Source organism: Copadichromis virginalis, linkage group LG18 (assembly GCF_057382275.1).
Source record: "Copadichromis virginalis isolate Kocher_CV1m ecotype Utaka linkage group LG18, C_Virginalis_male_GT1.1, whole genome shotgun sequence".
NCBI lineage: Eukaryota > Metazoa > Chordata > Actinopteri > Cichliformes > Cichlidae > Copadichromis > Copadichromis virginalis.
In genome coordinates, this window is record NC_140635.1 from 38,032,771 (window position 1) to 38,165,349 (window position 132,579).

A 132,579-nucleotide genomic window follows, 5' to 3' on the forward strand; every position below is an offset into this window, starting at 1 on the left:
GTAATGGAATACATTTTAAAAGTAACCTTCCCAACACTGCTTGTTAGGCTGTGTGAAGCACAGTAAACAATTCAGTGGAGGCCTTGAGCCATAAACAGACATCACGCACACACATTATTTTCATTACCAAACTGCAATAGACCTTGTCCCCTAAATCTACAAATGCCCTCTGGGTGACATGAAATGCATTTAACCAATAAATAATTGATGGGTTCTTGTTGTTATAACAGACTCCGTATTTGAATGTTAGTGTGCAGCATTTGTTAGTAAAGCATTCTTCATTGCATCAGCGTGTGTGTGTGTATCACTTCTCAGTGAATTGAATCAGCATTTCGATTTGTGCATGTGTGTGTGTCATTTCCCCCTCAATCAACGAATGCGTATGTGTGTTTGTGTGGGTGTTTGTGTTCATCACTTTCCTGTTGTGGTGTTCTGGGTAAACCACGGCCTAAAGCGTGCCCTTGGGTCCTGCCCTCCTCCATTTCAGTCTGTTTACATCCATCGGTTCTGCTGCTCAAAGTTCTGTCCCTACTGGTTCTGGCCCCAATTGGGGCAGTCCTTTTCTCCAGTGTCCTGCATCTTCTCCTTGTTCCGCTCCTCCTTAACTTGACCCTTTTTCTTCTGTAGCTCCGTCAGGGTTTTGATACGCAGCTCAACCGTCTGGATGTCCGTGCCAAGCTTCAGTCTACGCTGTTGCTCCAGCTCTTCCTCTGTCTCTCCCAGCTAGGTCAAGATTTTGTTCATGTCAGAGTTCAGCTGCTGCCACTGCTGCTCGTTCTGCTTTTTTTCTCATCTCCTTGCTGAGGTCCTGAGCCTGCCGGAGCTTCCACTTCCTGAGCTGCTGGGATCTGCTAGTCGCCCATCAGTCACAGATATCCCATGTATGAGGAGTCCGTTTCTGTGCTTGCAGAAGTGCGGCTGCTGTCCGTTTGTTGCAGGTGGAAACAGCTGACATCCAGAGGGTGTATATGAGAGTCTGCAGCAGCAACCTCCCCAGTGGAAGACCTCAGTGTTTGTTCTGTTAGTTTAACAAAGGCCTCAGGGCTCTCTGGGATCACTACATCTGACAAGCCTGAGGCAGGGCGCCGAAGGAAGTCTCCCTCCTCACTCTGGTGCTCTCTGGGATCCCCACTTGCACTTTCAAGCCCACAGCTCAGGTCGTAGTCGTGGTCCCATTCCAGGGGAATGGAGTCCATGTTTGCTGGGGTGTCTCGGCTCGAGCGTTCAGTCCGGCTCTGGGCAGCCAAGGAAGCTGAGCGACCGGAGGACGGCAGAGGCGACAGGAAGCCATCCCCCTAACGTTCACTCCACAGCAGACTGGACAAATCACAATGCTCATCTGGCTCCAGCAAGCTCCGGCCTGATTTCAAGTCCTGTGTCTGGGACTCCAAGCCTGATGGGTTCGATTATCAGCCAGCTCCTCTTGAGCCATGCTCAGTCTCTGCTCTGATGCCTTGAGCTCTTACTGAGGGCAGAAACCTCAGAGTCTTTTCCATACACATCAGATTGAAGTCCATTGATGTTTCCCTTGCTTTGCTCCACGGCCTTCTGCAGCTCTGCTGTTCGAGTCTTCTTAGAGGTCAGCTCCTGGCCGAGCCCCGACACCTGTGCCTTCAGCTTATTTTCTCCTGGTGCTTTTGTCCATTCTGAGGTGCCTCCTGACCTCAGTTACTCCTCCTGTCTCTGGCACGCCCTTTTTACTGCCCGATGATCAGTGTTGGTCCGTCACTGTCCTGCACAGCTTTGATGCAGAGTGGTTAAGGTCAGCATTGTCTTTCTCGGCCTCACTTTTCCTCTGGGCTTAATGGGCGTCTCCTCACAGCTCTGTCAGCTGAAGCTGTCTGGAAATCTCCCCCGTGTAGTGAAACGGGCCTTGGATTTAACGCTCTCCGTCTCCGCTGCATAAGATCGTTTTCCTGCAGCGCTGTTGACATCTTCAAGTTGTTGTTGTGGGTCCAGCTGCTATAGCATTTGGTCAGGGTCACATCAAAGATGGTGGAGGAGAGAGCAAAGATGGTAGGGAGGGGGAGCAGGAGTCCAGGGTCAGCCTCGGCTTTCTGGGCCAACAAAGCAGCCTGTAATCAAACATAAAGAGAAAAAACAAAACAAAAACAAAACAAAACAGAACGAAAATAATGATGTTGTGTTGGCTGTGTCATTCAGAGAGGGGAGAAACACCGGGGCCAGGCCCTGTGTCAGCCTTCTCTCCCCCTTTTTTTGTTTTTTCTCACCATATAATCCTCTCATAACCCACCAAGCTGACAGGACAACACAGGTACATGTTAAAATTCTTAAGATTTTGTTTAAAAGTTCAAAAATGGAATTTTTTTTCATTCAGTAATCACTTGTATTAATCAATCAGAAGAAAACATGTCACAATTTGACTTTCCTAACCACTAAATTTGTCGTGCCTTCACTGGTTGGTCATACCAGTGTCTTCTTTTTTTTTTTTTTTTTTTTGAAGTTAAATTGTTGTCCTGCAACCCAGAGAGTTTATTTGTTAGTAGTGGATAACTTTATTGTTTAACGGCGGGTGTATGTTAAGTTTCACTGCTTTAAACTTGCTGGAAAATCTTCACGTGTTCATGGGTGTAAGCTGTTTCTTCATTGCGTGTATGTTAGAGCTGGGCGATAGAACGATAACGATATGTATCGCGATATAACTTTTACTCGATAGAGAAATTAAGCTATCGCGATAGACCTCGCCGCTCTTGTCCTCAAAAAAAAAAAAAAAAAGGTCAGCCAATCCAAATTAAGTAGCGCAGAGCCGAACCAATCACAGCCGCAGCGTCACGTCGGGTGACTTGTTACGTACAGCACAAGTGCCAAGCCGCACGTGTGTTTGTTTGGGAAGCAGCCAGCGGGTAATGGAGCCAGCGCGTAATGGAGGAAATGAGTGTGCCGACTAGAAAAATCAACCGAGCGTGACCGAAGAGAAAACAGATGATGGTTCCAACGCCGGAGAGATTGTCGAACGGAAGAGCCATAGAAGCTCCGTAGTGTGAAGGTATTTCGGCTATTTCAAGTCTGACAAAAAACAGAGTAGCGTGCACTGTAAATTGTGCCGAAAGCAAGTCTGGAAATACAATAAACTGGTGCATGCGTCACACTGTGCGCCACGTTATTGTTTCGGTGAAATGAATTTCTACAATACTGTTACTGTTAATTCTACTCTCTACAGTGTTTAAATGCTTACATATACACACACAGTTACTGTCCCTCCACACATACGACTCGGTTCTGCTTCTATGCCCCAGCTTTGTTTACTTTTTCCCACCGAGGCTTCTAGACTTCTGATTGGCCAACATTTCTGCACGGTTAGGAATCTAGCGCCACCTGCTGCTTTGGCATGTTCATAGCAGCGTTTTCCTTCATTTCTGCCTTTATGTGTGGACGGGATTATTTTTTAAAACGAAAATGGAAAAATCTCCGTTTTCAAAAATACCCGTGTACGTGTGGACGTAGCCTCAGTCTCTGACTGGAAGCGCTGATTCGTCATTCGGCTTTTGTCAGACTAAAGTAACTGTTAAAACTGTTTGAAAAGCTCAGCTATACAACAAGGAGAGATTGAGAATTTCCTTTTAGTTCTCAGTTTATTTGATATTGACAAAAGTTAGTCAGTTTTGTCTGTTATTCTGTAAAACAAACTAAGATTTATTTTTAGAATTAATATTTTGTTTCTAAGTGGAATTGACAATTTAGTCTGTTTTGTTTGTTCTATTTTGAAACTTAAACGCTTTAGCGGCTGCCTTTTGTGTAGTTTGCAATATTTGCCTTTATTTATCTGAAAAAGTCTCATGTTCCTTAAGTACATCTACCCTGTTGAACTTATTATGGGAAATAAATATTTAAAAACAAGCTGCTGATTATTTCACATTTTACTTGTGAGCAACAGCACATTTAAATCTTACAAATATAGTTATTTGGCTTATATCGTGATAGATATCGTTATCGCCTGAAATGAAAAAAACATATCGTGATATGAAAAAATCTCATATCGCCCAGCTCTAGTGTATGTGTGTTTGTAGGTGGGTTAATTTAACCTTTTGTGTGCTCGTGGGGGGCAGTTGGTTCAGGCCCGTAGCCACCTGTATCAACACACTAAGAGATTTATTTAATATCATTTTTATCACAATCTTACTCTGCCGGCTGAAGTGCCGGCAGAGTAAGATTGTGATTAAGATTGTGATTAAGTTTAAGATTGTGATTAAGACCGGTTGAAGATTAAGATTAAGATTAAGATTAAGAAGTTAAGATTAAGATTAAGACCGGCTGAAGTGCCGGTCTTAATCAAGCACAATTTGTCTCTTCTATATCTAAACCCAGCCAAACATCAAACATTCAGCATAGTCATTCAAAACCTTATTTGTAATATTATAATCAGCAAAATCAGCGTTTTAATTACAGGCATGTATCATTGTTTGCAAATCATAATTATAAAACTCAAAAACACACTAAACAGGAAGCAAAAATCCTCTGTGCGCCTCACAGCTCATTTGCATGTTCACACACAGTCTAAAAATAGCTCGCAGCGCTGCAGTGCGCTGTCGTCACACACAGGGTCAGACAAAACTCAGGCAAGACTCTATTATTTTATATTACAAAGACGTCTTATATTTACAACCACTGACAGGCCTGACAGATTCAGCACCTAACAAATTTCAAAAAATTTTACCATAACGGGTCTCACCGAAGAAAGATAACTTTTTTGTAATCAATTAACCAGTATCTGTTTCCTCCAGAACAGCCTATGGCCTGATTTCTAAAATCCCTAACTCAATTTAACTGTGTCCAAAAAAGCACATCACACCGTTTCCAACGGTGAGGAGACTCTAACTCCTAGCTTATTTCAGGATGCCCTGTACCCCACAGATAAGCCAAACTGAACTATCCCTGTTCGCCGACAGGTCAAAGCCGCGCGTCCACGGCCAGGAGGGAGCGTAACCTCCGGGCTATGCGCTTCTTAGAAACTTCCGGTGCCGTCCTATAATAATTTGTAACAATTTGAAACAACAGTCAACACCTTAAAACAAGAGTGTGACTAAGGCAAGTGCCTAGAGATGATCACACAGGACCACACTTATAACCAATTTGGACTTTAACCAACAACATGACCAATTCCCTACCAAACTACTTGAGCCTTTAACTCAATTCCTTGGGACTCTAACCCAGCATTTCTTTCATACTTTTTCAACTTCATTAAATACTCTTAACCGACTTTAACTGCATAACACACGCGGATCCTCATCAAAATCAAAACAGACCCTCTACCAGTAATTTCAGTGAGTAGACTTTAATTTAGTCATATCCAATTTGGCACACTTTGAAAAAATTCAACAGGTAGTGCCTTACCTTTAGATAAGCCGGCTTATGCCCACTCACGTCAGACCACTGGCTTGTGCCTGTCCGTTCGACAACCTCGGACCGTCCAAACCTTTAAATTCCACCCCAATACCACAGGACGAGCCCCCAAGATGTTATGGTTCAAAATATTGGGGATGGAGACAAGAGAAAAACCACAATAATAACACTGGTCCGGCCGGGTTGAGTCAAACGGTGATTTTAATGGTCACACACGTGGGAGATGGAAACTGAATGCAGACAGCATCAGATCTCAAAATGGTGGAGGATTACTCAAACTCTTATAGCCTCTGGTTCTCCCACCTTATCATAAAAGTTTAAACATTCACATGCTTTTCTCTCACACGGCGCCTAAGCTACGACCTTGGCTCCCCGTTTATCTGCTCCTGCTGAGATGGGGCAGAAAACTCCAGCATGCTCTGTTCTCTTCTAATCAGACAAATAAGGCGATGACTTTCTGCAAACAGTATTTCTTATAACATCATAAAACAATATCATTCATCCACAATAAATCAGCAGTCTAATGTAATGCAAATCAGTTTAACGAATGCAATAGTTATCAGCTTCTTCTAATTCAGGAGAATAATGCAAACTAAAACTACATAATAATTCACAATCTTTAGTTAGGGGTATAACAGGGCATAAAATAATATTATAATCTAACAAGCGCTACAACCACTCAAAGTCCCTTAGTCAAGGTTGACCTATAGGACGTCACTGCCATCAGGGTAGAAATGTTTTACTACAGGATAAAGGATCACTAGACCCAAACCATGGCAGTAAAATCCAGTCCACAAGATTCCTTATGGATTTCACATAATGTGTCATGTTTGTAGATTAGTAAAGAGAACCCTGAGCCTGGTTCTGCTGAAGGTTTCTTCCTGTTAAAAGGGAGTTTTTCCTTCCCACTGTCATGAAAGTGCTGCTCACAGGGGGTCATATGATTGTTGGGTTTTCCTCGCTATTAGGGTCTTTAACTTACATAAACCGCCTTGGGGCGACTGTTGTGGTTTTGCACTGTATAAATAAAACTTAATTGAATATTTGTATCTGATGTCTCATCTATGAAAATCCAATGTTATGACTGTTTGTCTTTTATTTTGTGAGGATATCTGTTAACTATCTACCTTTCCAACCACAATCATGGATAATGTTAATGCACAAAAAGGGCTCTGTGGGGGGCTCGGCTGCAGCAGTGGAGCAGAGGAGGCTGGGCCCTGAGATTTCACCTATAGAACGTTGATGTTAATTGTGAAGGTCATGAAGGGTGAAACTGATCTAACGATTAACTGTGACACACATCCACACAGAGGGTCAGATCACGTCTTCACGTCTGTTTCTTTTATTCACACACACATACAACCTAGCTTGAATTACCACCTTTAAGCTGCACACCACTAAAGTTTAAGCTCGTTCCTTCTATTTCACAACTACACCTTGGTATCCAACAGCATCGCTAAATGCAAGGGTCAGTCCGACTACAAAGAAGCAGTGGGTCAACACACAAACACTCACCTTTAATTCTTTCAGTGGGATACAGTACAAACAGTCAGAGCAGCAGCAGCTCTGAGGCAGTGTAACATCAGGTAAACAAACAGTGTACTACGCAGACGAGAGTTTGGCCCGGGCAGTTTTCACTGGCAGCAGCGTGTTCCTGCTGCTCTGTTTGCACGGCTGGCGTGTTGTCCTTCAGCTGCTGCAGGTTGAAAAGCCCACAGAAGTCACAATTGTTTCTTGACTCCTTACCAGTAAACTTGTACCAGCTTTCCCAGAGCCATCTTATTTACAGAGGACGACCCCGGCTGCAAGCTAAAGGATCATTTTGTGCAACGGCAACTCATTACTACCAGCTAGGAAACAATCTTTAGAGATGCTGCAGTGAAAACGCAGTTTTCAGTTAGATGTCGCTTGACAATAGTTCCAAAGGCACATTAATCCCATTAAAAGGCACGTTACAATGTTATATACAACGTGAAGCACTGTGAGGCGACTTTATGATTTGATGCTGTATAGATAAACTCAGTTAATACTTTGGATTCTTTCATTTAAATGGAAACACAATGAGCTGTTTTTTTTCTGTGCTGTGTCCAGGTTCACTTTGAATATCAGCTGTGTTTCCATTTGAAGGGCTGAAAATATTGTTCAAATGCAGTTCGATTTGAAGACGTAAGCGGCGGTATGGACACGACAGGTGACATTACGGTAGCCGTGCTGTGCGGGGAGGACGAGGAGCTGCGTTCCATGCTGGCAGCAGGAGGACAACCTGCCCAAACTCCCCGTTTGTGTACATTAAGGACAGGGCCGAGTTTCCCCGCCTGTCTCAGTCTGCTGCCACAGTGACGACCGTCGCTTTAGGCTCTGACGTGTTTACATACAGCTTCTTTAGCACCGTAGAAATGACACATTTGTTATCTGGAGCGATGAACACAGAAAGAACTGTTTCCTCCTCATCACCCAGCTCCGCCCCCTAAAGCTAGTCTATCTTCACATTGTCTGAGTTGGAGGTTGTGACTAAACTAGTACCACAGTCAGTGATATAGTTCAGAAAGGATGCTGGGAGAAGACCTCGTACTGGTATACTTCCCACAATGATAAGGAGAGAATCATACAGTGACCATAAGTTGACCTTTGACATCAATGATTGGATAAAAGTAATCAGGTTATGTTGATGTACTGCGGCGAGCAGCGAGCTTTGTGTAGCACCAATAAAAGCGTGACCTTTGGTAACAGTGGCTGATGCTGAGGTGAGAGGTTACAGCGAAGGCTTCAGGGTCTGGGTGCCTTACAGGACTGGCAGCAGGCTTTCCTGTAGTACCAGTGGGAACACAGCTTCACCTTGAGAACCAGGGCGCAGTTGGCTGTTGCTTTGTCCTGGCAGAAGTCTGCTCCTTGTGATGCTGCAGGATAAACGCACACATAACAAAGCTCCTGTTAGAAAGTCATCGTCTCACGGCGGCATCGTCTGCTCTTGGAGTTTTTATACCTGGTGCTTCTGTCGGACAGCTCTGGATTTCACAGCTCTGCTTGGTTTCTGGCTTGAGGGCAGAGTCGCAGCTGTGACCCCTCGTTACCAGCTCCTCCCCTTGGTAACACTTGACCTCTCGAACCTGGACGCCACGCCCACAGGTCTTGCTGCACTGAGTGAACAAGAGGTCAAACTTGCCAATTGTAGTTTGTTGAGGAAAGTTTGAAAAATGTGAGACGGCTGTGATTGTGTGCTGGGTGGCTGATGACAGGCGTCGCTACCTGAGACCAGGATGTGGTGAACCACTTGGAGCAGGGTCTCTGGAAGCAGGATGAGCTCATCTGCGGTTTGTTGGTTTGGTTACAGCTGCTGTCTGGAAACTCTTTGAACACTCCTCCTTCCAGGCCAGCACACACCACCTGACGTTGTTGCACGCCGCGGCCACAGGTAGCGTTACACTGAAACACAGACGCAAAACTAAAGAGTGCACGATCCTTATATAGCGTTAAAATATGATGTCTTCACTGTGCCACAGTCACCTGTTGCCACTCCTGCTCAACCCAGTGTGGAGCACAGTCTCTGTCACCGCAGGGATAGATGGCCAACGGGCGTAACGGCTGGTCACACTGCCCGTCTGACATCACAAGTCCGCCTGACGAATGGCAGGTCACAGAACGCACCATCCTGCCCTCCCCGCACTCACCTGAGCACTGACACAATGCAGAGACATTTTCATGCAAAATACATTTACACGCTGCACAAAAGCTGCTCATAACCTCCACCTCTGAAAACTACAACACTGCAAAATCGAGTCAGATTAATCTGCTGTTTATCCCACTGTAATCCACTGGTTTTCAGCCCAGTAACTGACAGCCGCCGTTCCACTGGGACCATTTCAGGAGAGGCTGAAGCAAAGAGATGGATCGACTGAAGGCCCAAAGGCTTCAAATGCTCTGTGTAGTTCTTTGTTGCTCTATATAAAACCTATTTTAACCTGTTAAACTCTTTTATCTTCGGCATTTTTCGTAGAATAATAAAAAAAACATTGCAAACTCTGTGTTTTTGTGCTAATAACGAATAATCTTAATATGCAGTTTCAAAGTGGTTCTTTGCTAAGCTGTCTGCACACTGCACACACAGCCCAGAGTTGGGCATGAAGCAGTGTTTAGTGGCTTAACAACAAAAACATTCAGGTTCAAGTAAACGAGTGAAAAAGCAGCGAGTGTCCACAGACGCTCATAAAGCCTGGAAAACTTTAAAAACGACAAGAAAATCAAAAGATAAAGACCCGAGTGACTCGAGACTGGTTTGTTACCATGGTGACGTATCTGGTGATACCTCTCACAGACACACTGTCAGGTCATCAAAATGACCAAACTTTACAGTTTCAGGCTTGGAAACAGTGATTGACAGTGTCAGTGTGTGGTGGGTACAGTAAAGGGCTGAACTCACAGGTCCCCAATCAGAAACGCTCCATCGTCTGTCACAAGGTGGGCCTTCACATTCCTGGCTCTCTATTGGCCGAGAGGTCTCGTTACATAGTTTCCTCTCCATAGAGCAACGAACCTCTCGAGTGCGGATGCCCCGAGAGCCACAGCGTGCTGAGCACTGACACACGGAGGGAGAAACGATGAATGACAGCTGGTGTGATGAAGCATGACAATATTCACGTGTCCTCCTGACGGGAGACAAAATCTCAAAAAGGTGAATCATGGAAAGTTTCTTCTTGCTTGTGTTAAGGTTCAAAATTGAGGAAGGAGAGTACAAACCACCCTTGGTCCAGAGGATCTTGGTCAAACAATGATTTTAATGACTACACACGTGTGGGAAGAACACTCTGTACACCGACAGCAAGTGATCTCCGACTTCCTCAAAGCATACACAGATTTTATACCGTCAGGGCTTGTTTACTGACGCCCCTTCATGCGTCACAGATACATTTTATACATAGATCAGATCAACACCACAATGACTTTTAACCCAGAAGATCATCTTCTATTTTCATGGCTGGTACTTTCCGTTCTTGTCTTAAAGTGAATTGTTCCTCTTTCTTGCCGAGACATGACTAATCTCTCCTCTAAATAAATCTAACTCATGTGTGTGTGTGTGTTGACCCCACATGCTCTTTGTGTCACCTCTTCACCTACTAACTGTCTGTGTCTCGTCCTCAAATGCTCTTTCTCAATTCACCTGTTGCACTTCTGACCTTTCACTAGACCAGAGGCTCACTGAGACTATGTGTATGTCTTCTACTAAATAAATGTTTTAACCAAGAACCTCTACTTAAACCTTAATATGAAATGACCTGATATATAAGTGTTTTGTAAGCATGTATTGCAATTCCTTCTATGTTCTAGTTTTCCCTCAGCATGTATCACCTGAACAGTCACGTCAGTGAAGCTTAAGACCTTTAAAGAACCTGAACATCAACTCAAATAAGCACAGATATGCATTGTGTACACAATAGTTATAACTGCATCTGAAATACAAAATTAACATCATCATAAACATCTTAAGGCCATCTTAAAGCTATCTGTTACATTGTTAAAGCCTCGTCTTAGCCTGCTGCTCAAAATAACTTCCTGCTTCTGCAAACTCTCTGCAAGCCTGTTTCCTGTCAGCCTGTGACTTTTAGCCTTTCTGAAAGACACACTGTTCAACCCCTGAATGCAATATAAACTCCAGATTATATTATTAATGCAATGGTAATAATGATGATTATTTAACAATAGCAGTAAAATAATTTCCCTGCTCCACACTTGGTAACACGTAAGAACATGTAAGAAGTTTGCAGTGAACCAACATTAAACGAGAACTGGTTGTTATGAAAGTTAGACGCTGCTGTAGCACAAACCTCCGACCACTCCGACACCTCCCACTGGGGTCCGCAGCTTTGGCCGTGGCACACCTTCCTATTGGCTGGTTTGTGGAGATCATGTGACAGACAGAGCGAATCGTAGACAGAGGAGTCGAACCCAGGAGACAGCATCTTCCAGCAACGCACGATACGATACTGCACGCCCTCGCCACACGTCCGAGAGCACGCGCTCCAACCACTCGTCTCCCATCTGAGAACAAAGTGGAGTAGTTATCACAGGTCCGTAAAACATCTCCACACATGTAATGAATCACTCTCCTGGATTTGTGCTGGACTTCTGTTTAATTCCCTGGTGGGGCATCCATCCACGGTGGTGACCCCGTGTGATGCATTATGCAGACGGCTTCAGGTGTAACCCAAACTATGGCAGTAAATCAAAGCTATCCCCAAATATTCACTCTTACAGTCCTGGAATCATTTCCAACGTTTGTCAAAAACATTCAACTACAGTGGAACCCCGACTTACGAAGACCCCATTTAACGAGAAATTCAAGTTACGAAGGCACTTAACGGCAATATTTCTGCCCGTGTTGAGGCAAAATGCCCGTGTAACGAAATCCGCTGGCTCTGATTGGCTGAGCCCAGAATGCCTACAATGCCCACGATGCCTTCCGAATCATGTGACAACCCCCTTGGTTTTCGTACTTGCGCTTCGCTGTTCCACTTGAACGACGTATTGTTGTTGCCGTTAGCAACTAGCCTATAGCCTACCGTTCACTCAAAAGGCGCGATGGCTGCTTCGACTTACGAAAGACCCTCGGGAACGAATTAATTTCGTAAGTCGGGGTTCCACTGTATATGCATACGATAACATTTTTAACTAAAATATTTATAATAATATTATAAATAGGCAGTAAAACATGAGGTCTGATAAATCAGCTCCAGATTATTGAGAATAAAAAGAAATCCACAGATATTTAGCAGCTAATGCAGTAACACAATTAGGCCAGATGTTTGTAGGAAATCTGGGTGATGCTGTAAATTTATAGATACAGTTATACAGTGGGGCAAAAAAGTATTTAGTCAGCCACCGATTGTGCAAGTTCCCCCACCTAAAATGATGACAGAGGTCAGTAATTTGCACCAGAGGTACACTTCAACTGTGAGAGACAGAATGTGAAAGAAAAATCCATGAATCCACATGGTAGGATTTGTAAAGAATTTATTCGTAAATCAGGGTGGAAAATAAGTATTTGGTCAATAACAAAAATACAACTCAATACTTTGTAACATAACCTTTGTTGGCAATAACAGAGCTCAAACGTTTACTATAGGTCTTTACCAGGTTTGCACACACAGTAGCTGGTATTTTGGCCCATTCCTCCATGCAGATCTTCTCGAGAGCAGTGATGTTTTGGGGCTGTCGCCGAGCAACACGGACTTTCACCTCCTGCCACAGATTTTCTATGGGGTTGAGGTCTGGAGACTGGCTAGGCCACTCCAGGATTTTCAAATGCTTCTTACGGAGCCACTCCTTTGTTGCCCGGGCGGTGTGTTTTGGATCATTGTCATGTTGGAAGACCCAGCCTTGTTTCATCTTCAAAGTTCTCACTGATGGAAGGAGGTTTTGGCTCAAAATCTCACGATACATGGCCCCATTCATTCTGTCCTTAACACGGATCAGTCGTCCTGTCCCCTTGGCAGAAAAACAGCCCCATAGCATGATGTTTCCACCCCCATGCTTCACAGTAGGTATGGTGTTCTTGGGATGCAACTCAGTATTCTTCTTCCTCCAAACACGACGAGTTGAGTTTATACCAAAAAGTTCTACTTTGGTTTCATCTGACCACATGACATTCTCCCAATCCTCTGCTGTATCATCCATGTGCTCTCTGGCAAACTTCAGACGGGCCTGGACATGCACTGGCTTCAGCAGCTGAACACGTCTGGCACTGCGGGATTTGATTCCCTGCCGTTGTAGTGTGTTACTGATGGTGACCTTTGTTACTTTGGTCCCAGCTCTCTGCAGGTCATTCACCAGGTCCCCCCGTGTGGTTCTGGGATCTTTGCTCACCGTTCTCATGATCATTTTGACCCCACGGGATGAGATCTTGCGTGGAGCCCCAGATCGAGGGAGATTATCAGTGGTCTTGTATGTCTTCCATTTTCAAATCAAATCAAATCAAATCACTTTTATTGTCACATCACATGTGCAGGCACACTGGCACAGCACATGCGAGTGAAATTCTTGTGTGCGAGCCCCACAAGCAACAGAGATGTGCAAACACAACAACACAAACGAGCAAAATACAAGAATGGCCAACCTGAAACTAATAAATATATGTACAATATATAATAGTGTATGCATTTCTGGATGTGTATACTAAATATTTTCCTACGTGTGTGTGTGTGTGTGTGTGTGTGTGTGTGTGTGTGTGTGTGTGTGTGTGTACACATATTTTACAAATTAAATAGAGTAAACAATAAATAAAATATACAGAGTGAGACATGTGCAAAACAGTGGCATTACTGTACAGTATGGAGTGCATAATGTTGAAGTTCCAGTAGTGAAGCTGAGGTGTCTATGACGTGTTCAGCAGTCTGATGGCCTGATGGAAAAAGCTGTCTCTCAGTCTGCTGGTACAGGACCGGATGCTGCAGAACCTCCTTCCTGATGGAAGTAGTCTGAACAGTTTATGGCTGGGGTGACTGGAGTCCTTGATGATCCTCCCCGCTTTCCTCAGGCAGCGCTTCCTGTAGATGTCTTGGAGGGAGGGAAGCTCACCTCCAATTATCCGTTCAGAGCACCGCACTACTCGCTGGAGAGCTTTGCAGTTGTAGGCGGTGCTGTTGCCATACCAGGTGGTGATGCATCCAGTGAGGATGCTCTCAATGGCACAGTGATAGAAGGTCCTGAGGATGCGGGGGCTCATGCCGAATCTTTTCAGTCTCCTGAGAAAGAAGAGGCGCTGCTGCGCCTTCTTCACTGTTTTGTTTGTGTGTACTGACCACGTAAGATCCTCAGCCAGATGTACACCAAGGAACCGGAAGCTGCTCACTCTCTCCACAGCAGCGCCGTTGATGGTGATGGGGGTGTGTACTTCTCTGCACCTCCGGAAGTCCACTATCAACTCCTTTGTCTTTGCGACGTTGAGGGTGAGATGGTTGTCTTGACACCAGTGGGTCAGGGCGCTGACCTCCTCCCTGTAAGCTGTCTCATCACCGTTGGTGATAAGACCCACCACTGTAGTGTCGTCTGCAAACTTCACAATGATGTTGGAGTTGTTAGTGGCTGTGCAGTCGTAGGTGTAGAGTGAGTATAGGAGAGGGCTCAGTACACACCCCTGTGGAGCACCAGTGTTCAGTGTGATGGGGGATGAGGTGATGCTGCCCAGTCTGACCACCTGGCGTCTGTCAGACAGGAAGCTAAGGATCCAGCTGCAGAGGGAGCTGCTCAGTCCTAGATCCTGCAGTTTCCTGTCCAGCTTCGAGGGAACGATGGTATTGAATGCTGAGCTGTAATCTACAAACAGCATTCTCACATACGTGTCTCTCTTCTCCAGGTGTGACAGGGCAGTGTGTAGTGTCAGGGCTATGGCATCATCAGTGGACCTGTTGTGGCGGTATGCGAACTGTAGAGGGACCAGTGAGTCGGGTAGTGCAGAGCAGATGAAGTCCCAGACCAGCTTCTCGAAGCATTTGCTTACGATGGGGGTCAGGGCTACAGGTCGCCAGTTGTTCAATGAGGAGATGGTGGAGGATTTGGGTACAGGGACGATGGTGGCCATTTTGAAGCAGGCTGGGACTACAGACAGAGAGAGGGAAAGGTTGAAGATGTGTGTGAACACTCCAGCCAGCTGAGCCGCGCATGACTTGAGGACGCGGCCGGGAATCCCGTCCGGACCAGTAGCTTTGCGTGCGTTCACCTTCCTGAAGCACTTCCGCACATCCTCCTCAGACACAGTGTGCGCACTGACGTCATCCGCGGTGCGCACACTGTCCGGTCTCATGGTGTTCGCTGCGTCGAATCTAGCGTAGAATACGTTTAGATCCTCACACAGAGAGGCCGTGGTCTGCGGTGTGCTGGTTTTCCCTCTAAAGTCTGTGATCGTGTTTAGTCCCTGCCACATACTCCGAGGGTTGTCAAACTGTTGCTCCACCCTGTCCCTGTACTCACGTTTGGCTGCTTTGATCGTCTTCCGGAGTTGGTAATGTGCGTGTTCGCGGAGGCAAAGGCGGTGTTCCGTGCCGCCAGTGCCGCGCGAACATCTCCGTTAATCCAGGGTTTTTGATTTGGGAAGGATTTAACTGTTCTGGATGGGACGACATCTTCCACGCATTTCCTGATAAATCCACAGACTGAGTCTGTGTATTCATCAATGTCTCTGGCGGCCACGTGAAACATTTCCCAGTCCGCGTGATCAAAACAGTCCCGCAGCGCAGACTCCGATTGGTCTGTCCAACAGTGCACCGCCCTCCGGGTTGGAGCTTCCTGTTTCAGCTTCTGCCTGTAGGCGGGCAGGAGCAGGATGGAGCAGTGATCTGATTGGCCGAATGGGGCGCGGGGGAGGGTTTTGTACGCATCCCGGAAAGAGGTGTAACAGTGGTCGAGTTGCCGGTTTCCACGTGTGTTGAAAAGGATGTGTTGATGGAGTTTTGGTGAGGCTTTCTTCAGGTTTCCCTTATTAAAGTCTCCGGCTGTGATAAACGCTGCCTCTGGGTGTGCGGTTTCCTCGCTGCTGATCGCGCTGTACAGTTCCCTGAGTGCACGGTCAGTGTCGGCTTGTGGGGGTATGTAAACAGCCGTAATAATCACTGCTGTAAATTCCCTCGGTAGCCAGAATGGCCGGCACTTAATCATCAGGTACTCCAGGTCCGGTGAGCAGAAGGATTTGACCGGGTGCACGTTCGCATAATCACACCAGCTGTTGTTGATCATGAAACACACACCACCGCCTCTGCTTTTCCCAGTAAGATCCTGTGACCTGTCCGCGCGGTGCACAGAGAACCCGGGCAGTTGTATTGCGGAGTCCGGTACTTTGTCCGATAGCCAGGTTTCTGTGAGGCAGATCACGCAGCAGTCCCGCATCTCTCGCTGGAATGAGATCCGTGCCCGAAGCTCGCACAGCTTGTTCTCCAGAGACTGCACATTAGCCAGTAATAAACTGGGTAACGGTGGTCTGTAAGTGCGCCGTCTCAGTCGAACCAGAACGCCAGGTCTTCTCCCTCTGCGTCGGCGTTTGCGGCCTCCAGGGCCAGAGAACAAAGGCGTCTCAGGTGAGATGAATGGGGGGTCTGCAAACGGAGCGTCCGTGTTGCAAAACTTGAACTCCGGAAAGTTATAAGAAAGACCGTCTTTTATGTCCAGTAAGGTTTGTCGGTCGTACACAAGGAGACAAGTGCTGCTCGTGAAAAAATAAAGGAAAAGTAAAATTAAACACAGAAAAAAGCCGTTGCTTGGGGGAGCTCGCGACGAGGCTGCCATACTCGGCGCCATCTTGTCTCATCATTTTCTGATGATTGCTCCCACAGTTGATTTTTTCACACCAAGCTGCTTGCCTATTGTAGATTCACTCTTCCCAGTCTGGTGCAGGTCTACAATACTTTTCCTGGTGTCCTTCGAAAGCTCTTTGGTCTTGGCCATGGCGGAGTTTGGAGTCTGACTGTTTGAGGCTGTGGACAGGTGTCTTTTATACAGATGATGAGTTCAAACAGGTGCCATTCATACAGGTAACGAGTGGGGGACAGAAAAGCTTCTTACAGAAGACGTTACAGGTCTGTGAGAGCCAGAGATTTTCCTTGTTTGAGGTGACCAAATACTTATTTTCCACCCTGATTTACGAATAAATTCTTTACAAATCCTACCATGTGGATTCATGGATTTTTTTTTTCACATTCTGTCTCTCACAGTTGAAGTGTACCTCTGGTGCAAATTACTGACCTCTGTCATCATTTTAAGTGGGGGAACTTGCACAATCGGTGGCTGACTAAATACTTTTTTGCCCCACTGTAGATGCAAAGGTCAGTTTTTAACAGTTTATTTATTGATTTATTTGATAAAAATGGCACGTTTGGTTCGTCCCAGTGTGAACTCCAAGTCTCCAGGTCCTAAAAGTAGCATCTGACTTCAGAGTATGTCAGCATCATCTGAAATCAGGCATAGTGTTAGTTCAGCCATGACATGGAGATCCATCCCTGCAGATCTCAGAGTCAGCCAGCATCAGTACTGTTCACCTGGGAAACGTGTGCTACGATCAAAGCTGCTTCTAACCCTGCTCCACCTCAGAGGTCCTGACTGAACATGATTGGTTTCTCCAGTTAACCAGCATTTCCATTCACACATAAAACTGTGTTAAACGTGGTGTGGATTTTGCAGTGAGTCTGAGGTGAAACAGTACCGTGGAGGACATTGCTTTCCAATGCAGAACTCTTGTGTGGGCTCCGGTCGGGTCAGAGAGTCACAATAACGGTCGTCAACTTCAGTGCCATCATACCGGACGCACAGGGCATATGTGCTGGTGATACCTGGGAACACAGTACATCTCAGAACTTCTCTCCTCTGAGCACTTTTACAACTTGCCTCGTGCACCCATTCATTTATGATTTTTCTATGGTTCTTCTGTGTAAGTGCTAATTATCTAATATTCACACACATTCATGCAAGACCCTGCTCCACCTGCTGAGCTACAGCCACCCCACCACACAGTGCTCACAGAGATGAACATCCTCCATGTCCTGGTCAAAAATGACTCCAAGGTTCCTCACAGCGTTACTGGAGGCCAAGGTAATGCCATCCAGAGTAAGAATCTGCTTAGATACCATATTTCTAAGCTTTTCAGGGCCGAGTACAATAACCTCAGTTTGATCTGAATTAAGAAGCAGAAAGTTAGCGGCCATCCAGGTCTTTATGTCTTTAAGACATTCCTGCAGTTTAACTCATTGGTGTGTGTTATCTGGCTTCATGGACAGATGGTGTTCAGAGCCATTTTTAGATTGCTCTGGTAGTTCTGTGCTGCTCTCCTGCTCTGTGCATCGTATGATTTCACCACAGACTGCAACACTACACAAAGCAGACATCAGCTCTTCTTTCAAGCTCACCTAAACAGGTCGATCACGTTTAGGCTGGGTCTCAGTTTGCAGCAGTCTCCCAGCACAAAGCCAGAGCATCACTGTGAGCCATTTTTACCATCACATTGTACTCTCCATCCTGAGTGCAGCTGTGACTGACACGATTATGTGGCAACACTGAAAATGCAGGTTTTTGGCCCCCCGGCCTGTTCATACCATTTCAGCCTGATTCAGTCAGGAAGAGCACGAAGCGTCAAACACAATGAAACGTTTCCACTGCAACTGTTGTTGACAAATTCACTTCTTCAGTATGGATTATTAAACAAGGAGTGTTAGTCAAAATCATATTTTTAGTTACAAAGTTACAACATAATACGGTTTGTCCAGTGTCAGAGCAGTACTGTAACATCGCATCACCAAGTCTAGACCTGCATCAGGAGTTCATCAGTCCCTCAGGGATAGCGAGTACAGTGTCACTATGATCACCTTCAGTTAAATGTAGAACAATCACTTTTACACTGTGCTTGAATCTGTGCTGATTTGCAGCAGCAGCCAATCACACAAATATCTGGTTTGGCTCTAACAGTATCAGGTGACAGCTTTGTGTTTACCTGTTGTACAGGTGGAACTGCATGGAGCATAAGCAGACACCTTCCAGCTATACAGGTCTCCCAGACTAATATGTGGCTCCACATCAAAGTTGTTGCTAGAAGGAAGCAGAAACACAGACAGGAGGCAGATTCATGAAACCCACCAATGTCACAATGACTTCACTGAACCTGAGGATCACGTGTTAAAGCCCAGACCAGTCTGCACACATCTGAACCCAGTGTGGTGATGAGATGAAGGACTGTATGTGAAGCAGTTCTTGTTATGATTACAGTACAAATGCAGAATAAGCTCTGAGGATCATGAGATGCTTCATCGTACCTCTCCGTGTCGGCTGCCTGGACCTCTGACACCTGCTGCAGCTCTACCAGGATGGCGGTGTGAGGACCACTGACTGTTTCTGAGGCCACAGAGTCCATGACTGTGACAACGTCCCTGTGCATTTGTGAGCTTGTGTCTGTGTCTGCAGCAGCAACTGACTGCTGCTCAGTGGGTGTGTGTGTGGCTGAGTGAGTGTTTGTCTCCTCCAGCAGCAGGTGGGGAGCATCTTCTGCTGCAGGATGAACCCTCTGATCACCTGTGAACAACAAATGATTTTTAAAATTACTTTCAAGGTTAAGGTTTCATTTTTTATTTTCTAATCTTCATATTATTAGGTGTCTTTTTCATAACTTGTATATAATCAAAGTCAAACTCTACAGTCCTGTTCTTGCGCTTTCCCTCACTTCCTTACAATTTGCTAGAAAAATGGGAAACGGCTACAGGGACAGCAAAAGACTGGGAAAGTTGGTGAACAGGTTAGTGGGAAACAGGTGTTTGTCATGAGCATCCCCAAACGGCTCAGTCGTTTTAAAGGCTGGGGCGAGGTTCACCACTTTGTGAACATCTGTGTTGTGTTACACAACATCCCAACTTCACTGGAACTGTGGTTGTAGTATATTGGCCCAACACTGGTGCGTGAGTCCAGTGAGCTTTGGTGTGACCACAGGTCTTATTCACACCATGAACTCTGAAGTTTAAGCAGCCTTCAGGAGGAGTTCTCCAGGTTCCTTTATTGGCAGTAGAAGCATCTCTGTTCAGGATCATTGTCTGAAAAATGAAGCTGCTCCCAGTCACACACATAGCTGATCAACATCAGACTGTATTATTCCGCGTTCACACCCTGTATTGTCCAAAGTATTCACTCACCCACCCATACTTGTATAAAGCACTTTGAGTGCTCAGATAGAGTAGAAGAGCGCTATATATGAACCAGTCCATTTACCAAATATTCTTCCAAACCAACTTCCTTCCAAGCCAAAGACTAGAACATATTGATGAAGGATATCATGTTTTTGGCTTCACCTGCACAACAGCTGTCGTTCCAAGGCAGGTCTCCCCACCAGGATCTGTTTCCCTGCGTCGGGAGCAGCGCTGGGCTCTCCAAATCACGGACAAACAGGATCCCACATTCTTGATTTTTAGTTCACAAACACTTCTTAAAACGACTAACTACTCCTGAAACTTTGGAGGTTTTAGCTCTTTATACAGTAAAGTTACAGGAGGATAAAAATAATTACCAAGCAAAATGTTTGTTAAAATAATCCTGTCTGTTACCACGTGAGAACAATAAATATAAATTTTCTGGTGTAACCCTCAAACTGAATGGTAATGTAACAACACTCGCTCCTTCCACGTCTAATATCTGTAACGGAGGCGGAATAACTGGATCCTCGCTCCGTGCCCAGTGAATGCTCGCCACGCAGGGGGAAGACGTTTGGTCAGTGACACCGACACAGTTTGTTCCCCCGGTTCAAATCACGGACAAACAGTATCCCACAGTCGTTCATGTTTTAAACACTCTGCACAGACATTTTTTTGAAAAATGTTGAATATTATTACACAGTAAAAACCTAAAAAACAACACAAACAACTATACGTAAAATAATTAAAGATGGTTTGTTTTTCTTTTTTTAAAAGGAGGTAGCGGTTTATTTAATTGCAACCTGTAACCTTTTATTTCTTTCATTGTTTACAATTTATAAACTGCAGTGGAGTTTGAAACAAAATATGGGCGTGTGTGCACGTGTGTGTGTGGGCGGGGTTCTTGTAAGACAACGGGGGCCTAGCAAAGCAAGTTTGGGAACCACCGCCTTACTGTACACAAGGAAGATGTCTGAAGTGAAAACATTTGGGAAACAACTGGATTTGTCTTTTCTACCTGGGAAGGTGAGCATTAGCGTGTTGTCATCTTCAGCCGAGTGCTCGTTGGAAGAGTTGGAAGAGCTTTCTTCATGACCAGAGAAAAGAAAGACAGTGGCAGAAATCATGTGGTTAGAAAGCACCAATATCACGGAAGATTAAAGGATCACTAAAGCTGTTGTTGTCTCCTGATTGAACCTCTGGCACGACTCAGAACATCTTTAATAATACAAGTAAGATGAAACTTACTGTAGCCAGATGGTGCTGGAGGTCCCTGTTCCTCCACATCATTGTGACTAAACACACGAGTGATGACGTCAGCTGGTCTGTAGACCATAATGTCCACTGGTGCTGGTCTGGCGGTCTGGATCTCCCACACCACTTCCTCCTCCTCTTCTTCCTGCAGCTGGACATCTGGGTGGTCGTGCAGGTCGTGATGGACAGATGCTGACCCTCTGCTGTGGTTCATCGAGATACTCTGATCCCCTCTGACATCCACGTTTACGTCATTATAGGTGAGGTTAAGATTGGAGTGGCGTGAGGCCGCGGCAGCTGCTTGAGACTTGAGTGGGATGGTATACTCGTAGGTGATGTGGGGGAGTTTCCCATTCAAGTTGTAGTACTGAAATGACACGCAGCCTTGTTACAGTCAAACTAACAAACACGTGTGTGTGTGTGTGTGTGTGTGTGTGTGTGTGTGTTCCTGTACTACCATAACATTAAGACCCTGCAGAGTGGGTCCCTGGGCAATGATGTATTCCAACCCATCAGACAACACGACGCTTGGACGTCGGTACTTGAACACTGTTCCTGCCACGTGGAAATTCTGAGGATTGTCAAACACAGTGTTCCCATTGAAGAAGAAATATCCCGCTTCATCTGACAGAGCTAGAAAGAAGGGAAAACGTCAGGTAGGAGGGCTAAAAAGTCCTTTTCAAATGTCAGAGCTTCAGTGTGTACATGTGTGTCTTTGTAAATCCAGGCCAATGGTACTGAGCATGTACCAAAACGGGACAGTGTTTTCCTACATGTTGTCCCCGAGCCAAGGGGCCAAACCTACAGCGGGTAGAAGCACTGAGCAAAGGTTGTGCTGGTGCAACCACAATAAGCAGCACCACACTGGCACACAATATCATTCAGATTGTCTACATTCCCATCTAGGCCGTGGTAGTCTAAGGGCTTGAGGAGATGGGACTTGTTTGTTAGTTGTTGAAGAGCTCTCATCTGAAACGCATGTTTCTAACAGCTGACGGGGCTCCCTGACCACATATATCTCACATCTACCTTCAAAGTGACAACTGTGCTCTACTGAGAGACGCACACGAGACAACCTAGCACTATTTTATTATCAGGCGCTTAAAGATTCAAGTCACATATCTGTGGACTTAAATCTCGCTGAACACAGAGCAGTGAAGTACAACTCATAATTCAAAGCATATATTAGACACATGGAAACAGGAAGTACTTGTGATTGGCTGTTGATGAGGAGATGCTGTGTCCTTTGTGAAAAAAAACTCCGCCTACTCTGCAGTTGTTCCCAGACACGTTTTATTTCCACGCTGATGTCAGCTTTAACTGACACAGTAAAATCCCAACTGGGATGTTGGTGACGAACACATGACAAACTGATGGGAGCCACTTGAGGCCAGGGACGTCCCATCAGTTGGTAGGACTGAAGACGCCTTTCAGATGAGACGTGAATGACTTTAGGAACCTAGATAGGTGGTTCAGATCTGCATGTTCTTACTCTCAAATACCTCGAGACAGGAGGAAAATTCACAGAACCCAAAAAAGACGGTCCTGGTGTCAAACTGGACTTCTTTAACTTAAAACTAGTGAAAATGACCAAGTCTTAGCTGGAGACTAAAACGCTCATCACCACTGAAATGTGATGATATTTGCTTCCTGTGCAGGTCTGGGATCTGTAGTGAAATTACAGAATGAACAGCTGAGTGTTGGAAGCCATGCAGAATGCACCTCAACACAGAGTCATCATTTTCTAACATAGCAGTACCCAGAGTTTAGCTACTAATCCTGTTCTCTTCCTTTAAAAAGTTACTTAGGAGTTGGATTAGTTTGCTTACTGTAATACACTAATCATATATATTTCAAACAGGTTTGAAATCCTCCCGACCAAGCGATTGATGATCGGGAGCTGGTCGTGAGGTGTTAATCGCGTCTCGTTGTGCACTGCGGTCAAGTGAGCCCTCACTTACGAAGTCACAGTCAAGCTAGCCGCACCGCCAGCCGCACCGAAAATGTGGTTGCACTACTCTTACGTATATTACGGTATGGGTGAAGCCCGGCTTAGAAACGCAGTCTATTGTGTCCTGACACTATTTTACTTCACAATCCACTCCCAGTTTTAGTGTATCTCCACTTTTCCCCTGTGATCCACAGCCCAAATTACTGTATGATTCAGAGAAAATTAACAATAAAATTTACCCAATTTACTCTACTGTACTTTTAATCTCCTCATCTTTAACCTCAGATTACAGAAAAACTATAAGAGGTGACGCAGATATTTCACTGGATTATGACTCTGGGTGACCCCCACTCTTCACCCTGTCATCCACAGCCAAAATTACTGTACGGTTTTTGAGAAAATTGATAGTAAAATCTTCCCATTTTGCTTTACTGTACTCTATATAGCCTCATCTTTGACCTCAGATTACAGGAAAACTGTAAGAGGTGACGCAGATATTTCACTGGATTATGACTCTAAGTTGTCGCCACTCTTCACCCTGTGATCCACAGCAAGAATTACTGTACGGTTTTTGAGAAAATTGATAGTAAACTTTGCACAATTTACTCTACTGTACTCTATATATTCTCATCTTTGAGCTCAGATTACAGAAAAACTATAAGAGGTGACGCAGATATTTCACTGGATTATGACTCTGGGTGACCCCCACTCTGCACCCTGTCATCCACAGCCAAATATACTGTACGGTTTCTGAGATTGCTGTGTTGACAGAGTATGATAAAGGCTAAGAAAATATACTGCCTAAAATAATATCAAATTTATACAACAAATTACAAAATTGCCACATCTGCTGTTATTGCCATGTGTTAGAGCATTTTTCAGTCATAGAAAATACATATCATTGAAATATCATCAGTAAAAGAAATACTCCCACTATGTAAAACATGTTTTTAAATTCAGTTAATAAATATTGTATCAAGTCTGTACAGATGTTTAAAGGCATAATGCAAAGCATGTTTGTTTCTTATTGCTTACAAATGTGTTTGCCTTTAACATAATTTACATTTCATTTATACAGTTTCACAGACGAAACAATAAAATCGGTTTCCTGAACTGTTCTTCATGGCCCAAATTTTGAATCCTTTTGAGAGTGATGCATTATCCATGATGGTGGGAAATTTGTTCATTGATCTCTGACCCTCACTGACTATGACGCCTCCTAATTCTGCTTCCAGCCTTGCTGATTAATTTGTTCTTCCTTTTGGCATCCCTGTCACTGATGCTGTCACCAGTTGTACACAACATCTGTTTGTCCACCAGTCTAATCCGTAATTCAGGTGAACCCAGAATTACATGTATCTTTGTAATGTTTCAAAAAATATACACTATATGTTGATGGGCATTGTCACACTTTTCTTTCCTTTATAAGTAAGAATCTCTATGGTTTTAATGACAATTCATATACAGATTGTGGAGGACATTTAATTCAACACTCTAAAAAGTTCCTCATCAGCAGACTATAGTACAATTTCAGCCCACCGTTAATAAACCCATCCAATGCAGGGTTATCAGAGAAATTATGCAAATGTTATGTTTTCATGTACTGGTAATCTATTTATCATTTATCATGATTCCTGCTCTGATGATTACTTTCTTCTACTTCTGTAATTTTAATAGTTAAAGGATGTTGAACATTAAGCTCCAAACAGGATGAATGAGGAAGACCACAGAGGAGAATCATGGCTGTAGCAAAAGAATACATGCAGCTGTTTTTTTTTCATGGTGGAGGAGCAACTTCTGATACTATCTTAAAGAAAAAACACATCAAATTGAAGAGTAGAAATAATGACAACAATATGTCTACATTTTTTTATTAATTTCTTAAAGTAAATGCAGTCTTGTCATGGTCAGAGTTGCCCACTCATATTTAACTAATTCAAATACAATTACTGCATATGGGAAGATTTTACTATCAATTTTCTCAAAAACCGTACAGTAATTTTTGCTGTGGATGACAGGGTGAAGAGTGGCGACAACCTAGAGTCATAATCCAGTGAAATATCTGCGTCACCTCTTACAGTTTTCCTGTAATCTGAGGTTAAAGATGAGAATATGTAGAGTACAGTAAAGCAAAATGGGAAGATTTTACTATAAATTTTCTCAAAAACCGTACAGTAATTTTTGCTGTGGATGACAGGGTGAAGAGTGGCGACAACCTAGAGTCATAATCCAGTGAAATATCTGTGTCACCTCTTACAGTTTTCCTGTAATCTGAGCTCAAAAATGAGAATATATAGAGTACAGTAGAGTAAATTGTGCAAAGTTTACTATCAATTTTCTCAAAAACCGTACAGTAATATTGGCTGTGGATGACAGGGTGCAGAGTGGGGGTCACCCAGAGTCATAATCCAGTGAAATATCTGCGTCACCTCTTATAGTTTTCCTGTAATCTGAGGTCACAGATGAGGAAATTAAAAGTACAGTGGAGTAAATTGTGCAAAGTTTACTATCAATTTTCTCAAAAACCGTACAGTAATTTGGGCTGTGGATCACAGGGGGAAAAGTGGAGATAAACCAAAACTGGGAGTGGATTGTGAAGTAATGTAGTGTCAGGACAGAAAACACTGCGTTTCTAAGCCAGTCGGCACCGATACCGTAATATGCGTAAGAGTAATGCAACCACATTTTCGGTGCGGCTGGCGGTGCGGCTAGCTTGACTGTGACTTCGTAAGTGAGGGCTCACTTGACCGCAGTGATTCGGGGGATAGCGCCTCGTCATCCCCCGGGGATGACGCGGAGATTTCTTCGGAGGAGGAAATGGAGGAGCAGGAGTCCGGTTCCGACTCATATGGATCAGAGTCTGAAAATGAGAGCGGAGAGATGGAGGAAGAATCGGCAGGGTGGGTTTCCAAAAATGGAACAAAGTGGTCTCCGACAAACGCTGAGACGCTCCGCTACGTTCCAGCGGCCACGGGACACACCGGACCTACTTTTTATGCCATCGCCCAGATCAGTGACCTACAATCCAGTTTTTCTCTTTTCGTCACCGATGAAATTATCCTGCATATCGTCTCAATGACCAATCTCCAGGGGAGACGTGCTATCGCTGACTGGAAAGACGTGGACAGCGATGAACTGCGTGCGTATGTGGGGCTACTAATTCTGGCCGGTGTTTACCGTTCCCGAAACGAATCAACACTCAGTCTCTGGAGTGAGAAATCCGGCCGGGTGGTTTTTCGGGCTACCATGTCCGAGAAAAGGTTTCACTACATTACCAGGGCTCTGCGATTCGACGACAGACTTGCGAGACCAAGACACCGTGATGACAAACTGGGTCCATTTCGCAAAATCTGGGATATTTGGACCTATCGCCTCCAGATGATGTTCTGGCCAAACAAGGAAATTTGTGTGGATGAACAACTTGTCCCTTTCAAAGGGAGGTGCGCCTTCAGGCAGTATATGCCCAAAAAGCCAGCAAAGTATGGTCTGAAGGTATGGGCGGTCTGCGATGTAGAGACGTCTTATGCCTGGAAACTACAGCTCTACACGGGAAAAGCAGCCGGTGGGCGCGCTGAGATCAACCAGAGGATGCGAGTGGTTCTGGAGCTGACAGAGGGGCTCCAGGGACACAGCGTCACCTGTGACAATTTTTTTACTTCCTTCCCTCTGTCAAAGGAGCTGCTCAGGCGAAAAAATACCCTGGTTGGCACCATTAGGAAGAACAAGCCCGAGCTTCCGCCACAACTGCTGCAGACAAGGGGGAGAGGAGTGTTTTCCTCCGTCTTTGCTTTCACTAGGACGCACAGGGCCGTGTCATACGTCCCCCGCCGCGGCAGAAATGTCCTCCTGATGAGCTCCAAACACCGCACTCCAGGAGTCTGCGACGAGCCGAAGAGAAGGCCACACATAATAAAGGATTATAACAAATCCAAGGGAGGTGTGGACAAACTCGATCAGGTAGGTGTCATTACGCATCAGTTGCGCACGAATTTATTCATTCTTGCTCATATATTCTTGTGTAAAATATACGTAGGTTTAATGGGTTTTTTTTGTGTGTGTGTTTTGTTTTTTTATTAGGCTGTTGCCACCTACACCTGTAGGAGGCGAACGAGGCGGTGGCCGTTAGCCCTTTTCCACCATCTGATTGACATTTCGCTCTATAATGGTTACGTCCTGTGGACCGCGGTTCAACCAGCCTGGCAGCAAAGCAAAGCTTACAGAAGGAGGCTCTACATCGAGGAGGTCGGAGAAACCTTAGTTCAACCGCACATTGCCAAGAGAGAGCGACTTCCCCGCTCTTCCCACACAGCAGAGCATGTGAAACAGGTGCAGGGTGCTGCTGCAGATCCCTCTCCAGGCCCCTCTGCAGCCATCAGATCTAAGGTGAGGAAGCAATGTGACCTTTGCACAGGAAGAAGGAGGGTCTTTACCGTCTGCTGCAAATGTGGGAAGGGCGCATGCAAGGAGCACAGCCTGACCATCTGCAGCAACTGCTCCACCTGTACAGGACTGCCCCCCCCCCACCCCCAGCCCCCATCTCTCATACCTTTCCCCATTCCAAACAGCACATGTTCATTGTTCTAAAGTTCTAAAAATAAATGTTTTGTGGTTCAAAGTGATCTTGTATTTTTATTTTCATATTTTTTTATTTTATTTTAGAACACAACAAGGTAATAGTATTTAGTGGTAATAAGCAATAAGTAAATAATAAGTGCCAATAAGCAGTTAACATAATCAAAAAGTGAAAACATGATCACCAATATATTACATTTACTGTGCTCCTAGAAAAAATAGTAATTGATCAGAATGAATGTTGGTGCCAGTCTTTGGTCCATCTAAGGGCCTAATTATAATAACAAACTAATATTACTTCAAATGTTTTTTTTTGAAAATATTTAGTTTTTTTGTTTTTTGGGGCTAAAAAAACAGTGCGCTCATGTAATAAAACTGGGATTTAAAGGGTTAAAACAACGAAAATATAATTAAAACTTTATATGAATATTTCAGGGAGAAGTAGTTTTAAAAGACTGACCAATTTAAAGTGGAAAAAAATATGAATATATAATCTTTTTATTGCATTTTTTGGGGCGGGACCATTTTTGGTCCTTAGGGCCTTTACAGGATGCATTTTTTTAAATCTGCTCCTGCAAAAAAAATAAAAGTGGATCAAAATGAATGTTGGTGCCAATCTTTGGTCCATCTAAAGGCCTAATTATAATAACAAACTAATATTACTTCAAATGGGTTTTTTTGAAAATATTTAGTTTTTTTGTTTTTTGGGGCTAAAAAAACAGTGCGCTCATGTAATAAAACTGGGATTTAAAGGGTTAAAACAACGAAAATATAATTAAAACTTTATATGAATATTTCAGGGAGAAGTAGTTTTAAAAGACTGACCAATTTAAAGTGGAAAAAAATATGAATATATAATCTTTTTATTGCATTTTTTGGGGCGGGACCATTTTTGGTCCTTAGGGCCTTTAGAGGGTGCATTTTTTTTAAATCTGCGCCTGCAAAAAAAATAAAAGTGGATCAAAATGAATGTTGGTGCCAATCTTTGGTCCATCTAAAGGCCTAATTATAATAACAAACTAATATTACTTCAAATGTTTTTTTTTGAAAATATTTAGTTTTTTTGTTTTTTGGGGCTAAAAAAACAGTGCACTCATGTAATAAAACTGGGATTTAAAGGGTTAAAACAACGAAAATATAATTAAAACTTTATATGAATATTTCAGGGAGAAGTAGTTTTAAAAGACTGACCAATTTAAAGTGGAAAAAAATATGAATATATAATCTTTTTATTGCATTTTTTGGGGCGGGACCATTTTTGGTCCTTAGGGCCTTTACAGGATGCATTTTTTTAAATCTGCTCCTGCAAAAAAAATAAAAGTGGATCAAAATGAATGTTGGTGCCAATCTTTGGTCCATCTAAAGGCCTAATTATAATAACAAACTAATATTACTTCAAATGGTTTTTTTTGAAAATATTTAGTTTTTTTGTTTTTTGGGGCTAAAAAAACAGTGCGCTCATGTAATAAAACTGGGATTTAAAGGGTTAAAACAACGAAAATATAATTAAAACTTTATATGAATATTTTAGGGAGAAGTAGTTTTAAAAGACTGACCAATTTAAAGTGGAAAAAAATATGAATATATAATCTTTTTATTGCATTTTTTGGGGCGGGACCATTTTTGGTCCTTAGGGCCTTTACAGGATGCATTTTTTTAAATCTGCTCCTGCAAAAAAAATAAAAGTGGATCAAAATGAATGTTGGTGCCAATCTTTGGTCCATCTAAAGGCCTAATTATAATAACAAACTAATATTACTTCAAATGTTTTTTTTTGAAAATATTTAGTTTTTTTGTTTTTTGGGGCTAAAAAAACAGTGCGCTCATGTAATAAAACTGGGATTTAAAGGGTTAAAACAACGAAAATATAATTAAAACTTTATATGAATATTTTAGGGAGAAGTAGTTTTAAAAGACTGACCAATTTAAAGTGGAAAAAAATATGAATATATAATCTTTTTATTGCAGTTTTTGGGGCGGGACCATTTTTGGTCCTTAGGGCCTTTAGAGGATGCATTTTTTTAAATCTGCTCCTGCAAAAAAAATAGTAATTGATCAGAATGAATGTTGGTGCCAATCTTTGGTCCAGCTAAAGGCCTAATTATAATAACAAACTAATATTACTTCAAATGGGTTTTTTTGAAAATATTTAGTTTTTTTGTTTTTTGGGGCTAAAAAAACAGTGCGCTCATGTAATAAAACTGGGATTTAAAGGGTTAAAACAACGAAAATATAATTAAAACTTTATATGAATATTTCAGGGAGAAGTAGTTTTAAAAGACTGACCAATTTAAAGTGGGAAAAAAATGAATATTTAATCTTTTTATTGCACCTTTAGGGGTGGGACCATTTTTGGTCCCTAGGGCCTTTAGAGGGTGCATTTTTTAAGGGCCTAACAGGGGTTAATTTCTGAGGAATTCTACAGTAAATCTGGGTGAAACCTGGCACACAGGTACAGTAGGTGTCCCAGAGGGGGGATGTGTTGAAAGTTGGACATCAACTACTCAGGATGATTTTAAATGAATTTCTGACATTTCCATAATTGTATTGACTGTATCGGGCTGCTACATTGTAATTTGTGCGCGCGCGGGTATAGTCTTTCAATCGGCACATAAAGCGAAAAGGCGCTACCGTAAAGACTGGTGTAAAAGCGCAAGGAAATTTATGCGGCGGATAGGAGGCGGCTGGCTTGACCGCGGCTCACAAATGACGGCTCACTTTACCGCGGTGTTATGCTGGGCAGACACTGTGCGATTTTTGGCCCATTTTGAGCCAATTTTTGAGTCGTGCGACCGTTTTGGCGATCGGCACGATTTTGGCCTTCATCGTGCGTCGTGCATCGTGTAGTATACGTGGGGTAACGAGAAGCGATTAACACCTCACGACCAGCTCCCAATCATCAATCGCTTGGTCGTGAGGGTGTCACCGCAGTTAGTCACACTGCGCACGCGCAAACACAAATGTCAGCGAAAAAGACGGCGCAGCACGGCAGTGCAGCGTGTGATCTGGACACAAGCGATGGAGGCACAACTTGTAGAACTTTGGCAAGCTCATCCGAGCCTTTTCCATGTGGCCTCACAAAATTATCACGACCACAACAACCGTGAAAATAGTTGGATCTACACTGCTGCTCAATCACAGCTGCCTGATCAATGTTTTTCATTAGCAATTTAGCAAAGTTGACAGAGAGGGAGAGCGAGCGACAGAATTTCTGTTATAACCTTCATTTTATGGACGCACAGTGTGAGCACTCAGGTCGCATCAGAGCATTGGGCCGTATAGTGTGAAACCCTGCATCATGACCTATGAACTTCTAACCCCTGCGAGTCAATCGTACAGTTTGAGCAGGAGCTGAATCACGCGACTGAAAAAATCGCAGTGTCTGCCCAGCATTACCCCACGTATACTACACGATGCACGACGCATGATGAAGGCCAAAATCGGGCCGATCGCCAAAACGGTCGCACGACTCAAAAATCGGCTCAAACTGGGCCAAAAATCGCACAGTGTAAGCCCAGCATAACATTTGCAGCATGCGTGCTTGTTGTTTTTGTCTGCTTCCACTTGTCTTTGCACTAGGATGATGTCGGAGTAAATGTGCAGTCATATTTGTTGTGTTCCCACTAGTGCTGTCAGCGTTAATCTGAAATGACGTTAACGCCACAACACGGCAAATCTCCGTTAACGAGCTACCGCGGATCGCCCTGTGCGTGGGGCTGGACGGTGTCAAGACGAGCTAACTGCGCTAACACACTAGCTCCCACCCATGTAATTGAGCATTGCGTGGCACATGCAACACACTATTTTACTTTTGTCCATGACGCGCTTACCTTCAGGGTCATACGTCACATGAAGAACAAAATAGTTCCAAACGCCAGATCTGAATGAGGGTGGGGGAGGTTCAATTTGCCATGTTGCAACGAGCTTAGCTTCTGTCTTGCTAGCTTGTGCTGCGCTCAGTGGATCTGCGCTCGACAGTGCAGCCTAGGCGGAGTAGTCGAACGCAGATCCACTGAGCGCTCAACACAGACAGCATCGTCAGAAGGAAAGTTGATAAAATAAATTAAAAATTTTGTATTGTTTGATACATATGCGTACCGAACCGAAAGCACTGTATCGAACGGTTCAATATCGATACGAATATCGTTGCACCCCTGATATATATGCATATATTTGATGATATTGAACCATGGTCCCTCATGGTCCCTGATGATATTGACCTTAAAGAAGCTGTACGTTCTCACCCAGGATGTTCTCCGTCTTGTGCCTCTCTATGATCTGAATGTCTGAAGCTCCAGCTGGGATGTTGGTGATAAACACATAACCTGATGACAAAAACAAACTTGTCACTAAACTGCAACACAATTGGAAAGAAAAAACACTCCAAGAGTTTATCAGCAGGAACACATTTCTGTGAATACGAGGACTGAGTCTGGTGAGGACAGATCTCTGGCGAAGGCTAACCTATCTAAGTATGTTTTTAATGCACTGGTACTGCATCACACGATGGGATTACACCATGCGTCGACGTCTGCCTCCAACATCTTTGAAACATGGCTGTAGACAGTTGGACTCCTGATTAGATCCAGTCCGTTTGGATCCATCACTCCATAAGAGTTACGTTGCCTGCGATTTCCAGTCCAGTTCTAATGTGGCATACTTCAGCCTGTTCTCCCTCTTTCTGTTCCTTAACAGTGGCTTCTTGACAGCCGTCCTTCCATTCAGAGCACGTCTAATGAGGCTTCTGTGGAAAGTAAATGAATCAGCCGAAGGGTCAGATGCATTTCTCAGATCCTGTCAGGTCTTTGCTGGATATTTTCCTTATTACTGAAGGACATAACTGTTCATCTGCTGTAGAATTTCAGGTGTGCCACTTCTTTTGTCCTTAACTTCTCCTGTTTCTTCTGATGTTTTAAGAACGTACTTTACACCATGTTGCAATATGCCAAGTTTCATGGCAATATCTCTTTGGGAAGCCGTGTTGGTACAAAACCATGCTGTCAAACAACATTTTTCATTGGTCCAACTAAGAACAAACTGGTGTATGTGTTGCTAGCAATAAATTGCCTACAGATGCAATTTAAAATGTCTTCTTTGCTAAGTTTTCTGTTATGTGTAGAAACAGAATGATGTCAGGATCAATGTAAAGTTATTTAACTGACTGAAAAACATTCCCGTGTCCAAATAAAAACTCATAAATTCAAGAACATTAATGTTCAAGACCAATTTTTTAAAAAAAGATTACAAAGTCTGGCTCCTTGCAGGCAAAATCAAGGCATTAAAAAATATGTTGAAAAAGCTTCCCTCGCTTCGAGAGTCCTGCTGGCGGGCAGCCTGCTGGCGGGCAGCGTAGTAACAAACCAGCAGAAGGGGGTGAAGACATCATGGAGTCATCCACCCCGGTTTCAGGCTTCTATGACGACACATGTTTACAGGACACCGTGCAGTGGATTTCGCTGAGGTGGTTGTAAAGATAATGGTTTCCTTGAGCTGTCTGATGAGTGAAACAATCACTAAATGCTCGTCCTGTGCCAGTTAGATATGTTGAATGTGGTTATCTGTGTGTGTGTTACCTAACTGTGTGAGTGCCTTCCTGTAGGATCCAGAGATCCGCTGGCACGATGTCCCGTTTCCTCCGCACACACCACATCTGTCTACAGTCTTACTGCTGTACAGCTCCCCATCACACCCCACAGGCTGGAACAGAGGAGCAGACATAATACACATACATGTGACACTGTTTGTTCTTCAGAGACAACACTCATGCAGTTTTTTCTCACAACAACCAGAAACACCTGACTTGAATTTTTACTACCAGGAAATATATTCTTCCAAGCCACGTGATTGGGTGAAGGTGTTCACATGTTTTGCTCTTTAAAGCACACTTTTAAACACAGCCGAGTTCAACCACATGTCAGAGTGGGGAGGAAAGGTGACGTGGAGCCCAACAGGGCAGTCAGCTGCCCCACATCTGGGTTCAAGAAGAAAGGTCATGAATGTCAGCTCCTTTAGCTCCCCCCCTACTACAGCGACGGCAGAACATACAAAGAACTTCTTTATAGTGAAGTGAAACCATGTGTTGAAAGGTGAAGGCTGTTCCCAGCATGCCTCAGTACTGACAGCAGCTGCGTCCTCCTCTGCAGAGTTTACCCTCCTCTAACAGATACTCGAACCAAACAGCTCATATCATCTCAGACTGCCTGAGAAATCATGGCGGTAAATTAAAAGCATCATGCATGACGAGCACAATGAGTCTGACAGAGCAGCTGTGGGATGTAGTGGAACATCATGAAAATGCTGACCACAAAGCTGCAGCACCTGTGCCATCATGCCAAAGTAGACGAAAAAGTCTGAGCGCCTTGTTGAATGAACACCACGGCGTACAAGCTAACGAAGCAGCTAATGAGTGTATTTTCTATGATGTTGAAAATATTTCATTAAGATTTTCTACAGTAAAAAAGCATCTGAACTTTTTCTGGTTGGTTACCTGACACATCCCCTCGATACACACTCCATGGTTTTTAGTATCCCGACAGGAGGTGCCATCGTGGGCAGGAACCAGCAGCTGTCGCTCACCACTGATGGTGGTACACTGCAGGTCACATGGTCTATTGGAGATGCTGATGTAATCGGCTACATGGGGAAGGACACATTTAAGAAAGCATTTCTTTAACAACATCAACAAATTGCACTGGCTACATCGTGTCAAATACACAATCTTCACATGTTGTATCTACTGTTGCATCGTCAAACGTAGATGATGAAAGTGAACTGACACATGAGGCTGACCTGGGTACAGGGGTATCCACTGATAGTATCTCCTTCCAAAGGCTTTAGAGTTGAACTGGGAACACTGGTGCTGCTTGAAGCTAACACTGGTGCTGGGACACGGCTACAAAACAAATACATACACAAAACGAACAAACACAGACAAAAGCTTCAATGCTTATTTCTACCGTTTCCTTATTGTAATCAATCAGTAAAGGATCAATATCATACCTGCTTTGAACAGAGCTGGTACTTCTTAGGGGAGCCAACACAACAGGAGCTGTTAACATTTTGAGTGGAGGACAGCCTGAGACAGACAGGAGTGTCAGGGTGCAGGATGATCAACACTTTTATTAATGACACCGTTCATCTAACTGCAGTGCTGCTGGCAGCTTGTGCTTTCACACCAAAGTATCAATTTGCCAACTGTGATGGCCAAACCCACGGCCACACTCGAAAGTCGGTAACTCTTGTATTTTCATTTCTTCATTTGAACACAAGAACACACTTTAGTTTCCAATAAGTTTATTGATTGGTTTGGATACATTTGCTCTTTTTGTAAGCGCGCACATTTAGGTTATGTATTCATACCAGTTCATTACTTTGTTTGACTAAGCTTTGTTTCTTTTACTTGCTGCTTACCTGCCATGATCCCTGAGAGTTACCAGACAAAAGGTGGAGGCCAGGGTTTAAAGCCCTTAAATACAAAGAGGGATAATTGGACCGCACCACCACTTCCTGCTGAAGGAGACAATGTTAAAAAAAAAAGCTTTTGTATTTGATTACATATTTGAGTTTAGGGTTCAGTGATTTTGACGTTCTTCTTTGGTGTTGACTTTATAAACAAACCAGGCTGTACTGCATAATTTTTGTGGTTTATGATTGCGTTTTATTTAGTTACCCCTCGTGTGTCATGGTGGTCTGATCAGTCCTTATATAAACCCTTGTGTGTCATTTCCTGTTTAGGTCAGTTATGTTTGTTTGGGCTGAGTTTAGAGTTGTTTCTTTGACCTCTTTTATGAGCTCAACGTTTGTTATTTTTGTAAATATAATTTTTGGGGGTTAAATGGAAACCCTGGTTTTTCTAATAATTCCTGTGACCATCATAATTCCTGTGTCCATCACACCAACATACTGACAATAAATAAACTGTGTATAACTGAGTATCATGGATGATGTCACCAAGCTACCCACCAACAGTGTCCAGGTCTTACCTTAGATGGTAAGCTCTTAGAGATGACTGATTTTCTTGAATGGACATGCCTAATCCTGCACTTTCCTTCCACTGCCCACTAGCTACACCATGGTTACTGTGGCACAGTGGGTATCTTTATTTGCCTGCTAAATTCATCCGTTTTTCTTAATCGCTTTGGTCAAAATGAAGTGGAGCTGGAGCCTATCCCTGCACAGACAGGACACACCTGGGTTAACTCACCAATATATCACAGGGTGAAGACAAAGAGAGACACATAAATACTCCCACCCAGCAAAGGCCATTTTAGGATCATCACTTCATTCTGTTGTTCTCAGACTGAGTCACTGTAGGTGGGATGTTGCAGCTCTAACCCGACTGTTGTTCAGGTAAAATTCAAATGTGTTTTTTAAAATCATAATCATTAAAAAGGGATAAAACTTTTTCTTCAGATTCCAAAGTGGGCCATGGCAGAAGAAGCTCGACACCACTGTAGAAACCCAGCAAGCTTGTCTGCAGCCTGTGGGAACAGACCGAAGGAGAACATTTACAGCTCGTACTGGCCTCATTAAAACTTCCTTTCCTACAGCAGTAAGACGTAAACACAGTAAACTATTTAGCAGCCAAAGCAGTGGATCTGTTTCTTAGGAGGAGGCTATCGTGTGTGTGTGTGTGTGTTATTTTGAACTAAAAGAAGAGACTAAATAGCCTTATTTATGTGTTTGTGTGTAACTTTGGGAGGACAGAGAGTTACAGCATCTGTCTTTCATTACAGCGTTAATATTTCCCAAACACACACCTCTCTCACTGTATCTGCTTCCATTAAAATAATCTGCAAAGCTCTCTCAAAGAGACTGGAGAAAATAACCTCCCTCTTAATTCATCCTGACCAAACTGGTTTCATAAAAGGTAGGCACTCATCAACAAATACACGTAGATTACTTAATTTGATAGACTACTCATAAAGTAAAAACCTAGAAACTACAATATTCTCTTTAGACGCAGAAAAAGCATTTGACAGAGTTAACTGGAAATTTCTATTTGCAACTTTACACAAAATTGGTTTTGGATCCTCTTTCATAAACTGGTTAAAAATATTATATAACTCCCCAACAGCTTGTGTCAGAACAAATGACCAAACATCCTCCAGCTTCTGTCTCTTGAGGGGCATCAGGCAGGGATGCCCACTCTTCCCTTCACTGTTTGCAATTTTTATTGAACCACTAGCAGCAGCAATTAGACAGAATTCAGTAATTAAGGGCATAAAATGCAAGAACGTGGAACATAAAATCAGTCTTTATGCGGATGATGTGTTACTCTTTCTCCAAAATTCACAAACCAATATCTCTGGGGTGATTGAATTGATAAACTCTCTTGCAAGAATATCAGATTACTCAATTAACTGGTCAAAATCTACAGTTCTACCGATTAATTGCTCCCTCCATAATTCCTCTTCTACACCACTGCAATCAGGAAATATAAAATATTTAGGTATTAATGTTTCTCCCAAGCTTGCAGATCTAACTAAATTAAACCATATCCCACTTTTAAAGAAGGTAGAAGATGATCTGGCTAGATGGAAATGTCTACCCATATCACTCATGGGAAGGGTTGCCGCTATAAAAATGATGGTCTTACCAAAAATAAATTATTTATTCTCAATGATCCCAACTAAACCGCCACAAGATTGGTTCAGATCTCTAGATTCATGTATGTCCAAATTCCTTTGGAAAAATAAACCCCCACGTATAAGCTTAAAAACACTACAAAAGACCAAGGATAAAGGAGGACTAGAACTGCCTAACTTTCAGCACTACTTCTTAGCCAACAGGCTTCAGTTTATCTCAGGATGGCTAAAACATACCCTCTTAGATGAACCTTGGCTAGATGTAGAACAAGCACTTTGCAATAATCTAGAGATCTCAGACCTACCATTTATCAGCTCAAACATCCAACGACATGAATGCTTCAAAAGCATCAACATCAGCTTGTCTCTGACAGCATGGTGGGAGTTTCTAAAATTGACGGCGTCTTCATTAATCCCATGCAAACGTACACCTATCTGGAACAACCCTGACATATTACAAAACAATAATATGATAAACTTTTCAGATTGGAGTGATAAAGGAATCAAATATTTAGAACATATACTAGAAGGAACAGAATTTATTTCATTTGACGGACTAGTTACACAATATGGGATCAACAAGAAAAGATTTTTAGAATATCAACAAATTAAATCCATAGTAAAAAAGAAATTTAAACCGGGTCAAGTTGAACTACAAACACCACCAAGTGTGGTTCAATTTCTTACTCTTAAAACCCCCAAATTACTATCCAAAATATACAGAATGCTTTCTAAAACAGATGAATCAATATCACTTCCTATTGCAAAATGGGAAGCGGATTTATCAGTTAACTTAGACCTAAACTTCTGGTCTCAGATTTGCTTAAAAACCTTTCATCTAATTAGAAATCCCAGTCTTCAATTAATTCAATACAAAATACTACATAGAGTGCACTATACAGGTCATCGGATGTTCAAGATGGGCTTTACGTCTACCAACAACTGCTCACACTGCCAAACCAATTCACCGGACAATTATATCCACGCTCTTTGGTTCTGTCCACCAGTTCAGAAGTTTTGGCGCGAGATATGTGAAGACTTATCGAAGTGTCTGAAATGTAACATTCCAACTTCCCCCTTAGTGTGTTTGTTGGGCAGCTTAGATAATGTCACTACAGAAAAGAATATAGCCCATATGGTTTTCACTGCCCTATGCATAGCCAAGAAAACTGTCCTCATGAATTGGAAAAATACTCGAAAAGACTCGAACTCTTCCACGACATGCATTTTTAATTTCTCTTTGATATTTGGTCACATTGGGACCTGATGAATGTAAAAACAAAGAATTACCAGATTTTTTTTAACCTTATTTTTGTTTCTAAGAAAAATGAGAGCCACATATGAGGATATTTGTTTAAAATTTTGATAGAACAGTGGCAGTATAATGTCCTCCTAAGTGGATATCAGGCCCTTGTAGAACAAAATTGAGTATTTTAGTCTAAATAACCCAAAATGTGATGTCCACATATGTGGACGCAGGTCCTAGGAGGTTAATTCTAACCAATATAGAAATTATCTAATAGATTATATTTAGTCTTGATACAGCCTCTGCCACCACATCAGATCAATTGCTCTGGGCTCCTATGATCAGCTCCATCACCTAGTGGGGGTGGGGGGTCATAGTTTGGTCCCACCTTCGCTGTTGTGATTGGTGTGGGGGTAGGGCCCCCACGCGGTAGGATTCAGAGTGCTTTCTGAGACACCAGCTGGGGCCTCCCTTGCTAGCAAGTAAAAGATGTTCGCCTTGTTTTTGTCGTTAACGAGAATAAGTTTGTGAACCAGCGGGGCTTGTGGAAACACAGCCCCAACAGTGGCATCGAGAAGACCGTCAGGGTGTACAACCTCACCCCTGGCGCTGTTGCCCACCTCTCAATTTTAAATACACGTAGACATTGAGGGCTGTCAGGAGGGGCTATGCGCTTACCTGCTGCTCTCTGGCAGGTAGCTCCATGCCCTCCTGGGTTTTAAATGCACCTTAGAACACACATGCATCAACACTACATATGAGCGGGTGGAGGGAGGTTTGGAGTCTTCACACACCCCTGTTCTGTGTTGCCTGTTGGGGTGGGGGGGGCTAGGAGGAGTTGGCCGTCCGACTGCGGTCTGGAGTGTGGGGCCTCCCTGCTGCTGCGGAGTCGGGGCGGTCTGCCTCCCCCCACCGCAGGGAAAAGGGTAACACCACCTGGGTCTGGGTGCAGTTCCCCCCTCCAGGGGCAAGGGTACCTAGACCCGGTTCGTAGAGTACGCTTGGGGAGTGTGATCGTGTGTACAGCGTCTCTTTATGTCTGTCTCCACGTTGGTTGAGTGTGGAGTAAGTGCATATGAGAGCATGAGGGTGGGAATGGATGTTTGTATCTGTGTGTGCCTGTATGTCTGTGTCTATATGTCAGGTTGGGTGTCAGACACCACCTTTCTGGGGACATCTCAGGCCCTCCAAGGTTTGGAGGCCTTTCTCCCCCCACCACCACTTCCCCTGACAGTGGCAGACGCCCTCAGACATCGGTGCGTTGGTGGGTCTTTGTGTCTGGGGATGGCATTCAGGTACCCACCGGCTCACTCCTTGGTGGCTGCTTATCGGGGCCTGGAGCCTGGGGCTTGCTGGGCCCCTTCAGGGGTGGGGTGCCCTCGGCCTCTCGGCCTGGGGCTCGGTCACTCAGGCACAGCTGGCTGCCGGCGGAGCTCACGGGCACGTCACTGCACCCCCCCTGGCTTCTGCTCCGCGGCTGCTGAGTGAGCCCTCATCTGGGACTCTCCTCAGCTCTTTCTGGGACAGTGGCGCGGCTGCCCCTCTGTTGGTCTTCCTTGGTCTCTTGTGTTCTGGGGGCCTCTGGATGTCTGGAGTCTGGATCTCCTCCATACCTGCTTCATGCCCTGGAGGACGGGGCTGTGGCCCCCCCACACCCTCTAACAGATCATTACATGAAGGAACCTTTTAAAAACAAGCGCGTCCATGCTCACAGGTGTACACACGGGTGATCACACACACAAACTACACTCTTTTTGGCTCCTACCTCAAAGCACACTGTGTTCTGTCGATCCGGCACAATAATATTCAATATTTAGTATTTACTGTTATATTCACATAGATTATTGCGATCATGTTGTTTATTATATTGCTCTCTTTTTTTGCTGGTTTTCTCTTTTTTCTTTCTCAACAGGTGATCCAGGTGATTGATAGATGGATTTTTTGTCTGTTTGTTTTGTTGGTTTTTGTTTTTTGCCTTTTATCACCGTCCCTCTTCCCCACTGTTTTTCTTTCCCTCTTTCTTTCCCCCAGTCAAGTCTGTCCCGTGTGTAGCAAGTGAAAATAAATTAAAATAAACAATAAAAGCAAAGGTGAATCAAATAGACCAATACGGCAAGGCTGGTCCATTTGGTAAAGTAAATCCGTTGGGATCTTTCTTTGCCTTTAGACAATCATTCTGATGGCAGCCTCGCTTCTGTCAGTCTGTCCCAGGACAGCTGTGGGTACAACTGTAGCTGCCTCCACCAGTGTGTGAATGTGAGAGTGAATGAATAGTGGTATTGTAAAGCGCTTTGAGGGTCTCGAAAAGCGCTATAAAAATGCAATCCATTATTATTATTATTAAAAGAACCAAACGGGACAGGTGAAAAAAAAATTGCTATCCGTGTGATGAATGTAGTGCAGACTCACAGACAAATGAAGGATAAATCAAAGACAGACTTTTATTTTGGAGGAAGAAGACAAGTGAGTAGAGACAGCTGGGACACGTCAGGAGGGACGAGTTAACATGAGACACACAAGACGAGGACTATCACAATAAAACAGGAAGTCTGGAGTCGGTGGGCGACTCTTGCTCGTGCTGCTGTTTGTGTGGGAACAGCTGTGGAATCACACTTCGTTTAATTATCTGACATAAATAAATGTAAACCGGTCTCATCCAGGAGATACTGGCAGCCTTTCAAAGGACAGAGATGCTTTTTATGCCTTAATTTAGGTTGTATGTGTACTTTACTGTATTTGAAATGACTGTACTAAAATGTAAATGTTTTCTTTTAATATGATTTTAATATGGTGCAGAAACACTGCAATTACTAAACAAATCGATAGCCACGGCACAGCTGATCTGTTTTATTCTTCAGAACAATGTTTGGTGTTTGTGCGTATGGGTTACAGTTACATCTGTAGGCTGAGACTCCACATGTATTGGAAACCAAAATATTCAGAAGGTGGAATATCATCTGAAAGTCACTCAGTTACCTCTGCATGAGACAGTGTCTCTCCTGGCTCCTCACTCCTCCTCCACAGCTCCTGGAACAGGAGGACCACGTAGACCACTCCCCCCACCACTGAAACACCTCCTCCTGGGAGAAAATATACAGGCCAGTGAGTAATGTGAAGTGGGTCATTAAGGTCAGCCTGTAGCCATCAAACATTAAAATAATGACCGTTATTGTTGACACCACTGTTACGAAGAACGCAGATGTCGTCCTTAGCATTCACAGAAGTGGGCACCAAACAGTGGTCTGTGGACCTACTGACCAACCAAACGTTGACAATTAAAGGTCACCTTTTTAAACTTCTCACTAATCGCTGAAACACGACTGTGTAAAGTGTAATATTACACTAGTCAGGCCAATGCAAGCTGTTCATTAGGTCTATCGCAATATGAACAATGAGTTATTGAAGACAAAAGAATTGATTTAAACCAAATTATTGTTTACAGAAATGTACAAATTCAGATTTAAATGTGTTTTGCCTCTTATAGTAAATTATTTATGCTGAAAATATTTTGCAGGAGCTGGAAATGTCTGCAAGCACTTACTTCAGACTTACTTGAGATGTTTTTGTATCCAAGTATTATAGAAAAGTAACAATTTCAATGTCATCAGTTGTCTACCACTTTTTTGGAGTTCAGGCTGAAGAGGACAGCAGCCCAAGCTGAGATGCCTACTCCGTCCACCGGTCTCCTCAGACACTGAGTCCTGAGGATCTCCAACAAGAAACACCTTGTTAAGGAGCTGTGTAGTAGGGCTGGGCCATATCATACCGTTCACGGTAATACCGGTATAATGTTGAGCAACAATAAGAAAATGAAATATGGCGATAGAATATGGGTAAAACGCGCATGCGCAGTACCTTTGTTTTCATACGCACATGGAGGCGACGCAGAATGAGAAGAGTGAAAGCGGATCGTTGAATGAAACAGATGAACCTGAACTGGTTTGTAAAAATGCTGCAGCTTCACTGGTGTGGAACTGGTTTAGCTTTTGTCCGTCAGATACACAACAAAGCACTATTTTTGGTAGCGCATGCTAGCGGGCCGTCGTTATTACCGTGTTGTTTGGAAAATATGGCGCACTTAAAATCAATCCTTTGATTTTTCTGAAAGTCGACAGAGCCCCTTATAATCCCGTGTGCCTTATGTATGAACTCTGGTTGTGTTTACTGACCTCGAAACGATTTTATGTGCACGGCGCTCGAAAATCTGTCAAATGTTTCAGTACGACTTTGCTAAGCTACGAAGCCGCACCGCTTGATGGAGTGTCGGAGCATTACGGCTATCGTAGGCGGAGCCTCGCGGAGTGATACGTACTGTGCTTCAACATAATATTACCGTACTGTGTGTGTTTAACCTCTTTTTAAGTGTTGTGGATATTATACATGGTTATGCTGAGGATGTGTCGGCCAGTTTCCACTGGAAATGCCTTTTGGTTAAACTGTCAGCGAGGAATTTGCATTTGCACTGTTACATTTTTATATAACTTTAATGCAGATAAAAAACAGCTGCTTGTTTAAGTGGAAATACATTGATGGTTTTTATTGCACTAATAAAGTTGTGGAGTTGTAAAGTATTTTGTCTAGTGCAGGGGTCAGCAACCTTTATCACCCAAAGAGCCGTTTGGACCCAGTTTCCTCGCAAAAGAAAACACTGGGAGCCGCAAATACTTTGTGACATCTAAAATGAAGATAACACTGTATATATTGTTTTTTTACCTTTATGCTTTGTGTGAACAACTAAGGTGTGTTGCTTATGAAATCCATGAAGTGCTACAGAGAAAATTACATTTTATTTATGTAATGAACACATTTTGAACTCTTAAAGAAATATAAGAAAAGGAAAGCTGAACTAAAATGATCCAGAAACAAAAACTGCTGTGAGCCGCCCTCATATCTCCTTTGAACTTTTGGAGCCTTGACCTGACTTTTAAAAAATAATTGGAAAAAAGCACTATGCTGCTGAAAAAAATGAAAAATAAATATTTGCAAAATTCTGCGTAAATATTTATTTATTTACTTATATTTATTTTACATGGTAAATGTGTGTTGCGGGGCGTGGTCTGCAGCGCCGACTATAGGCGTACAGCAACCGTGTGTGAAAAGTGGTCAATAAAGAGAAGCTGTAAAGCGTGTTCATGCAAACATCGTCAGGTCTGCCGTGATATGTTTACAACGGGACTTCTGCTCCTGAACCTCTGCGCACAGCGTCTGCAAGTCGGGGCGTACGAGTCACTTTCATCTTCACGCAGGACTGTAAGCTGTCATCTGTGAGGCATGAGCGTGTTTGTTTTTAACATAGTTCACGGTGGAGCTGCTGACATAATGTGGATCCGAAGATCCATAACTGGCCTACCTGGGGTTGAAAGTCTCGATAAATGCACGGCGTTTCGGCGGGTACACCGGCTTCCGCCAGTGTGACGCTTATTTTGAGCGACGAACAATAATAAAATATAATTTTATTTTTATACTTCAATATCAAAATAATCTTCCAATTTAGAACTACAAGTTTAAAAAGAACTAACATAAATAAAATACACTTCAGCTAAATACTTGTAATTTATTTTCCCAAACCACGCGGAGCCGCAGTATAAGGACTAAAGAGCCGCAGGTTGCCGACCCCTGCTCTAGTGTCAATTATGTCGTCAGTTATATCGTTATTGCAAATTTTCAAATGTATATCGTGATAAATATTTTTGGTCATATCGCCCTGCTCTACTGTGTAGTGACTGTACTGTTAGCGCCTCCAGAACAGCTCAAGTTATTTTTGTGCCTCTATTCTGAGCGCAAATACAAATTTTTTGCAAGTGCACATGTTGGATTTTGAGAAGAAAATTATTTTCAGCGAAGAAAATTGATTGCTGCCTGCAAGAAATGTATTTCAGTATTTGCTATTATCCATACTCACACAATAACAGCCCCTCTCGCTCAGATCTCTGCTCTGTGCACGCTCAACTCTCTACACCATTATAAGTGTGCCACAAAACACGCTCCAAAATGTAGTTAAATCCATTTTCAGTTAGTATGTTGAATTATTCTATTTAAAATTTTTTTTTTTTTTAAATACCATTGTTGGTTTTAACCTAATTTAAACTGATTGGAGACTGTAACAGCCAATCAAAATTTTTGCATCCAAGTCTGTGATTGGTTGGTTTTGTGGCACACTTATAATGGTGTGCAGAGAGTTGAGCGTGCATGGAGCAGAGATGTTGAGAGCGACACACTGAGAGCAGGTCTGCAGATGTCTGTGAGCACACAGAGCAGAGATCTGAGTGAGAGTGGCTGTTATTGTGTGTGTGTGTGTGTGTGTGTGCGTGTGTGTGTGTGTGTGTGTGTGTGTGTGTGTGTGTGTGTGTGTGTGTGCGTGGATAATAGCAAACAGTGAAATACATTTCTTGCATGCAGCAATGAATTCTCTTCACTCAAAATCATTTTCTCTTCAAAATGCAACATTTGTGTTTCCAAAATGTTATGATGTGCGCTCAGAATAGAGGCACAGAAATAAAGCCATACCTTAACAGGTATTTGCTTGTATCCAAATCTTATTCTTTGTGTAACTATCCAGAGGTTGTGGTCATAGATGAGAGGAGATCTTCCAGTTAAGTATACCGTAGAGGAACTGGTAAACTTCTTCAGGCCTGGCCCTTTGTTCAGCACAACAGACCAGTCCACATCTCAGAACAGTCATCCAGTCCAATTCTTTATCTCCTCACACAATTTGTGAAGTAGTAACCAGATAGTTGCATTCCTCCATGGCATGAAGAGAAACCAAAAACATTAACTGTGTCACTTTTTGCCTTTTTCTGCAGTTCCAGTAGAGACACTAAAACCCAGCAATCGGTGAACTGAATAGACTAAAGCAATCAACAGAGAGCTGACATTTAAGGTGTTCATGGGTTGATTTGGTGCTCCTGTTGTATTGAGTCAAGAATAAGGTGAAATATTTTACTAATAACTGGTAAAATATTCCACCTTACAAGCTGCTGGGATGTACTGGTTTGACATTAGCAACTAAAACTTGAGCATAAACAATAATAGGAACACTCCTGTTTCAATCATCTGGTCTCTTTATGTAATAATGATAATAATCCATCAGTATTTTTACAACGTCTGATCAAATCCTGTTCTGTTAAACTTTGTAATTGTATATTATACAAACTCCACACTTCTGTTTCAAAGTAAAAGCGCTTCAAAAACACTTCACTTCTTAACAGGACTTACACCGTGACATTTTCAGGAACTTGTGGCAAACATAGATTTACCTTAATGGTATCTTGATAATGGTAATGGTACTTACAAACGTGTGCAGTGGTTTGTGTGTAAGTTTTGAAGACTCACATCATATTTAAGGTTTTGTAAGTGAGTGAGACGGAGTTGTTATTCAAACTTTTAGATAGTTGTATCCACAGAAAAAGAAAATGATCCGACTCCATAAGCTGAACTTAATTGTGTGTAAACGGCCAGTTTTTTTATTCAGGTTTGGATGAGTCTGCCTACAGTAGGGAGGTTGAACGTCTGGTGTCCTAGTGCAGCCACAACAACCTGGTGCTGAATGCCCAGAAGACAGTGGAGATTATTGTGGACTTCAGGAAGCACACAGCCCCACTCCCCCCCATCATCCTGACTGACACCCCCATCACCTCTGTGGACTCATTCCGCTTCCTGGGTACCACCATCACCCAGGACCTGAAGTGGGAGCCCACCATCGAGTCCATCCTCACCTCCTCCATCACCGTGTGGTACGCTGGAGCCACTATCAGGGACAAACAGAGACTGCAGCGTGTTGTGCGCTCTGCTGAGAAGGTGATTGGCTGCAGACTCCCATCTCTGCAGGACCTGTACACCTCCAGGACACTGGGGCGTGCAGCTCGGATCTCAGCTGACCCTTCTCACCCTGGACACAGTCTGTTTGACCTGCTCCCCTCAGGCAGGAGGCTCCGGTCCATTCGCACCAGAACCTCTCGCCACAAGAACAGTTTCTTCCCCTCTGCTGTTGGACACATGAACAATAACCGTATGACTGTTCCCACCACTAACACATGACCCTACGCTGTGTTCACTGCATCATTCCATGTTTGCACTGATCACCACCTGCACTCATGTATATATCATGTATATATCTATCTACTTAGCACTTTTAACTCTTATTCTTATTTTTATTTTCATGTCTATTTAAGCGTAATTTATGACAGTATGTTTGCACTGAAGCACCGCAGCAATTTCCTAATGTTGTAAACCTGCTCAACATTTGGCAATAAAACCCTTTCTGATTCTGATTCTGAAGCAGTTTTACATGTGCTCAAATTGCTATGTATTTATGTGTGGGTGCAAGCACATGCTTGTGAGTACACACCAATCACTGTACACGTCTGTAACCCTTTTGAGGCACATTTCTCTCCATATTTCTCGCCAGCATGTTAAAAATGCCCCCACCTGCAAAAATTCAGAGTCAGACTGAAATCTACATGACAACAGTTCTGCATGCAAAGAAACTCAAAAGACAGTGATCACCTTTTTGCCTGTCTGTTTCCCATTTTGACTTCCGTGTGATCGTAGATGGCTGTCATGCTGCCCCACCCTTACTTCACTTCTGTCCTAACAGACACAGACAGACAAATCATGCACAGACACAAACATGGAGAACATTAGGACGGCTTAAAGAAAAATAAAAGGAAAAAAATTTATATAAATTTAAACCTGCAACCAGTGATGACAGAGCCCTCGCACACCGCTGCACGTCTAGGCGCACTGCGGTTGAGCGTGCTGCAGGTGAACAGCATCGTGTGCTTATGCGGTTTTCTTTAGCTTGAGATGATAATTGGCTGTTGGGTTGTTTATGTAAGGATTGCCATCTATGCCCACTAGAGGGCGATAGAGAGACTTACCCGTATGTAATGCTGATATATATCATGCATGAAACTATAAATGAAAATTTCATGTAGACTGGATGATGTCGCCATACTCAGACTCCCATCAAGCAGGTAAAGTTTGGGACAGACTGGTACAATGCCGATATACAATATACAGAACACAAATATATAAATATCAGGGGTGCAACGATACTCGTATCGATATTGAACCGTTCGATACAGTGCTTTCGGTTCGGTACGCATATGTATCGAACAATACAACATTTTTAATTTATTTTATCAACTTTCCTTCTGACGATGCTGTCTGTGTTGAGCGCTCAGTGGATCTGCGCTCGACAGTGCAGCCTAGGCGGAGTAGTCAAACGCAGATTCACTGAGCGCAGGGCAAGCTAGCGAGACAGAAGCTAAGCTCTCCTTGCAACATGGCAAACTGAACCTCCCCCACCCTCATTCATTGGCGTTTGGAACTATTTTGGTTTTCATGTGACGTATGACCCTGAAGGTAAGCGCGTCATGGACAAAAGTAAAATAGTGTGTTGCATGTGCCACGCAATGCTCAATTACATGGGTGGGAACTAGTGCGTTAGCGCAGTTAGCTCGTTAACGTGTTGGCCGTCCAGCCCCACGCACGGGGCGATCCGCGGTGGCTCGTTAACGGAGATTTGCCGTGTTGTGGCGTTAACGTCATTTCAGATTAACGCTGACAGCACTAGTGGAAACACAACGAATATGACTGCACATTTACTCCGACATCATCCTAGTGCAAAGACAAGTGGAAGCAGACAAAAACAACAAGCACGCATGCTGCAAACTTTACCCGAGTCATTTAGACAGCCGTTAGCACAGGATTCTCCTTATGGGGACCTGATATGTTTAACATGCTGCTGAGAATATAGCCCAGAAGAAGAGTATAGTAGAGCTTTTATTTTGGAAAGAGCCATTTCTCTGTAATAAACTCAATTTACCAAAGATGAGCGATTTCTCGATCGATAGATTTTTTTTTTTTTATTATTTTGTTGTTTCAGCAACATTAAATTTAAAAACTGTACTTTTGAGTTAAAATATATATTTATAATTTTAATAAATGACTAATTAAAAAAGCATGAACATTTTTTATATTGAAAAAATATCGAACCGTGACACCAAAGTATCGAACCGAACCGTGAATTTTGTGTATCGTTGCACCCCTAATATATATGTGTCATATGGTGAAAGGTCCAAGTTTGGCATGCTGCTACAACCACACCCTTACATGAAAACTCAAAAGCTTCACAATATAATGTCAACATCGTCTTAAGACTGTATTCACCAAAGATCATGATGATCTGATTAACAAAGTATTAGGCCTAAATATACTGTTATTAGTAATATTAGACTAGGAGATATTCCAGACAGTAAGAGATCTTGAAGTGTGAGAGAAACAAGGATCTGGTATCCACGTGGCCAGACTCAGTTATAAACAGAGGGTCTGAATGTGAGGTGTGGTGAGGTTTTACTTTGTTTGAGAGAGAAGACGAGGCAGTCTTCGGAGACTGGGTGAAGGTCACTTATGCAGGGATAAAGATCTGAACTGAATTTGGTCGTCGTTGAGGTAAACTCTGAACAGCACATGAATCGAGGTAGCAGTGAGCATATCTGTAACGGAGCATGAAAATAACAGAAAGATCCGAAGTTAGAGGTAGACAGCATGAGGTCGAAGATGGATGGGAAGAGAAGTTTAAAGTTTAAAGAAGTTTAAAGTGGTAGTGAAATTAATAAAAATTGATTTCAGTCCAGGAGCAAGGCTGTTGATAATAACTTCTTGGAAAAGGCTCATGAGCTCTGCAATGCTGGGGTTTAGATCTCGAATGTTGTGGCCAAAAATCTAGGTACTTGCATCGGGACTGCCTCTGCATGAGGGCCGAGGCTCTGAACGACGAGACAGGGAGACAGCGGTGGAATGATAACGGATCTGTTCTGAGTAAGAACTGGTGGCTGACAGCTTCATGATGGAAGGGGAATTTCTTTGGCCTTTGTTAATTGGTCTACGGTGGCAAGGTTGTCTCAGTGGATGGGAATGGATCTTTTTGACCATTCATGGCTCCATAAAAAACCCGCACTGAATACTAGGTGCATTTTATAATAATCCCCAAATCTGGCAGAAAGAGCAGCATGTGTGTAGAGCTGAATATCCTCAGGGTAGGACAGCTGAACATGATAAAAGAAAGTGATTCCATTCCAGTTGGTGAGCAGAAGTTACCAGACTTGCCGTTCAGTTTCAGAAGATCTGTCCAGAGTGACTGTGTCAAGGAGAGATGGTTAAAAGCGCAGCTTGTGGATTTTTGCACAGGGCAAAGTTTAGGTGTCCTAACAGGTGAGCAGCTGCTATTTAGAAAGACAGGAAACAAGGACGTTTTGAAAAAGGAGATTAATTTGATTTAGTTTTTTTTAAATGGGTAAAGAAGCCTGGAACTGGATGATAACCCGTGAGTTGGAGGTGACGTGGAGGAGATATAATCAGGAAAACTTTACAAAGATGGACCAAATATTGCAGTTTATGGTTGTTGGAGAGAATCCAACATAGGCAATCATTCAAGTCTATATATTCTCAATGACGCCTTATACAACTTTTTTGTTCTAGACAGGCGTCCTATATCATCATCCTGAGCGCATTAACTCAAAGTCAGAGTAAAGAGGGTGTTCACCGTCAGCAACAATAAACCGGACCTTCCTTAAACAGCCTGATGATACAGTTTATCCAATGAAGTTTGTTGCTGATTAATATTTTTCCAGCAGTTCTGACGATCCTGTTCAGTTTGTTCTTAATTGCCCGATACGTAAAGCTATTAACGACTTCTGGTGACTGACTTTAAAATAGAGCACTTTAAAGGAATTTAGTTACCCAAAGTGCTTTCCAGTTAGAAGACGGCGACAATAAAATACACAAACACATATCAAATAAAGAAGACAAAAAATACAAAACAGAAAAATAAAAACACAAAATGTACAATACATAAACATAAGTCTTAAAAAGGGTACAAAAGATTAAAATTGATGAAAAAACTGACTAAAACTACCTGGACGCTAACAGTAGTACTCACATTGAAATCCAAAGGCTTTTTTTTTAACCTCCTATGACCTGGCGTCCACATATGTGGGCATCACATTTTGGGACATCTAGACCAAAATACTTAATTTTTCTCTACAAGGGCCTGATATCCACTCACGAGGACATTATACTGCCACTGTGCTATCAAAATTTGAAACAAATGTCCTCATATGTGGATCTCATTTTTCTCAAAAACAAAAATTAGGTAAAAAAAAAAAAAAGAATTGGTAATTCTTTGTTTTTACATTCTTTAGGTCCCAATCAACCCAAATAGCAAAGAAAAATTAAAAATGCATGCCATGAAAGAGTTTGGGTCTTTGGAGGTTAAACATGATTTAAAAACTGCAACTGCTGGGGCCAATCTAACAGGAACAACCCATTCCACAATCTGGGGACCAACAGTAAACTCTCAATCCACCCAGTGTTTCAGTCTCCACACAGGGACAGCAAGTATAATGAAGCACAAACATAATGAGGTACATTTAAAGTTTGCTGAACAACATTTAGACAAGCCTGGGAAAAACTGGGAGAGTAGAGTCTGGTCACATGAGACCAAAACTGACCTCTGGATGCCAGAATACACCCCATGTTTGGAGGTGAACGGCACTGCACCCCCAAAACACCAAATGGTGTGGGGCTGTTTTTCAGCATACAGCACTGTGATTCAAATAATTAAAGGATGAGTGGAAAAATGTCCTGAGAGTCTTGATAAAAACCTGCTGCCACCTACCAGGATGATGAAGATGAAACGAGGGGACAGTGATGCCAAACACAGCCAACAAACTCGGTTAGTTTCAGAGAGACAAACCAAAGCTGCTAGAATGACCCGGAACCTTCTGGACTGTGTGGCAGCACGGGTAAAATCACACCTGTCACTGTGACTAGTTTCTGCATACAGCAGGCGTATTGAAGCCAACAAACGCTTTTGTACGACGTATTGAATCCATTTCAGTAAACATGTTCGATACTGGTTCCCTCTGTCATTTCTCATCATTGCACATCATTTATGGACATCTATGGTTTGATTTTTTTTTTCTTTTTAGCATGTGGGGATTGGATGGGTTGTTGACAACATCTATTGAAAATTTAATGTCAATAGCACTTTTATAAGTATAAAAATTGGTGATGTGTTCAATACTAATTTTACCCACTGTATATTACAGATATGTATTGCTGTCTGATACGGTTCATCCAAGAAATATATGCTGTAGTTTAACTGAGTGAAACCCATGCATCCCATTATTGTGTTCCTTAGCACCCATACAGTTTACGGATGCAACTTGCTGACCAAGTTTAAAACTTAATAAATATGAGACGATGGGATGGCCCAGACAGTATAAAAGAGGGATATGCAGCTTCTAGGCATGAAGAGTGAAGCCAACACACACGTGTCTTAAACTCACATTCTCTTTAGAAACCGCTCTCTGGTTGTATAGATGTCCATGGGAAAATGTCTCTCAGCCCTCTGTATCTATGACCTTTAGTAAACATTTTCCTGTTGAGTTTGTGGGTCCAGCTTGGGGTCATATTCCACAGAGCATTGAGTCCCTTTTTGTGAATAAGAGTAATTTTCTTATTATGACCATCTTTTATTTATAGTCAGAGGATCTGACTCAAAAAATAAATGCTCTGTATGGACCACAGCTGTTACTGAGAAACTACTGCATACTGTAAAATGCTCTAATTAAGTTTCCGTTAGTTACCTGTAGTTAGCCTAGTAAATGAGCAAAGTTCAGACAAAAATAAAATTTTGAGATCTACTCTTGCAGCAAACCATCTGTTTGAATTAGACAGTAGTTCAAGAAGCTGATGTTTTTAGCCACACTGTGATAAACAAGCAGGAAAGCTGAATGGGGGAAGCGGCAGAACAGCCCAAACACTGAACCACCGAAGACAAAAGACGCTTTTTCATTTGGCTTCAAACATAAAGCACACATCATACAGGGCATGTTTGAACGTATATGACACCAGTTATTGCGGGAGAGCTTCAACAGCTAGTGTTACATCTGCTTTGATCATAAGCAACATTTAAGTCACTTCACTGCTGTCTGTTTGCCGTCTAATGTGAACAGTGTTGAGCAGTTTTATGGCTCTTTACAGTCCAACGCGGATACGTCGAGGGGAACCCTGACTTCCCCGGACTGGGGAAGACTTATCTTCCCATCCGCCTGTACGGGGAAGCTCGACGTCAGAGAGCGCATTGCCATGTTACTAATAAACCGACTCGGAGGATGGTATCAATTACGAACTTGATACGAAAACTGGTGATAAAACCGTGAATTACCAAGACCCCCTTCATAACGTCTGAACAGACACAGAATTGATCGGAATGAAGTGAACGGCGACGACCCGAGTTATTTACCTTAACGGGCCAGCTGTCCGTTAGCGGGAAAACCGGGAGATGAAGCAGGAGAATTGAGCAAACCGGGAGAGTTACGATTCCTTTAGCGAACATAGTCCATTCATGTCAGGGACCTACAACACTTCCCCTCCCTCCTCGTTACCTCCGGACCCTCCTCGCTCCTCTCCTTGTGCCCCACTTCGACCCCCCCCCCCCCCCCCTCCCCCCTTTGAAGTAGCTACGCCTTCTGCTCTCACTTGCACGCACGCATGTGCACACTCATCTGCTTGCCCGGATAGCACAACTCTTGACCGCTACATGACATGAAGGCAGGGGCGTTTCCATGAAATATAAGTCGGGGTGGCACAGGGAACCTAAAAAGCGAGGAAATGCAGATATCTGGTTTGGAATAATACAGTGTAACAATGTATCCAGAGGACCGTGGATGCACTATTCTGGGTTTTCTGCAAATTAAGCAGATAATTACCTTTTCTCTTTGACAGCTCTTCTCTCAGTTACAGCTGCTTTGGTGTTAATGAAATTAACAGGCGCACTACAGTGACAACCCCCAAAACAGGAGTGTGGGGGGCCATTGACAGTTTTTCCCTTCTCATCTTTTCTGACTGTTTTGTCACTAGTTATCCATTTGGTTATGGTCATTGTTGCTACTGGCTGCATTAGGTGAGCCTCCAGAGGTTGCAAAAATAGTCCAACTCTGCCTGGATGGCGCATCAATATGTGCCGCTGACACAAGGCTTGTCTCTCATCACAGTCAAGAGCATAGGAGAAAATCCAGGAGACAGCCAGTTACTCCAGGAGAGCTGAACAGGGCAGTCAAAGGCTACGTTCACACTGCAGGCGAAAACACATCAAATCCGATCATGGTGTGACAGTGTGAACGGCACAAATCCGATATTTTCAAATCCAACCTGGGTCACTTTCGTATGTGGTACCGAATCCGATACATATCTGATGTTCTAGAAAGCATCTGCTGTTTGATGGTCTTGTCGCATTAAATCCGTCTTTTATGTCACTGACACGAGACAAAACGCCAATTATCTCCGCCGGAGAAGCGCCCGATAAGACATCGTGAACGCTTCCTGGCCATCCAGTGTAGATGTTAGTGAAACTGTTTGGAAGACAACGTTGGAGAAACGTGAACATTTTATTTGTACTGTATAATCTGCAGATTCTGACAGAAATCTGCAGCTATCCTTTGAAGCACCGCTCCTCTAAGACAGCAATCAGGATCATTATTAGGCCAAATGTAATGTCCGTCAGTCAAACAATACTGTTTGCTCTGGGTCCAAACAGAGCGCGTTCTGTGTGATGCCTTCTTTTGCACATGCGGCCGCTTTGAAGGTTCACACTAGAGCGCGTTTGCTGTCACTTTTTATTTGTCGTGTGAACAAGCAGACAAAAAAATTGGATTTGATCAAACAATTGGAATTGAGCATTAAGACCTGCAGTGTGAACGTAGCCAAAGGTCCTTACCTCATCAGCAGGACCTTCCTGCTTCCTTGTGCAAGGAGAAACAGAACCAGCACTCCCAGTCCTACAAAATTACCTCCAGCAGGCACTGGCATGAATGTCTCTGACCAAACAATGTGGCAGACATAGAAGGGTCTGCAGAAGCTGTGGAGAACAACCTGCTGCCTGTAATATCATTCAGAATGACTGGTTTGATGGTGGGTCGGTGATGCTCTGGGGAGGCCATGGAGAGACGCAGAGCTCTACAGGCTAGCACGCTGACTGCTATTAGCTATTGTGATCTCTACTTTCAAGATTAGGTTTCAAACTTTCCTTTTTGCTAAAGCATATAGTTAGGGCTGGACCAGGTGACCCTGAATCCTCCCTTAGTTATTCTGCAATAGGTGTAGGCTGCCGGATATTCCCATGATGCACTGGGTGTTTCTTCTTCACTCACTATGTGTTAACAGACCTCTCTGCATTGAATCATATCTGTTATTAACCTCTGTCTCTCTTCCACAGCATGTCTTTATCCTGTCTTCCTTCTCTCACCCCAACCAATCACAGCAGAGGGCCCCGCCCCTCCCTGAGCCTGGTTCTGTTGGAGGTTTCTTCCTGTTAAAAGGGAGTTTTTCCTTCCCACTGTCGCCAAAGTGCTTGTTGGGGTTTTCTCTGTATGTATTACTGTAGGGTCTACTTTACAATATAAAGCACCTTGAAGTGACTGTTGTTGTGATTTGGCGCTGTGTAAATAAAAATGGACTAAAAATCCTTGGACCCATTGTCAGACCCTAAGCTGGTGTGGTGGGTCCTGGATTCCTCCTAGTGCACAACCAGTGTAGGGACTAACGTGTTATTAAGTAACGCGTTACAGTAACTACGTTATTATTCTGGTAACGAGCACGGTAACTAATTATTATGCCAAAATCAGGAACGCGTTAATCGTTACTGGGATTTAGATAGGCTCGTTATTCGTTACTTTGTGTGGTGGCTATCACGGAGCTTCCACAGATTCAGTAACATTAGCAAGTGGTGGAGGCCAGCAGGTGGAGGAGGGAAAGGGGACGCAGGAGGAGGAGAGACCCGAGGCGGCCGCCGGTCCGAGTATCAGGTGAACTGAACTTCAGGTAAGAAGTTATGACCTGCAGTCTATCTGGGTCAGATATAAACCAAGTTTAGGTGGAGTTTATTTTCGTTGTGCTGACTTTTTACAGTCAGTTACAATAACTCGTACTGCTACTAGCTAGCATGACGGAGTTTCCATACAGCTGGGTGGTGCTATGATGTTACTGATAGTGAACTTTATTTTATTCATAAGGTTAGTTAGTAGATTTGCCAACCGTCCCCAAAAACACAGAATCATCTCGTATTCAGAGAAAATATTACGCGTATTGAGCTGAGAAGGAACACAGTTTGTCCCGGACTTCAGCTAGAAGGGAAAAAGACACAAAGCTGGAGTTATTCTGTGTCTTTGCTGCACAGCTGCCTCTTCTCTCTCCCTCTCTCTCCTGTTGCTACTTCAGTCATGAAACTGATCAGTGATCAGCTGATCGGCTTTTCTCTCTTGTTTGTTTATCGCCCACTTTGCGCCAGAAAGAGGAAACCAGCGGATGTCGCGCTAAACAACAGCAGCACGTTTAAGCTTGATCAGCTGTTGTTAGAATGTATTTAATATTACTTTCTAGTATCAGCTGATGTTTTCTGGAGCCACAGCTGTAAAGCTGCTGGTCATGATGTCTGTTTGGATATGTGGTGAGAGGGAAACATGAAGATGAAACCAGGAGATGTCCTTACTGAATCATCAGAGCTGAACAGGTGATGGAGAAACAGGTTTACCTTTTAGTTAACATGAATGAGTTGAAGTTATGAGCTGTTTCTGAGAGACAAATAACCCCAGGATCCTTTTTTTATGTAGCTGACAGCTGGTAACTGTGCAGGGGCGGGTCTAGGAAAGTGTTGCCAGGGGGCCAGATAGGGCATTAACAGGGAGAGGTGGGCACAAAGAAATACTTTTCTTTCTTATTCGCATTTAAAATGTCTACCTTTTAATAAATAATTATCTGAATCTTACAACAAACGATTGATAGATTGATACATATATACCAACAAGACAGTGCACATCACTGTCACAACAGCATTTGTTTTCATTCAAAGGCTTTATGATGTTTCCTATAATGGTGGGCCAGTCCAGCCCTGTATGCAGCTCATCTGCAGTCTGGTGTTACCTACATCTTCCTATTCAGAAGGCAGAATTTCCGAGTTCTGAGTACAATCGAAAGCACCACGACTGCAGTTTTTGTGTTGGATGTAAAAAGCACACATGACGCTGTGACGCAGGCTAGAATCATGGCAGCAGTCAACAACGGTCCAGGCGTGGGATTTCTCTTGTGGAAATGTGCACATTATCTTTTCCTTTCTATTGGTAGGTGGCACAGTGCACTGTGGCAAGTAAGCAAGCTAGAAGACTGGCAGTCTGGCTGGGTATCCCGTTAGCAACACGTTAACAAGAGAATTCTGAGTAAAGCCAAAGTTACTTTCCCTAGTAACTAGTTACTTTGAAAATAACGAGTAACTTGAAGTAACTGAGTTACTTTTGATAGAAGTAACTAGTAATGTAACTAAGTTACTAATTTAAAGTAACTTACCCAACACTGTGCACAACAATACCAGTGCTCTTGTGGGAGAGTGGAGGTGGAGGTGATGCCCTGGTCCAGATTTGGGAGGTAATCCCCCAGAACACCATCCACTCATCATTCCACTTTGATTTTTAGGGTGTCCTTAAATTCAGCCCTCTGTAGGTTGATTTGCCTTAGCATCCTTTCCTTACTAACACATTACCTAGTCCACATCAGTATAGATATTACTATTTCAGTTTGGTTTTTTTTACTGTTATTATTTTGGTGTCATTTGTAAAAAGTACTTTTATACCTTGCCGTTCGTTGAAAATAAATGAAATTTCATTATGTCTACTGTCTTATATTAACTAAATGAACTGAAATGAAGTATTATTGTAGGGTCTAGCTTACAATATAAAGCACCTTGAGGTGACTGTTGCTGTTAATTGGCGCTGTATAAATAACACTGAATTGAAGAAAATGTCTGACGCTGTTGGCCTGAAGCAGAGTCCTACCAGGTCTCCAACAGAAACTGTGATGTCCTGCAGCACAGACAACAGTGTAGGTAATTTTCTCCTTCATTCACAGCAAAGGTTTCCATGTGTCCTGCCCCCTGAGCACTCTATCCAAGCTGCACGTAAACCAAACGGTTCTGACGGTGCATGTGAAGTGGACTATTGGATGATTTTACATAGTTTGACTTTACATAATTGGTCCCTGTTGTTTTCCAGCGCTCGTGCTTAAAAGGGCTTCTTTATGGTTATTTATTACTTTTTAATGTGTAATGAAGGTCTTCTTCATTGCTTGGCTAGATTAACATACATGAGTAATCATGACATTTGTGTAAAAGATGACAGTCATAGAAGAAGTCTGACGTGTTTTTATTGGTTATTTGTCTTCAGGTTTTTCTTGTTGGCAGTCCTTCAGTGAGTGCTGGTTAATGTCTGCCTAGGTGGGAAATATTACTTTAATATTTACCTGATGTGCATATAGGTAGGAGGGCCAAATTATATCCTAACTGAGTATTCTGGTGACAAGATTGTGTCTCACGTACATTTTCTCCCTGCAGAAAATCCCTGCAGTTTTTAGTTTGGTTTAGCACGTAACCCCAGATGAGGTTATGGTCGAGGGCCAGTTAGCAACAGCGCACTGACATCAGAGGCTGCTGGAACCATGTCCCACCACTGGGCTGCATCGCTTTATTATGTGTTATGGTTTGGCATTGTTAATGTTGGTGAATAAACACATGGTCGGTTTACAGCTCATCTCTGCCTCAAGCCTCCTGTTTTAGCCCCCTAACATGCTTACAATTAGCGATGCTCTTCTTGGCTGTCTTTTAGCATCTCTGTGATCATTTTGTTCCTACTTGTCAACATTTTGGTGTCATTTTGCACTTTTTCCCCTCGTTTTTTTTAATCATCTGAAATAGATCCGCCTCAAGGCATGTCCTGATATCCTGACATCCACGACTCATGCCACATCTAAGGTTGTGTGTGGTCATAAAATACACAGTGTGTGGATGTTGAAAGTCCCCATAGCTCATGCAAATCGGTGTTAACCAGTCCATTCACTGATACCACACATAAGAATGGGTACAAACAACACAACTAGTGCCTTATTTTCTCAGTGTTCCTCAAAGGTGTAGTTTGTGTATTTTATATCTACATATTATTTTTTCTAATATTTACTTTAGTTATCTGAAACAATAATTAAAAACCATTCAATTACTCTCCTTACTTTTTCTTGTCTTTTCACAGTTCCTATCAGTCTCTTTCTCTTCGTACCAGCTGGGTGTGGCCAATCCCTCTAACACCATACACTATGTGTGAGAAAGCAAAAGACGTATTATGCAATATATCACAACTTATACAGTCATTTCAACCTGCTTCACACTAAAGCATAGTAATTTAAAAGGTATTTAAACAATTATTTTATTAACATAGACATGAGCATAGTTCCCATACTGGCAAACTGCCCTGCAAATCAGTGACAGGCTAACCTCGAGCACTGATGTCCTCTAGTGGCAGTGATTAAAAACGACGTTCCAGTACAATAATTAAAGACTCTGATGTGTGGCTGACTGTGAAGCAGACAGAAAAATGCATCCTTATCAGAGTGTTTCTGTCTGACTTTGTGTGTATTTCTGATCATTTGGTGTAAAAATACCACCCCCGGACAGACCGAGGGTTTCCCTAACACAATACCCTCATTTCTTCCATAGCGTCTCATCATCATGTTGAGATGCATGTATCTGCTCATTGGATTGGTTCATACCCACAGCTCAAAATATAAAAAGGAAAACTATTTGTGGCTTTTGTGCTGGTGGTAACCAGACATAGAAGTTGAATGAACAAGTCAAGACTCAAATCTGTTTCTGATGGGAAAACAGAAAAGTGTGGAAGTCCACGTCTGCCACTGAAAAGAGAAAAGAAACTGGCACAATAATGAAACACCTCTTAAAATGATTGTTTATTGTTTGTTTGTTAATTTTATTTCAATCATGTAAACAATATTCAGAAGTTCATTTAGCAAAGAAAAGAAAAAATCTATACAAAATAAAGAAACATACATTTTTCAATTGGCTTCACCTGTTCTGATTCAGTTACATATGGAAAAGGAGTTTATGTTTAAGTTTTCATAATCAGCACTTTGTGCTGTGTTATAAGGAAATCTCTAAATTATTCTTTAAAATGATGACATTATGATGACATTGTGAATAAGAAACACTTTGTGTTATATTAACATACACATCTTTATAATGACTTTTTTAAAAAACTGCCAGGGCTTCGATATTATTATGTTTGCACTGGAAGGTGTCTGGATAATGGCTGCACACAAGCGTCACAGGTTCCTTCTCACACAGCAGCTCTGTTTCCCAGCTTGCATGCCAAAGTGTACGTGGGCAAGATACGCAAACCTAGAGCTGCTCCCAGCGCATTCATGAGAGTGTGAATGTGTGTGAATGTTCGACAGAATCCGCTCAGGCACAGAAAAAGTAACTGAGGTTGGTGGTGTAAAGTTCAGAATAACTATATTAGAACCAATCCATTTACCACTGCACCATCCACCAGTCCAATAAAAAAAAAAGAAAAACACTTGTTATTCAAGATTTTATATTTATGAGGTGGGTTTTTCATAATCATGATTAACTATATCATATATCAGAAACTATTTATTAATATGATGAGACTGTTACTTATAACTCATGACACACCATCCATCCATCCATTTTCATCCGCTTTGTCCGGGGCCGGGTCGCGGGGGCAGCAGACTAAGCAAAGAGGCCCAGACCTCCATCTCCCCAGCCACCTCCTCCAGCTTATCCGGGGGAACACCAAGGCGTTCCCAGGCCAGCCGAGAGATATAATCTCTCCAGCGTGTCCTGGGTCTGCCCCGGGGCCTCCTCCCGGTGGGACATGCCTGGAACACCTCACCCAGGAGGCGCCCAGGGGGCATCCTTGTCAGATGCCCGAACCACCTCAGCTGGCTCCTTTCGATGTGGAGCAGCAGCGGCTCTACTCTGAGCCCCTCCCGGATGGCCGAACTTCTCACCCTATCTCTAAGGGAGAGGCCAGCCACCCTTCGGAGGAAGCTCATTTCTGCCGCTTGTATCCGCGATCTCGTTCTTTCGGTCACTACCCACAGCTCGTGGCCATAGGTGAGGGTAGGGACGTAGATCGACCGGTAAATTGAGAGCTTCGCTTTTACACTCAGCTCCCTCTTCACCACGACGGACCGGTGCAGCGTCCGCATTACTGCAGCCGCAGCCCCAATCCGTCTGTCGATCTCCGGCTCCCTTCTCCCATCACTCGCGAACAAGACCCCGAGATACTTGAACTCCTCCACTTGGGGCAGGAACTCATCCCCGACCCGGAGTGGGCACTCCACCCTTTTCCGGCTGAGAACCATGGCCTCAGATTTGGAGGTGCTGATCCTCATTCCCGCTGCTTCACACTCGGCTGCGAACCGCTCCAGTGCGAGCTGGAGGCTCATGACACACATTTTTCCATATAATAAGACAATGGGCCATAATTAGGTGAAGCTGGCTTCCGTTAAAGTGTTTTTATTGATTTTGATGGGAGTTTGGGTGATGGGTGTGTAGCAGTGACTTCTACAGTCATTGACGTGTACAGATGTCACCTGATCAGGCTTCCAGCACAGGACTCGGTTTCCCAGGTTACGTTGCTTCTTGTGTGTCCGCCATATTGCCTTCGCCTAAACGCGCTGGCTGGATCGTCTCTTACAACTGAAAATGTAAGTATGGAAAAATGATGTTCCCAGCTGGGATCCCTGCTTCGCTCCTGTGTGGGAAGTTGTGGTTAAAAAGCTCCAGGCGTCAGTTTGTGGTTGTTTCACGCTGTTTTCTGGAGGCTGGACAGCCGCACAGCTCAGCTCAGGACAGCGGTGCTCGGCTCTTGTCTGTTGTTGTTTTCCCCTCTGTCACAGCCACAAATTACATTCGTGACTCCGTCCCGAGTATTTTATTGAATAACTCGTCGTGTAATTGTGTGTGCTATTTAAATGGAAACGAGATGAGTGTCCGCCACGATCGTGCGGTCTTTGTCACGGTCTGTGTTCAGCTCCTTTCTGGCGTTAGCGCTGCGAGGAGCAGCTAGCCTCTTCGGTAGCCCGTGGTTAGCAGCCGAGCACCGTGGGTTCATTGAAATCTGTGCTCGAGGTCTGCCCGTGAACAACAGTTGATAAGCTAACACTAATAACTTGGTGGAAAATTAATATCAGAGTCGACTCAGCTGCCTGTGCGTTTGAGAAAACCCGTTTACACGCTAACAGCCGTAGAGACCGTGTCTAATTTGAATGTGTGCTGCACACAGGGTTTTGTTTATGGACACAGATTAATGATTGCGGTACAAACACGTCATGGTAATGTACTGGTCAACGCAGCCCCCGTTTTACGTCCCATTGTACTGTGTTTATTGATATTTTATTCTTCATATGTGGAAAGGTTGTGTAGCTTGCCTTTCAAACCGCTCGTTGTGTTTTATGTGAACCACCCCCATTTTCACCTCTTTAGTGCTGGGTATCGCAATGCATTTTGGGTAGTCTTTGCCATGTTGTTATTCGGGCAAAACCAAAACAAAGACAGAGGCCAACAGGTAATAAGGAGCAAAGCTGCAAACACCCAAATGATACGCAGCAGACAAGACAGAGAAATAAGGCCAAGCAGGGAGGCACAGAAGTCTAACTTGAAACTTATTAAGGTCTCCATTATCTGCAGCAGCTATTCTTTACATTACGAGAGTACACTGTAAGACAGACACACATATATACAGTATAACATTCTGACTAGACAAACCTCTCAGACCCACAACAGAACAGCCCCATATAACACAAATAACACTGGTTTCTTGTATTATCTGTACATAGACGAACTGTTATTAGGAGTGATCCGTATGCCCAGGTTACACAACCCTGTGTGTCGTGAGCACCAAACACATCAGCTCAGTTAAGAATTAGAAATTATTTTCCATTTTTCAGTGGAGTACCACCTAATCTGCGTGGAGTCGTTATAGCGACCCCGTGATGTCATTTGTTTGCGTGAAATGTGAAATGCCTGCTGTTTGGCGTGTGACTTTTCGTCAGACACCACAGTGTTGTTTTTTGTGTGTCCTTTTCCCTTGTTGTCCACTTTCGGCTTGGATTATCGCGAAGGAGTCGTGACTCATCGAGCGACTCTATTGACCAGCCCATTGATGGCAGTCTGTTGACGACACAATTTCAGATAGCTTGGCCAAATAAGTACTAAAAAAGTATCTGGTAACAGGTTCTAACACCCAATGGAAAAGCCTAAAAACCGAGTTGAGTTGAGCCAAGCCGATTACTGGGGTATTAGTACCTGTGTGGATACCAGTGAGAAGTATACAAGGGCTTCTGTGTGTCCGAGGTGTCATGATGGTACCCACTCATAATCATTTCATAGATGGGTTTCCTTTAAGGATCACACTGAAGCGTCTAAATGTGGGTGGGCGGTATAAACGGTATACGGTAGAAACAATATGAATTTGGCCAACAGTTGAGATTTTGGCTATACCGCTCTACCGCGATAGCGCATGTTGATGTTGTCATCAAGCTGCACCTGTTTTGGTCGAAAGCGTTGCAGCGGCTGCAAACAATATCATGTGGAAATTATGCCGGGCGACAGTCATAGTGATATCTTTGACTGCCTCACACACTTCTGAGGATTTTCAAAAGTTCTTTACTGAAAAAATTGATAATATCAGAGCACATATCCCGCTCCCATCCCACGACCCTTCTGAACCACCTGCATGTTCATTCTCTCCAAATTTAAACCAGTTTCATTATCCCATCTTTCTGATATAATAATGCCAACTACGTGAAACCAACTACGTGCCCCTTGGATGTGTTACCTACGCCATTTCTCAGAGATGTGCTGAAGACAGTCGGCCCTAACATCCTCGCTATTGTAAATGGCAGTATCTCAAATGGAACTGTTCCTCATTCGTTTAAACAAGCTGTTGTCCAGCCGTTTCTAAAAAAACCTGGTTTGGACCCGTCAGTTCTTGGCAATTTTAGACCAATCTCTAAGCTGCTATTTTTGTCTAAGGTTTTCGACAACTTCAGTAACCCTACAAACGTCGCTGCTGTTTAGTTTTCTGTCCTCATTTATGTTGGAAGTGATAGCAGAGCTGTACGTTTTAATTTTCTCAGCTAGCGAGCTAACTTCCTGCTAACTTCTAACTCCGTTGAATTTAATAAATTGTGTTTTCCTGGATGTTAAACTTAATTGTTACACCTGGTAAAGCAGCAACGCTGATAATTTTATTACAGATGAAAGAATTTAGACAGTTTGTAACTCTCAGTGATGCCGCAGTGTTTGTTTGACTTTGGGACCTGAAAAGGACGGAGTTTTGGACCCAGATTACTCCGCGAGGCTCCTGACTACGGCAGCCGTAATACTCCGACAATCCATCAAGCGGTGCGGCTTCGTAGCAACCAAAGTCGTACTAAAACATTTTGACAGATTTCTGTAGCACATAAAATCGGTTCGAGGTCAGTAAGCACAACCAGAATTCATACATAAGGTGCACCGGATTATAAGGCACACTGTCGATTTTTAAAAAATTAAAGGATTTTAAGTGCTCCTTATAGTGCGGAATATACAGTATACAGAAGAAAAGAATATATCGTGAGATATATTGTTACCGTACATGCTTCAAATTATACCGCGATATGGATTTTAGGCCATATCGCCCAGCCCTACGTCTAAATAAAACAAGACCATAAAGCTTCCTAACAACCCTATTACATCTAAAGAGTTACATTTGTTAAAATGATAACATGACAATGAAATACTGTTGAAGGCGATGTTTCCAACTGCTATCCAAGAAATGCATTTTACTGGTGCAGTGACTTTAGCTGCTTCAGTCTGCAAAGTATAAAAACCTCTTAGTCCTTTCCATGAATGGAGACTATAAAGAGAGCGCGAGAGAGACGAGTCCCTCCAAGAGTCCTGAATTAAAGTCTGAGAGAAGTCAGCACCCACAAGTTTAAAACAATATTTTAATCTGCATGTCTGCCTGTCAGCGACACCTGAATATTCCCAATGAGGCACAATAAAGGATATTCCTATTCTGTTCTGAGCTTAGATGGGGATTTTATAAAATAGACACTGTAAACACATTGTTTTCTAATTCTATATAAACTTACTGGCAGCTTAATTTACTATGAAAGGTATAAGTAAATAACTATAATAGAAAAAAAGTACAGAGTAAGACCGTGGATCAGTGTGATGTCTCTGACAGTGCTGTGTTTCATCCAGTCGGACAAACTGGGTGAGAAGCTGGACTGTGTCAGATGCCAGCGCTAACACTAATGTCAGTGCGTTTATGGTAAAAAGTTTTGCTGCTGCTCATGAGGAATGAAGGGTTTGTGCGTCCGTGTTGACTTCTGCATTAATCGCAGCGCTGATGTGCTAAAGCAAGCTTTGAAGGAAACAAATCGTGGCTTCCTGTGCGCTGTGAATCCAGCACGGTGAACAGAGGTCAGCGGGCAGTGAGACCTTTTGGTCTTCTGCTCTCTGATTGGCTGACTTCCAGTCCCATTCCCTTTCCGCCCAACCCCCCACACCCCCCACCAACCCGACTCCCTGTCCACCAGTTTTTTGTCTTTCTTTCTGGTTGTTCTCCTTTTTGGATTTTTGGTTCATTGCTGAACTTTTATTTTACTCATTGACATTACAGGTTACATGTTTATGTGTGACAATAGAAAGTGTGCTGTGCTTACCATTAACTTGGAGTGAATAACTCGTTATCATTGATTTGCAGAAGAGTCTCCATTTTTCCTTTCTGTTTTTCAGAGTTTCAGTGATGACTCAAACAGTTCAGACCAATGGGGTCCAACCCCTCAGCAAGACTTGGGAGCTGAGTCTGTACGAGCTACAGAGGACTCCACAGGTAATCACTAACACCACCTCATCATCAGTCAGCCTGTGGCACGGCTGTGTTTGTGATTGTTAGGCCTGGTTCGTCTTGGTGCTAACCTCAGTCTGTGTGTTTGCTTCTGCCACAGGAGGCTATCACAGATGGCCTGGAAATAGCGGTGTCACCCAGGTCCTTGCACAGTGAACTTATGTGTCCTATCTGTCTGGACATGCTGAAGAACACGATGACTACCAAAGAATGTTTGCATCGCTTCTGTGCTGATTGCATCATCACAGCTTTGAGATCTGGGTGAGTGCACGGGAACACCTGAGTAGAGCAGGGCGATATGGCCAAAAATATTTATCACGATATATATTTGAAAATTTGCGATAACGATATAACTGACGATATAATTGATGCGAGACAAAATACAACTCCACAACATTACTAGCACAAAAAGACAACCTTCCATTTATTTTCACTTAAACAAGAAGCTGGTTTTTATGTACATTAAAGCTTTATAAAAATGTAACAGTGCAAATGCAAATTCCTTGCTGAAAGTTTAACCCAAAGGCATTTCCAGTAGAAATGGGCTGACATATCCTGAGCATAACCATGTATAATATCCACTGAAGTTAAAAAGAGGTGCTTTGCAACATTAAACTGCAGTGTGCAGTACGTATTTTTCGTACCATAAGGTGCACGGGATTATAAGGCACATTAAGCGAAACAAAGCAGTCAGATAAATCAAACTTTATTAAACTCATTCTTCTTGCTTCCTCCACTTCTGTACCATTGATTCATTAATGTTGAATTCTCTGCAGCTGCTCTATTCCCATGTTGTTGCAGTATATTAATGACTAACCTCGTATTGTGGATGGATTATCTCAGTTGTTCTCCTGACTGAAGTTTGGTCCGTTTACAGCATCCTGCCATGCGATTGCATTTGTCTCTAACCATGAGGAACCTTCACGTGTTAGTGTTCGTCCTCCAGCTTCACTGTTTATGTTATGCTAACATAGCTGTGTCGCTAGCGATCACGTAGCACATCATTATATACCAGCTAGCCCAACTTCAGTAACCCTACAAACGTCACTGCTGTTTAGTTTCCTGTCTTCATTTATGTTGGAAGTGATAGCAGAGCTGTACGTTTGATTTTTTTCAGAAATCTCTCAGTCAGAACATGCTATATCATGCTTAGGTAACTAGCGAAACTAGCGAGCTAACTTCCGCTAGCTTCCTGCTAACTTCTAACTCCGTTAAATGTAATAACTTTTGTTTTCATGGATGCCTGGAAGTTAAACTTTATAGTTACACCTGGTAAAGCAGCAATGCTGATCGTTTTATTAAAGATGAAAGAATTTAGACAGTTTTTAACTCTAAGTGATGCTGCAGTGTTGTTTGACCTGAAGTATACAGAGTTTAGGACCCAGATTACTCCCAGATTTAAGAGCATCTTAGTCCGACAAATACGACGGCCGCTTGCATGTTCTGCAAAAAAATGTGCTTTGTCGTGTATCTGACGGACAAACACCAAACCAGTTCCACATCACTGAAGTTGCACCATTTTTACAAACCAATTCTGGTTCATCTGTTTCACTCAACAATCGGCCATGTGCGTATGAAAACAAAGGCACTGCGCATGCGCGTTTCACTCATATTCTATCGCGATATTTCATTTTCCTATCGTTGCCTAACATTATACCGGTATTACCGTGAACGGTATAATATGGCCCAGCCCTACACCTGAGTAATATGACCGTCACAGCTGGACAGAGAGGGCGGCAGTTAGGGCTGCACGATTAATCGTTAGAAAATCGCGATCTCGATTCATACTTGTGTGCGATCTCATTTCCAAATGACAACGATTTTAAAAAAAAGAAAGAAAAAAAAAAAAGACGCCGATTGTACCGCATTTTGATCCGGGGCGTAATCTGCATGAAAACAAGCGCTCACTCTTCCTGCTCAACAAATGACAAGGGTGGAGCCTTATACCACGTGATACAGAAGCTGCCGTGTGATGCTAAAATTAGCAGGGAAAAAACAACGGAGAGCACGTCAGGGATGACGAGAAAGTGACAGGAGAAAATCCGTCCCGGTCAACCACCCAAACACCAATAACGGGAACCTTATACAGCGCTTCCCTATACCCGTCGAACTCGCGCAGGCACAAAGAAACTACGGAGGCTATCACTTATCACCTGACCAAAGATATGGCTCCATCAACACTGTGCAAAACGAGGGATTTAGGAAAACGATCAACACCCTAGACAAACACTACACAGTGCCGTCCCCCAACTATTTTTCTATTGTTGCACTACCTGCTCTGTACACGCAGCGTCGAGCAACGGTGGAGACAGAATTTCAAGCAGTACAACATTTTGTTGTTTTTATGTTTATTTATTGTTTTTATGTTCAGTCTCAACTGTTACGAAGTTGGTGTGCAGTTAATAAGTGCAATAAATATTTATACTGGAAAAGAGAATTGTGAGAGAATCATGATCTCAATTCTAAACCAAAAAATCGTGATTCTCATTTTATGCAAAATCGTGCAGCACTAGCGGCAGTGAAGTCACGGAGCATCTGTGCAGCCTGTCGGGAAGCCTGTGTAGCCTTCCATGATTGGTATTGGCTGAAGCGAGCTTTATTCAAAGGCCAGAGTTAACGGCCAAATTTAGCCCAGGAAATTAGTTTTAACTTTTTATCAATGAGTTGCTCTTTCCAAATCCACTCTCTCTTTTAATGGCACTAAAACATGGCTAATAAAACACATTGCACCTACCCCACAGGATATTAGCATAGTAATAATACAGCAGTGAGACTGGTTCAAAAAGCCAAAGCTTCTCACCTGAAGGTTGATGTGTGAGAGTGACCATCTTACAGTCACAGCACCTGCTTCCACTCACACTTACAGATATAGGCATTAGGCATGCAGATGCACAGTAACAGTCCGAGCATCGTCTCATGCTGATGGGCTAGCACGGCCTCAGTGTGGTATGAATTTTCCTTGTTTTTGATATGCTGTTTTCCACATACTGTCACTTCGTCTGTTGTTGTTCAGGCTTTCACAGGTCATGAGTTTTGCTTTCATAACACCGATACAGACGTTAGAAAACAACTGAGATGTTGTGCATGATTACCTGTTGTTCATGTGGAAGTGGCACTGATGCCGTTTGCTGTCTCCGCAGTAATAAAGAGTGTCCTACCTGTCGTAAGAAGCTGGTGTCCAAGAGATCGCTGCGTCCAGACCCCAATTTTGATGCTCTGATTAGTAAGTGATGTCAGGAAAGTTGTGCTTTACATCCACATGTTGATGGTTTCTTATGCCTGCAGGAAGAACATTTTGTGTCATTTTCACATTACTGTGGAAGAAGAAACATGGCAGCATTTGAATAATGAAAGCAGCAACAAAGATCAATCCATAAATAAGTGAATAGATTCATCAATACACCTTTGATTCCTGTGACACGACGCCAGCAAGTGTTCAGTTACACAGCGATGTTGCTCTAGAGGTTTAAATAGTGCCAAGTGCTTATTTAAAAGTGCAACAGATGTAGGGAGGAACGAGACTTTCTGCTGCTTTGTTTTCTTTGCTCTGTACCGTCTCCCTGAGAGTAACGGCTCGTACTGCAGAAATGATATGGGATGGATCATTAACAGTTTTATGATCCTGATGAATCTTTTTCATATCTTTACTGGAGAGACTGGTTCTCTTTGTAGTCTTCGAGCTAATTTCTCACAGAAAAACCCAACACAGCCTTTCCATTTAAAAAAAGGTATCCACATAGATGCCTGAGTATTCATATGAGCTAACCTGCTGTGTCGTACACCCATCAATCCCCACTGAGTCATGTGCACATCCTAAGGTCAAAAATCATTTCTTTAGTTTTCTCAGTTTTAAAAATCAGATGATGATGATTACAGCACAGTATGAAATCACTACAATCAACAATTCTCCAAAATCACTATTTGGTTCATACTCAAGTTTTCTGTAGAGAAACATAATACAAAATAAATGTTTTTTAAACACAGCCTTCATTAATTTATTGTAATTGGATCATTATGTAAAAACAAATTGTTATATACGTGTACTTTCAGACCTGTAAGACACAGTCTGAAAACATGTGTGTGTATATATTATACATAGTTATTTCCTGTTTATTTACGTGTGGACATGGTGCGTGAAGTCTTTTGTGGCATTTTTCTACTTTCAGGTAAGATTTACCCGAGCCGTGACGAGTACGAAGCCCACCAGGAAAGAGTTTTGGCCCGCATCAGCAAACACAACAACCAGCAAGCCTTATCCCACAGCATAGAAGAAGGGCTGAAGATACAGGCTATGACCAGGTAAAGGACGTGTACAAATGCTCCAAATACTCACATTAAACCCAGTCCATTTCAATGAATGCGAGTTACCTCTGTGTCAGACTACAGCGTGGTAAGAGACACACAGTGGAGAACGGCAGTGGAGCTGAGGATAATGGAGACTCTTCCCACTGTAGCAACGCTTCCGTCCACAGCAACCAGGTATGATGTGGTATACATGGATGCTTTCTGTGTACCGCTTAAGCCTCTTTTCCACGTGTACCTGTTTGATTCAACTGGACTCGATTTTAGGATTTTCCATTAGGTGTTATTACCTGGTACAAGCTACACGCAGAACTTTCAGGCCGTGTTGCTGTAACAACCTCACCCACATTGACTCAGCTGTAATGGAAAACAACCTAAGCCGAGTGTAGTTGATTAGGATTAGGTTGATTTGGGGTGGCTGTTACTCAGGAGGTAGAGCAGGTCACCTACTGATCGGAAGGTTGGTGGTTCGATCCCTGCCTCCTCCAGTCTGCATGTCATGTATCCTTGGGCAAGATACTAACCCCAAGTTGCTCTCCGACGCATCAATCGGCGTGTGAATGTGTGTGAATGTAGTTAGAAAGCATATAGAGAAAGTGCTTGTGAGAATGGGTGTGATTGGGTGAATGTGGCATGTTGTGTAGAGCGCTTTGAGTACTCCGGGAGAGCAGAAGAGCGCTCTATAAGAATCAGTCCATTTACCAATAGGTACTACTGGAACAGAGGCATTGGCGTCTTTGTCTTCCTTTTCTTTATTTTTCATGTAGAGCATGACTAGGGCCGGGTATCATCACTGACTTCTATCATCGAATCACAAAGTCCCCATTGATTCAGTGTTTACTCAGTCGGAAATATTATAATTCTGATCATTTACATCTCCTTACATTTATGTCTGTGTATAAAAACAAAGCTGACACTGTGAGACTTCATCAGAGCATCACAGCAGATGTCTTTGTGTCAAAGTAACTGAGGATCAAACACAGAAAAACGTGAAGAGATTTTCCTGTCCTGGCTTTTTACAGCAGATAATAGAGCTGCACAATTAATCGTTAGAAAATCGCGATCTCGATTCATACTTAGGTGCGATCTCATTTCCAAATGACAACGATTTTTAAAAAAAAAAAGAAAAAAAAAGACGCCGATTGTACCGCAGTTTGATCCGGGACGTAATCTGCATGAAAACAAGCGCTCACTCTTCCTGCTCAACAAATGACAAGGGCGGAGCCTTATACCACGTGATACAGAAGCTGTGCCGTGTGATGCTAAAATTAGCAGGGAAAAAACAACGGAGAGCACGTCAGGGATGACGAGAAAGTGACAGGAGAAAATCCGTCCCGGTCAACCACCCAAACACCAATAACGGGAACCTTATACAGCGCTTCCCTATACCCGTCGACCTCCCGCAGGCACAAAGACATTACGGAGGCTATTGGGGTTTTTGGGGGATATTGCTAACTCCGGGTCCGATAACAGGCACCACACCCGCAGTAGATGCGCTCGGTGTGAGGTCTCGCAGCAAGCTATCAAATACGGCGCATTTCTCGGCTTTAAAAAAAAACCCGTCGCCAGGTGTTTCATCAGATTCGAGGTGTTACCTCCTTTGACAGTATCAGCTTAAAGCACTTGTTGCAGGCTGCTGAGTTTGCATCTTTTGTTGTGAAGTACAGCCAGACTTTGACCGCTTCGCTTTGGGCATTTTTAATCTGTAGCTCTGCTCAAAAGAACGTACGTACCTGGGCCCGCCTACTATCCTCGGAAACGTAAAATGATTGGCTAGAATCCAAAGTGTATCACAGCTCAGGGGAAAAAAAGGCACCGGCATAATGGCACCGGATACCGGTACCCATCCCTACTGGTACCAGGAGCTGTTATCTAATGGGAAACCCTGAAAAGCGTGGCGAGTCGATCCGAGTACTAATGGCAAAGAGACGAACACACGAGTGTGAGGACCACAGTGATTTTTAGGATGGGTGATCTCTCTTCATCTTTAACTGTGGTTCTGTAGGAGGCCGGGCCGAGCATCAAGCGCACCAAGACAAGCGACGACAGCGGTTTGGACATGGATAACGCTGCAGAGAACGGGGGCGGGGACTCGGTGATTGATGGTGGTGCCAGTGAAATAGAGCTGGTCTTTAGGCCACACCCCACCCTGATGGAGAAGGATGACGGTCACAACAGGTAGTCAGACATTGCTGCTGACACATCCATTTCAATATAATACACACCCTACGTTAGCTCTGAAAATCCAGTTCCTGCGCATATTCACACGAGTGCTTTTGTGTCTGCACAGTGTGGAGTTTGTCCCTCGCTACATAAAGACATCCGGTAACGCCACAGTGGATCACCTGTCTAAATACCTGGCTGTGCGACTGGCTCTGGAGGAGCTGAGGAGAAACGCTGAAGCCAGTCCTGTTAATGTGGAGGCAGCTTCAGAGAAACAGTACACCATCTACATACCTACAGCTGGAAACCAGTTCACTGTGAGCACCCACACAGACACACTCAGCTTTACTAAACATATAGCTATCCTGTCTTTTTCACTGTGATCCACACAGACGTGGACTGAAGGCTGTTGTCCCACAGACTTCTGTAAGACCGGAAGACTTTTTGCACCCACAGTATGATAATCTGGTGGCCATTAGTTTTAATTTTTCCAACCCATGTTTTTCTTACAGTGTTAGGGGCTGGCACAAAAATAAAACAAGTTATATAGTATAGCATTATTATTAGTATACCAAGGTTTAGCTTTGTGGTTTTATTTTTAAAGTGGAAGAATTCATGTTGGCTGTAGTCAACGAGGCACCACACTAGGGGGCGCTAACCACTTATTCCCTTTTTTTAATCCTTGAGGAAATGATGTAAAACACTGGCACTTGGCACATTTGATGTAGACGTACGATGTTGTAAAGGGATGTGCACAAAGGTGAGACAGCAGGTTTAGCTTTTCTATGTGCAAAAACAGTTCACAGTAACAACAACAGATTCAATGGCTACATTCAAAATACTGTGTGATTCAGTGTGTTTGGGAAATGACGTGTTGAACTCTGTCCACAGGTGCTGAATGGTTCCTTCTCCCTGGAACTGGTCAGTGAAAAGTACTGGAAGGTCAACAAACCCATGGAGCTCTACTTTGCCCCTACTAAAGAACACAAGTAGACGGCCAGGAAAACACACACACACGTGCGCACACACACACACACACACACACTCAGAGGAAAATCAAATGCATGGACATGGATACCTGTGCGGCACACAGAAACAAGAGCAGAAGTGTATTTCTGAAGGAGATGACAGGGTTGACTAAAACCCTCAAAAGGACTCTTGTACATAGAAGAAACCCCTTGTTTTATATTATCTGTATCCGTGTTGTTTCTATCTTAGTATGATGTAGCAGATCAGAACAGCAGCCGACAGACTGGGCTGCTGACAGTAACTGTGGATTCTCTCCAAACAAATCCAGGGTCCATCTATAGCGTGAAGTTAAAAGCACATGGTATACTGTCTTCATCTGGATGGCCTTTAGGCCGGGACTCGTGGGTCTGTTTGACTTTGGAAACCGCCCTGCATCACATGGGTGACATGTGGCTGGGTTTAGGGCCTTAAAAACCAGGACCAGCTCTGTCCAAACAGTGTAGGAGCACACGATCACTCCCAGTGACCTCCAGGATATCAGAATGATGCGCTTTGTTAAAATGCCTGTGAACAGTTTGCCATGCATTAGTGGGCCATGTACGATGCATCTGACATGCATGGAAGTAAATAAAAGCCACAATGTGAATATGTGTTGCATTGAAATGTGTTTCTGTTAGAACACTCTTCTATATATAATTATGGCGGCACGGTGGTGCAGTGGTTAGGTCCTGAGTTCGACTCCACTGTCCAGCCTTGCTGTGTTTTGTTTGTGTGGTTCTCTCCCAGTACTCCCAGAACATCACAGTTGGTTAGGGTAACTGGTGATTGTGAATGGCCCACAGGTTTGAATGGTCGCTCGCCCTGAGACAGGCCTGTCCGGGGCGTGCCCCGCCTCTCACCCTGTGGTAGCTGGGATACGCTCCAGCATCCCTGCAGTCCTGATAAGCGGAAGAGAATCTTGCCACGTGTGACTGTTAGTTTACGTGAAAATGGAAACAAACCAACAGATTTGGTCGTCTTGTCACGGTCACAAAGTTGACGTGTACAGCTGGTTTATGAACCCTGATTTGAGTTGGAGAATCTCAGTTGCCCTGATCTGTAGGAACAAACTGTCTTCTAATATCTGTGGCTGCTCTCTATCGCTCATCCTTTTATAAATGTCTTTTGTAACAGTATGTGTGATCGGAGGCTTGGACAGTTTGACCTTTACAGTATTTATCCTGTTTGCTGAGGGTGGCTGTCCATCACAGGGAGGTTAACTCGTTGCTCTCACAGACACATCCTGGAGAAATCTTTGATACAGTTTGTTTCATTTTCCACCCAGCAGTCAGGTTCCTGAGTGTTTGGAAGAGAAACTCCACGGAAAGGGTGATTCCTGAGTGAGTGCGAGTCTAAACGTGTACCGTAAATGTTGTGACTTTGTCAATTTGTGTTCAGACTGGTTGCCAGTTGGTACATTTCAACAAACCACAAACATGTGCAGAGTTTGAGCTGTGCTAACGTGAGCTCATGCTCGGTTGCATGGACACTACTTGTGAGTGATTACTGAAATGTGTTGATGAGAATGTGAAGGGAATAAACTGTCAGTACAGCCTGTGTCATGTCATAAACTTGTTTTCACTGATGGTGGGAAAAGGAAGTGTTCAGACACAGAACATGGAAATGACTTGGTTTCATACAAATATCATGTTTGATATCCTGTAACGTGTTTTCCGTCTGTCTTTAAAACCTGCAGCTGTTAAACAAATGGTATAGCACAATGCCATGTTTCTGATTAATGTATAGTATGGGTTATATTAGAGGAGTTGGAGAATCTGTTAATTTAAATAAATGGAAGTGCTCTGCTCACTGCAAGTCAAAATGTTATTAGAGAAACGTCTAAATTATGGATAAAAGTCGGTGAAGCAAAGTTTATAAAGTTTAGAACGACTCATTTGTTTCCTAAACCTTGAAACTAAAAAACAGCAAACATTCTTTCTTTGGATGCAGCTCGTCTCAGGTGACGATTTGCTGCTATTCTTTCATTCGAGTCGATAACCAGAGAACGATCTTTCTGCACAGTAAGTATAACTTGGGTTCTGGAGAGTGTAGATGACACTTTACTCATTTCTGCCGTTCTAGAGAAAAAGGTAGTTAAGCAAAATGTAGCAGCTGAAGGAAAAGTAGAAACTAGCTGTTGCAACTAACCTCAGTGCTTGAGCAGATACCGTTTCGTTTTACTGACCTATACATTATTCTGAATAAAAATAGTTTGAGCAGAAATCAACATTGGACTTTTGAAAGTCACAGAGGAGCGTGACTTTCAACTTTAGCAAAGAAAATGGTCCCATTTCACAAAATACACTCACCATGAGAGAGAACCCTACGAGTCACAGCGTTACTCATGTTTCGTTTAGGACGAGTGCATCTGATCAGCAGTGTGTGGAGCTTGTATACTGCATCCTTCTGTTTGGTCAATAAAGCTGAATCTGAGTTCAACATGGAGCACACGGTGCTGTTTCTGCTCTGTAATCATGTTTGACATCCTTTCAGTTCAGTGGAGTCCAGTGTTACATGACCTCGGCATAGAGCTGAATACATCAGTGCAACTTCACATCAAAGGTATTTTTAATGAATTGGATTCAGTTGTCATATTAAAGTTTTTCCCCTGAACATTGGCTGATTCTATCATTTGTTCTGCTACTTTGTAAATAAAAAATATCAATAATTATAGTCATTTGTTAGAAACATCGCTCAAAATACCAGAATGTTAAACAAAATTAGCTTATGTTTCATTTAATGATGCATTTAGTTTTGGCACATGTGGCTCTCTATAGACTCCACTGGTTTCTTGCACTGAGGAAGCCAGACTGCACCAGTAAAACAGTCCTATAAAGTCTCACTACTTTACTGGCTCAAAGTCGTCACTCACATCACTCGCCCATAAAGCAGAAAGCCTCAAAAGGCTGTTCATCAAAGACCGTCCGGATTTCTCGACACGCTCCGACGGCTCTGCTCGTCCCATCACTAACAACTATCCTGCTGTTGTGATAAAAGCAGAATACAAACTCATTTTCAAATGTGTGAGCAAAACAACTACAGTAGTTTTATATGTATAAAAGGATTCAACAGAAGCAGAAAAGACAAGTGTTCAGCTTCGGCTCTTTATTCTTTTGTTGTTTCAAATATACAAAGAATCAACGTAAGAAGAACAGCCACGAATCAGGCTGAACCAAACACAGTTTTGGCATGAGCAGAAAAAAAAAAAAAGTGGACAAACATCTTGAGAAAGTTGAGGGTAAACAGGAATATTTCCTCTGGATGAGTCCGACTCTACCAGAGGAAAAGGGGAAAGATGCAGAGAAGACAGCGCGAATGGTGCGAGAGCCAGCAGAGCAGCCGGGGAGCTGTTTAAAGGAGGAGCTGTGGAGCTGCTTTGCGTCTGAGTGAGAGGTCTCTTTGCAGGGATGCCAAACAGATTGTGTGAGGTGCCAGCACCTTGCCGCCTGACTGACACCCAGCACTTTGAAATCCTAGAAATGTGTGTGAAATCCAGAAAGTAGAAAAAAAAGTAGAAAGAAGAGCAGTTGGAAAAAGTCCTATATAAAGACAGAAGCTCAGAAACACAATCAGCTGTGGCGTGTGACTGGACGCTGCAGGTTCGGCGACCATCAGACCGTCTTCCTCGCAGTCAGGACTCTCACGATAGAGCCAACTCCTCCCACTGCCAGGGCCTGAGGACGCACAGAAAAGAAACGTCCATAAACTTTTCTCTGCATTATGATTTGAGGGAATCGTCTGTGATTGTGATCAAAGCTCTGGCTTTGTGAACGTGGCACTAACCACTTAATGGAAACTGGTTTCGATTTCAGCACAATTTCCACTCTAAGATTGTATTAGCTTAATTAACAGAAAGCACTGACCTTTTCATGCCACTGCAGGAGTACAGCACTACTGTTGTCAGAGGGCTTCTCAAAGCCTCTGTAGATGTATTTCATGAGCAGATCCACTCCTGCTTTGTCCAGAGAGCCCACAGCCTTCTCTATGTCACTGCTCTTGAAGCTGCTCAACACTTTGACCACCAGCTGCTCTGCTCGCTCCTATGCACCAACACACATAAAGAGGGGGAGGATACTGCATATTAAAAAGCAGGTACCTAAATGAACACTTTCCATCAAGACATCTGAGCTCCCACATCATTTCAATTCAATTTTATTTATACAGCCACAATTCACAGCAGTTGTCTCAAGGTACTTTATATTGCAAGGTAAAGACCCTACAATAATACAAAGAAAACAGCAAGCACTGTGAGGAGACTGGGAATGAAAAACTCCCTTTTAGCAGGAAGATGACTCCAGCAGAATCCCACTCAGGGAGGGCTGGGGAGGAAGACAGAAAAAAGAAACGCTGTGGAAGAAGAGCCAGAGATTAGGGGTGGGTTTTATTCATCGATGCATCGATTAAAATCGATTCTGGCTTGGATAACGTGATATCGATTCATTAAAATCCTGAATCGATTTTTTAATATAAATGTATTTTGCCCAAAATTCCAGAATCTCTGGTGAAACGTCACAAAATTTTGACAACCACCAAACAGCTAAGACAGTGAATGAGAGCAGGAACACGGCTTCTGCACATAGACGTAAACACAAAGCGTGGAGCAGAATCGGTGAGATGTCGCCTTTCTCACAGTCGGGGCTGAAAGCCGACAGCTCGCTGATTCTGATGTTTCGGCGGGTCGAGCTTTGCGTTCACGCCCTTTTTGCGCCGATTCTGAAGCTGTTAGTCTGATCTCTCTCCAAACAACATTGACCGAACCAGCAGCAAAAGCAGATCCAAACTACGCTTCACATAAACATCGTCATGAATTCACTCTGACTTTTGCTGTTTTGCTTCCACCAGGATGAAATCACACTTCATGCACAGCTCTCTCTCCCTCTCTCCCTCTCTCCCCCCCTCTCTCTCTCTCTCCCCCTCTCTCTCTCTCTGTACTTCAACAACAGTTTCCCGTCTAAAAATCTGTTTTCTGCATTATTCGCTTGCTTGTTACGCACAAGTCTACCGTTGTTTACAGGCTGTCGGCCGATGTTGTTTTTACTTACTTCTGAAAAGAAAACCTAATTTCTGCTGTTCAACAGGCTTCTGAACAAATGTAAACTTTTTAAAATTATACAAAATGACTGTTAGCCGTGTCTCTAATCAAACCGCTGTAACTTCAGAGGTAACGTTCATATGCTGATTAATGGTTTTCTTTCATTTTTGATGTACTGCAGAATATTTTTATAAAATTCCAGAACAGGAAAATCACCTTCATGTTTTTCTGTGTTTTATCTTCAGCGACTTTGACACAAAGGCCTCTGCTGTGATGCTCACACCTTTGATAAAGTCTGGAAAGTGTCAGCTTCCTTTTTATAGATACAAAAATATGTAAATGTACTGATCTGAATTATATTATTTCTGACTGTCAAAATTTCCCAGATTCAAATCGAATCGAAGATCAAATCGATTCAGGACCTTGTGAATCGGAATCGAATCGATTCTAGAAATCAGTGACGATACCCAGCCCTACCAGAGATGAATAATATCTCATGTGCAGAGTGATGTATAAACATATAGTCAGTGCACAGTCAACACTCAGTGCATCACGGGAAGCTGAAACCTACTGCAGGGTAACCAAGGGAGGATTTAGGTTCATTTGATCCAGCCCCAACTGCATGCTTTATCAAAGAGGAAACCTTTAATTTCAATGCGGAGGGGTAGCAGCTCTACTCTGAGCCTATCTCTAAGACAGAGACAAGAAGAGGACCCCAGGACTACAGGCCTGACATCCCACGTCATGAAGACCCTGGAAAGACTCATCCTGGACCAGCTCCGACCCATACTCAGACCACGTCAGGGATCCTCTTCAGTTTGCTTACCAGCCCCTTCTCGGAGCTGAGGATGTCATCATCTATCTGCTCAATCGCGTCTGCACCCATCTAGACACGTTGGCGAGCATTGTGAGGGTCATGTTTTTGACTTTTCCAGTGCTTTCAACACCATCAGGCCGACCCTCTTGGGTGATAAGCTTACAGCGATGCAGGTGGATGCTTCTCTGGTGTCCTGGATTGTTGATTACCTGACAGGAAGACCACAATATGTGTGTGTCTGACAAAGTGATCAGCAACACAGGAACACCACAGGGGACCGTCCTTCCCCCTTCCTCCTCACCCTGTACACCACACACTTCAGCCACTGCACAGAGACCTCCATCTTCAGAAGTTTCCTGATGACTCTGCGGTGGTTGGATGCATCAGCAGGGATGATGAGTCAGAGTAGCCAGAGGGCTGTGATGTGAGCAGAATCATCTGCAGCTTAGTGTGGCAAAGACCAAAGAACTGATTGTGGACTTTAGGAGGACCAGGAAACCTGTGACACCTGTTTCAATCCATGTGGACTATAAATACCTCGGAGTACACATAGATAATAAACTGGACTGGGTTAAAAACATCACTGTACTCTACAGGAAGGGCCAGAGTCGTCTCTAAGGTCCTTCAACATTGGTCAGACAATGCTCAGGATTTTCTATGAGTCTGTTGTGGCCAGTGCTATCCTCTATGGTGTTGCATGCTGGGGCAGCAGGTTTAGGGTTGACTCCCTTAAGGTGGTACCTGAGAGGCAGCTATCATCCAAGATGAAGACAATGCTGGATTATACCTCCCACTCACTCCATGATGTGCTGGCTAGTCACAGGAGCACGCTCAGTGAGAGACTAAGATTACCCACAATGCACCACTGAACAACACAGGAAATCATTTCTGCCTGTGGCCATCTCCCTGTACAACTCCTCCATCTAATGCACAGTACAGACTGCAATAGCTACACACTGTTGCACAAGTGACAAAGTTCACAGGTTAAATGTCCCTCATATATTCTTGATATTTATAATTGAGCTATTTCTTATATTTCTAAACTTTGTAACATATTGTATCATGTAATTAGTTTAGTCTATTACTGTTACTGTCTTGGAGCAACTGTAACCCACGTAAAGTATTTCGATTGTTTAATATGTGCATTGAAGGACATGTCCTGGTCAAAAATGACTCCAAGGTTCCTCACAGTGTTACTGGAGGCCAAGGTAATGCCATCCAGAGTAAGAATCTGCTTAGATACCATATTTCATGTTACCCGTCTTATCTGTCTTCATGGATAGATAAAGCTGGGTATCATTTATGTCTTCTAATGATGCTGCCTAAGGGAAGCATGTATAATGTAAACAGAATTGGTCCTAGCACTGAACCCTGTGGAACTCCATAATTAACCTCAGTGTGTGAAGAGGACTCTCCATTTACATGCACAAACTGGAGTCTATTAGATAGATATGATACAAACCACTGCAGCACAGTACCTGTAATACCTACAGCATGTTCTAATCGCTCTAATAGGATATTATGGTCGACAGTATCGAACGCTGCACTGAGGTCTAGCAGGACAAGCACAGAGATGAGTCCACTGTCAGAGGCCATAAGAAGATCATTTGTAACCTTCACTAAAGCTGTTTCTGTGCTTTTTCTGTGTTTTTGAAAAAAATTGCAATAAAAAGAGGTTTGAGATGATCCTATAACTAGCTAAGACAGCTGGGTCAAGTGATGGCTTTTTAAATAACAGTTGAGGGCCTGTGGTACATAGCTGATTGATAGAGAGACTACGCTTGCTCCTCACCATCAACCAACCATCCTGTTTTTCCGGCTGCTAGGGACAACCTGCTGGGGAAGAGCTAATGGTAGCTATGCTACCTTTGGTCACACTGACTACAAGGGCCTGGCTAGTATTATGTGTGAGGTTAAAATATTTTGTTCTTCATAAAGTTTTGTTAAGTCAAATTATTTAGATAAGAAATATTATTAAATAGCAGGTGTATATAATGCTCTGATGGTCTGTTAAGTATATATACTTAAGTCAGGTCCATGCAAGGAAACTAACCAAATTAAACCAATTCTGCCAAGAAGAGTTTCCAATCAGTCCAGAATTATGCCAGAAGCTTATTGATGGCTACCAAAAGCATGTTGTCAAGGTGCAACCAAAATATGTTAACCAAATATTAGTGGGGGTATATGTATATAAGCAGCATGGGGGTACAGTGGTTAGGACTTTTGCTTCACAGCAAGAAGGTCAATTCAATCCCAGGTCCTGGGTTTGAATCGACCATTTGGCCAGAGCCTTTCTACTTTGAGTTTACATGCTCTCCCCATGTCAGTGTGGGCTACCTCTGGCTTCCTCCCATAGTCCAAAGACTAACTGGTGACGCTAAACTGACTATAGGTGTGAAAGTGAATGGCTGTCTGTCTCCCTGTGTTAGCCCTGACTGACAGCCTGTCCGGGCTGTGCCCCATCTCTTGCCCCATGGCAGCTGAGACAGGCTGTAACTCCTAAGCAGTTAATGGAGCTTTTCTATGAAAACCTTTTAATTAAAACTGAAGCGTTACTCTTGGATTATGTTTCATTTAAATCTCTTAGGAAAACATAAAGAACCACATTCAGAGAAGTTAAATGCCACTGTGGAGTATCGCAGCTGTCGGCTGGCCCGCGCGATCTGATATTGTCGTGTTGGTGTTGTTCCCAGATCAACATAGTAAATGTTGTTCCAGGATCAACATTGCAAGTGACCAATCAGAATGTTGTGACGTCATACTTTTGCGACTTCGGGAAAAACCGCCGTAAAACAAAAAAACTGTACTTAAGCTGCGAGAAACCGCCTCTGTCCGCCGATCAACGGACCCTAACCCTTTAATAAACGCTAAGCTGAATTGATATTGTCCTTGCAACATTGGAATTTCATAAATGCACGAATGGCTTGGCGCGCAAAAGAATAACGTCACAACAATGTGACTGGTCACTTGCAATGTTGAACCTGGAACAACAATTTCATGATGATCTGGGAACAACACCAACACGACGATATCAGATCATCCTGGCTGGCCCTCCCTGAGCCTGGTTCTGATGGAGGCTTCTTCCTTTAAAAGGGAGTTTTTTTATTCCCACTGTCACCAAGTGCTTGCTCTCTTTATTGTTGTCTTGATTCTTTACCTTACGATATAAAGCATCGTGAGGAGGCTGTTGTTGTGATTTGGTAGTGTATAAATGAAACTGAAGTGAATTGAAAATAAATGTAGAGAGTCAGGTTGAATAAAAACACGGATACCTTGGCATTCTGGTTCTTGGTGTTGATTGGAGGATTCTTTAGGACAGCACTGAGAGCTCCATTCAGATTCCCCTTACAAAATATCAGTCAAGGACAACACAGAGATGGAGATACACGACCTGTGCTTCCTGTTTTAAATGAATACACATATAGTATACACTATAGACACTATAAAGTGCAACTACAAAACAAGGAGTAAACTGTTTCTAAAGCAAACAGCAGGTTTCATTACAAATAACATTAAAAAAAAAAAAAGACTTCTGTGACTAAATTTTACAACTAGGCACACAAAGTCAAGAGTCAGAGTAGGGCTGCCACGATTCGTCGACTATCAAAATCATTGACGACTAATTTAATAGTCGACGTGTCGTTTGAAGCTTTGCAAGATCCTGAAAGACGCAGGAATAAGTAGTAGGATTTAAGAGTGTAATAACGGACTGAAACAGAAGATGGCAGCACTGCATCTACAAGGATGCCAGCTGCCGTTAAACCCCGAGGAAAAATTAGTCTCCGGTATCGTAGCTGTGTCCAAATTCAGAGGCTGCATTTGTTACAGCGACGCGACAAAGGCTGTCCAAACTCGAAGACTTCTCCAAATGCGTCCTTAATTTCCCCAGATTTGAAGGATGGGTCGGGTGTATCCTTCATGACCCAACCTATCCCAGAATTCATAGCGCGGCCCAGCCAATTACAGTTTCCAACGATGGCGGCAGCTACTTAGTTTTAATATTACTCTTTCTGGGTCACAAAATAAAGTTTTCAGATATTTTCAGGCGAGAATGCAGCTGTGTAAACCTCAAATATCTGGTCGATTTATCAAGACATCACATATTTACAAAAGTGCTCCGATGTTTTCGGAGATGTGCTGGCCGGGAGGTCAAGGTTCAACTCCTGGCACATCGTTCTCAAACCCCATCGCTACTCAGGTTAAACATGATATAAAAGTCACTTAGATAACTTAAAAATGTTATTGTTTGGCTTTTTTCAGCGTTTTGTTTGTTCCTCAGTAAATCGGTTTGGCTGAGATTAAAGTTACAGTTTTCACACAGCTGAATAAACGTCAAGCAGAAAATTGATTAAAAAGAAGTGTGAGATGATAGAGAGTTTACTCCAGTGTGCTGTTATATTTTAGATATGAAGTAGCAGACGGCTGAGTTTCCACTGAGACAATCTGCAAATTTCATTAAAAGTGTAATTAAACTATCACCTTGTCTTTATTTTTAGTTAGCACATACCTGAAACACTTCAAGCTGTAAGCTAATGATAGTTATATCAGAGCAGATGCTGCTGGTGCAATAAGCTGTACGTTTCACGTCCAGTGGATGATGATCTGATTGGTCGACTCTCACAATAATCGTGTGTGGCAGCCCTAATTCAGAGTAAAAGGACTACTCTATGGTGCTCCATAAACGACAGCGGTAAAGTAGAGGCAGCGAGTCCTCCTGCACAGCTCCTCAGCCTGCTCTCTATGCAGCCGAGCTCACCTTAAAGCACTGCTGTTGGTTTCATCGAGGCCTTTAAAGGCGCGGAAAGCTGCAGGTGAAAGAAACACAGTCGAACAGCAGCTCTTTAGCGTGAATACATGACAATTCTGATAATACACACAGTCCGACACACGGACAAAGAATGGGGCTGAAACATTTCCTTAAAAAGGAAAAAGTCACAGAGAACCACACCCTCCTGTGACTGACACCCGGAAGTCAGGTTTCACAGGCTCCTATGAAACAAACTGCACACAGGATGTCACAGAAACGTCAACTTTATGTCACTGTAAATACCCGGAACATTATTTTAACCATATAAAAACGGGTACCGAGAAGCACCGATACTGGACCGATACTCCGCCCTTCAAACAGCGGAGCTGTCCACATACACGCATCACTGTTCGCCGTGCCGTCAGCAGAACAGCCGCCAACTTAAAGGATATTGTCTGAGCAGAGAGTCCACTTCGGCCTCGTCCGGACCGCCCTGATTCTCTCCTCCCTCTTCCTCGTCCACGAACTTGTTCTCGTCGTATTCATCGACATCTACTTTCCTGAAGCGGTCGGACACCGTGTTCTTAGACATCCTGTACACGACAACAAAGATCGGCTAAAGGAAAAGACAAAGCTCTAAGGACAGCACACGCCACGAAACTCTGCTGTCCACTTCGCAGCCCCGCAGGTCCACTTCCTCACCTCCTCACTTCCTCACTTTCTTTCTACTTCTTCCTCATGTTCGGGCCAAACAAAAAACCCCAAACTGGCGCAGTGCTGCCTCCAACTGGTACGGAGTTTACAGAACATTTTTTAATATTTGCAATACAAACTCATATGAAGAAACGAGAACATCGTGAGCAAACTCATTTTTTATGCAATCTATATTACATGTCAAGTGAATTCTTTTTGTTTTAATTTGATGACTATGATTCATTTCATGAAAGTCCAAAAGGTATTTCTGAAATGTATTTATAAGCAATGGCGTGTCCAGCGGGGTGGCCTGGGGGGGCACAGGCCACCCCCCAAACCAGACTGGCCACCCCAGGTGCCACCCCAAAGGCAAAACAATAAAATTCAATCAAATATCAAATGTCCGATTATGTTTTCACGGTGACGCTCAGATATCCGAGTGTAAGTGAATGCAGCATCGCTTCTGCGCTATGCGCATCACGTTAGCAAAGGTAGGAGAGCCAAGCACGAAAGATGGCACTGCAGGAAACAATTTTTCGGTGAAAGAAAATGAGGACAGAATAAATGTCCCGGTAAGTAATATCAAGTTTGTTGAGTTTAGTAAACTTCGGTGAAATTAGAATACCAAGGAAAAAAATAACACTTAAAGAATTATTGCAGCTGTGGAATATTTCAGACAGTATGCTACTGAGGGCAGCTAACATAAGAGTTATGAGTTATAAGTAGTGATGGGCAGATGAAGCCCCATGAAGCACTGAAGCTTTTCATCCAATTGGTTCACCCCAACGCGAAGCTTCATGAAGCTTCATTTGCTCTAGCAGGACACCTACTGGACGTAAAAATAATAGCTGGCATGAATTTGAAGAGTGTGGCATTTTGCACACAGCCTGTAAATGTCAACAACAAAAGGAGTGTGTAAAACATGTATATTGTAGTGATGGCAGTATACTGTGTATATTTATAGTGGCAGTATGGGAAATGATTATTTGGAAATGCTTGAAATGAAAACGATCATTTACTGTGAGGTGAGGTGTGGTTGGGGTGTGGACAGTAGTTGTGCTTTTGTAACGTTGAGGTATGGACAGCTACACACTGAGGCTTTGAGCCTCAGTCCTGCCTGTTCACATTTTATTCTGTAAAAACTAAATTTTCACTGCTTTTATGACCTTTTTAGTGGGGAGAACATAGCTAGGATTTAATGATTTAACAAATCTTTTGAATCCTTTGTCCTCCACAATGCTAAATGGCTGGGAGTCCTCAATCACCATGCTGACCAGGTCTTCATCTATTTGAGATTGTTCTCCTGAGGAAAGACAATAAAGATAAAGCACAAATATAAATATCACACACGTAACTTATAACAGTTGTATAATATTGTTATATCATTTAGTAACATTACTGCATCCTATATTATCATTGCATTTGATGGCTCACCTGGTCTTGCTCCACGATCGGTGTCCCCCTTATTCTCATGCAAAGCTCTGTAGTGCCTAAGCATGGATGAGGTGTTGCTGTTATATCCCAGCTCCCTGGCACATAGCAAACACTTCACCTTGTACAAAAGTCAAGACAGCTCAACATAAATTGTATTGCACCATCAGTATCATGAAAATACATCTTCTGTAGAAATTTACATACCTTGTTGGGAGGAATAAGATCAAAATGTTCCCACACAGGGGAGGACATCCTCCTCTTCTTAGCTGGCTCCATTCTCTCCTGACTTTCCTCACTCTCATAAACTTCCAAACTGTCTCCAAACTCTCACTAACAACTCTCCATCAAACACCCACATTTTTGAATGAAGTCTGAGGGGTTTATATCGCTGTCATATCTCGCGGCAAAGTTCGAACCACTTCATGAACCAGTCACGTGGTACAGCCGGGCAGCGAGGCTTCGGACGTCATCATTTTCAGCTCCTCCCATAAATGAAGCAAGCCTCGATACGCGCTTCGCGGAAACGCCCCCTCCATTACTCGACACACGCTCCGAAGCCTCGATACAGAACGTCCCATCACTAGTTATAAGATATAATCTAAGTCGTAACATTGCTGTATGGAGCTGCAGATTTGGTTGCAGGTTAACATAGCTGGACTGGCCATCGGGCATATCCCCAGTGACTTATTTTTTATTTTTTTTGTAATGGCATGAACAATGAGAGGTGGTGGATTGGCCAGATGCAGGTCGATGTGTAGCAATAACTCCGTTGTTTGGTGGTGGCTATGACGGGGCTTCCACAGAGGCAACAGGTGGATGAGGGAAGGGGAGGCAGGAGGAGAGACCCGAAGCAGCCACCAGTCCGAGTGTCAGGTGAACTGAACTTCAGGTAAGAAGTTATGACCTGCAGTCTATCTGGGTCAGATATAAACCAAGTTTAGGTGGAGTTTATTTTCATGTTGCTGACTTTTTACTGTCAGTTGCAATAACTCATACTGCGTTCTAGCCAGCTTGGAGTTTTTATACAGCTGGGTGGGTGCTATGATGTTACTGATAGTGAACTTTATTTTATTCATAAGGTTAGTAGAGTTGCCAACGGCTCCTTAAAAAAATGGAATGGTCCCTCATTCAGAGAAAATATTACGCGTTTCGTATTGAGCTGAGAAGAGACGCAGTTTGTCCCGAACTTTAGCTAGAATGGAAAAAAGGCACAAAGCTGGAGTTATTCTGTCTTTATGCTGCACAGCTGCCTCTTCTCTCATTCTCTCCCCCTCCCTCTCCTGTTGCTACTTCAATCATGAAACTGATCAATGATCAGCTGATCAGCTTTTCTCTCTTGTTTGTTTATCGCCCACTTTGCGCCAGAAAGAGGAAACCAGCAGATATTGCGCTAAACAACAGCAGCACTTTTAAGCTTGATCAGCTGTTGTTAGAATGTATTTAATATTAATTTCTAGTATCAGCTGATGTTTGCTGGAGCCACAGCTGTAAAGCTGCTGGTCATGATGTCTGTTTAGATATGTGGTGAGAGGGAAACGTGAAGATGAAACCAGGAGATGTCCTTACTGAATCATCAGAGCTGAACAGGTGATGGAGAAACAGGTTTACCTTTTAGGTGACATGAATGAGTTGAAGTTATCAACTGTTTCTGAGAGATAAATAACACCAGGATCCTTTTTTATGTAGCTGACAGCTGGTAACTGTGCAGGGGCGGGTCTAGCAAAGTTTTGCCAGGGGGCCAGGTAGGGCATTAACAGGGAAAGGTGGGCACAAAGAAATACTTTTCTTTCTTATTCTCATTTAAAATACCTAGTTTTTATTAAATAATTATCTAAATCTTACAACCAAAGTTTTTATCTGACGTAAAATGTATAGAAATCATACATATACCAACAAGACTGTACATCACTGTCACAACAGCATTTGTTTTCATTCAAAGGCTTTATGGCTTTACTACCTGGTGGGTCGGTCTGTAGTAAAAATGCCCAATTTTTTTGTCCCAGTCCAGCCCTGCAGGTTAATACTGGCAGTGTCACCATGCCAGCTGACTGTATTTTATCATCAGCCAGTGTTGTTCTTTATCAATATTAGCAAAGTTTACCATAAGGCAGCATAGAAAGTATTTACTTGCTTTCAGGTTTTATTCAAATGTTAGTCTTTTCATTTGTTTCCCCACTTTTTTCCTGTTTCAAAATCAAACACCAGTTTGTGAGAAGATTATCTTCTTTTTTTAACAGGCAGATAAAGTTTTACATTGGAACTGGCTAATTTGTCAATTGTTTGTTACAAATGTTCGTATTTTAATTTTCAAAAATGTTTTTGCCCAAAACATATGTGCACTATATGTCAGTAAAAATACTATGCAAATATTGATGTCCTTGAATGCTGAGTAAACACTGACAAAGCACTGATTGTATCTCTTGTACTTTATCAACGCAGTATCTAAAAACTTTGCACCGTAGTGGTTAAAATCTCATTCTAATAAGAGTTAAAAGTGCATTTGGTTATTAGGTTTATAGGATTATTGAATTATGGTTAAGGGTTGGTAGAATTTTTTTTTTAAACATTATCTGCCAATTAAATCTGCCACCCTTCTCCAAATCTGTGCCCCTACCTGGCCCCCCCAACAAAAATTTTCTAGACACGCCACTGTTTATAAGACCAATCAAAAAAGATTTACAGTACAGTCTGCCTACTGGTTACCTAGGCTCTGTAGGGTTTAGCTTGGTTAAGCTGGCTGGCCATTCAAGCACGGTGATGTCACGGTCAGCAAACTATTTGGTAATGGTTTGGGGACTTAGCACAAATCACCACAGAGTGAGTAAACTTATACTGTACTTCAAACAACTTGGATTCTGTGCATCGAAACTCTTCCTCCAGTTATCTCTGAAAAAGTGATTTGATATTAGAAATAACAGCTGCAGCCCCCACCTTAAGATGTCAGTGCGTGGTGACCAGTGTTGGGTAAGTTACTTTAAAATAGTAACTTAGTTACATTACTAGTTACTTCTCTCAAAAGTAACTCAGTTACTTCAAGTTACTCGTTACTTTCAAAGTAACTAGTTACTAGGGAAAGTAACTTTGGTTTTACGCAGAATTCTCTTGTTAATGTGTTGCTTCCATAACTTTGCCAGTCTTCTAGCTTGCTTACTTGCCACAAGTGCACTGTGCCACCTACCAATAGAAAGGAAAAGATAATGTGCATATTTCCACGAGAGAAATCCCACGCCTGGACCGTCATTGACTGCTGCCATGATTCTAGCCTACGTCACAGCGTCATGTGCGCCTTTTACATTCAACACAAAAACTGCAGTCGTGGTGCTTTCGATTGTACTCAGAACTCGGAAATTCTGCCTTCTGAATAGGAAGATGTAGGTAACACCAGACTGCAGCTGAGCTGCATACAGGGCTGGACTGGGACAAAAAAATCGGCCCGGGCATTTTGACTAGAGACCGGCCCGCCATTATAGGAAAAATCATAAAGCCTTTGAATGAAAACAAACGCTGTTGTGACAGTGATGTTCACTGTTTTGATGGTATATATGCATCAATCTATCAATCGTTTGTTGTAAGATTCAGATAATTATTTTTTAAAAGCGAGACATTTTAAATGAGAATAAGAAAGAAAAGTATTTCTTTGTGCCCCCCTCTCCCTGTTAATGCCCTACATGCCCCCCTGGCAACACTTTGCTAGATCCGCCCCTGCACAGTTACCAGCTGTCAGCTACCTAAAAAAGGATCCTGGGGTTATTTGTCTCTCAGAAACAGTTCATAACTTCCCTTCGACTCATTCATGTCACCTAAAAGGTAAACCTGTTTCTCCATCACAGCTCTGATGATTCAGTAAGGACATCTCCTGTTTTCATCTTCATGTTTCCCTCTCACCAGATAACCAAACCATATCATGACCAGCAGCTTTACAGCTGTGGCTCCAGAAAACATCAGCTGATACTAGAAAGTAATATTAAATAAATTCTAACAACAGCTGATCAAGCTTAAACGTGCTGCTGTTGTTTAGCGCGACATCCGCTGGTTTCCTCTTTCGGCGCAAAGTGAGCGATAAACAAACAAGAGAGAAAAGACGATCAGCTGATCATTGATCAGTTTCATGACTGAAGTAGAAACGGGAGAGGGAGGGGGAGAGAATGAAAGAAGAGGCAGCTGTGCAGCAAAGACAGAATAACTCCAGCTTTGTGCCTTTTTCATTGTAGCTGAATTACGGGACAAACTGTTCCTTTTCACCTCAATAAGAAACGCGTAATATTTTCTCTGAATACCAGACGGGACGGTTGGCAACTCTAATAACTTATGAACAAAATAAAGTTCAACATCATTAACTTCATAGCACCACCCAGCTGTATAGAAACTCCGTCATGCTAGCTAGCACGCAGTACGGAAAAAGTCAGAATAACGAAAATAAACTCCACCCAAACGTGGTTTATATCTTGTTGCGTTGGGCTCTTTTAATAAAACTCCTCATTTAGGCGATAACGTGGAATCCCACCATCTTTATTCCAGCTCACTCTATGTTCATGACATAGCATCACCTCCTGTCTAGAAGGGTAAGTACTGCCCCCTAGTGGCGCATGATATTCACCAATATAGATTACACCACATCCCCCTTACTGAAGTCAGACTGGTACATTCTTTTGTTCTTCAAACAAAACATAACTGCATATAGCTTTTTCAATACAGGCATACCCCAACATTTCAGGAAACATAAAGTCAGTATTGTCATAAACACTTTTTCTTTTCCTCCTGTAACAGAATAAACACTTTCTCTTTTCTTTTCAACCTGTAACAGAATAAACGCTTTTTTTCTTTTCAACATGCTACTCTTAAAACCACAACTTAGCATTTGAAACACACTTTTCCGTTTTCAAACAATCAGCGTCACAGATCAAGTCTTTTCGGTTTAATCACCTCCCTACCAGACCGGGTTCTAACCACACCTGGTGTATGGGGTGCGCTTGGCTCAGAAACTGTCTCTGTAGGAATAGCTTGGATCTGTGTGGCTTCGGTTTGAGCCTCTGTTTGCGGGATCGGCACAAGATGACTGCGGTTCCTTCTAATTGTCCCTTGGGGCCCACTGATGACGTACGATCGTGGAGTCGGGTGGACTGCTGTCACTGTGCCCTGTGCTCTTGCGTCCGTGATCCAGACTGGTTGTCCTGGCACCAATTTATCCAGTTCTCTTGTTCTATGTCTCTTGTTAAAACTTTCGGTTTGTCTCAGCCGTTTCTCTCTCTCCGAACAACTAACCTGCTGAAAATCAGGCAGACGGGGCTGTAAGGTTTCAGGAAGCATTGGCAAGGTAGTACGAAGCCTGCGCCCCATGAGAAGTTGAGCCGGGCTGTAGCCATTTGCCAGTGCTGTTGTTCTGTATGCCAGCAACGCCTTGTATGGATCGCTAGCCTTTTTGAGGAGATTCTTGACGGTCTGGACGCCTCTCTCCGCTTCGCCGTTGCTCTGCGGGTACCTGAGACTACTGGTAACATGCTCAAAACAGTAGTCCTTTGCAAAGTCTCTCATTTCTTGACATGCAAATTGTGGCCCATTATCGGTGATCAATACTTCAGGGATTCCATGGCGTGCAAATATTGACTTTAAATGCACAATCACATTGGCTGAACGAGTTTGACTGAGTTGAGCAATCTCGACATATCTCGAGAAGTAATCCACTACTAACAGATAGTTTTTGTCTTTTAGTGTGAACAGATCAGCTCCTAAGTTCTGCCATGGCCTCTCAGGTAAACGTGTGGGCATAAGAGGTTCCCTCACATTAACTCTCTCCTGAATGCACAGCCTGCACTTAAGGACAAGTTCACCGATTTGGTTACTCAGGCCTGGCCACCACACTGCTTGTCGCGCACGTTCTCTACATTTGACTACTCCTTGGTGTCCCTCGTGTATTTTGTCCAGAACTGCGTTTCGCATGTTTGCAGGTATGACCAACCTTGTACCTCTCAGTAGTAGTCCATTGTGTACACTCAAAACTGCTCTTTCAGACCAGTAGTGCTTTACCACTCCCTGCAGCTGGTTCCTGTCCGGCCAGCCCTCTGCACAGTACTTCATGACTTGCGAACAGACGCTGTCAGACTGCAGCTGCTCACGGAGATCTGAAAGGTATTTGCTGCTAGTAGGAAGGCCCTCCAGCACTGTGTCAACGTAGATATCAGTGTCCTCCATAAGGTCATTGTCTCTGGGAATCACGTTGCCTGCCAACGGCAACCGTGACAGCGTGTCGGCTGTGGTGAGGCTTTTGCCTGGAATGTGCCTTATAGTGTAAGAATACCTCATCAGGCGCATGCGGAATCTCTGTATCCGCGGTGGAAGCAAATCCAGGGCTTGTCCTCCGAGTAGGCTCACTAGTGGCTTATGGTCGGTCTCAAGCTCAAAGTGTAGCCCTAGAATAAAGTCACTGAATCTTTCACAGGCCCAGGTGAGCACTAGCGCTTCTTTTTCCAGCTGAGCGTAGCGCTGCTCTGTGGCTGTCAATGATCGCGAGGCATACGCGACAGGTGACCACACGTCATTGTCTTTCTGTAGTAAGACTGCCCCCAACCCGTATGAAGAAGCATCTGCTGAGATCTTCTGGGGTTTGTTTGGGTTGTAGAGCTGTAGCACTGGTGCAGATGACAGTTCTTGTTTTAAACTGTTAAAGGCGTTTTGTTGCTCATGCCCCCAGTACCACATGTTTTTAGTTGAAAGCAAGTCTCTCAGTGGTTTGTCTTTTTCAGAAAGGTTTGGGATGAATTTCCCCAGCTGGTTCACCATTCCTAAGAAGCTCCTAAGCTCACTCACAGTGCTTGGCTCTTTCATCTTCTGCACCGCGCTAGTTTTGTCAGGGTCGGGGCTCATGCCTTCAGATGACACAATGAATCCTAAGAATTTCACTGCTCTTTTGCCAAACTCACATTTTGACATGTCCAGGGTGACGCCTGCCTTCTCTGCACGGTCGAGGACAGCGTGGAGTCTCATGTCGTGCTCCTCTCTCGTAGATCCCCAGACCAGGATGTCGTCCATGTGGCATACGACTCCCGCGAGGCCGGCTGTCACTTCTGTCACCATCATGTTTTGGAAATGCTCTGGTGCACTGGAAATACCAAATGGCAGACGGTTGAAATGGTACCTCCCAAATGGCGTAATAAATGTGGTGAGGAGAGCAGATTCTTTGGACAGCGGTATTTGCCAAAAGCCCATGTTAGCATCGAGCTTGGAGAAATACTGCGCCCCTGTGAGCATGCCTAGTGTTTGGTCGACAGAGGGAAGAATATATCTTTCACGACACACCGACCCATTTAAAGGTGTCATGTCCACGCAGATGCGGACTGTCTCTTTGTCCTTTTTAGGGGCTACGACCATGCCGCAACACCAGTCTGTGGGCTCCTCCACACGACTGATCACCCCCAACTGTTCCATCCTCTGTAGCTCTGCTTTGACTTTGCCCAGTAGTGGGAGCGGAACACGCCTGGGCACTTTCAGTGAATAAGGTTTAGCGTCGGGCTTCAGCTTAATCGTGTACGGTTTTTGAACAAGCCCGAGCCCATCCCATAGCTTCGGGTACGCTTTCTTCACTGTCTCAAGGTCAACATTGTCCATTCGGGCAATTAGTTTCAGTCTCACAGAAGCTGTCCTGCTTAAGAGAGCTACACGCAGATTTCTGACTACATAGATTGTCTCTGCAGTGCTCCTGTCACTGTAGGAAATGTCCTCCTTTGTGGACCCAAGCACGGTCAGTGCTGCACCTCCTGGTCCATACAGTGGCTTTTCAGCTTTTTGCAGATGCTCATTTGGCTGCTTAATGTCTTTGAATGTCTCTTCTGAGATAGCTGTGACATCTGCCCCCGAGTCTAATTTGAAGGTCATGCTTTTGCCTCTCACGCAGATGTTAGCAAGCCACGGGTCTTCTCCTGAATCCAGTTCACCTAGGAAGAGTCCATCTGCACAGTCTGCCACCTCATGCACAGCTGTAGACCTACAAACTCTCCCGTAGTGTTCACGTTTCCCGCAGTTGTGGCATTCTGCATTTTTAGCTGGGCACTGTGCTGCTGGGTGCATCTGTGTTTTTCCACATTTAAAACACGTTTTATTTTCTTGTTTTGTTATTTGTGGTTTTCGTGGCTTGAACTGCTTTTGCTCTCTGCTTCTGAATTTATTGGGCTGTGACTTTCTGACATGCATGGCTGTTTTGCCTGTGCTGCTTTCGCCTCTGAGGTCAGTTTGCTGTCTTTTTATTTCCTCAGATTGTCTCGCCATTGTGATAGCTTTGGTTAGCGTCAAATCTTTGTTGAGCTGCATTCTCTCCGACAGTGATGAATCTTTAAGACCCACAACGAGCCTATCCCTCAAAAGTTCATCGTGGAGTTCACCATATTCACAGTTTTCAGCGAGAGCATATAGAGCTGTTATGAAGGAGTCAACTGTTTCCGCTGGCTGTTGTACTCGCTTATTAAACTTTGCTCTTTCATAAATCACATTCTTTCTGGGGACAAAATGTCTGTCAAATGCGTTTCTGACCGCATCGTACTGCTGGCGCTGCCCGTCTGTTAGGTCTAGTCCCCTTAGCACGTCATCAGCCTCGTCTCCCATGCAGTATACTAATATGTTCACTTGGTTAGCATCAGTTGAACCATTCAGATTACTTGCCATTCTGAAACGCTCGAAACGTCTGATCCACTTCTCCCATTCTTGGGGCTTTGCGAAGTCGAACGGTTCCGGTAGCTTGATGGTGAAAGTAGCCGCTGGTGGAGCTGCCGTAACCGGGCCAGGAGTCGCCGGTAATGCTGCTGCTTGCTCCGTCATTTTCGTCACTAGCCGTTCGCCAAGCTGACGGTTATTTTTTTCCACTGTCTCTCTTCGCCGCTTAGAGCGAGTGCACTTCTGACACCATGTTGCGTTGGGCTCTTTTAATAAAACTCCTCATTTAGGCGATAACGTGGAATCCCACCATCTTTATTCCAGCTCACTCTATGTTCATGACATAGCATCACCTCCTGTCTAGAAGGGTAAGTACTGCCCCCTAGTGGCGCATGATATTCACCAATATAGATTACACCACATATCTGACCCAGATAGACTGCAGGTCATAACTTCTTACCTGAAGTTCAGTTCACACTTGGACCGGCGGCCGCCTCGGGTCTCTTTTCCTTCTGCGTCCCTTTTCCTTCATCCACCTGCTGGCCTCCACCACTTGCTAATATTACTGAATCTGTGGAAGCTCCGCGATAGCCACCACACGAAGTAACGAGTAACGACCCTATCTAAATCCCAGTAACGAGTAACGCGTTCCTGGTTTTGACATAATAACTAGTTACCGTGCTCGTTACCACAATAATAACGTAGTTACTGTAACGCGTTACTTAATAACGCGTTAGTCCCAACACTGGTGGTGACGTGGGAACTCCAGCCTTACTCCACTCCTTATGAAACTCTCCAGAGTTCTTGAATTTGCTTTTTCAGTCAGTTCAACTCAATTCAATTTTATTTATATTATTATTTATATAGGACTAAATTACAACAACAGTTGCCTCAAAGCGCTTTATAAGGATTATTATATTATACCCTATAATAATCCCTAACAATCATATGAACCCTATGAGCAAGCACTTTAGGGACAGTGGGAAGGAAAAACTCCCTTTTAACAGGAAGAAAGCTCCAGCAGAACCAGGCTCAGCGAGGGGCGGGGCCATCTGCTGCGACCGGTTGGGGTGAGAGAAGGAAGACAGGATAAAGTCATGCTGTGGAAGAGAGACAGAGATTAATAACAAGTATGATTCAATGCAGAGAGGTCTGTTAACACATAGTGAGTGAAGCAGAAACACCCAGTGCATCATGGGAATCCCCCAGCAGCCTACACCTATTGCAGCATAACTAAGGGAGGATTCAGGGTCACCTGATCCAGCCCTAACTATATGCTATTCTTATTAGAATAGAGGGATTCGAATAATAATCCCTCAAGGAAATTATGGTTCCAGTAGCACAACATCAGTTCACCTTAAATACAAATAAGAAAAAAAACAAGCAGGTACAAATCATTAAGAATAAAATATCAGCAGCAATATACAGTGGGGCAAAAAAGTATTTAGTCAGTCACCGATTGTGCAAGTTCCCCCACTTAAAATGATGACAGAGGTCAGTAATTTGCACCAGAGGTACACTTCAACTGTGAGAGACAGAATGTGAAAAAAAAATCCATGAATTCACATCGTAGGATTTGCAAAGAATTTATTGGTAAATCAGGGTGGAAAATAAGTATTTGGTCACCTCAAACAAGGAAAATCTCTGGCTCTCACAGACCTGTAACGTCTTCTGTAAGAAGCTTTTCTGTCCCCCACTCGTTACCTGTATGAATGGCACCTGTTTGAACTCATCATCTGTATAAAAGACACCTGTCCACAGCCTCAAACAGTCAGACTCCAAACTCCGCCATGGCCAAGACCAAAGAGCTTTCGAAGGACACCAGGAAAAGTATTGTAGACCTGCACCAGACTGGGAAGAGTGAATCTACAATAGGCAAGCAGCTTGGTGTGAAAAAATCAACTGTGGAAGCAATCATCAGAAAATGGAAGACATACAAGACCACTGATAATCTCCCTCGATCTGGGGCTCCACGCAAGATCTCATCCCGTGGGGTCAAAATGATCATGAGAACGGTGAGCAAAGATCCCAGAACCACACGGGGGGACCTGGTGAATGACCTGCAGAGAGCTGGGACCAAAGTAACAAAGGTCACCATCAGTAACACACTACAACGGCAGGGAATCAAATCCCGCAGTGCCAGACGTGTTCCGCTGCTGAAGCCAGTGCATGTCCAGGCCCGTCTGAAGTTTGCCAGAGAGCACGTGGATGATACAGCAGAGGATTGGGAGAATGTCATGTGGTCAGATGAAACCAAAGTAGAACTTTTTGGTATAAACTCAACTCGTCGTGTTTGGAGGAAGAAGAATACTGAGTTGCATCCCAAGAACACCATACCTACTGTGAAGCATGGGGGTGGAAACATCATGCTATGGGGCTGTTTGTCTGCCAAGGGGACAGGACGACTGATCCGTGTTAAGGACAGAATGAATGGGGCCATGTATCGTGGGATTTTGAGCCAAAACCTCCTTCCATCAGTGAGAACTTTGAAGATGAAACAAGGCTGGGTCTTCCAACATGACAATGATCCAAAACACACCGCCCGGGCAACAAAGGAGTGGCTCCGTAAGAAGCATTTGAAAGTCCTGGAGTGGCCTAGCCAGTCTCCAGACCTCAACCCCATAGAAAATCTGTGGCGGGAGTTGAAAGTCCGTGTTGCTCGGCGACAGCCCCAAAACATCACTGCTCTCGAGAAGATCTGCATGGAGGAATGGGCCAAAATACCAGCTACTGTGTGTGCAAACCTGGTAAAGACCTATAGTAAACGTTTGACCTCTGTTATTGCCAACAAAGGTTATGTTACAAAGTATTGAGTTGTATTTTTGCTATTGACCAAATACTTATTTTCCACCCTGATTTACCAATAAATTCTTTACAAATCCTACCATGTGGATTCATGGATTTTTTTTTTTCACATTCTGTCTCTCACAGTTGAAGTGTACCTCTGGTGCAAATTACTGACCTCTGTCATCATTTTAGGTGGGGGAACTTGCACAATCAGTGGCTGACTAAATACTTTTTTGCCCCACTGTAATTTAAAAGGTAATAATCAGTACATTTGGTAATATTATTACATATCTACATACCTTTCAGCATTGATGATTCCTTTTCAGATGTGCAAGCTTCCAATTCTACAGGCATTACTTTTTTACTATGTACAGCACTTTGATCAACCTGTGTTGTTTTGATTGATTGATACTACACCACCATACAATCAGACATGCAGGCTTTTGAACTGAGTGCTGGATGACAACCCAGATGGTCCCTCTCCTCTTTAGTCCAGAGGATGTGGTGCTCATGTTTTCCAAAAAGAATTTCAAAATTTGATTCATGACTACAGACGGACAGAAGGGTTTTCCACTTTGGCTCTGTCCATTTGGTCCAGAGAAGATGGATGATGTCCACTTATGGCTCCTTCTTTGCTAGAAGTTTTGGTTTGCTGATCGCACAACGCTTTGTGGGTGAGATCATGCAGTGATTTCAATGACAGAATAAATCCTGTTTTTAATTCAGATTTTCAGTGTTGTTGTTTGTGCAAACAGTGTTGGGCAGAGCATAAATGAATTTGACAATAAAGCAATTTTTTAAATCATCAAGTACTGGTATGTGTCTTAGTCTGGAATCTTATACTGGTATAGATATTATGAGATATTTACAGTCTTCACACTTTTACACATGTTGAAGAACATTCTGATGCCTAATTAACCTAATTAGCAGCAAAATGTTCCTCAAACTGTTCCTTTAGGCACCTCTCACTCCTCCAGCTTCCACAGTACTTCTAACTCTGTGCACAACCCTCATTTTGAATGCCGGGTGCTTTAATAAGCTATAGTTCTCTTATAATGACTTAATTTGTACCCACAATAAATTGAATTGAACTATCTTTTTAAAAAACAAAACAAAACAAAAGAACAGAACAAATTTAGATAAAAAACAAACTAAAAACCAGCAACAAACAACTTAAACATAAACAATCACAAAGAAAGAACAATACAGTATCCACATCTGAACCAAAGAGTAAAACAGTGAAATGTGGATTATTAAATATTAGGTCTCTCTCCTCCAAGTCTCTGTTAGTACATGACTTAATAATTGATCAACAAATTGATTTACTCTGCCTTACAGAAACTGGTTGCAGCAGGATGATTATGTTAGTTTAAATGAATCAACACCCCCGAGTCATTCTAACTACCAGAAACCTCGAAGCACAGGCCGGGGGGGAGGTGTGGCAGCAATTTTTCACACCAGCTTATTAATCAACCAAAGACCAAGACAGACTTTTAATTCATTTGAAAGCCTGATGCTTAGCCTCATCCACCCCAGCTGTGAAACTCAGAAACCAGTCTTACTTGTTATCATCTATTGTCCACCTGGGCCTTACACAGAGTTTCTGTCTGATTTCTCAGACTTTATATCTAATTTAGTTCTGAGCTCAGATAAAATAATTATTGTGGGTGATTTTAACATCCATGTAGATGCTAAAAATGACAGCCTCAACATGGCATTTAATCTGTTATTAGACTCAATTGGCTTCTCTCAAACTGTAAAAGAACCCACCCACCACTTTAATCACACTCTAGATCTTGTTTTAACATATGGCATAGAAACTGAACATTTAACAGTGTTTCCTGAAAACCCTCTCCTGTCTGATCATTTCCTGATAACATTTACATTTACAATAATTGATTACACAGCGGTGGAGAGTAGACTTTATCACAGTAGATGTCTTTCTGAAAGCGCTGTAACTAAGTTTAAGAATATAATCCACCCACTGTTATCATCTTCAATGCCCTGTACCAACACACAGCAGAGCAGCTATCTGAACGCTACCCCAACAGAGGTCGATTATCTTGTTAACCCTAGAACCCTGTATATATCTCATGTATATCTCATGCACATATCTTTCTTTCTACATAGCACTTTAATTCTTATTGTCTGCACTGAAGCACCGCAGCAATTTCCTAATGTTGTAAACCTCAACATCTGGCAATAAACCCATTCTGATTCTGATTCTGAACACTATCGCTGGGTGATTTACACCCGAGCAAATACATTTACATGATTTCTCTCTCCTGCAGCTGTTTGCGTGTCGAGGAGCCTGTGCCTTCACCAGGGAAGTCTCAAATGTCCCAGGAATGGGTGGACCAAAGACCAGCTTTCCAGAGTCATTATTTTGTTTTAGGGGGTTTTTTTTCTCATTTTGTTAGACATGGCACAGTTGAAAGTAAAAGAAGACCACTCTAATTTGTCATTTGTTGTCATATTTTGATATATTTGATTACTTTTTATTGGTTATATTATATCGGGTAAAAATCACCCGGCATTAGCGATTGTGTTACTATTTATAGCGATAGTGTTCTAGGGTTAATAATAATTTTACCTCCTCACTACGTACGACTCTGGATACTGTAGCTCCAGTGAAAACTAAGGTCTCAAATCAGAAGTACCTGACTCCGTGGTATAATTCTCAAACACGAACCCTAAAGCAGATGACTCGTAAGCTGGAGAGCAAATGGCGTGTCACAAATTTAGAGGATCATCATTTAGCCTGGAGAAATAGTTTGCTGCTTTATAAGAAAGCCCTCCGCAAAGCCAGAACATCTTACTATTCATCACTGATTGAAGAAAATAAGAACAACCCCAGGTTTCTCTTCAGCTCTGTAGCCAGGCTGACAAACAGTCAGAGCTCTGTTGAGCCAACAATCCCTTTAACGTTAACTAGTAATGACTTCATGAACTTCTTCACAAATAACATTTTAATCACTAGAGAAAAAATGACCAATAATCATCCCACAGATGTAATATTATCTACAGCTACTCTTAGTACCATTGATGTTAAGTTAGACTCTTTTTCTCTAATTGATCTTTCTGAGTTAACTTCAATAATTACTTCCTCCAAACCATCAACGTGTCTTTTAGACCCCATTCCTACAAAACTGCTCAAAGAAGTCCTGCCATTAATTAATTCTTCGATCTTAAATATGATCAACCTATCTCTAATGATCGGCTATGTACCACAGGCCTTCAAGCTGGCTGTAGTTAAACCTTTACTCAAAAAGCATCTCTAGACCCAGCAGTCTTAGCTAATTATAGGCCAATCTCCAACCTTCCTTTCATATCAAACATCCTTGAAAGAGTACCATATTTCCCGGACTACAAAGCGCACCTGAATATTAGCCGCACAAGCTAAAATCAGTGGAAAATCCTGTTTTGTACATACATTAGTCGCACCTGACCAAAAGCCGCAGGTGTTTCAATGTTGACTTATCATATGTAAGAGAATATGCACAAAGGGAATTGTCAGGAAAGAGATGGCTGTTTGGAGACATCACTTTTATTAATATTTTGAAAAACAAGTTATGGGTACATATTTGCATAACTTTTTAGGTATATGCACAAGTAGCGGTAATTACAAGTACGAAACATGTACTGTGCTTCATAAATGAGTAACAAATGTAGTACATAACAATAACCTACAGCACACCAGAAAAATAGATTCAGACTACCTTTTAGGCTCAGGTGCAGTGACACGGCTTTAACAAGAAGAAAAGTCAAGTCATTCACCACCATCTTTCTCTTCTTCCTGCGCACTAAAACCACCAAAGTCCTCTCCTCCAGTGTCGGATACGAACAGGCTCAGGGTGGCTTCGTCATCCACTCTCCGCTTCTTTCATTCGTTGTCACTTTCAAAACCAAAGAAATCCTCGTTGTCAGTGTCAGAGTCGAACACCCTCTGAAGGGCCGTGGCGGTGTCCTCCTCTCCATAATGCAGCAGTCCAGCCCTTTGAAATCCGTTGGTGATCATGGATGTTTTCACACTTTTCCACGCTGTCAGGTTCCACCGGTGGAGTTGAGCATAACTTGCTTTTCGCAAGTTTATCGCCGCTCGTCATCCACGACTCCCGCTGAACGCGTAGCGTTAATTTGAAGTTTGTTTTTCGCGCTACTTGTACAGCACTATGTTGCCTGGCGGATGGACACGTGACCAACATACCACTCTTGAACCCCGATACTGTGTGTCTGATCACATGCCCTTCCGCCAGACAACGTAGTGCCGTACAACAGCGGAACAAACAAAACAAATCGTCTTACGATATGACAAAAATCATGGACAATCCATAGAAAACCCGCACCTGACTAAAAGCCGCAGGGTTCAAAGCTTGTGCAAAAAGTAGCGGCTTATAGCCCGACAATTACGGTAGTTGTCAAACAGCTAACAGATCATCTGCAGAGGAATGGTTTATTTGAAGAGTTTCAGTCAGGTTTCAGAGCTCAGCACAGCACAGAAACAGCTTTAGTGAAGGTTACAAATGATCTTCTTATGGCCTCTGACAGTGGACTCATCTCTGTGCTTGTCCTGCTAGACCTCAGTGCAGCGTTCGATACTGTCGACCATAATATCCTATTAGAGCGATTAGAACATGCTGTAGGTATTACAGGTACTGTGCTGCAGTGGTTTGTATCATATCTATCTAATAGACTCCAGTTTGTGCATGTAAATGGAGAGTCCTCTTCACACACTGAGGTTAATTATGGAGTTCCACAGGGTTCAGTGCTAGGACCAATTCTGTTTACATTATACATGCTTCCCTTAGGCAGCATCATTAGAAGACATAAATGATACCCAGCTTTATCTATCCATGAAGACAGATAAGACGGGTAACATGAAATATGGTATCTAAGCAGATTCTTACTCTGGATGGCATTACCTTGGCCTCCAGTAACACTGTGAGGAACCTTGGAGTCATTTTTGACCAGGACATGTCCTTCAATGCACATATTAAACAATCGAAATACTTTACGTGGGTTACAGTTGCTCCAAGACAGTAACAGTAATAGACTAAACTAATTACATGATACAATATGTTACAAAGTTTAGAAATATAAGAAATAGCTCTAATATATACAAATAGCTCAATTATAAATATCAAGAATATATGAGGGACATTTAACCTGTGAACTTTGTCACTTGTGCAACAGTGTGTAGCTATTGCAGTCTGTACTGTGCATTAGATGGAGGAGTTGTACAGGGAGATGGCCACAGGCAGAAATGATTTCCTGTGTTGTTCAGTGGTGCATTGTGGGTAATCTTAGTCTCTCACTGAGCGTGCTCCTGTGACTAGCCAGCACATCATGGAGTGAGTGGGAGGTATAATCCAGCATTGTCTTCATCTTGGATGATAGCTGCCTCTCAGGTACCACCTTAAGGGAGTCAACCCTAAACCTGCTGCCCCAGCATGCAACACCATAGAGGATAGCACTGGCCACAACAGACTCATAGAAAATCCTGAGCATTGTCTGACCAATGTTGAAGGACCTTAGAGACGACTCTGGCCCTTCCTGTAGAGTACAGTGATGTTTTTAACCCAGTCCAGTTTATTATCTATGTGTACTCCGAGGTATTTATAGTCCACATGGATTGAAACAGGTGTCACAGGTTTCCTGGTCCTCCTAAAGTCCACAATCAGTTCTTTGGTCTTTGCCACACTAAGCTGCAGATGATTCTGCTCACATCACAGCCCTCTGGCTACTCTGACTCATCATCCCTGCTGATGCATCCAACCACCGCAGAGTCATCAGGAAACTTCTGAAGATGGAGGTCTCTGTGCAGTGGCTGAAGTGTGTGGTGTACAGGGTGAGGAGGAAGGGGGAAGGACGGTCCCCTGTGGTGTTCCTGTGTTGCTGATCACTTTGTCAGACACACACATATTGTGGTCTTCCTGTCAGGTAATCAACAATCCAGGACACCAGAGAAGCATCCACCTGCATCGCTGTAAGCTTATCACCCAAGAGGGTCGGCCTGATGGTGTTGAAAGCACTGGAAAAGTCAAAAACATGACCCTCACAATGCTCGCCAACGTGTCTAGATGGGTGCAGACGCGATTGAGCAGATAGATGATGACATCCTCAGCTCCGAGAAGGGGCTGGTAAGCAAACTGAAGAGGATCCCTGACGTGGTCTGAGTATGGGTCGGAGCTGGTCCAGGATGAGTCTTTCCAGGGTCTTCATGACGTGGGATGTCAGGCCTGTAGTCCTGGGGTCCTCTTCTTGTCTCTGTCTTAGAGATAGGCTCAGAGTAGAGCTGCTACCCCTCCGCATTGAAATTAAAGGTTTCCTCTTTGATAAAGCATGCAGTTGGGGCTGGATCAAATGAACCTAAATCCTCCCTTGGTTACCCTGCAGTAGGTTTCAGCTTCCCGTGATGCACTGAGTGTTGACTGTGCACTGACTATATGTTTATACATCACTCTGCACATGAGATATTATTCATCTCTGGTAGGGCTGGGTATCGTCACTGATTTCTAGAATCGATTCGATTCCGATTCACAAGGTCCTGAATCGATTTGATCTTCGATTCGATTTGAATCTGGGAAATTTTGACAGTCAGAAATAATATAATTCAGATCAGTACATTTACATATTTTTGTATCTATAAAAAGGAAGCTGACACTTTCCAGACTTTATCAAAGGTGTGAGCATCACAGCAGAGGCCTTTGTGTCAAAGTCGCTGAAGATAAAACACAGAAAAACATGAAGGTGATTTTCCTGTTCTGGATTTTATAAAAATATTCTGCAGTACATCAAAAATGAAAGAAAACCATTAATCAGCATATGAACGTTACCTCTGAAGTTACAGCGGTTTTATTAGAGACACGGCTAACAGGCATTTTGTATAATTTTAAAAAGTTTACATTTGTTCAGAAGCCTGTTGAACAGCAGAAATTAGGTTTTCTTTTCAGAAGTAAGTAAAAACAACATTGGCCGACAGCCTGTAAACAACGGTAGACTTGTGCGTAGCATACATTTACACTGCTATGCAGATGACACCCAGCTCTATCTGTCCATGAAGCCAGATAACACACACCAATGAGTTAAACTGCAGGAATGTCTTAAAGACATAAAGACCTGGATGGCCGCTAACTTTCTGCTTCTTAATTCAGATCAAACTGAGGTTATTGTACTCGGCCCTGAAAATCTTAGAAATATGGTATCTAAGCAGATTCTTCCTCTGGATGGCATTACCTTGGCCTCCAGTAACACTGTGAGGAACCTTGGAGTCATTTTTGACCAGGACATGTCCTTCAACGCACATATTAAACAAATATGTAAGACTGCTTTCTTCCATTTGTGCAACATATGTAAGACTGCGTTCTTCCATTTGTGCAACATCTCTAAAATTAGAAATATCCTGTCTCAGAGTGACGCTGAAAAACTAGTTCATGCATTTATTACTTCCAGGCTGGACGACTGTAATTCATTATTATCAGGAAGTCCTAAAAACTCCCTGAAAAGCCTTCAGCTAATCCAAAATGCTGCAGCAAGAGTCCTGACAGGGACTAGAAAGAGAGAGCAGATTTCTCCTGTTTTGGCTTCCTGTTAAATCCAGAATTCAAAATCCTGCTCCTCACATACAAGGTCTTAAATAATCAGGCCCCATCTTATCTTAATGACCTTGTAGTACCATATCACCCTATTAGAGCACTTCGCTCTCGCTCTGCAGGCCTACTTGTTGTTCCTAGAGTATTTAAAAGTAGAATGGGAGGCAGAGCCTTCAGTTTTCAGGCCCCTCTTCTGTGGAACCAGCTTCCAGTTTGGATTCAGGAGACAGACACTATCTCTACTTTTAAGATTAGGCTTCAAACTTTCCTCTTTGCTAAAGCATATAGTTAGGGCTGGACCAGGTGACCCTGAATCCTCCCTTAGTTATGCTGCAATAGACATAGGCTGCCGGGGATTCCCATGATGCACTGGGTGTTTCTTCTTCACTCACTATGTGTTAACAGACCTCTCTGCATTGAATCATATCTGTTATTAATCTCTGTCTCTCTTCCACAGCATGTCTTTATCCTTTCTTCCTTCTCTCACCCCAACCGGACACAGCAGATGGTGTTTTTTCCTCTGTGTGTATTATTGTACGGTCTACCTTAAATTATAAAGCGCCTTGAGCTGACTGTTTTTGTGATTTGGTGCTGTATAAATAAAACTGAATTGAATTTACCTGAATTGAATATATTATGCTTCAATTAGGCTAAAAAAATTTATAAAAAAGGAAAAAGGAAAAAGCAACTCATAGTACTTGGTATCTTTGTGAACAGAGGTTTAACTTCCTTTCTTTTAAAGCTACTTCAGAATCAGAATCAGAAAGGGTTTTATTGCCAAATGTTGAGCAGGTTTACAACATTAGGAAATTGCTGCGGTGCTTCAGTGCAAACATACTGTCATAAATTGCGTTTAAATAGACATGAAAAAATAAAAGTAAGAATAAGAATTAAAAGTGCTACGTAGAAAGATATATGCATGAGATATACATCAGATATATACATGAGAATAAGAATTAAAAAGTGCTATGTAGAAAGATATATACATGAGTGCAGGTGGTGATCAGTGCCAAAACAATGATGCAGTGAACACAGCGTAGGGTCATGTGTTAGTGGCGGGTACAGTCATATGGTTATTGTTCATGTGTTCAACAGCAGAGGGGAAGAAACTGTTCTTATGGCGAGAGGTTCTGGTGCGAATGGACCGGAGCCTCCTGCCTGAGGGGAGCAGGTCAAACAGACTGTGTTCAGGGTGAGAAGGGTCAGCTGAGATCCGAGCTGCACGCCGCAGTGTCCTGGAGGTGTACAGGTCCTGCAGAGATGGGAGTCTGCAGCCAATCACCTTCTCAGCAGAGCGCACAACACGCTGCAGTCTCTGTTTGTCCCTGATAGTGGCTCCAGCGTACCACACGGTGATGGAGGAGGTGAGGATGGACTCGATGATTGCAGTGTAGAATTGCATCATCGTCCGTGTTGGCAGGTTGAATTTCTTCAGCTGCATCAGGAAGTACATCCTCTGCTGGGCTTTCTTGATGTCGGAGGTGATGGTGGGCTTCCACTTCAGGTCCTGAGTGATGGTGGTACCCAGGAAGCGGAATGAGTCCACAGAGGTGATGGGGGTGTCAGTCAGGATGATGGGGGGGAGTGGGGCTGTGTGCTTCCTGAAGTCCACAATAATGTCCACTGTCTTCTGGGCATTCAGCACCAGGTTGTTGTGGCTGCACCAAGACACCAGACGTTCAACCTCCCTCCTGTAGGCAGACTCATCCCCGTCCGAGATGAGCCCAATAACGGTGGTGTCATCTGCAAACTTGATTAGCTTGACAGACTGGTGGGTGGAGGTGCAGCAGTTGGTGTACAGGGAGAAGAGCAGAGGAGAAAGAACACAGCCCTGAGGGGAGCCGGTGCTGATGGTCCGAGAGTCCGAGACATTCTTTCCCAGCCTCACGTGCTGCTTCCTGTCCGTCAGGAAGTCAGTGATCCACCGGCAGATGGGATCAGGCACATTCATCTGGGAAAGCTTGTCTCGGAGATGGTCTGGAAGGATGTTGTTGAAGGCAGAGCTGAAGTCCACAAACAGGATCCTGGCGTAGGTTCCTGGGGAGTCCAGATGCTGCAGGATGAAGTGTAGGGCCATGTTGATGGCGTCGTCTACAGACCTGTTGGCTCTATATGCAAACTGCAGGGGGTCCAGGAGGGGGGCCGTGAGGGTCTTGAGATGGGAGAGAACTAGGTGCTCAAATGACTTCATGACCACAGATGTCAGAGCCACGGGTCTGTAGTCATTTAGTCCAGTGATCCTAGGTTTCTTGGGGACAGGGATTATGGTAGAGGACTTGAAGCAGGCAGGCACATGACATGCCTGCAGTGAGGAGTTGAAAATGCCAGAAAACACTGGGGCCAGCTCGTTTGCACAGTGTCTGAGGGTGGCAGGAGACACACCGTCTGGGCCGGGAGCTTTTCGAGCATTCAGACTCTTAAACTGCTTCCTCACATCTGCTTCATGAATATGAAGAGTTGTGGTGGGAGGAGGTGGTGTGAAATCCTCTTTTGTGTGGGGTGAGGAGGGGGGTGTTGTAGGTGAACAGTTTGAAGGTGGTGATGGCTCTATGGAGGGGGGAGAGGTGGGGGAATTAGTGTCTAAAGTGCCTCTATTGTTGGGGCCGTTGGAGGTGTGAAGGCTGCCTGATGGCTCGTCAAAACGGCAGTAAAAGTCATTGAGGGTGTTGGCCAAGAGCAAGTCATCAGTGGAGTGGGGGGTTTTAGGCTTGTAGTTTGTGATATTCCTAAAACCTTTCCACACAGAGGCCGAGTCATTCACTCAGATCTGCTGCTGCATCTTCTCAGAGTGCTGATGTTTAGCAGTTCGTCAATCTTATTCCCGAGTGAGCGTACATTGGAAAGGAAGATCCCAGGAAGAGCAGTTCGCAGTCCGCGTCTCCTCAGATGCACGAGTGCGCCGGCTCGCTTCCCTCTCTTTCGGCGTCTCACTTTCCTGATCAGAGTCTGCAGTAAATCTGCCGCAGATGCGACAAATATTGGAAATAGATCGAGAGGTGTTGTAGTCCTGTAGTTAAGAAGCTCTTCTCTGGTGTAAGAATATCCAGAGGAGTGCCCAGACAGAGAAGTTATGCACAAAAACAAAACAGAAGTAACGCACCGAAGCACCAGGGCATCCATACGCGGCGCCATCTTGGAGATGGACTTAACTGAACCATTAAATAAAGATTGGATTTGTTCTACGTCACTGGCCTTTGATCTAGTACCGAGTGATAGTGTTAATTTTACTTCCGGCGCCACCCATGTGTAGCAGCCTGTTATGACAGCTCTTTCTTATTTCCTCCTGTGATTCTCGTAACCTTTTAACTTGAGTCGTAGCATTTTGATCCTGTTATCATGCACTACCATTTCATGCTCGTTCTGGTCAGTTTCCTTTAGATTTATTTTATTATTATTTATTATTAAATTTTAAATCATTTTAAGATTTAAACATCTAGTTGGTGTTGGTATGGAGAGTAACCTTCAGTAATAGTAACAAATCACACAGCAATAGTACAGTCATGTAGTTGTAAAAAGCATGATAATATATTAAGTAATCCAAAGTATTCAGAATACGTTACTTTCATTGAGTAACGTAACGGAATACGTTACAATCTACATTTTGGGGCATGTAATCTGTAATGGTCAGACAGACAGACACACACACACATCCACACACACACAGACAGACACACACACACATCCACACACACGTGCAGACAGACACACACACACATCCACACACACGCAGACAGACACACACACACATCCACACACACGTGCAGACAGACACACACACACATCCACACACACGCAGACAGACACACACACACATCCACACACACGTGCAGACAGACACACACACACACACACACATCCACACACGTGCGGACAGACACACACACACACATCCACACACGTGCAGACAGACACACACACACACACACATCCACACACACGTGCAGACAGACACACACACACACACATCCACACACGTGCAGACAGACACACACACACATCCACACACACGCAGACAGACACACACACACATCCACACACGTGCAGACAGACACACACACACATCCACACACACGCAGACAGACACACACACACATCCACACACACGTGCAGACAGACACACACACACACACACACACATCCACACACGTGCGGACAGACACACACACACACATCCACACACGTGCAGACAGACACACACACACACACACATCCACACACACGTGCAGACAGACACACACACACATCCACACACGTGCAGACAGACACACACACACACACATCCACACACGTGCAGACAGACACACACACACATCCACACACACGCAGACAGACACACACACACATCCACACACGTGCAGACAGACACACACACACATCCACACACACGTGCAGACAGACACACACACACACATCCACACACGTGCGGACAGACACACACACACACATCCACACACGTGCAGACAGACACACACACACACACACATCCACACACACGTGCAGACAGACACACACACACATCCACACACGTGCAGACAGACACACACACACACACATCCACACACGTGCAGACAGACACACACACACATCCACACACACGCAGACAGACACACACACACATCCACACACGTGCAGACAGACACACACACACATCCACACACACGCAGACAGACACACACACACATCCACACACACATCCACACACGTGCGGACAGACACACACACACACATCCACACACGTGCAGACAGACACACACACACATCCACACACGTGCAGACAGACACACACACACACATCCACACACACGTAGACAGACACACACACACATCCACACACACACGTGCAAACAGACACACACACACATCCACACACACGCAGACAGACACACACACACATCCACACACACACGTGCAGACAGACACACACACACATCCACACACACACGTGCAGACAGACACACACACACATCCACACACACGCAGACAGACACACACACACATCCACACACACGTGCAGACAGACACACACACACATCCACACACACGCAGACAGACACACACACACATCCACACACACGCAGGCAGAAACACTAACACATCGTCACATGTGCAATACCACCAAGTGTATTTTTTTCTGACAACATAGTATTCAGAGTCTAGTCCAGGGTGTTTCCTCATTTTTGCTGCTGTAACTTTGAACTGTCCACTTTTCTGCTGTGACACAACAAATTTCCCAGGTGTGCGACTAATACAGGTGATCTCGTGTTATCTTTTAAATTGGAGATAAAATGTATTGAGTAAGAAGTGTATGAATGTACGGTTAAATGTAATTAACTGTAGTCCAAAGCACTTTGAGTGGTAAGCAAAACTAGAGAAATGCTATAGAAACATCTGTCAGAGTGTTATATTGGCAACACTGTCATTACTACCATGCAATAAACCAACTCAAACACACAGACATAGATGGAAATATTATATCTAAGGTAAAAACAGGGGTTGTGTAATTCTAGTGAGCTTGGCCACTGTTATTCTGGAACACAGCCTGAAATCTCTCAGGGAAGCTTTTTGTCATGTCTTTGTGGCGTCTTCAGCAGTAGTTTTCCAGGCTTCTTGAAGTAGATGCTGAAGCTACTCTTTGGATGTTCACTGCTTTTTGTCCAACTGTCTGTCAAGATGTCATAATATTTCACCAAGAAGCACTCAGAGCAACTCTCTGCCGAGGCAGCTAATTCTCTGGGGATTAGTTACATTCACGAGAATACTGTTATATTTTGTATGTATTCTTTTGTTTCAGTCTCTTTGGCTTAACAATACTTTCTTCAAAGAAATAACACATTTTGTGGCCAATGTCATATTTACAATCCCCAGATACCTGTATTATTATTTCCTAATGAAAATGCAAACAAAGGCAGTAGAACTTTAAGCATAGTTTTAAATATGAAAAAGCATTTTATGAAAGTTTGACCTTAAGGAAGAGGTCAAAGGTCCACAGTAATGTGATTGTCATAATAACCTGTGTGTGGCAGTCAGAGTGAAGACCAAAAGTGCAGGACTCAGAAACAAAGCTGGAATTACTAACACAATGGTTTAAACAAGGCAGGTACTACGAACTTACTACGAACTTACTGTGAAAGCTAGTGTCACAGTAGCTTTCACAGTAGTTCAGCTAAAGCCTTCAGTCAAAGCTGATACTATCAATAGCAGTCACAGTCTAAAAAACTAGCAGATCTTCCACTCCACAATTAAAAATAGTAATACTCCATAGTGTCAGGATAAAGCAACATTAAATATTGGATCAGCTGTTTGAAATAATTTCACTTTGTATAAATTCACACTGAAGACGACACACCTGATATAACAGATAAAACATTAAAACCTGATTAAAACACACACAGAGGGGAGACAGGGATGGGGGTTACATACACGTGCAAAACCACCATATATAATTTTCTCTTGACTAATTTTAAAGATTGGGTATCCAAATAATCAAGCACGTAATTAAAAAACAGAGAGAGGGGTCAGTGCATAGGGCGAATTACTATGTGCAGCTTCTTATTAATGGCAAGAAAGTGACATTGCAATGATCTGAAAACATAGACTTATCCTTTCAAGTGAATCTATTAATTTCATTAATCATTCCATTAATCACTCTCATTCCTACATTCTTCCTACATCCTTTCTCATTCCATACAGAGTATTTTGCCTGACAGTTCAAGCTGCACCTTTTTTAGTCTCATACTGAGTCTTGATGCCGGTACTGTACTCAGCTTCAGCTCCTCTCTTTATGGCTGCTCTCTGTTTATACCAACTTTATTATCTGATTGGCTTTCTGACTCTGGCTTTGACTTTGGCTGCATGGTGTGCAGTCAATCACATGCAAAGACAGACAGGGACAATATCATGCAGGCCAGGGAAGCAGAGAGACGAGGGAGCTGGATTTAAAAGCTAATGTGTTGGGAAAAAGTGACGAAGCAAGCAAAAATGTAAAATGAGCAGCATCTGACTGCATTTCAATGATAGACTGCAAAGCTGAGTGCAGAATTGATCAAAGGAGCTGGATAAAGTGTTACCTGTTTTCATTTCCAGCCATTTTCCTTTGTTTCAAACTTGTCCAGGCCTTAGACCTCATGTGTGTTCTCCCTGGTAGTAGTTGATGCATAAAAATAATAAAGAAAACACTGAATAAAATGTTGCTTTCTTGAAAACGATCATGTACATTTGAAAATGGAATAAAATAAAGTTATACAAGGTGTCTTTGAATGCCAGAGATGTATGCGTGTACCACAGAGCCATGGCTCAATGTCTGAGTGTCTAAATGAGTCTCACCGGCCTGAACGCTCGCTTGAAGTCGTTAATAATTCTTAACTTGTTGGATCTGCTGCTCACCACAAAGAAGCACAAGCATGAAATTTGGACTTTTAACTGTGTTTTTATAAGTTTTACAGCTTTTCCTAGTGATAAAAACCTCCTTTATTGCCATTCATGCTACACAAAGACATCAAGCAAATAACAATTAAATGACAGAAAAGTTTGTTTTTCACTTTTTACTACAGAAATCTCTGTTTTATATGACTACTGACAGGGTTTTTTTTAAAAATCACCCCACAGTTCTGCAGCTGAGACACCTGAGTTAGAAAACAAACACTGCAGTTGTCTTTATTCGCGAGGACGGTCACAGAGCGCTCGCACAGGAGACACTCACGGACTCGCGCTCTGTCACCGTCTGCTTTCTTTATTTATACAACAGGAATTAATACATTCGTTCAGTGACATGTGCATGTGCGTGTGTGTGTGTGTGTGCGAGGTCAGAACTGCTTGTTCAACTTCTTACTATCGCTGTGGAAAGATTCAGATACGAATATCAGAACACGTTTCATAAAGAACAATCAGTTCTGAGCAATGAAAAGATCATCATGCAGCATTCTATCACAAATAAACTTATATCACTTATACTGACTAAACAAATACAATTTTCTATTGACATTCCCTCCGAGTAGTGCGGTGCTCTGAACGGATAATTGGAGGTGAGCTTCCCTCCCTCCAAGACATCTACAGGAAGCGGTGCCTGAGGAAAGCGGGGAGGATCATCAAGGACTCCAGTCACCCCAGCCATAAACTGTTCAGACTGCTTCCATCAGGAAGGAGGTTCTGCAGCATCCGGTCCCGAACCAGCAGACTGAGAGACAGCTTTTTCCATCAGGCCATCAGACTGCTGAACACGTCATAGACACCTCAGCTTCACTACTGGAACTTCAACATTATGCACTCCACACTGTATATAAATGCCACTTGTTTTGCACATATTCAACTCTGTATATTTTATATATTTTATTATTATTATTATTATTATTTTATTTTATTTTTTTACTATTTAATTTGTAAAAATGTGCATACACACACACACACACACACACACGTAGGAAAATATTTAGTATACACATCCAGAAATGCATACACTATTATATATTGTACATATATTTATTAGTTTCAGGTTGGCCATTCTTGTATTTTGCTCGTTTGTGTTGTTGTGTTTGCACATCTCTGTTGCTTGTGGGGCTCGCACACAAGAATTTCACTCGCATGTGCTGTGCCAGTGTGCCTGCACATGTGATGTGACAATAAAAAGTGATTTGATTTGTGATTTGATTCCTGTTGTCAGTATAACCTTTAAGTGAGATATCAGTATGTAACATCTTGTTGTACATTTTCTGTCACATCATCATTAATCACACACACAAAGTCTTCACATTCCAACAGGTCGGGGTCATCATCATTTGTCACGGCTATGTACGCAGCTACAGTCGAAACGATTATGCGGTTAATCAATTTTCTATTGACAACTACAGTTTAAAAAACGAAAGGAAAAACTGTGCAGTTTGGGCAATGAGCTGTCAGGGCTTTTTTCTGTAATCTTACACGTTTATTTCTTACGATTTAAGTACAAAGAGCCGTGCCAACAGATTTCTGTCTTTGTCACAGCAGCTTTTTCTTTATCATGTAGAAAAACAGTTAAATATGTCATCTTTACACTGACAGAAAGGAGAGTTTCACTGGTCCAGCATACAGTGAGCCACAGCCGCCCTATTTTGAAACTTCTTACATTTTCTCGTTACTTTTGGTTCAACAAATTTGCAGGGAGTTATTGTTTCTGTCACTCTGAGCCTTCATTTAAAATAATCACCAGGGGACGTCACATAAAAAGAGATGACGTGTGCCATAGTAAAGGGTCCAAGTGGGCCGCTGTGTGGTTTTGATTTTTTAGCACAGCTCTGGAACGACTGCAGGTGTCCATAAGTTGTGGCCGCGGTACTTCAGCATCTAATGAGCCCTACAGAAGACGATCAAGCATAAAGGGAGTAACATGTCGTGGCAGGTAATTTCAAATGCAACGTTTCTATCAGCTGTGGAGATCAGGGAAATTATTTCACTGCTATGGTTCATGGTCATCATCATTACCATTGCAATAATAACATTAATAACATAATCTACAGCATTGATATTGTATTCAGATGTTTAAACATATTGGTACCCAATTAGCCTTTATTACAGGTGCAGTTATAACCACGTTAAACTGTTGAGTTAAATCTATAATCTTAAATGCTTTTGAATGCTTGTTATAATCTTAAATGTGTATGTGCTGATTCTGTTGCATTATAAAAGAAAGGCCTAACTCTGAGTACACTCTGTGTTAAAGTAGACAGGAAGCGCAGGCTTTTGCAGAGCGTGCTTGTCAAAGTGAAAGTGACTTTGAGGAGCTGTCTGGATGCTATTTGAATAACCAGGTTATTCATTATTGTCTTTTATTCATTTATATCTTTTGATTAAGCTTTTAGTAGAGGTTCTTGATTAAAACATTTATTCAACATATTACAGATATAGTTTCAGTTAGGTTATTATGCACATGAGAATTGGCCTCTCTCCTCAAATCAAATCAAATCAAATCACTTTTATTGTCACATCATATGTGCAGGTACATTGGTACAGCACATGTGAGTGAAATTCTTGTGTGCGAGCTTCACAAGCAACAGAGTTGTGCAAAATACAATAACATAAACAGGCGAAATATACGAATGGCTAAATCTGAAACTAATAAATATATGTACAATATATAATAGTATATGATAGTATATGCAAAAAAAATTCTCATAAGACAAAGTTCGTGTGAGGTCAAGCCACACACACACACACACACACACACACACACATACACCTGCACACACTGTAGGTAGGCTTATGTTCTAGGTGAGAGTTCAGATATATTTTCTTGCAACTGCATTTTTGTGCGTGCAGAATTGCTAGGTTGTTGCAGAGCATGGCCCGAGGTTTTGGAGAAGCGAGAGTCAGAAGATGGACCTGGCATGGAGACGAGGCGATGTTCTTTTCAAACTGTGTTAAAAGTCATTGTGGTTTTGATTTGACGTATGCATGTATTGTATCTGATGACGCATGAGGGGGCGTTAACCCTGATGAATCAAAAGCAATCTGAAGTGTCTTTTTGGGCGGAGATCTACAGCTGATGTTTTGCAGTGTACATCTCACCACACTGCGTGTGGTCATTAAAATCAATTGTTTGACCAAGCTCTTCTGGACCATGGTTGTTTTTACTCTCCTCCTCAATATTCAAATCAAATCAAATCAAATCACTTTTATTGTCACATCACATGTGCAGGCACACTGGCACAGCACATGCGAGTGAAATTCTTGTGTGCGAGCCCCACAAGCAACAGAGATGTGCAAACACAACAACACAAACGAGCAAAATACAAGAATGGCCAACCTGAAACTAATAAATATATGTACTATATATATCTATCGTTGTATTTTTACTCAGTTGTATATAGTATTTGTATTTGTATTCTATTTTTATCTTATTGTATATTTATTTTATTTTATTCTACTGTATATAGTATTTTATTTTATTCTATTCTGTACAGTTGTGTACTGTATTTATTCTTATTGTATTCTAATTTTTGCCTCATAATTTTTGCACTGTCCACTTCCTGCTGTGACAAAACAAATTTCCCACGTGTGGGACTAATAAAGGTTATCTTATCTTATCTTATCTTATCTTATCTTATCTTATCTTACAATATATAATAGTGTATGCATTTCTGGATGTGTATACTAAATATTTTCCTACGTGTGTGTGTGTGTGTGTGTGTGTGTGTGTGTGTGTGTATACACATTTTTACAAATTAAATAGTAAAAAAAAAAAAAAAAAAAAAATAATAATAATAATAATAAAATATATAAAATATACAGAGTTGAATATGTGCAAAACAAGTGGCATTTATATACAGTATGGAGTGCATAATGTTGAAGTTCCAGTAGTGAAGCTGAGGGGTCTATGACGTGTTCAGCAGTCTGATGGCCTGGTGGAAGAAGCTGTCTCTCAGTCTGCTGGTACGGGACCGGATGCTGCAGGACCTCCTTCCTGATGGAAGCAGTCTGAACAGTTTATGGCTGGGGTGACTGGAGTCCTTGATGATCCTCCCCGCTTTCCTCAGGCACCGCTTCCTGTAGATGTCTTGGAGGGAGGGAAGCTCACCTCCAATTATCCGTTCAGAGCACCGCACTACTCGCTGGAGAGCTTTGCAGTTGTAGGCGGTGCTGTTGCCATACCAGGTGGTGATGCATCCAGTGAGGATGCTCTCAATGGCACAGTGATAGAAGGTCCTGAGGATGCGGGGGCTCATGCCGAATCTTTTCAGTCTCCTGAGAAAGAAGAGGCGCTGCTGCGCCTTCTTCACTGTTTTGTTTGTGTGTACTGACCACGTAAGATCCTCAGCCAGATGTACACCAAGGAACCGGAAGCTGCTCACTCTCTCCACAGCAGCGCCGTTGATGGTGATGGGGGTGTGTACTTCTCTGCACCTCCGGAAGTCCACTATCAACTCCTTTGTCTTTGCGACGTTGAGGGTGAGATGGTTGTCTTGACACCAGTGGGTCAGGGCGCTGACCTCCTCCCTGTAAGCCGTCTCATCACCGTTGGTGATAAGACCCACCACTGTAGTGTCGTCCGCAAACTTCACAATGATGTTGGAGCTGTTAGTGGCTGTGCAGTCGTAGGTGTAGAGTGAGTACAGGAGAGGGCTCAGTACACACCCCTGTGGAGCACCAGTGTTCAGTGTGATGGGGGATGAGGTGATGCTGCCCAGTCTGACCACCTGGCGTCTGTCAGACAGGAAGCTAAGGATCCAGCTGCAGAGGGAGCTGCTCAGTCCTAGATCCTGCAGTTTCCTGTCCAGCTTCGAGGGAACGATGGTATTGAATGCTGAGCTGTAATCTACAAACAGCATTCTCACATACGTGTCTCTCTTCTCCAGGTGTGACAGGGCAGTGTGTAGTGTCAGGGCTATGGCATCATCAGTGGACCTGTTGTGGCGGTATGCAAACTGTAGAGGGTCCAGTGAGTCGGGTAGTGCAGAGCAGATGAAGTCCCTGACCAGCTTCTCGAAGCATTTGCTTACGATGGGGGTCAGGGCTACAGGTCGCCAGTCGTTCAATGAGGAGATGGTGGAGGATTTGGGTACAGGGACGATGGTGGCCATTTTGAAGCAGGCTGGGACTACAGACAGAGAGAGGGAAAGGTTGAAGATGTGCGTGAACACTCCAGCCAGCTGAGCCGCGCATGACTTGAGGACGCGGCCGGGAATCCCGTCCGGACCAGTAGCTTTGCGCGCGTTCACCTTCCTGAAGCACTTCCGCACATCCTCCTCAGACACAGTGTGCGCACTGACGTCATCCGCGGTGCGCACACTGTCCGGTCTCATGGTGTTCGCTGCGTCGAATCTAGCGTAGAATACGTTTAGATCCTCACACAGAGAGGCCGTGGTCTGCGGTGTGCTGGTTTTCCCTCTAAAGTCTGTGATCGTGTTTAGTCCCTGCCACATACTCCGAGGGTTGTCAAACTGTTTATTTTATTTATTTATTTATTTATTTAGGACAGTGCATGTTAATGAACATAAATGTAAAAAAAAAATTACATGAATGTAAACATACCAGATTATAGCCAAGGGCTAATTTCCATCTGTTGTCCTTAAGCATAAAAATAGACATAATAATTCATAAAAATTCATCATTCATTCATAATAAAAACTCCATCACCAAACTTACACATACACACCATTCTGTTCCCAAATAAAACATTAAAACTATACAACTTATACATGATCACACACTTGATTTGTCCATAACCAGTTTTTAACCTTTGCCTTAAACAAATTGAATGTCGAGCATTCTCTAATGGGTTGAGGAAGACTGTTCCACAGATGGCCACCCTGGACAGAAAGGACGTTCTGCCCAAATGCTGTCCGTCTGTGGGGTATAAACAAGTCTCCTCGGATTGAAGCTCGAGTGGTCCTGTCTGAGCTTTCTTTATGCCTAATGAACTGCTTTAGTGGTGGTGGAGCAAGGGAGTGTAAGACTTTATATATTAAACTCACTCTTTTAAGTTTCACTAAGTTATTGAAGTTCAGTAATTTATGTTTTTTTAACACATGACAGTGGTGGTGGGAAGTCGGTTTTTTGTCAAGTAGTTTTAAACTTCTTTTATAAATGTTTTCAATAGTTTTAAGTGTTGTTGGACAAGCAAGTGACCAGGACGTCAAACAGTAGTCCATATGAGAGATGATCATTGAGTAAAAATAAGTTTTTGCAAATTTCATATTTAAATTATTACGTATATGATTAAAATTTCGATTATTAAATTTAAGTACCTGGGACACTTTATTTATGTGACTCTTGAAGGATAATGTTGGGTCTAGAATGACCCCAAGATATTTAAATTCTGGAGCTAATTCAAGCTCTACTCCATCCAGGAATATGTTTGACTGCTTCAAGTTTAAGGGGCGTTTTGAAAAATACATACCGACAGTTTTTGAGGTGTTCAACATTAGGCATGAGTCCTCCAGCCAGCTATGTATTAATGCTAAAGCAGCTGTAAGATCTTTTGCCACCTGCTGGACACTATTTGCTTGCGTATATATAACTGCATCATCTGCATACATTTGAGTAAATATATTTGGACAGACTTCAGGTAAGTTATTGATAAAAAGAGAGAACAATAAGGGCCCAAGAACAGATCCTTGAGGAACCCCTGTATCACAGTCTAAATATGGAGATTTAACCCCATCCAACACCACACACTGTTTCCTGTGTGAGAGATATGAGGCAAACCACTGAAGAGCCTGACTGGAGATATTAAACCGAGTCAATCTGGATAACAATATCTGATGGTTTACAGAGTCGAAAGCCTTCCTCAGATCTAAAAATACAGCTCCAACACAGGGACTCTTGTCCAGCAAGCTCTTCAAGTTCTCCACTAACATACACAGGGCAGTATCTGTGGAGTGATGTGCCCGAAAGCCAAACTGCAATGGATGTAATGAGGGTTGGGTGTTTTCTAGGTGAGCAGTGAGGAGTTTAACCACCCACTTCTCAGCTATTTTAGATACGACCGGGAGTATGCTTATGGGGCGATAATTAGCCATGTCAGTCTTCACACCTGCTTTGAAAATTGGTGTAACTGCAGCAATTTTCCAATCTGTTGGAACAATGGAGTGTTTGAAAGACATATTCAAAACACGAGTTGTTGGACGTACAAGAAAATCCATATGTTCCTTTAGGAAGTTTGTGTTAATACCATATACATCAAGTGCTTTTGATTGTTTTAAACCTGTAATTAGTTTAGCAACTTCAGTGTCTGAAATATGAGTGATGGTGAACAAATTTTGACCAACATCATTCACATTATCAGAGCATATGACTGAGTCAAAGCTCTGACTGATCTCCTTAACAGATGAAATAAAGAAAGTGTTTAAGTTACTGGCAATAGATAGAGGCTCTCTAACAATAGAGTTATTTACATAAAGTTCAATTGTGTTTTTACTTTTGTTTGAATGACGGCCAAGTAATTTATTTAAGTGTTGCCAGATAATTTTACCATTACCTTTGGCTCTTTCAATTATATTTATAAAAATTTTTGCTTTGGCCTGTCTCAAACTTCTTGTTACTTTATTCCGCATTGAAGTAAATCTCTGTCTATCCAGAGTTAGACCTGTTTTCAGAAACTGCTTTAGTAATTGATCTCTTGTTTTCATTAAATTCTTGCACTCTTTGTTTAACCAGGGCAAATTAGATGTTGTCTTTATTTTTTGTCGACCTCTAATGGAGTATGTTGATATAACATCCTTGACAATGTCAGTGAAGTGACTGCTGCAGAATTGTGGATCATCACTACACAATAAAGGCTCCCAGTTAACTGATGCTAATGCTTCTGCTACATTTTGTCGCTGACTTCTTGGTATGAATTCATAAAAGGATCTCCTATTAGATGAACTTTGAAAGTCATTCTTAACCCGTGATTTTATAAGTTTTCTAGAAAATAATATAAAATTGTGGTCTGAAATACCAGTGATAAAATTATAAGATTTAATAATTCGCTCGGGCTTATTACTGAAAACCAGATCTATTTTAGTTTTAGAGTGTCTTGTTATTCTTGTGGGTTGTTCAATGTGTTGAGTAAAGTTCAAAGTCTCCATTATGTCCTTGAGTGTTTTTCTGTCCTTTTCACAGTCCCAGTTGACATTAAAATCTCCCATTACAATTATTTCATTAGACTTATTATTTATAGCATGATATTTAAGTAATATCTGTAGTTGTTCATAAAAAATATTCTTTGCTGAAGGAGGGCGATATAAACAGATCAACGTAAATGACATTTCTGGGGAAAGAGTGATTTTAACAGAAATATGTTCTATTTCAACATCTATTGGTGAACTAAGTAAAGAGCAATCCAGGTGTTTTTTTACATACACAAGTATTCCTCCTCCTCTTGTTCCAATTCTATCCCTTCTGAATACTGTGTACTCTGGAAAGACAACCGCAGACTCAGGAGAAGAACTTGTGAGCCAAGATTCAGAGATACCCAAAATAGAAATATTGGAATTGCTTAGAATATGCTCCAGCTGCTCATGCTTTGGTAACATACTGCGAATGTTAATGTGTCCACATAGAAGCCCCTTTGGTTTATTTTTAGTGTCCCAGATTACTTTAGCCTGCTTAAATGTCTTGCAGATCTTTGTTCCTCTGTAAATTTTAATAGCAGGATTTCTTGTCCTTTTGTTGACAATACTATGAGCATTTAATGATGAGAAACCCTTTACCGGAGACTGTAGTTTGGGTACAGCAGGTGGGGGCCCAGGCAGCTGAGATGGGGGCCCAGGCAGCCGAGGTGGAGGCCCAGGCAGCCGAGGTGGAGACCCAGACAGCCTAGGTGGAGGTCCGAGCAGCTGAGGTGGAAGCCCAGGCAGCTGAAGTGTAGGCCCAGGCAGCTGAGGTGGAGGCCCAGCTAGCTGAGGTGGAGGCCCAGCTAGCTGTTGCTCCACCCTGTCCCTGTACTCACGTTTGGCTGCTTTGATCGTCTTCCGGAGTTGGTAATGTGCGTGTTTGTAGTCCGATGTGTTCGCGGAGGCAAAGGCGGTGTTCCGTGCCGCGCGAACATCTCCGTTAATCCAGGGTTTTTGATTTGGGAAGGATTTAACTGTTCTGGATGGGACGACATCTTCCACGCATTTCCTGATAAATCCACAGACTGAGTCTGTGTATTCATCAATGTCTCTGGCGGCCACGTGAAACATTTCCCAGTCCGCGTGATCAAAACAGTCCCGCAGCGCAGACTCCGATTGGTCCGTCCAACAGTGCACCGCCCTCCGGGTTGGAGCTTCCTGTTTCAGCTTCTGCCTGTAGGCGGGCAGGAGCAGGATGGAGCAGTGATCTGATTGGCCGAATGGGGCGCGGGGGAGGGCTTTGTACGCATCCCGGAAAGAGGTGTAACAGTGGTCGAGTTGCCGGTTTCCACGTGTGTTGAAAAGGATGTGTTGGTGGAGTTTTGGTGAGACTTTCTTCAGGTTTCCCTTATTAAAGTCTCCGGCTGTGATAAACGCTGCCTCTGGGTGTGCGGTTTCCTCACTGCTGATCGCGCTGTACAGTTCCCTGAGTGCACGGTCAGTGTCGGCTTGTGGGGGTATGTAAACAGCCGTAATAATCACTGCTGTAAATTCCCTCGGTAGCCAGAATGGCCGGCACTTAATCATCAGGTACTCCAGGTCCGGTGAGCAGAAGGATTTGACCGGGTGCACGTTCGCATAATCACACCAGCTGTTGTTGATCATGAAACACACACCACCGCCTCTGCTTTTCCCAGTAAGATCCTGTGACCTGTCCGCGAGGTGCACAGAGAACCCCGGCAGTTGTATTGCGGAGTCCGGTACTTTGTCCGATAGCCAGGTTTCTGTGAGGCAGATCACGCAGCAGTCCCGCATCTCTCGCTGGAATGAGATCCGTGCCCGAAGCTCGCACAGCTTGTTCTCCAGAGACTGCACATTAGCCAGTAATAAACTGGGTAACGGTGGTCTGTAAGTGCGCCGTCTCAGTCGAACCAGAACGCCAGATCTTCTCCCTCTGCGTCGGCGTTTGCGGCCTCCAGGGCCAGAGAACAAAGGCGTCTCAGGTGAGATGAATGGGGGGTCTGCAAACGGAGCGTCCGTGTTGCAAAACTTGAACTCCGGAAAGTTATAAGAAAGACCGTCTTTTATGTCCAGTAAGGTTTGTCGGTCGTACACAAGGAGACAAGTGCTGCTCGTGAAAAAATAAAGGAAAAGTAAAATTAAACACAGAAGAAAGCCGTTGCTTGGGGGAGCTCGCGACGAGGCTGCCATACTCGGCGCCATCTTGAACCCTTAACTCAGCTCAACAAACATCAGCAAACACACAAACTGTTTTTGTGCAGTTTGTTTCACAGGGTGTTGCAGCTAAAAGCTGCTGTATTTCACAGAGACAGAAACGAGTTTGAGATAACTTCACTCAGAGATGGAGAAAGAATACAGGACAGGAAGAGGAGAGCTTATATTTAAAGGTAAGGACTGCTCAGGACTGCTTGATGCAAATTTAAAGCTTGCATGGATTTCCTCATGTTCTCATATTGTGAAACACGCTGCAAAGCAAACTAACTGTGTTATTTAAAGAGCACATGAAAATCCTCTGCAGGTTAGTGCAGGATAATCAGGTTAGTTTACAGTAAAGAACTGCGTGTGACTGATGCACAATGGCTGTGGTGCTCGTGGTCTGTTACATCAAGTGTAACAGAGATGAATATGAATTTCAGCTGGTGATGCTTAAATGTAGAAAAAAGACGGTGTAAACAGTGTCCTGTCAGTGTAGAGGGTGGAAATCAGCCAGGACAGCTCCTGAAATACCTGCTTGCATCTTGTTGATTTCAGTTGTGTAAAGAGCTACTACAGCTGATTTTAGGGTTCCCCCACTCTAAGATGAAACCCCTGCTGAGCAAAATGAACAAAGGCTGCTCTCAGTTTTGCCAGAAAACATCTCAATGATCCCCGAGACTTTTGGGAAAATACTCTGTGGCCTGTTGAACTATCTCTGCTGCTCGTCTGCAGAAGTGACGAGTATCTCAGCCTTCCACACAGTGAGCCTTTTCTCTTCATTCAGATTGTATCATGGACTTAAGATCTGTGGTTTGATCTTTTCCTTCCATCTCTCCTGGTTTATTTCTCAATGATCTCACTTGCTGCAGTGACTACAATAAAAACATCCTGTTTGTGGAACAGCACATATGTGTCTGATCACTCTGCACTGCACGCTCAATACAAATCCCACCGCCAGTAAGGACCTCAGTCACAAAGAGAAAACCTCAACACATAATATGCACAATACATGAATCCCAGCTGTCATAATGTGCACCAAAAAGGGATTAATACTGTTTTTTCTGCCCTTGCAGTGCTTTCTGTCACCTAGAGCCAGTTAATGTCTCCAGACCAGCCCTAAAGAAGTGAAAATGAATCCACTGTGAGTGTGTGAACAAATGTCATTGTTTTTAAGCCCCACAGATACAATCATAGTTTAACTATACAATGCAATGTAGTCCAAATAATCCAGCACATATACAGCAGTGTTAGGGTTCAAATATCAAGAAGGGATACAGGAGGTAATCCAAAAAAATAACAACACTGATCCGGCCGGGTGAAGTCAAACACGCGTGGAGAGACGACCGCTGTACGCAGACAGCATCGATCTCTAACTAACAATGTACAAGCAGATGTTTTATACCATTAGGGCTTAAATTTAATGACGCCCCTTCAACGTCAAACAGATACAATAGATACGTAGGTTTCACAACCAAAAAAGTTTCATTAACGATTTTAAAAAAAGTTCAAAAGAGCATCTTATTCGCCTCCGCGCCAGGTGTCTTCCGGTGGCTGTCTCCCCTCGCTTCTCCAAAACCTCGAACCATGCTCTGCAACAAACTAGCAATTCTGCACGCACAAAAATGCAGTGACCAGCAAATATCTGAACTCTCTGAACTCTTTCAAAATGCTACATTTTAGGTTTTACCTTTGGCAGAATCACACTCTTACTTTTCTGTGTTCGTGTATTTGAAGTGAAATTAAAGCTAATTATGGTTCAATGACAAGAAAGTGAAAGTGGAAAGTGCTAAAAATACAGAATTATCCTTTTAAGTGAATCTAAATATTTGCCTTCCTCTGTCTAGAAAAAAGCTTCATCTCCTCTCTATGTTTATACCAACTCTACTGTCTGACTGGCTTTTGGAGACTCCGATTTGAAGCCAAACAGAAAAATCAATTTTGTTTTCATTGAATGTTTTCTAACAGTAAATATTTTTCTAACATTTGTTTCCAGTTTCTGTCTTTTCATGTGTTGTCCCTTAATCTGAACTGGAACCCAATGAAGCAGAGTGTAATCACCTCCTACGAGCCATCCTGTCACAGTGAGTGAAGCTGCAGTATAATATACTGGCTCTTTGTCATTTACAATGTGAGCTATTCATGGTGGCCTAAAACAAACTGTGTGCATGCTCTTGTTGTTAAAGGGAATCATCCTGCAAAGCCACAAGTCAGCGTCACCTCTGTTTCCTGCTTGTCCAAAGTGAACCGTGATGAAAAGATCAAGTCATACAGAAGTGAAGCAGCAGGATCAGTCATGGACACACGAGTTTGTTTTGTGGCACCACAAGGGAGCCTGGAGTGACTGGAGCTCCACTGGATCATCACCAGTAGGAAGAAAAAAACCCACCACGTGGAACATTTTTGTAGAATCGTTGCAAATTTTCCAGCACACACTGGATGTGATCTGGGAATGCAGTTTCTTGCAACGTGTACTCAGATATTTATGCAATACTTCTGTAAGAATGCTGTTTGTTGACTTCAGCTCAGCATTCAGTGCAGTCATTCCCTCCAAGCTGATCACCAAACTTGTGGATTTTGGACTCAGCTAGTAAAGCACCTAGCTGTGTGGTGCTGACAATAACCTGCTCCTGAATACCAGCAAAACCAAAGAGCTCATTGTGGACTTCAGGAGGGAGAACAGAGACCCCCATGTCCCCATCTACATAAATGGCACAGCTGTTGAACGGGTCTCCAGCTTCAAGTTCTTGGGGACCCACATCTCTGAGAATCTGTCCTGGTCAACTGACACCTCCAGCCTGGTCAAGAAGGCCCATCAGCGCCTTTTTTTCCTTGAGGACACTGAAGAAGAACCACCTGTCTACTGACATACTGGTTAACTTCTACCACTATGTGATAGAGAGCATCCTGACCAACTGTGTCACACTCTGGTATGGGAACTGTTGCTGGCCACAAGGCACTGCAGCGGGTTGGGCAGTTTTCACCACAGGGACTTCACTTCCTGCCATTGAGGATGTCCACAAGAAGAGATGTCTATGCCGAGCACGCATCATTCTCAGGGACTCCTCTCATCCTGCCAATAAACTCCTCCAGCTCCTCCCCCCTAGAAGGTGCTACAGGAGCCTTCAGACTAAAGCCAGCAGGTTTAGGAAGAGCTCCTCCCCCACAGCTGTCACCATACTGAACTCAGCCCCCGCTGAGCCTTTCCATCCACACCCACTGATCCCTTCTACACTCCTCCTCCCAGTGACCGTGATCATGTCATTCTCAACATTCACCACATGCTCACATTGGTTACTGCTATAGTTTTAGGACACTGACAGAGTCTCTGTTATAGTGCCTACACTGTTCACTGTTAGTCTGTTCAGAGAGCTACGCTTCCACTGCTGTAGATATATTCATAGCACTCTGTGGATCTGTTTACCTCACACCGATACATCTGCATATATGTAGCACATCTGTATATTTGTTCACAGTACACCTGTATATCTGCCCATCTGTACAGCAATACAGAACATCTGTATGCTACACCATCTGTATATCTGCTCTCTACTGAACTTATACATAATCTGCTCTTATTGCACTTACTGATTAGATGCAAACTGTATTTTGTTACCCTGTATTTAGACATGTGTAATGACAAACGTTGAATTCTAAATGCTATCCTAAACATTTAAACAGCTACAGGAGAAGTTTTTAGAAGACCAGTAAAGAGAGCATGGAGGCAGATGGAGGATGCAAAGTCCACTGAATCTACACACTTCCTGTTTCCACCTCATCCTTCCAGTGCTTTACTACTATGGGCTCAATTGTGGTCATAAATATTTTGTACTTGTAAATCAGTTTTGTACTTGTAAATCAGGATTTGTGTGTGTAAAAAAGATTTGTGTGTGGACTTATCCAAAAAATACGTGTGAAAGTCTGCACAGGTTCTCAATGGGGTTCAGATCAGGTGAACAAGGAGGCCATGTCATTAGTTTTTCTTCTTTTATACCCTTTCTTGCCAGCCACGCTATGGAGTACTTGGACGCGTGTGATGGAGCATTGTCCTGCATGAAAATCATGTTTTTCTTGAAGGATGCAGACTTCTTCCTGTACCACTGCTTGAAGAAGGTGTCTTCCAGAAACTGGCAGTAGGACTGGGAGTTGAGCTTGACTCCATCCTCAACCCGAAAAGGCCCCACAAGCTCATCTTTGATGATACCAGCCCAAACCAGTACTCCACCTCCACCTTGCTGGCGTCTGAGTCGGACTGGAGCTCTCTGCCCTTTACCAATCCAGCCACGGGCCCATCCATCTGGCCCACCAAGGCTCACTCTCATTTCATCAGTCCATAAAACCTTAGAAAAACCAGTCTTGAGATATTTCTTGGCCCAGTCTTGACGTTTCAGCTTGTGTGTCTTGTTCAGTGGTGGTCGTCTTTCAGCCTTTCTTACCTTGGCCATGTCTCTGAGTATTGCACACCTTGTGCTTTTGGGCACTCCAGTGATGTTGCAGCTCTGAAATATGGCCAAACTGGTGGCAAGTGGCATCTTGGCAGCTGCACGCTTGACTTTTCTCAGTTCATGGGCAGTTATTTGGCGCCTTGGTTTTTCCACACGCTTCTTGCGACCCTGTTGACTATTTTGAATGAAACGCTTGATTGTTCGATGATCACGCTTCAGAAGCTTGCAATTTTGAGACTGCTGCATCCCTCTGCAAGATATCTCACTATTTTTGACTTTTCTGAGCCTGTCAAGTCCTTCTTTTGACCCATTTTGCCAAAGGAAAGGACGTTGCCTAATAATTATGCACACCTGATAAGATAAGATAAGATAAGATAACCTTTATTAGTCCCACACGTGGGAAATTTGTTTTGTCACAGCAGGAAGTGGACAGTGCAAAAGTTATGACGCAAAAATTAGAATACAATAAGAATAAATACAGTACACAGCTGTACAGAATAGAATAAAATAATATACTATATACAGTAGAATAAAATAGAATAAAAATATACAATAAGATAAAAATAGAATACGAATGCTATATACAACTGAGTAAAAATACAACGATGCCAGAAAAGATTATTGCACTTAGTGTTATTTCACATGTGTGGATGTGTGTGTTTGATATAGGGTGTTGATGTCATTACACCACACCCCTTCTCATTACAGAGATGCACATCACCTAATATGCTTAATTGGTAGTAGGCTTTAGAGCTTATACAGCTTGGAGTAAGACAACATGCATGAAGAGGATGATGTGGACAAAATACTCATTTGCCTAATAATTCTGCACTCCCTGTAGGAACATAGTGAAGACAAGTTATTTAAGAGTAAAAAGAGGTTAGTTTATTTTGGAGTAGAGCTCCATTTATTAAGAAAAATTAAAAAAGACAGGAACACTCTTTAGAGGTTTGTGGGTGGCTCTTAAAAGAGCCGTTGTGGGGAAGTCACTCAGACTTCAAACAGGCTACTCCTTTGGTTGCCAAGACACGGCTCCCTCCGCCGAGAAGTGGGCCATGAACTTCTCCCCCACCAGGACAGCCTCTCTGGAGGAGTTGTTTGCTGCTACACGACCCAGGCCTTGCAACGGCTCCACCACAGCAGGTGCCACACCCCTCACAGCAGGTGCCACAGGGGTGTGCTGTGATGTCAGCAGGCAGGTCAGTGGAGCCCTCTAGTGGTGGATATATGGCAGTGAAACAGGAGGAGGCCTGAGAACAGACAGCAGGCTTAACTAGCAGGACAAAGTAGCATGTAGTACTTGAAGGAGTCATCACAGCCAATCAGCTCTCAGGAAAATGGAACATCACATAAATATTTCTCTTCTTTGATTTTCATCAATTATTTCCTTTGATAGATTTTCTGTCAACACTTCTGCTTGATTAGAAGCTCATAGGCAGTTCCTGTCACTCTACAATAAAACAATGTAAAGGCTGCCCTCTCTGCCCTCCCACTAGCTGACACAAGTAAACTGTGCCAAGATGCCCTACATGGACTAAGGTTCTTGGCCACACACATATAGATTTGCTTGGCTGTAGAAATCCATGCCATGAAGCTCCCAGCGCACATTTTTGATGCTTCTGTCTGTGGCAGAGCAGGTTTGGAGCTCTGCAGAGCCTTGGTGACTTTTACTGACTATGCACCCCTACCCATAATAAATGGGTAGGGGTGCATAGTCAACAAAATAGTCAACAAAATATGTAATTTGACATATTTTGTTGTTTTGTGTGTGTGTTTGTCTGTGTGAAGTTTTGATGTGTATGTGAAAAACACAATTTTGAAAACACTGGAAAAAGACCTCAAGACATGTTTTCCTTTACTTTCTATGAAACAACAATTCCCACCAAGGCTTTTCAGGGTGAAATTTAGTGCATAGAAAAACCTGTGCCAGGTTGTCTCCATCTAGTGGTGAACATGGCCTCACCACTACATCAGGTGAGCTTTTCACTGTGCACAGTGACACAAAAGTCATTTAACAATTTAAAAAAAAGCAATGTTACAGATTCAGTAAGAACTGAAGTTTATCATAATCCTTCAAGTTTGACTCAGTAACAGCAGCTTTTTAATATTATTGGCTATATTTTAGAGTCACATTTATATGAAATGTCAAACAATCACAGAGTGACACTGAACTAAACAATCAATGCCATGTGAGTTGTTCTTATTTGTTCTTTATCTCGGATTTATTGTAAGCAGCGGGAGTAGAAGCTAAAGAAAAATAGTAAAGATATGAATGAATCTCTGCTCTTACAGCTTTTATTGTGCCATAATGTCTGCTTTGAAACCGTCCTCTTGCTCGTCTCTTGGATGCTCACCTCTTCTTCACCTGTTCCTTTCACCAAACTGCTGCACTCTCGTTCTCTGCTCTCGCCTCCAATGGCGTGTCCAGCGGGGTGGCCTGGGGGGGCACAGGCCACCCCCCAAACCAGACTGGCCACCCCAGGTGCCACCCCAAAGGCAAAACAATAAAATTCAATCAAATATCAAATGTCCGATTATGTTTTCACGGTGACGCTCAGATATCCGAGTGTAAGTGAATGCAGCATCGCTTCTGCGCTATGCGCATCACGTTAGCAAAGGTAGGAGAGCCAAGCACGAAAGACGGCACTGCAGGAAACAATTTTTCGGTGAAAGAAAATGAGGACAGAATAAATGTCCCGGTAAGTAATATCAAGTTTGTTGAGTTTAGTAAACTTCGGTGAAATTAGAATACCAAGGAAAAAAATAACACTTAAAGAATTATTGCAGCTGTGGAATATTTCAGACAGTATGCTACTGAGGGCAGCTAACATAAGAGTTATGAGTTATAAGTAGTGATGGGCAGATGAAGCCCCATGAAGCACTGAAGCTTTTCATCCAATTGGTTCACCCCAACGCGAAGCTTCATGAAGCTTCATTTGCTCTAGCAGGACACCTACTGGACGTAAAAATAATAGCTGGCATGAATTTGAAGAGTGTGGCATTTTGCACACAGCCTGTAAATGTCAACAACAAAAGGAGTGTGTAAAACATGTATATTGTAGTGATGGCAGTATACTGTGTATATTTATAGTGGCAGTATGGGAAATGATTATTTGGAAATGCTTGAAATGAAAACGATCATTTACTGTGAGGTGAGGTGTGGTTGGGGTGTGGACAGTAGTTGTGCTTTTGTAACGTTGAGGTATGGACAGCTACACACTGAGGCTTTGAGCCTCAGTCCTGCCTGTTCACATTTTATTCTGTAAAAACTAAATTTTCACTGCTTTTATGACCTTTTTAGTGGGGAGAACATAGCTAGGATTTAATGATTTAACAAATCTTTTGAATCCTTTGTCCTCCACAATGCTAAATGGCTGGGAGTCCTCAATCACCATGCTGACCAGGTCTTCATCTATTTGAGATTGTTCTCCTGAGGAAAGACAATAAAGATAAAGCACAAATATAAATATCACACACGTAACTTATAACAGTTGTATAATATTGTTATATCATTTAGTAACATTACTGCATCCTATATTATCATTGCATTTGATGGCTCACCTGGTCTTGCTCCACGATCGGTGTCCCCCTTATTCTCATGCAAAGCTCTGTAGTGCCTAAGCATGGATGAGGTGTTGTTGTTATATCCCAGCTCCCTGGCACATAGCAAACACTTCACCTTGTACAAAAGTCAAGACAGCTCAACATAAATTGTATTGCACCATCAGTATCATGAAAATACATCTTCTGTAGAAATTTACATACCTTGTTGGGAGGAATAAGATCAAAATGTTCCCACACAGGGGAGGACATCCTCCTCTTCTTAGCTGGCTCCATTCTCTCCTGACTTTCCTCACTCTCATAAACCTCCATACGGTCTCCAAACTCTCACTAACCGCAACTCTCCATCAAACACCCACATTTTTGAATGAAGTCTGAGGGGTTTATATCGCTGTCATATCTCGCGGCAAAGTTCGAACCACTTCATGAACCAGTCACGTGGTACAGCCGGGCAGCGAGGCTTCGGACGTCATCATTTTCAGCTCCTCCCATAAATGAAGCAAGCCTCGATACGCGCTTCGCGGAAACGCCCCCTCCATTACTCGACACACGCTCCGAAGCCTCGATACAGAACGTCCCATCACTAGTTATAAGATATAATCTAAGTCGTAACATTGCTGTATGGAGCTGCAGATTTGGTTGCAGGTTAACATAGCTGGACTGGCCATCGGGCATATCCCCAGTGACTTATTTTTTATTTTTTTTGTAATGGCATGAACAATGAGAGGTGGTGGATTGGCCAGATGCAGGTCGATGTGTAGCAATAACTCCGTTGTTTGGTGGTGGCTATGACGGGGCTTCCACAGAGGCAACAGGTGGATGAGGGAAGGGGAGGCAGGAGGAGAGACCCGAAGCAGCCACCAGTCCGAGTGTCAGGTGAACTGAACTTCAGGTAAGAAGTTATGACCTGCAGTCTATCTGGGTCAGATATAAACCAAGTTTAGGTGGAGTTTATTTTCATGTTGCTGACTTTTTACTGTCAGTTGCAATAACTCATACTGCGTTCTAGCCAGCTTGGAGTTTTTATACAGCTGGGTGGGTGCTATGATGTTACTGATAGTGAACTTTATTTTATTCATAAGGTTAGTAGAGTTGCCAACGGCTCCTTAAAAAAATGGAATGGTCCCTCATTCAGAGAAAATATTACGCGTTTCGTATTGAGCTGAGAAGAGACGCGGTTTGTCCCGGACTTTAGCTAGAATGGAAAAAAGACACAAAGCTGGATTTATTCTGTCTTTATGCTGCACAGCTGCCTCTTCTCTCATTCTCTCCCCCTCCCTCTCCTGTTGCTACTTCAATCATGAAACTGATCAATGATCAGCTGATCGGCTTTTCTCTCTTGTTTGTTTATCGCCCACTTTGCGCCAGAAAGAGGAAACCAGCAGATATTGCGCTAAACAACAGCAGCACTTTTAAGCTTGATCAGCTGTTGTTAGAATGTATTTAATATTAATTTCTAGTATCAGCTGATGTTTGCTGGAGCCACAGCTGTAAAGCTGCTGGTCATGATGTCTGTTTAGATATGTGGTGAGAGGGAAACGTGAAGATGAAACCAGGAGATGTCCTTACTGAATCATCAGAGCTGAACAGGTGATGGAGAAACAGGTTTACCTTTTAGGTGACATGAATGAGTTGAAGTTATCAACTGTTTCTGAGAGATAAATAACACCAGGATCCTTTTTTATGTAGCTGACAGCTGGTAACTGTGCAGGGGCGGGTCTAGCAAAGTTTTGCCAGGGGGCCAGGTAGGGCATTAACAGGGAAAGGTGGGCACAAAGAAATACTTTTCTTTCTTATTCTCATTTAAAATACCTAGTTTTTATTAAATAATTATCTAAATCTTACAACCAAAGTTTTTATCTGACGTAAAATGTATAGAAATCATACATATACCAACAAGACTGTACATCACTGTCACAACAGCATTTGTTTTCATTCAAAGGCTTTATGGCTTTACTACCTGGTGGGTCGGTCTGTAGTAAAAATGCCCAATTTTTTTGTCCCAGTCCAGCCCTGCAGGTTAATACTGGCAGTGTCACCATGCCAGCTGACTGTATTTTATCATCAGCCAGTGTTGTTCTTTATCAATATTAGCAAAGTTTACCATAAGGCAGCATAGAAAGTATTTACTTGCTTTCAGGTTTTATTCAAATGTTAGTCTTTTCATTTGTTTCCCCACTTTTTTCCTGTTTCAAAATCA

General features: G+C 43.1%; 4 protein-coding genes across 4 annotated transcripts; 1 reads left to right on the plus strand and 3 right to left on the minus strand.

Moving 5' to 3' along the window:
* Positions 1–6,711: 6,711 nt before the first annotated feature.
* On the minus strand, positions 6,712–53,078 carry LOC146688588 (ADAMTS-like protein 2). The gene is made up of 20 exons (XM_085439066.1): positions 52,928–53,078; positions 47,119–47,202; positions 41,590–41,693; positions 34,780–34,855; positions 34,570–34,672; positions 34,268–34,413; positions 33,354–33,477; positions 32,025–32,105; positions 21,715–21,890; positions 21,252–21,624; positions 21,022–21,090; positions 19,143–19,398; positions 18,824–18,918; positions 17,543–17,669; positions 11,181–11,394; positions 9,779–9,934; positions 8,866–9,036; positions 8,608–8,784; positions 8,345–8,498; positions 6,712–8,258 (listed from the first exon to the last, which is right to left on the minus strand). The coding sequence occupies exons 1-20, from the start codon at positions 53,018–53,020 to the stop codon at positions 8,128–8,130; spliced, it is 2,910 nt and encodes a 969-aa protein (XP_085295192.1). The 5' UTR covers positions 53,021–53,078; the 3' UTR covers positions 6,712–8,127.
* Positions 53,079–61,181: 8,103 nt separating this feature from the next.
* On the plus strand, positions 61,182–74,468 carry rnf2 (ring finger protein 2). The gene is made up of 9 exons (XM_085438633.1): positions 61,182–61,245; positions 65,327–65,423; positions 65,539–65,699; positions 68,579–68,661; positions 69,605–69,737; positions 69,818–69,917; positions 71,746–71,918; positions 72,031–72,220; positions 72,795–74,468. The coding sequence occupies exons 2-9, from the start codon at positions 65,337–65,339 to the stop codon at positions 72,894–72,896; spliced, it is 1,029 nt and encodes a 342-aa protein (XP_085294759.1). The 5' UTR covers positions 61,182–61,245; positions 65,327–65,336; the 3' UTR covers positions 72,897–74,468.
* Positions 74,469–76,001: 1,533 nt separating this feature from the next.
* On the minus strand, positions 76,002–84,245 carry LOC146688590 (actin-related protein 2/3 complex subunit 5-A-like). Its single transcript, XM_085438777.1, has 4 exons — positions 83,960–84,245; positions 82,033–82,105; positions 76,775–76,951; positions 76,002–76,585 (listed from the first exon to the last, which is right to left on the minus strand). The coding sequence occupies exons 1-4, from the start codon at positions 84,097–84,099 to the stop codon at positions 76,523–76,525; spliced, it is 453 nt and encodes a 150-aa protein (XP_085294903.1). The 5' UTR covers positions 84,100–84,245; the 3' UTR covers positions 76,002–76,522.
* A 45,814-nt stretch (positions 84,246–130,059) lies between these two features.
* LOC146688591 (uncharacterized) lies at positions 130,060–130,961 on the minus strand. The gene is made up of 3 exons (XM_085439701.1): positions 130,584–130,961; positions 130,380–130,497; positions 130,060–130,248 (listed from the first exon to the last, which is right to left on the minus strand). Exons 1-3 carry the CDS (start codon positions 130,689–130,691, stop codon positions 130,088–130,090), a joined length of 387 nt encoding a protein of 128 aa, XP_085295827.1. The 5' UTR covers positions 130,692–130,961; the 3' UTR covers positions 130,060–130,087.
* Positions 130,962–132,579: the final 1,618 nt, after the last annotated feature.

Excerpts from the sequence above, each read along its gene's own strand:
- LOC146688590 (XM_085438777.1), bottom strand. The coding sequence starts at position 84,099 with ATGTCTAAGAACACGGTGTCCGACCGCTTCAGGAAAGTAGATGTCGAT. Across the intron at positions 82,106-83,959 it reads GTGGACTCTCTGCTCAGACA|GGGGAATCTGAATGGAGCTC; the intron begins ATATCCTTTAAG and ends GATATTTTGTAA. Across the intron at positions 76,952-82,032 it reads CCAAGAACCAGAATGCCAAG|GAGCGAGCAGAGCAGCTGGT; the intron begins GTATCCGTGTTT and ends GTTGGTGCATAG.
- LOC146688591 (XM_085439701.1), bottom strand. The coding sequence starts at position 130,691 with ATGGAGGTTTATGAGAGTGAGGAAAGTCAGGAGAGAATGGAGCCAGCT. Across the intron at positions 130,498-130,583 it reads ATCTTATTCCTCCCAACAAG|GTGAAGTGTTTGCTATGTGC; the intron begins GTATGTAAATTT and ends CTTTTGTACAAG. Across the intron at positions 130,249-130,379 it reads CGATCGTGGAGCAAGACCAG|GAGAACAATCTCAAATAGAT; the intron begins GTGAGCCATCAA and ends GTCTTTCCTCAG.
- LOC146688588 (XM_085439066.1), bottom strand. The coding sequence starts at position 53,020 with ATGTTCGCTAAAGGAATCGTAACTCTCCCGGTTTGCTCAATTCTCCTG. Across the intron at positions 34,414-34,569 it reads GTGGATACCCCTGTACCCAG|CCGATTACATCAGCATCTCC; the intron begins GTCAGCCTCATG and ends TTCCCCATGTAG. Across the intron at positions 9,037-9,778 it reads GCGTTTCTGATTGGGGACCT|TGCTCAGGTGAGTGCGGGGA; the intron begins GTGAGTTCAGCC and ends GCATTGTGTCAG.
- rnf2 (XM_085438633.1), top strand. The coding sequence starts at position 65,337 with ATGACTCAAACAGTTCAGACCAATGGGGTCCAACCCCTCAGCAAGACT. Across the intron at positions 65,700-68,578 it reads ATCACAGCTTTGAGATCTGG|TAATAAAGAGTGTCCTACCT; the intron begins GTGAGTGCACGG and ends CTGTCTCCGCAG. Across the intron at positions 72,221-72,794 it reads CAGCTGGAAACCAGTTCACT|GTGCTGAATGGTTCCTTCTC; the intron begins GTGAGCACCCAC and ends CTCTGTCCACAG.